Consider the following 120566-nt stretch of genomic DNA (forward strand, 5'->3'; position numbering starts at 1 on the left):
TTCCGGCGACGTCGCAGCTGCTCTCCACTTCCAGAAGCTTCCTCTCGACGTGGTGAGTGTGATGGTGGTCTCCGATTCTCCAACTGACCACCGTGGACGGCGAATCGACAGTTTCAGTTCGTGAAACAGTTTCAGTTCTTGAAACAGTTTCAGTTCGTGAAACATGAGTTTTAAATGAACTTTGAATGAAATTATGGTTCTGAAATATGACGAATCAAATTTGCAGGTAGAAATAGATCGAGGCAGTGGCGACTGTCGTGTACTCGTCGCGCGTGAGGTGATCGGACGACGTTGTATTGTTGGCTACTCCTCTCATCTCAATGACTTGTTGTATTGTTGGTTTTTTTTTTTGATAAGGTTGCTGTGTTCTTTTTAGTGAAACGAAATTCAGTAAAGGTGTAACTGTTTTAGTGAAGTGTAATTGTTTTAGTAAAAGTGTAATTGTTTTTTAATTAAGGTGTAATTGCATTTTAGTCGAGGTGTAATTGTTTTATCACTTAATTCAGTTTCAGTAAGTGAATTCATAACTGAATTCTTCAATTTAGTGTAACTGAATTTCTGAAATTCAGTTTCAGTGTAATTGAATTCTTGAAATTCAGTTTTCAGTGTAACTGAATTTTTGAAATTCAGTTTCAGTGTAACTGAATTTTTGAAATTCAGTTTCAGTGTAATGAAATTCAATTTCGGTGTTTGATTTTAGTTTTAGTGAAATATTGAGTTTTAGCAAAAACTTCAATTCCAAAAAAAAAAAAAAAAAAAAAAAAACAGTTTCACCAAAATACAGTTACAGTGACATCAGCGCGCGTCAGCATGCGTCAGCGCGCATCAGCATGCGTCAGAAGGGTAATTTAGGATTATAAGTTTTAGGGGGTTTTGAAAGAGTTTATAGATGGGTGGGGGTTTAGACAAATTTTTTTGGTGAGTAGGGTGTTTAAAATTAGGCACTACAAGTAGAAGGTAGTAAATTAATCTATCCAGCTCATGACCAATATCGACACCTTCTTTTTCGCTGGGTAAGATGTTGCATTTCTTCTCTGGTTACTTGATTCACACCTTCTTCTCCGCTAGTTGCCCAAGGAAGATCAAACCATCTGCATTAATTTACAAATTGAACCCAATTTTTCTTGTGTCCAAAGTTCAATTCATAGCAATAAAAATGGTTTTTTGTTTCTTCTACAAACTTCCAAAATGAATCAGATGCCTCAATAATTTTTCTTGGTTTTGCCCTGTTGAACCCAAATTTATCCATAAATCCCACTTAAAATATAAAAATTGAAAAGATGACAATGATTATTTGGCAATCTAGCATTGTGTATGAGTTATAATTGTCCTTTTGGAGGTGAATCATTTAGAGAGAGGCAGAGGAGTGGTTCATTTTGGGTGAAAGAGAGAAGGGGATGATGGTTCAATGTGCCTGGGTTTGGGTGGACAATGCAGCAAATTTTTAATTTTTTATGTTTAACTTTTGAAACATTTGAATTTTTAATTTTTTCACTTTTAAATATATAAATGAAATGAAATAAAATATAAGTTTTCTAGAGTGACAATATTACCCCTAGATTTTGTTAACCATTATAACGGAAATTTCATGGGGTACTTATTACATATAAAATAAAAATTTAGGTACTCATTGGCTCAAATAAAAGTTTGGATACCACATTAAGACATGACTCAAAGTTTGGGTACCAAAATTGAAAAAAACCCTTCTATTTTAGCTAATTCATAGCCTCCAATCATTTTTATAATTAATTCATAACCCCCTATTTTACTTAAATTTTTGTCTAAACCCCCTAGTCAATGAATATATAGCTACTGTTGACTTTTATTTTTGTTATAATTCCGATTGTGCCCCTTCCCAATTACTGCACATGTGCACATCGCTGACATCACCCAGCTGCATGATCCACTCACTAACATCGCCCAGGTGCATGATCCACTCGCTGACATCGCCCAGCTAGTGCAGCTTGGTCCAGTGCCATCTTCATCCCATATTTAAAAAATTAATTACTGCATTTGTGCACATCGCTGACATCACCCAGCTGCATGATCCACTCACTAACATCGCCCAACTGCATAATCCACTCGTTGACATCGCCCAACTGGTGCAACTTGGTCCAACGCCATGCATCTCCATCTCATATCTTAAAAATTGAAAAAACGAGTTGAAAAATGAACAAATCAAGGTTTGAACACCAGACCTTGTATAAGTGGGAAACACAGCCAACCAACTCAACCAAGTTGCAACTTGTGTAAGTGTAGTAGAATTAACTATATTTATACAGTTTTATAGATATTTAATTTCTAATTCCAATTTGTCTATTTTTATTGCAAATTAGTTTAACTATTGTTTTTAGAAATAATTACTCTATACTACATCTTTGCTATAGCTTTTAACTTCTAATACCATAATTATTAATATATAACAATCAGGTTAGTTTTATTAACAATCAGGTAAGTTTGACTCCACCTTATTCCGTTGACTCCACATGAGTGGGCTGCAATTACCATTTATTTCTTATTTTTGGTATTTATTTTTCTTCTCTCTTTCTCCTCGAGTCTCTCTCTTCTCTTTCCTCTGCTCTCTCTCTTCCCGCGATGTCTCTGAAGATCGGACTCTCGCCGTCCGGCAAAAGTAGTCGGCGGTGTGGGTCCCATCCCCTTCCTCTCTCTTCCCTCTCCCTTCCCCAACCTCTGATGTCTAGCTCCAAGCAGATCCAGCAGATGGTGTGGTTCATTCGATCTTCTCCTTCTGGAGCTTCAGCGCGTTTCAATTTCTAGCTTGGTCGCGCGGGCAGCTTTGAGAGCTCGAACTTGGTTGCCTTGGCTCTCCACCTCAAAGAGCTTATCAGTAGAAAGTTCTTGATTTTTTTTTTTTTTTTTTTTTAAAGCTCAGTTTCTGAAACTGCAATTTCTGGAACATTGCAAGTGAACTGAAACTGCAGTTTATTGGAGTTGCAGTTCCTAACTGCAAGTGAAACTGCACTGCAAATGAACTGAAACTGCAGTTTATTTGAGTTGCAAGCTTGCAGTTGCAGTTACTAACTGTAAGTGAAACTGCAGTTTCTGAAACTGCAAGTGAACTGAAACTGCAGTTTATTGGAGCTGCAGGCTTGCAGTTGCAGTTCCTAACTGCAAATGAAACTGCAGTTTCTGAAACTGCACTGCAAATGAACTGAAACTGCAGTTTATTTGAGTTGCAAGCTTGCAGTTGCAGTTACTAACTGTAAGTGAAACTGCAGTTTATTGGAGCTGCAGGATGTGAAAACTGCAATTTCTGAAACTGCAAAGTGAACTGAAACTACAGTTTATTTGAAGTTGCAGGCTTGCAGTTGCAGAACAATGCTTGTGAGTGAAGATGAACAATTGTCGATTTGGTAAAGTTAAAGAAAGAGATCGATTTGGCAAAGAAAAGAAGAAGATCAGTTTTGGGCTGTTTGTGTAGTTGGTTTGGTTGTGATGCATTTCTTTGGGAATGTGTCCGCATGTTATATTTTGGGCTGGTAGATAGTGTCCGCAAGTTAATAAAAATAGATTGAGTAGTTTTGGTTAATATTTTGCTTTGTTAGTACCTTATAATTAATGGACTCTTGTTTTTATGCAAAATAGTGTAATTATTTATTTTTATTACAAAGTAGTGTAACTATTTTTTGTACGTGCTTGACTTGAGTTCGAGTTACTTTGTGTGCAAATTCTTATAATTTTTTACACCTAAAGACTTGTTATATAGTAGAGCCTGTGTGGCAAGTAGTGGCTCAAGAAGTAGCGGACTATGCTAATGTGTCAATGGGACGGGCCAGCAGAAGTGATGAAATTAAAAATCGATAACTGAAACTGAAAAAAACGATCACTAAAATTGAAAAAAAAAAAATCGATCACTAAAACTTAAAAATCGATAACTAAAACTAAAAAATCGATTACTGAAATTGAATCAATTACTGAAACTAAATCAATCACTGAAACTAAATCGATCACTGAAATTGAAAATCGATAACTGAAACTGAAAAAACTACAATTGAAACTAAACTAATTACTGAAACTGAAAATTTATAACTGAAACTGAAAAAAATGATCACTAAAATTGATAATTGAAACTGAAAAAAATGATCACTTAAACTGAAAAATCGATAACTGAAATTGAAATTGAACTTATCACTGAAACTGGAAAAACGATAACTGAAACTGAAAATCTATAACTAAAACTAAAAAATTGATCACTAAAACTGAAAAATTGATAACTGAAACTGAAAAAATGATCACTAAAACTAAAAAATCGATAACTGAAACTGAAAAAAAAAAAAAAAAAATCACTGAAACTGAATTGGTCACTGAAACTGAAAATCGATCATTGAAACTGAAAATCAATCATTGAAAAATTAAAAACAGTTACACTAAATTTTCAATAAAAAAATTACTCTATATTAAAATGAAAAAAATTACACTAAATTTGCAATAAAAAAATAATTAGACTTAATTTATAAAATTAAACATTGAAATAAGAAAGATTTCAAATATGTTAAAATGTTTATAAATATCATTAATTATCTATATTAACACACAAGTCACAAACCTCCATTGTAGGGTGACTATTAAATACCTCTGGTGGTCTCGGGTTCAATACCCAGTTGAAGCCAAAAGCAATTTTTTTACTCAACTTAAGGTAGCAGACATCATGTTCGTTTAAAAATAAAAATAATAAGAAAATTAATGTAAGGTTGCGAGCTGCTTAGCGTGAGCTCAAGAGCAGAGGTAGTGGGCTTGCGTCAGATGATGCATGGGCCGATAGTAGGGTAGAAAAGGAAATGGAAGTGTTAGGGGGTTTTGGGAGAGTTCCTAAAAGGTGGGGGGGCGGATGCAAATTTTTACTGTAACTTGGGAGTTTAAAATTAGGCACTAAAAAATTTGAGGTCCTTTGCCCATTCAATAACTAAAATTAATTTACCAAAAAATCAATAAGCAATTTCTAATTTGATACCCATCAATTTAGTAAGAGAAATTAAAAAAATAGAATTGATTTGAATTAATTGAGAATCTTTAATTAAGTACACAAAAGTTGGAGTCAGTATTAAAGTTAACTAATACATGTAGCTTTAGGCTGCAAGTAGCAAGCTTCTTGGCAATCTATATTCCAAATTCTCTGCTAACAAACCTTTGTTACCAAATTAGAGAGTTTCCTTACTTCTCGATATTAATTAAAGGAGGCAAAGTGTAAAGCAACTAAGAGGAATAGTCGAATGGATGAAGGAGGCCTTGGACTGTGAGACTGAAAGTGATGAAGAGGAATGACTAGTTGACAAGGAAAAGTTAGAGAAGGAAGATGATTAGAGAAATAGTCTATGGATGAAGGAGGCCTAGACTAAAAGTAGGAATAGTCAAAAAGGTTTTTTTTTTTTTTTTAATTAAGAAGCCCAACTTATAAGTTGGAGGCCTTTGAGTGGGTGGGCCCTAGGCAGTCCCCCATCTCGCCTACCCTCAGGACCGGCCCTAAGCTTAGGTTATGAGTTATTGACTTATTTGGGAGTGTCTTTAAAAGTGCAAAAAGTGTTTTTAAATAATGAAATGTATAACGTATTTTGGTAATGTTGGTAGAAAATAAATTACAATACAAACCTAGGATGAACCAAAACGATCAAAATTAAACCAAGAAATAACTAAAAGGAAGTGAATGAATTCATTGTCGAGGCGAATATAAGGAGTCACCAAGGGAAGCTAGGGCATCTGCCAAACTATGCTGAAACTAAATATCCTCGAAAGAAGAACATATGCATGTGTTGGATGTCTGTAATTATAAAAATATCTTTTAGTACCTTTTGAGAGAAACGCCTATTAGGTTTTTTTTTTTTATGAAACGGCTCCAAATGCATTGATATCAAACACTTGAATTTTTAATATAACTTTTTATGTACTTCTAATAAAAACACTACTAACACAAAATTTACTGAACAAAAAGTCTATTGAGAAAATGATTTCCTACATAAGCCTTTCAAATAGACCTAATCGCTTCTAACAGATTTAGTTGTAATGTCATTGTCATTTTATGTTCGAGACTTTTGTCGTTATGTCAGCCTCAATAATTATATGTTTTTCTTCTTGGTTTAAGAATCAAGTAAGCAATGAATTTTATAATTTAACCACTGCAATATAATGATTTTCAAATATAATTAACAATTAGAAATTGAGTGATAGCAACCATTACAATTGTAACCAAGCAACAATAACAAGACTCTGGCCAAAAAAAAAAAATACACTAACAAGACAGAGTTTTAAGGAGACATAATATTTAATATATGATCTCTCTAATTTAGACTTATCGTTGAATGACTTTAATTTCAATGCACCGACAGTTTATATGAGGTGGTTCACTTCTGTTTGCAGGTCCTAAATGGCAACGACAGTGTGGCTTGTGTCAACGAGACCCTTATTGCTTTGATCCCGAAAGTCGCTGAACCTAGAAGGGTGGCCGAGTTCAGACCGATCAGTCTCTGTAATGTGCTATATAAACTGGTAGCCAAGACTCTTGCTAACCGCCTTAAGGATGTCTTGCCCATGGTAATCTCGGAAAATCAAAGTGCCTTCGTGCCAGGGCGCTTAATTGTTGACAATGTGGTAATTGCTTTTGAAACAACTCACTCAATAAAGACTCAGCCGGCATCTGCCACCCCCAAAATGGCATTAAAGCTCGACATGGCAAAGGCATACGACCGGGTTGAGTGGACCTTTCTTGAAGCTATGATGCTTCGTCTTGGGTTTCAGCCTCGTTGGGTAGAAAAAATTATGGACTGTATCACCACGGTGCAATTTGCTGTGCTTTGGCGGGGCACCCCTTTCGGGAAAATTTCTCCACAACGGGGGTTGCGACAGGGCTGCCCACTATCTCCCTATTTATTCCTCCTATGTGGGGAAGGGTTGACTGCCCTCTTAAATGATGCAGAGCGGAGGGGCGCTCTAACGGGTGTTAAGGCGGGCACACATGCTCCCCCCATCTCGCATCTCTTCTACGCGGATGATAGTCTGCTCTTCTTGGAGGTTACCACGGGTGCTACTAGGGAAATAAAGAGGATCTTGGAAACTTACGAGCAAATCTCGGGCCAACAAGTGAACTTTGACAAGTCGGCCATTTGTTTTAGCAACAATGCTGACTCTACTCTCCGAATAATCTCTTCTCAAGTTCTGGGGGTTCCTGTAGTAGATTGCCATGAAAAATATCTGGGACTCCCAACGATTGCTGGGAAGGAAAAAAAAAAAACTCTTTCAATCGGTCAAAGACCGTGTCTGGCAGCGTGTGAATGGCTGGAGTGAAAAGTTTTTATCAAAAGCAGGAAAAGAAGTTCTCGTAAAAGCAGTGATTCAAGCCATACCTACGTACTACATAAGCCTCTTTAAAATGCCAAAGGGCATCTGCGAAGATATCACCTCCATGGCATCTCGCTTCTGGTGGGGGAAAGCAAACAATGGGAAAGGGATGCACTGGCTTCGCTGGGATCGCATGTGTATGTCAAAATTTGAGGGGGGCTTAGGTTTTCGGGATCTACAATATTTCAATATGGCCTTACTTGCCAAGCACGGCTGGCGCCTCATCACTGCTCCCAACTCTCTGGTGTGCAGAGTCCTGAAAGAAAAATACTTTGCTAGTGGCAATTTTATGGCGGCCGGCCGTCTTTTTTCTGGCGATCCCTACTGTGGGCTAGGAGGGTACTAGATGAGGGAGTGAGGTGGAGAGTGGGCAATGGCGAATCCATCTCAGTGTACCAGGACAAGTGGCTTCCAACGCCATTCTCATTCCGTGTCCAATCACCCCGGACACTCGATGAGAACACCCGGGTCAAAGATTTGTTTAGCTCAGTTGGGGTCTGGAACTCTACTCTCCTATATCAACATTTCTGTATTGAGGAGGCGGATATAATAGCAGGCATCCCGCTGGGCCATCTAGGGCAGGAGGACAAATGGATTTGGCACTACACCCGAAATGGAATATACAATGTAAAAAGTGCCTACTGGGTTGCGCTTACAAGAATGGATACCAGAAGAGCTGCCTCTTGCTCCTCCAATGCTTCACAACAGACTTTCTAGCGAAAAATCTGGAAAATAAATGCCCCTGGGAAGATCAAACTGTTCTTATGGCGCTGCTGCAAAAACATTATACCTTGCTTTGCTCTCCTCTTCCAGAAAAACATCGTTCCCCAACCTCACTGCCTGCGATGCTGGAAGAAACCGGAGACGACACTCCATGCGATTTGGGAATGCCATGCAGCCAAGGAAATCTGGCGCCAATCTACTTTCGGGGAAGTGGTTGGTTGGCCTATGGGCGGCACTGTAACTGACTTTATCCAATTTGCACTGGGGGTGCTATCTTCCCCGGAGCTAACAGTGTTTGGTTTTCTTTGCTGGGGTATCTGGAATCTGCGAAATGAACTGGTGCATAATGGCGTTACGGAAACTGCCTCATGCTCTTACAGTAGACTGACTATGTATGCTGCGGATTTCTTGGCCGCAAGTGTTCCCCCCCCACGTTCGACCACCACGCAACTGGGGCCCCCTGAATGGGAACTGCCAGAGACGGGCTATGTTAAAATCAATGTATCCAGCGGAGGTTCTGCGAAAAGCCGAATTCGGGGTCTCGGAGCAATTCTTCGAGATAGTAATGGAGAGATACCTTTAATGGTTTCCAAACAGGTCCGAGGGTCTTACTCTCCTCGCACCATTGAGCTCTTGGCCGCCATTATGGGGATCACTTTGGCTATGGACCTAGGACTGTCAAAGATTGTGCTGGAGATGGACGCAGCTGAGGTGGTCAACGACATTCTGGATTCTTCTCAATGCATGGCAGTCGATGGTGTTCTTGTTGACGAAGTCAAGCAACTGCTGGCTTCCTTTGAAGATGGCAACTGCCAATTCCGACGGCGTGAAAGCAACTGGGCGGCGCACAAACTTGCTCACTTTGCTCTTACTCATGTTGGTGTCCATTTTTGGACAGATGTAATGCCTGAATGGCTTTCTGAAACAGTGTATTCAGACTCTCCTTGAATAAAACTCCCCACTGTTTCTTCTCAAAAATGCACCTAAACCATGTTCTAAAACAATAATGCTAATTGTTCCACATTTTTTTTCCCACATTTTTTTTCCCACATTTGTATCCCACTTTATGTGTCATTACTTTACTGGAAGGGTATTTCCTTTTTCTTTTTTAGATTTTATTTTTTAATTTTTAGTGTCCAATGTATGAATGCCATGTAAGATGGTATAAAATTATGGTATAAAAATGTGGTAAGTGTAGCATTACTAATTCTAAAATAACGTTGTTTGGACCAAAAATTATGATATTAATATAGTAATAAAAGCAGAAAGTTTTACTTCTATTATATGCAAGTGAATGTTAGGGGGAAAATGACTTCATGACTTGTAGGCTTACCAAAGGGACAAGGTTGGAAGAAACAGAAAGTGCTTCTAAGGAGAAAGATGATTCCTTGAACCTTATTTCTGTTGCAGACCATAATATATTGTGTCTCCTTTAAAGGCTAAAAAAAATAACACCTAATAGGAGAAGAATTAAGATAATATGAACATTTAGCAGATAAAAGATTCTTAACAACCCGTATGGCTCTATACTTAATATGAGTACAGAGACACATAAAGCTTTCGAAAAACTCTCTGCATAGTTAGCACAACAATTTCAACCAAAAGACGACAATGAGCATTATTGGAGTAATCTCACCGACGAAAAACTCCATAATATTGAGAACATGAGCTTGAAAACCACCACACAAGAGCTTGATCGAAGACATTAAACAAAAGGACTTGCCCCTAATGGTCTTTTCACACATACTCCTCGTTAAAAAAATTTTGGTCAAAACCCTTGAATACAAAACAACCTACTATAAATGTTGGTGTCCGCAAAGTATGAAGGCAATGTATTAGCACCTTAGTGCTAATTTTTAAAAATAAAAAACCAGGCTAACTAGCCCCATTTATGCAAGCCCAAAAAAATGGAGGGAGTGTGGGCCAAACTCAATAAACCATCTGGCTCTTGGGTAGACAGCAAGAGTTGACCAGTTGATTTGTTACCCAGTAATAAGTCAGTAAACAGTGGATATAGATTCCAGGCTTCCAGCTATGAGCTATGAGCTATGTATGGGGTCAAGCTCTGGCAGTGACACTGTGAACAAATTCTGGCATTGCATTTGGAAAATGAGCGTCCTTCCCTACTATACTATGCTCAAAATATTTAAACTGCAATAGGAATGCTGTGTAGCCTGGGTCTGGCCAGAGTATCAAGCCTATCATCCAATGATTTGTAACCAAGCTGCACATGTTGTGGCTAATCAAGTTTTCTTTGTGGCTAAGGTATTCTTCAAATTTTCAGTATAATACTATAATGGTTAAGAAAGAGACTACACTTAAGAATAATATCTATATTCTCACTTTAAAGGAAGAATAATAGCTGTATAAACCATTAAATATAAAGGAAGAACTTTTTTTTTTGGCCACTATAAAGGAAGAACTTTAAAGCTTAGTGAAACTTTTAAAAATTCGAAAAATATTCTCACTTCAAAAAATCAATGAAAAATTAGAGTTTAGTCCCTCTAACATTTATTATTTAGAAAAAGACAATGATTTTTTTTTTTTAAATAAAGCTCTTTGACCATTGTCTTGTTAAGGAAATATGTCATTATTTTTTGAGAATATAATATACAGGTTCACCTCATATTTTCCTATGGTATAAAATGAGGTTTGTGGAGGCTTCATGTTAGGTTTTAACTCTGAGATTTTGGGCTACAAACCAGGGCTTGATAATAAGTAAAAATATACTGCCGAACACTCAAAAATGACCACCAAGGACTCGGCACCTGATATATGTGATAAAATTGAAACTAATGAACCAATGTTATGTAATATGAAATAGTTACAATATTATTATATTTTAATTAGAATTTTAAAAGTCATAAGGTTTTAGTCAGTAAATTGTTAATTAAATAACCTAAATGAAAGTTTCCCAAAAATCAATGAAGAGGAACATAATTTTAATGAAAAATAATAAAATGGTAAATCATAATTATTAAACAAAATTAAAAAGAAAATCTACTGCAATAACTAATCAGAGTATATATTAGGAGACTAAGGCCTCCTTTGATGTATGAAATTGGATTGGATATATTAAATAGTTAGATTCATGTGTATTAAAGGAATAAAATAGAGAGTGTTTTTTAGCTTGACGAAATAATATTAGATTAGCTCTAACGGAAGAGAGAAAAGGGAATTTAACCATAAGGGAAAATTTATTTTATCCCTACTAATCTACAAACAATGATTTCTATTATCAAACAATGCCTCTCATTTAATTAAATTCGCCTATTGATTGCAATTAGTGTTGGTGCTCAAAATTTGCTTGTGGAGAAAGGTAATAACAGTTCTAATGCATCCCTAACAAACCAACTGGACCTATCCCTGCAGCAATGTAGTTTAAAAGATCATGAATTCAACTACTATTGTAACATTTAAAAATCCATAATTTGTTTGTTTCTCTTTTGGTTTTTAAACTTTTTTTTTCCTTTTTTTTTTTTTTTGGTGATGTTTTGGGTTTGTGCGACTTCTGAGATCTCCCATGTTTGCCTTGGCCTTTAGGCCTTGTTTGTAATTGGGAAGCAGATTCTCTGCAGCAATTGTGCCTTTTTGGGCTGTTTTTAATGGACTCTTAATAAACATATTCTCTCTCACATAATACTGGATGTATTTTCTCACAAGAAATTTATTCTCTTTTTTTGCCAAATTGAAATTGCTCATCTAGTCAGGCAAAAAAAAAGAACAAAAAAAAAAGCGAAGTGCTTTAATTATTTTCGAGATGAAACTTGCACTCAGATCCACACTTAACCAAACAAAAGTTACAAAACCCAATACATCAATAAGAATCCAAAAAAAAAATCAGTAAGATCTCAATATAAACCCAGATGAGAAGAGGAGAGATTCAATCATTCAAAGATAACCAAAACCAAATCTTTTCACAAAAAATAGCCTACCATAATAGTCAACATAAAACCCCAAACTATGAAAAACCAAAGACTTCATAAGCCCAAAAAGACAACCAAAAAAAAAAAAAACTAAAAAAAAATAGAGCAGATCTCTTTACATCAAAATCAAACCCTATGATAATAACAATAATAAAGAAAACTGGGTACTGAAATTAGGCATGTTGAATCATGAATATCATCAGCATCAGCATCAGCCTCTGATGTGCTTGACCTTGTACCAGCCTTTCTTGCATGAATCCCCAACAATCTTCACACCCTTCTTGACAAAGTGCTTGACCTCTAGGGCCCTCTGCTTCACTTGCTGCTCAAACCCAGCCATTCTTTTTTGCAGAGAGAAGGAGATTTTAGAGAGAGAGAGAGAGAGAGAGAGAGAGAGAGAGATGGGTGACAAAGGGTTTTTGTGGTTTTTAATGTTGCATTCTTAGCGCCGTTGTGGGTTCTTCTATGAGCTGCTTTGCTACAGGAGGCGATGCTCTTATCGCTCGTTGTGTGGAGCTCACGTTTTTTAAAAAGAGAGAGTGAGACTCGTTGGATCCGACTCACAGGCCACACGTGGCGGTCATCCAACGGTTCAACGGTTTGATCGTGTCATACGCGATTGCGTAACGTTAATTGCGGGATAATCGTTGAGTTGGCATGTCACATGTGAGGGGTTTTCATTGGTTATTGTTTCACGTTTCTGGGCCCATACTAGACCCAAGTGGTAGCTTCCGATGCTTGGGTGGGCCCACTGTAATTTCTCGGGGACCACTCATTGGGCTTATAAATCTGGGCTCGAAAATAATTTTGACAGGGTGTCTAATACCAAAATTGGGACAAATTAGTAGGGGTGGGCATTTATTACCAAAACCGAACCCGTACCATACCATACCGTGTCAATGTTATACCGAAAAACAATACCGATTATATACCGTACCGATACCGTACCATACCGAGTCTAAATCGGTATGGTATAGGTATGAAACTTTCAATACCGTGAAATACCGTACCGTACCGATATATTTTTAATTTAATTATTAATTTTTTTTAATTAAGTGTTGCGATATCAGTGGCTATTTGGGTAAAAAAAACACACACAACGGACCGGACACAAACAAAAGAAACAAGAAAAGAGCCATGATGATGCTATAGACTATAATAGTAATGCTTTCTATACTTGGGTCTGAGTTGCTGTTGTGTTTTACTCTTTTACTCTTCCTTTTGTCATTGTTGTAGTTTCTTTGGCATTGATATATATATATATATATAGAATGGTGTGTGATTTATAATTAGTTGCTTTCTTTTCTAATTCTGTGTTTACACTGGTTGATGATGAATTGGGTTAGAATTATATATGTGCTTAATTAGTCGTTTGATGGTTAATTAAGGATCAATACCATCGGTCATAGTTCACAAAGAAATGAAAGGAACTTACAAGTTGAGTTTTGTTTTATCTTTTGGTTGGGAAAAAGTATTTTTTTTTTTTGTTAAATATTGTTTTTTGACCAAAAAAAAAAAAGAAGTTTAAAATGTTGGTATATACCGAAACCATACCGAACCATACCGAATTCATAGAACACTGGTATGGTATGGTACAAGTTTTAAAAATGTCCATACCGTACCGATACCGTACGAATAAAAATTTCGGTATGATATCGGTATGGGGCTCATACCGTACCATACCGTACCGTGCCCACCCCTACAAATTAGAAGATAATTTTGGAGTGGCACAATTGCCACCGACATTTCTATTTTCCCACCCACTTATTTCCCTACTCGGCTACTCCCACCAGTTTTTTTAAAAAACGTTAAAAACTCTTTTTTTTCTCCTACCTATATTCCTAAAATTCTCCTATGTCATCTTTGAAAAATTATTCTGTATAATTAATATATTATCACGTGGTATAATTAACATATGTGTTATAATATAAGTAGATATTATTAATATTATACCTTACAAATATAAATATGTCGTCTAACAATACTTTTACACGTTGGATAAGTTACACCATGTAACGGCATATCGGTTATACTTAATAATTTTTCGTCGTCTTCCATCTCATCAAGAAATTATTCTGTATAATCGATACATTGTCATGTGATATAATCAACCTATGTATTATAATATGGATAAATATTATTAATATTATAACCTACAAATATAAACATGTCGTCTAACAATACTCTTACACGTTAAATTGATAAAAATAATTTTTCGATGATAAAAATATTATACCAGTAATAATTTTTACCATTGAAATATTATTTTTATCAGTCCGTCCGTGAGCACTTAATTCTAATCCTAATTTCTTTTATTTTTCAAAGAGAAATTTGCATAGATACAACTCAGACTATAGGGGTTGTGTGCATTTATCACCCAAACAAAATTTTTTTACTAATTGCCACCCACACTTTATGCCGCATAGGGATGTAGCACCTAGTTGACATTTTCTGTTAAATCACCATATTTTTTCACCAAACTACCTATTTTGTCCTTAAATAAAAATTTAAAAAAATTAAAATTTTTTCTCACTCATTTTTCTTTAACAAACATATTAATTTTAAAGTTTAATCAAATTAAAAATTAAAGAACACACCTAATGACTAATGTAACCCCTTCCCTAAGTCCAAAAATAAAAATAAAAATAAAAATTAATAACTCCTCCCCCAACGTGATTGGCATTGCAACCAGTCCCCAGCCCCAACCCCATCCATCTTTCCAGCGCTGGTCGATCTTCAACCCTCCCCCCACCCCCCACCACTTTCCCTCTCTCTCTCTCTCTCTCTCTCTCTCTCTCTCTCTCTCATTGCAAATCTGATTCATTGCGAAGAAGACGATGTCGCACCAAACTGAAAAAAGCGGAGGCAGAGGGGCGGGGCTGGGTGGTATAGTGTCGTGAGAAAGAGAGGAAGAAAGAAAGAGAAAGAGAAAGAGAAAGAGAAAGAGGGGAGAGTGGGTGCTGTTGGGAGGTGACGCCGGCGCCGACTTTTCACAGACCAAAATGGAAGCAATTCCTCTTTTGCTCTCTGGGTTCTGGGTTGGCCGTGGAAGGGGAAGGGTCCAGGGGAAGGGGAAGGTTGGGCTGGGTTGATTATTTTTAATTTTAAGAAATTTTAGTTTTAAATAAATATTTTTTTGAGATTTTTTTTCTAAAACGCTTATATATGATTTTACGAAAACACCCTTATAATTTAACAGAATAATAAACGGAATGTGATAAAGGTGCCACATTGGTACACGGCGCAAAGTCTGAATGACAAATAGTAAAAGTTTTTTGTTTTTGTGCTAAATGAACACACATCTTATAGTTTGGATAGTAAATGTGCAAATTTCTCTTTTTAAATTTTCCTTTAATCAAATATGTCCAAAGAATTAAATTTTGGATTTCGAGAAAATTTTAATGAAAATTTCGAGAATTTTTAAATTTCTACAAAAATTAGACGGAAATTGCTATCAAAATACAGAAATTTTTAATGAAACTTTATCATATATTTATTTAACATATTATCTACTAAATTGATAAAAAATATTGAAGAAACCAAATTATATAGTAGGTTTCATGTGATATAAGGTGAATATAATGCGAGCTGGAGCAAATACTATTAAATAAAATTAGTATATTCTTTATATTCTATAATTTAATTATACACTAAAATCTAAACCATAATACTCTATATACTCTATATACCCTAATACTCTTTATATTATATAATCTATACATGAAACCCTAAATATTCTATATTCTTTAGAATATTAGGTTTTAGGCCCTTTAGGATATTTTTAATTATTTTTTTATATAAAAATGTACTATAGTTAGGTCAGGCTCCTTCTGTTGAGGTATACCTCAACTTATTTATGTTGAGGTATGACCTTGTTGGGGCCCACAGGAGTCATTTTGTATCGATCCGAACCGTTCGCAAGGATCATCTTCATTAATAGATCATCCTTGCAAAAAATTAGCCAAATCGGAAATCATTTGCCTATCTAACTTTGATAAAACAAATGGACGGTTTCATCGAAAATACTTGGTTCGTCCATTTTTTTGATCAAAGTTAGATAGACAAATGATTTCCGATTTGGCTAATTTTTTGCAAGGATGATCTATCTATGGAGATGTAAAAATTGAACGGTTCGGATTGACACAAAACGGCTCGTGTGGGCCCCAACAGGGTATACCTCAACATAAATAAGTTGAGGTATACCTCAACAGAAGGAGCCTGATAGTTAGGCTTTAAAATAATTAAACGAAATCTCAAACTTTTTTTTTTCTTTCCAATTGCCCAAGGCCCCAAACCGCCCCTCATTTTTCTCTTTTTTTTTTCTTTTTTTTCTTTCCTTACTTTTTTTCCTCGTGCCTCTCACCCAGCCAAGCTTTGTCTTCACGTACTGAGTGTAACAACCCAAATTTTGGCTTATGGTAATTTTGTTACTTAAATTTTTCAAACTTGTTTTAAGGTTTGTTTAAAGGAATTAGAAATTTTCTTAAGTTTATTTTAACTAATTTAGACCTTTGGTTGTGGTTCTAAAGTTTAGTTGTGTAGAAATGAATTTTAGAAAAGGAAAATTCAAGAATTTGGTGATTAATATTTTTTTCAGAATTAAATTATGAGAGTAGGATTTTTCATAATTTTTCTAAAAGTAATTTGACTATTTTGAGGTCATATGAAATTAGTACTCATCAATACGAGTCCGTAGAATTTTTCGGTAAATTATTTGGAGTCTCGATGTATTTTTAATGAATTTCTGAAGTTAGAGAAAATAGAAAATAGGAAAATTTCGCCAAAATTTCAAAAATTTTGATAAAATCTTCACGAAAATTTGTTAAATATGTGTTTCGATTTCGAAACCCTAAAAAAGCAAAATTTTCGCCAAAAATTTCAAGCTTTAATACTTTGAATATGTCTAACTATTATGAAGATTAAGATGAAATACCTGTCAATTTAGACAGTATTTCACACATTACATCAAGTGTCATTTCCATAGGTGCTTGGCAACCATAATTTGGCAATTGGCATGATTCTTCTTTGACATGAAAAGATACGTATCCACTTTTTTCTTTTCTAATCCAAGTGGTTATATGGTTTGTTTGTTGGATAACTTGGATCCTTTTGAATAAGTAAATGACATGTTTTGATTTTATTGAAATTAAGATGAACTAAAAGTTCCACTAGTTTAGTTTATTATTTATTTTTTCAGCAAAATTAGAAAATGAATATAGCGGCCCATGGCTGTCGGGTGGTGCTGCCACATATGGGGAAGGGGAATGTTGAGGCAGCACTACTTGATGGGGGCGCTGCCATGGCAGCATACTATCGCAAGGTGCGTTAAGTTTTCTTTATTTTTCGATTGCTTAAGTAATTTTCACGTACTACAAGAAAACAGAGATTTGGCAACGATTGAAAGTTGTTGTCTAAAGCTAAAAATTTCTTGCCTAAACAAATAGGCAACGACTTTTTACCGCTGCTAGGGTCGTTACCCTAGGACCCTTGCCTATAATTATAAGCAACGATTTCGGCGGTCGTTGCGAAATTGGCAACGACTTTATTGTTGCCTATTGTGACTCGAAAATATAATTTTTCGAAGGATTGAGCAACGATGGCCTCATTTCCTATTACATTATGCAACAGTATCGTCATTGCCTATTCTATTTATAGACAACGACTCTATTGTTGCCTAATATCACAAAAATAAACTTGGGCAAGGAAATCCTCATTGTCTTTTCATAGGCAACAACCCTTTCCTTGCCTATTCTCACAATAGGCAAGGAAATCCTTGTTACCTTTGCATAAGCAACAACCATTTCCTTGCCTCTTCTTACAATACATAAGGAAAAAGGGCGTTGCTTTTATAGTATTTTTGCAATTAAAAATATAGCCTGCATTTTTTTTTTTTTTGGTATTTTGCAATTAAAAATACCATACACCTTTTTTTTTTTTTTGGTATTTTCAACCATAAATCCATTCAACCATATAAGTCCATTCAACTATAAATCCATTCATTCAAAATCTATTCATTAAAGCAATCAATATTTGTTCAAGATAACAATCAATCGCATGTGTACCAAAACCTAGCTGCCTAGACTTACAAATTATTGTCATGGCAACAATTTACCTATAATCTGAACATCTATACCCTTGTTCAATAATCTGTCCACATTTACAAAAATCAGAACCACGTGTACTAGCACTTGCCTTCTTTACCAAAAATATGGCATGGCAGCATAACTTGATCTAAATATCAACAAAATGGCAAACCCTAAGTACCTAATACCTCCCAACAGGGTTACAGATAAGTCAAGGTCACAAACTCTCCCCATTCAACCTGCACCTCATCAATTTGTGCTTGAGTGTAACCGCTTCGTTTGTTTTTTGCATTACTCCACTGAAAACATACAAGAAAATCACTATCAATACTACACAGAGAATTCATTTACACCACTCAACCTGCATATAACTCAAACTTCGCTTGTATACCTGCAAACGCCTAGAATAACTCAGCCGCATTGAGATTTGGAAGTAGATTGAACACATCCTGCAATTTCAACCAAAATAAACATGGATAGAAACATTGAATTCACTTAATCATAATATACTTAATTTTATAATAGATCAATCTGGAAGAAAAGTAAAAAAAAAAAAAAGAGTATATAGGAAGACCAATACATCTGCTGGAAGACAGAAAGATGTACAAAATTACATAAACCAACAACCACACTCAATTGCATAAATCAACAAGCAAGCACATTCACTTTAGCTGGCTGATGAAGACATTTTCAGCCAGAACTGTTTAAGAACTACATAAAAAAAAAAAAAAAGAAAGGTTTATATTTTAAAAACCCAACTCTTAGTTGGAGGGGTCAGGAACAGCCATTTTCAAGTAAGTTATAATATTTTCCTGCACAATATTGTAAAAAACATATACAAATGAAACCGTATGAAAAGGGACAAAAAAGAGCACAATTAAAATGTGTAATCATGGTTCCATCCTTAGTGTGGACCCTCATACCAAAAACTGAATGTATTCGATAACCTGGGAACCAAAAAAATAATAAGAATGAAACTCCAGTTAGTCAACAATTTGGAATGTACATCTAATAAAAATGACGCTTTATCTCTCTTTTGATCACTATGGTGAATGAGCTCTCTCAACATTTGGAATCTGCAATAATAACTTTAAGGGTTAATCACTATGATATGTTTTCAAATGTTATAATTCATTATAATTAGCACATACAGACTATAAAAATTATATTTATACAAACATAAATGTAATTTAAAAAAAAAAAATATATATATATATACAATCAACAATGAAAGTACACAATGAAGAGCATTACAATCAACTATATGAAAAACACCACAATGTCATCAGAATGATGATATTTATTAGCCATCTAATACCAAACAAAAATACTCCTTGAAGTGTACAGTAGCATGATTTATATCAAAACTGTAATGACAAAGATTCCACCAAAGTTCAAAACGAACTAGATTGCAATAAGGATAGCCAATACTTCCTTGACTTCACTGTTTGAGCATTCGGGGTAAAACAGAGAACCAAGAAAGAGAGAGTACCAATGGTCCAATACAATACCTATCCTGCACAGCCTTTTTTGGTGGAGCGGAGTTGAATTTTGAAGATCTAATAGTACAAACCAATTGTATGGGCAATGCGTGAAATCAAATAGAAACAAAATAAGACAAGAAAAAATGGCTTGTTTGATATAATATCTATACATTGAAATTAATTTTCATTTTTTTAGAAGAAATATACAGTAAAAACAAATTACAATAACCCAAAAAAAAGATATAGGAATAAATAAACAAATAAATTAGCACAAGGACCTGAAAAAATTTAGAAAAACGCAGAGGGAATGGCATATGAGAAGGCTTTGTTGTAGTCTGGTGCTCCCCATTGGAGGATTTCTGTGTCATATTCTTAGATTCCTCTAAAATCCAAACACCTATAACAATTACCAAACAATCAAACTCTAAAAAGTAATATCAATAAATTAGTAGTCGAATAATCTCAGATTGACACAAGCCTTCAAATTATACAGAGACTACAAGATCAATTTTTTTCTTTAGAGATTAAAAATGAACTTCTAATCAGAAAAAGAAGGATGGAGCTTGAAGTCAACCTGAAAAATAGCCTCAGAGGAAGAAAACCCAAAACCCTAAACAACCTTTGGATCCCCAAAGCTTAATAATCAGAAACCAAAACCCAAATCCCAGCAGCCAAAACCCAAATCCAAGCCAACCCAAACCCAGCCCCATCCCTCCTGCCACAGTGGTGGGTCGTCGGGGCTAGGGGTTGAGTTTCGATGAGTAGGGGGAGCGAGGACGCGGGGGGGAGGGGGATGGGACGAGGGCGGTGAGGGAGGAGAGACAAATCGAGGGGGAAAGAGATGAGGGTGGGGGCCGGGCTAAGCAGGGCAGGTCAGGTCGGGGCGGGACTGGACTGGGCTGGGCTGAGGCGGGGAACGGCGAAGCAGGGCGGGGCTGAGAGAACCAAGGGGATGAGAGGGAGAGTGTGAGCGTCTTTGATTTTCTAGAGATTTTGAGTGTTTTTGATATACTAGAAAGAGAGAGAGAGAGAGAGAGAGAGAGAGAGAGAGAGAGAGAGAAAGAGAGATTAAAGAGGGAGAAGGAAACATAAGGTGGGAAATTGAAAATTTACGATCAGGCGGGTAATTTCGAAAAAAATACAGGCTTACAAAAAAATAAAGAATAAAAATTAAAATAAACAACTATTTTTTTTTAAAAGGTTATTAATACAAAAATAAAATTCTTCTTTAAAAAAAGTTTATTATGTCAACTTTCTTGATCACCGTTACCTAATTTCAACGATCAGAGCCGTTCATTTTCTATGTTCATACTCAAAGATCATCTCTGCAAAAAATCGCCCAATCAGAATTCACCTACCCGTGTGATTATTATTAGAAAAATCATGATCGTTCATAAGTTCGACCACCGTTACCTAAATTCTACATCTCCGATTAGGTCAATTTTTTACAGGGATAATCTTTGAGTGGGGAACTAAAATATGAATGGTTTGGATCATTGGAAACACGTTTGAGATATGAGCTTCTATATATATAAATACTTTTTCGTTGAAACCTTATCGTTTCACTAATTGTGAAGACCACAACGTGATTTCAACGATCGGAGCCTTTCATTTTCTACATTTACACTCATAGATCAATCTTGTAAAAAATCGAAAAAATTGAAATTCATCTTCATGTTCAATTATCATTAGAAAAACCAAGATCGTTCATAAATTCGACCACCATTATCTAACTTCTACATCTCCGATTGGGCCAATTTTTTGAAGGGATGATCTTTGAGTGAGAAACTAAAAAATCAACGGTTTGGATCGTTGAAAACACGATCGAGATGTGAGTTTCTACATATACATATACTTGAAGAGTATTATGCTATTTAACTTTTTCATTGAAACCTTGTCGTTTCAATAATTGTGAAGACCACAACGTGATTTCAACAATCGGAGCCGTTCATTTTCTACGTTTATACACAAAGATAAATTTTGTAAAAAATCGACCAAATCAGAATTCATCTACCCATTCGATTACATTAGAAAAATCACGATCGTTCATAAGTTCGATAACATTAATGGGCAACGAACGATACGTTGCCTATTATTCTAAAGTTGTTGCCTATGTATTGTTCAATATCTAATGTTCAATCGTTGCCCATGACCAACCATTCCTTGCCTATTCGGAGAATAGGCAAGGACTTTTCTGTTGTTGCTTATTGTTCCGTTGCCATTCCAAGTTTTCTTGTAAATAGGCAACAAATTGTTTTTTCCTTGCCTATAACACTAATGGGCAATGAATGAAAAAACATGAGGCAAGGAAATCATGGTTGCAATGGTTGGCGCTTCAATTCTCATAAAAATAGGCTACGAGTTGGTACTTTCCTTGCTAATTACTCTATTTGGCAACAAAATAAGCATTGCCTATTCCAAAGGATTCGTTGCTGATGAGTTTTTCAATACCAATTTCAGATTCGTTGCCTATGTGCAACTATTCCTTGCCTATTCCCGGAATAGGCAACGAATTTTAATTCCTTGCCTATTGTTCTGTTGCCTATTCCATATTTTTTTGTAGTGTTTACATAAGAAAAAAAAATGTAATTAAGTGAGCAAATAAGAAAGGTGGGTTGTCATACCACCATTTTTTAATTTTTTATTTTTTATTTTGGTTAAAAAATTTAAGGTTTTATATTATAAGTGATAGACCACATATGACATATGCTTTTGACTTCATCTTACAGGAAAAAAAAATGCATCATTGTTGGATCTTCACTTCATGTCGATCGATTGGCTATTCATCTCGATTCCAACTACAATTGCAATTACCTTCAACTACAATGACAACATAGTACCTACACTATATATTATCAATAAAAATATTAATTTTAAATTTTAAACCAATAAATCTTTTAAAACATGCTTAAAAACACTAAAATAAAAAATAAAAAAGTCATATCAATTCTACAAATATTAAGATTTAAAGAAAAATTAAAGAAAAAATTGATCCACAATTGTAGCTATAGTTGCTGATTGATTGAGGACAACTGTCAATCGATCAGTACCTAGCTACCTCAACCAATCGGCGGTTTAAGATATTATTATAATGAAATTTAATTATCTCTATCTTTAAATGTAACAAAATTAAACTTATGATTATGTTTGCCTCAAAATCTCTACGGCCATGTGTCGACTAGGCCGCTGATCAAGAAAATTGCGTCCTTCTTGTGTGCGTGCCAGTATGCGGCCTCGAGCCGAGCGTACAATTGTGATGATATGCGCATAAATCTGACTTCCGGTCAAACGACCGTGGACAGAGGAAGGAACGGATCTTGGTCGCAAGGGTTCTCACTGCCTTGATGATGCAAGGACTTTTGGGAGGGCGTGATGAGATAAAAGTGATTTGGTCGGTGATTATATATGTATGGATGATGGGTGTGAATTTGATGAAAATAAAATTAAAAATAAAAATAAAATTAAAATAAACAAGTAGATGCAGGAAAAGTAAAGTGCAATCAAAACAAAGATAATCCTAAAGATTTAATAGAAACAATACGAGTGTGAACTAATAAAGTGCATAAATATCTAACACTATTCTAAACTACGAAAGCGATAAAGAAAGCGATGAAGAAAGCAAATCTAATTACGTACGTGCAGAAAATAAACCTAATTAACGATATGTAAATTAAAGATCACACTCATATTATTACTAAGAAATCCATTGAAAACCCAAATGTTCTGAAACACTAAACCTTAAAGAAAAGCATGAGATCTCCTAAAAAACGATCTTTAAACTACTTGAAAAGAAAACTAAAATCCTAATAAGTTCATGAGATTAGCCTCAATCCTTCAAGAATAAACTATTACAAAAGAGAAACTAAAACTAAATCATGATAACTAGGAAGCTTGAAAAGCTTGAATGATATTTGGTGTTGATTTTTGGGGAGGCTCTCGTTGTTTTTTGCTTCTCCAACTACTTGTATTTATAGGGTCAATGACAACCCTATTGGGCCGAGCCATTACTTGGCCTCAAAGAAAAGTCCAACTCAATCTCAGAGAATTGATGAGATAAGATCCTTATCTTCACTTGGCATCCAAGAAATATCCAAACTCTTCCCATGGTGGGCTTGAAGATAAAATCTTTGACATTAAATTATGAGTATAGTCTTGGTAATAAATATGGAAGCTCATAATTAGGCCGTCGGCCGTGGCTCATCGTCCTTGGGCATTAACTGACTTCCATGATACTCTTAAATCACTTTTACAGACCGCGGTCAAAACTTCATCGTCAACATAGGCTGCTCGCTTGCTCAGTTGGAATAACTTGGCCGCAATCAAGTTTAGCTACGACCATCAATTAGGTGAGGTTGCTATGCGTATACGGCCGTCCATGTGGTCGATGGCCGTAAGCACATTCAACCTAAATATTAATTCACTTCTTAATTTAGCCGAAAAAGAGGTCGGCCTAAACTAGCTTGAATCAAGATAATTATAAAAATTATCTCAAATCCCATTTTTTGACTTTATCTGGCCGTCGAGCTATGGCCTAAATTTAGTGATGGCCTGAGTATTAGACCTCGTCCTAAAATTGCAGCCCAAATTTAATGGCGGCTTGAGTGTTGTAACTCGGCCCTAAAATCGCGGCTTAAACTTAGTGACGGCCTAAGATTGCTGCCTAACAGCCTGAAATCGCGGCCTAAATACATTTCAATCTAGGCCACACAAGGATTCTATCATATAATCTCAACCCAAATTCACTCCAGCCGTCAGATTGTAGCTTAAATATATTTTGGTCTATAGGCAAAATTTTGGTTCAAACAGATTAATTTCAAGAGTTCTTCCACCCTTGAAAATAATAAATTACATAAAATATTAGATTTTTTTTCTAGGCTTAATTGTGTTTTTACCACCCAAAGTTTGAGTCCATTCTCACTTTACCACCAAGATGTTTATTTCTCCCACTTTACCACCTAAAATTATGCCTCGTGTCCCACTTTACCTTTCTCCGTCCATTCCATCGTCAAAATCGTTAAAAATGCTGATGTGTCAAAGGGATTCTTGTCATTTCGTCAACTTGGACAAAAAAATAAATAAAAAATTATCCTAAACCCTAAAAATTGGTGATGTGGCACCTACATGGCCATTGTAGGCCTTTTTTTTCTTATGTAAGTTGCCATGTGTAAAAAAATGAATTAAAAATATAATATTCTAAAACTTAAAAAAAAAAAAAAAAAAACAAAACAAAACCCATCTCCTTCCTCCTTCCCTTCCCCCACCCCAAAAACAAATTCTCATATTTTTAGTTTTTAATTATCATAGTTAAATTTAATATTTAATAAAATATAAGAAATTTTAGTAGATTTTTTTGTCCAAGTAGACAAAATTGAATGAAGAGAGGAAAATATGCCACTACCACTAGGGGTGGGCACGGTGCGGTTTGGCCTAGTTCACCCCTAGAACCGTGTACCGCGCCGAAAGGGGGGCAGCAGTGCCGTTCGGCGCTGGAAACTGGGAGGGATGAGAGAAAACCAAACCAACCCAACCCATTCAAGGGCCGGTGCGGTTCGGTTCTCCACCGCGGTGTTGGGCTCGAGCTGGGGAGGCGGAGACCAAAGGGAGAGAGGGGAGGAAAAGGTGAGGCCCGGCCTCGTTGCTAGCCGTTGCCGGACTGCCTGAGGGCGGCAGATCGAAGAAAGACAGATATGCCGGGGAGGGAGGAGAAAAGGGATGAGGAGGCGACTGGGTCGAGAGGGAGAGGCCGGTGTCTCGCCGATGTCATGCTAAACTGAGGAGAAGTTGGTGTCGCGGAAGGGAGGAGAGAGAATAGAGGAGATCTATGAGACTGTGACTGTGAGAAAGAAGGAGAAAGTAAGAAATGATAGGGAAGAGAGAGTTACTAGGAAACTGGGAAAGGAAGGAAAGAAAAAAAAGAAAAAAAAAGGTTTAGGTATATAAATTACTAATTAGTGATATAAAAATGATATATATATGTATAAAAATAGTATAAAAATATATAATTTGTTTTATTTATGCGGTGCGGTTTGGTTAAATAAAGTGTGGAACCAAAATTGGAACCGAATGGAACTGGTGCAGTTCGGTTTTCTTTGCTGTGTTGACTTTTTTAGGTCAACACGATTTTCTACGATGTTTTATCAATGCAGTTCAGCCGGTTTTGCCTGTGCACAGTTAAAATGCCCACCTGTAACTGCCACGTCAGCATTTTTTATGATTTGAATGACAGAATGAACGAAAAAAGGTAAAATGAGACACATGAAATAGTTGTAAGTGGTAAAGTAAAACAAATAAATATTTGGCTTAATTATCGATTTACCACCCAAAATTGTAACTCATTCCCACTTTACCACCTGAAAGTTTTTTTGTCCCAGATTACCACCTGTAACTTACATCCGTGTCCCATTTTACCTTGTTCCGTCAACAATTCCGTTAATGCTGACATGGCGCGCTGGATGTGCGCCACGTGTCACATCTTTTTTGTATTTTTTGATTTTTTTGATTTTTCTATTTTTTATAAACTTTGAAAATTAATTAAAAATAGCTCCGAACTTAGAAAAATACACGGAAAATTCCTACCGACTTGTCTTAACTAGTACTAATTTACTATGGGGTCAAAATGCCAATTTTCCCTCTAAAAATTTTCAAAAAATTTGGAAAGTCTAAATTTATTTCTAGAAAATTAAAATACTCTAGACTCTTTGAAAATTCATAGAATAATCTCCCGAACTCCAAAAAATATGAGGTCTGCACCGTTAGTCTTCTAAAAACTAACAATACCTTTCTCGTGAACACTTGCTACCCAAAAGACCTCTCGGTCTTAGAGAAAAATAAAATTCTCTATAAAATAAATTCTAGAAAAATTCTAAAATTTCTGTAAAGTCTCGAAATAATTCTCTAAAACAAGCTTTTGGTAATTTTTCAAAATATTTTTGAGAATTTGTCCAAGAGTTTACGAAAATTCTAGAATTTATTTAATAGAGGAAAGTTTATTTTAATTTTTTAGAAATAAATTTGGACTTTCTAATTTTTTAAAAAATTTTTAGAGGGCAAATTGGTAATTTAACCTTATAGTAAATTAGTGCTAGTCAAGACGAGTCCGTAGGAATTTTTTTTGTATTTTTCTAAGTTCGGAGCTATTTTTAATTAATTTTCAAAGTTTATAAAAAAAATAAAATAAAAAAATGCGAAAAAAAAAAAAGATGTGGCACGTGGCGCACATCTAGCGCGCCACGTCAGCATTAACGGCCAGATCGTCAGCATTAACGGAATTGTTGACGGAACAAGGTAAAATGGGACACGGATGTAAGTTACAGGTGGTAATCTGGGACAAAAAAACTTTCAGGTGGTAAAGTGGGAATGAGTTACAGTTTTGGGTGGTAAATCGATAATTAAGCCTAAATATTTAGGTGGTAAAGTAGAAATTAACTCAAACTTTGGGTAATAAAAACATAATTAAGCCTTTTTTTTTAATTTGATAAAACGCAATGGATACACATTCATCATTTGATTTTCAAAGAAATAATGGAAAAACAGAAATGTCACATTGGTGTGACAGATGTGGTTCTCATTTTCTGTCATTTTCCTATTTTTAAAATTTTATTGCAAAGTCCAAATATTATGAGACTGACCCGAATCAATAAGGCCATTACTCATTCCTTGTATCATATATATTTTTTTTTCTAGAATAAATACAATTTATGATCAGAAAAAATGACACATTAACTACATCAACTTGTATTATTCTTAAAATTTGTATTCAAACTGAAGACAGCTGTTTTGTCTAATGAAAAACAGAAAGACAGCTGTTTTTTCAATTTTATAACAGTTTTCAAGTTTTTGTATTTATTTTTGAAATACACAAATAATAACTCTTCCCTAATGATTATTTGATTTAGTAGATGATATTAGAGAAGATCGTGAGTTCAAAATTCAAAGACTAAATTATTGTTAAAAAATAAAAGATGAATTAATAACCCTCCTACTCATAATCCCTCAATTTCTTAGGATAAAAATTGATATAACTGATTAAAATTTTTGTAAAGGACGTACTAAAATGCTAGGAAGATAAATTATGATTTAGATAGGTTAAGAGTTTAACTCATTTATTCCAAATTTTTTTTATATATACTTTAATATTGCATGACATAATTTATTTTTTTTGTGTTGGATAGTTAGAGAGAATCAATGAGGATTAGTATAGTTAACCAATGCAGTGTGCCAAAAATCACATGACATGCTTGCGTAATATTATAAATTTATCCATTATAACACATATATAAGCATTAACATCTAAATTCTAAATCCTCAACTCATGATAACTATATATGTGTTGTAATAAAAAGATAATTATACATGTATTATAGTTTAAATAAATTAGTAATACCCCCACAACATGCCGTTGGACAAAAAAAATTCTTCCTGTGCAACAAAAAATTCTTCCTCATTCCAATATTTTTGCCTGTTGTTGACCGAACCACCAGCACAGATACGCCTTTAAGGCATATATGATATAAAGTGGGTATCAGAATCTGTTAACAAGCTGGAATGAGCATTACAGAACCTAAGGTGAGGCTTTTAATACCTTGAAGTCCATAAAATAATAATACATTTCGAAGATAACTATATTGTTAAAAATTAAAATATGCCCACCTTACAAATTAGTGCCAGTGGTTATCAGTTTGAATTTAAAAAAGGTGGAGGTTTATTAAATTAAAATTTTGGACCACAACTTTTGGAATTTATGTCAGGTGGGGTCTGTTGGCCTTGCTGTTAAATTTGAAAGCATTACTTTGCATGACTTGTAAGCCATGTAAATGATGTAATCACTCTTATCTTATTTGTGCATTATTGGTCCATTTGAAGTTTAAAGCACTTCCAGTTCTTAATTTTGACAAAAGAGTTCAGGCATTCAAATTTTGTTTTTCTCAGTCCACACAGAGCCGAATTTTGCACAACTCGGTGATGTTTTTAAGTGAGCTATCATTTTCTTTTCATCACTGATTGAGAATTATTGTCACTCCACAATCTTACCATAAAAAATTGATTTTTTTCTTTGAAAGAGCGTGTGATTAGTTCTTCTTGAACTTAACATGTAATAATGATTTTCGAATATAATTAAAAATTTGAAATTGAGTGATAGCAACCATTACAATTGTAACCAACCAACAATAACAAGACCCTGCCAAAAACAGAAAAAAATACACTAACAAGACAAAGTTGAAGGAGACATACTATTTAATATATGGTCTCTCTAATTTAGACTTATCGTTCAATGACTTTAATCTCAATGCGCCTAAACCAATTCTAAAATAACGTTGTTTGGACCAAAAATTATGATATTAATATAGTAAATAAAAGCAAAAAGTTTTACTTCTATTATATAGGGGTCACCAAAAAGCCCAAGGCCCGCCCGAAGCCCACCCGGCCCATTGGGCCCAAAGCCCGATTTTTTGGCCCAAATTTGGGCCGGGCCAACCCGAATAGTCATTGGGCTGGGCTTGGGCCATCTCCTTGAAGCCCACGGGCCGCTTAGGCCTGACCCAAAGCCCGTTTACACACAATATATCTTCAATCAAAAAATATAGGATTTTGGCTATTTTGTGAATTGAACATGAGACCTCATGGAGCAAACTTCAACTCTCAACCAACTAAGCTGACTAGTTTATTTGTCTAATTGGTGAATCATAACATATTTAATAGGTTTTTCGTTTGTATACTCTAATAAATTATGAATATGCTTATTAAGTTATTATATAATACTATAATCATATAATGTTAGTAAATAGTAATTGTGTAAACTGTGTAATACCATAAATAATAAATTTTTAAAATTATATACAACATTACAAATTTACAACTATAGTTATTAAAGTTATTATAATAAACTTTTATAATACAACTATAATTAAAGTTATTAAACCACGATCGTTCATTAATTCAACGATCTGAACTGTTCATTTTATATGTTGATAGTCAAAAATCATCCTTACAAAAAATCGGCCAAATAGGAATTCACCTACCCGTTCGAATGTTCGATTATCATTGAAAAACCACGATCATTCATTAATTCGACCACTGTTATGTTACTTTTACATCTCCGATTAAGCTAATTTTTGCAAGGATTCTCTTTGAGTGGGGAACTAAAGTTTGAACGGTTCGGATCGTTGAAAACACGATCGATATATGAGCTTCTACATATAAATACACTTGAAGAGTATAATTCTATTAACTTTCCCATTGAAATCTTGTCGTTTCCATAATTATGAAGACCACAACATGATTTCAACAATTTGACCCGTTCATTTTCTATGTTCATAGTCAAAGATCATCCTTACAAAAATTCGGCCAAATCGAAATTCATCTACCCATTCGATCATCATTAGAAAAACCACAATCGTTCATTAATTCGACCACCGTTATGTCACTTTTACATCTCCGATTAAGCTAATTTTTTGCACGAATTATCTTTGAGTGAGGAACTAAAATTTTGAACGGTTCGGATCGTTGAATACACAATGGAATCGTTTGTTTATAAAAATATGTAATAAAATATATAATAAAACATATGTACATTTACGTTTTATTATAGTTATAATATTGTATATAATTTTAAAAGTTTATTATTTATGGTATTATACTATTACTAACATAATAGTATTATATAATAACTTAATAAACATATTAATAATTTATTGAAGTAAACAAACGAAAGAGCTATTAAATATGTTAAATTCACAAACTTGACAAATTAACTAGTCAGCTCAGTTGGTTGAGAGTTGAAATTTGTTAGGCCTTCCACTATGCCACCTGAAAATGTGACCCAAAACCCATTTTGGGTCATAAATGGCTCACACCCAAGCACTATGGGTCGGAAAATATGACCCAAAAGAGGGAGTAACCCAAAGGGTAATCCAAATCCGGGTCTCAGTGTGAGCCAAAATGGATGTGACCCAAAATGGATGTGACCCAATTGCAAGAGAGGCCCACCCACGTGAGGAGAGAGAGTGTGCTACAGCTGAAAAGTAGGTGGGCCCTGCCTGCTATTCTTGTCGGCTGAACAGAAGCTGAAAAGGAGGTGACGTGTGCGGCTTTGCTGACTGGTCACCAACGGTCCAGATTAAATGACCGTTGGTGAGCAATGGCTGTCATTGTTTGTCCTTTATTTTTTTTTAAGATGGACCGGTTTGAAATTAAAGGGCCTAGATTAATGGACTGTTGATAATCAACGGTCCAAATCGCCCAAGTTTTTTTTTTTAAACAAATATTTAATAAATCATTTAAAATTGAAATAGTAACCGAAAAATTTCAAAAAAATTAATAAAAATTCCCCAAACCCTCCAATAGCTATATTCTCAAATGGGTCTATATATATCATACAACACTCATAGTTTTTCATCATAAACTACAACCTTTGTTTACCAAATTTGCACAAATTTTTTTTTTCTTTGTCATGGCTCCTAGAGGAAATGCTTGGGGGGTAGCTGAAGATGAAGCCCTAGTGATGGCATACCTAGAGATGCCGAGCGAATTTTATGCTTGCCTATTGGAGGCCGAGCGAATGCGCGCAAGCGGTGCAAATGATGCCAATGGTAAGTTTTTATGCATTTATATATTTGTATGATTATTATATGTTTTGTTTATAAATGAAGCATATTTATATAATGATATTATTATTTTTGGCGTTATTGGCGTCCGATTGAGCTTGGGTATATCATGAAGGCGTGCATAATATTGCACAATATGATCGTGGAGAATGAGCGCCCTGAGGATGACTGTAGGGATGACCCAATAGACCTAGAAGCGAGCACTAGAAGGGTAGAAGCTGAATACGAAGGTGTAGAACCATGTCCGACCATTGCCGCTCCATCATCATTCCCTGAGATGAATATTCGTCAGAATTTGCTTAGGGACCGAAATGTCAATGAATCCCTAAAAACCAATTTGATTGAGCACATCTGGATCCGAGAGGGGAACCTACCATTTGCCCCAACCCATTGAATCATCGTGTTGTTTTTTCTTTAAATCATCGTGTTGTTTTTGTTTTTTCTTTTAGTCATCGTGTTGTTCTTGTTTTTTCTTTAAATCATCGTGCTGTTCTTGTTTTTTATGGTTGTTGAAGTCCCGATGTTGTAAGACTTATATTGTCTAATTTATGAAATTTTCTTATTTTAAATATATACAATATTGACCTTATTTTAAAGATCTCATTAAAATAAGACCAATAGAACAATTTTTATTATAATTTAAATTTTAAATTATAAATTAAATATCACTTAATCAATATTAGCCATATTTTAAATATGTATAAAACACTGTGACCCAAAATGGATCACAACAACATTGCAGTGAGAATTGGGTCACAACACTATTTGTGACCCAAAATGGGTTTTGGGTCACAAAAAATGGGTCTTACCATAGTGGAAGGCCTTATGTGAGGTCTCATGTTCAAATCACAACATAGCCAAAATCCTATATTTTTTTTATTGAAGATATATGTGTCCAAACAGGCTTTAGGCCCATTCTGGGCCGCCCGTTCGGGCCTAGCCCGGCCCGGCCCTCCAAGCCCGCAAGCCAAAGCCCGATGGGCAGGCCTTGGGCTTGTGTATTAAAGCCCAAGCCCGGCCCGGCCCGAAAGCCCTATTGGGCTCCTATAATTCAAACCTGAGTCCGGCCCAAACCCAAAAAATTTGGGCCGAGCTGGCCCGGCCCGGCCCATTGCCGACCCCTACTATTATATGCATGTGAATGTTAGGGGGAAAATGACTTCATGACTTGTGGGCTTACCAAAGGGACAAGGTGGGAAGAAACAGAAAGTGCTTCTAAAGAGAATGATGATTCCTTGAACCTTATTTCTGTTGCAGAGCATAATTGTGTCTCCTTTAAAGGCTTAAAAAATCACCATGGCCCCATGGAAACTTCATCATACCAGCTTCAAGCTAAAGGGAAAAGGTTCTTTGGGATGCTCTTGTGGTAAATTTCACTAGCACTCATGGCCTAACTAAAGCTCAAGCTTTCCTGTTGTCTAATAATGTTAAAATCTCAATATCTCACATTTAAAAAATAGGAACATATTAGGAATATGAGCTCTTAAATACCTTGCATTGCAAGTCAAATTTGTAAAGGCACATTCTACTTAAGGGTTCTACTATTTAATATCAGAGCCAGAAATGTTGCCCCATCGTGATTGTCATCGCCAATGGAGCAACTTGTCAAGGGATACTACTTGTAAAAAACGCAAGGTCTGCGAAGTGACACATAGGGAGGGCCCTTGCAAGCCGGTTTTGTTAGGACAAATTTGAAGGGTTCTATCACATAACTGCCTAAGCCAAAAAAAAAAAGAATTAATTAATTATAATACAGCTACTCCTACTTGAATGTTATAAGATTAACTGGACATGTCTAGATTATGAAAGCTATATCAGGACAAGGAAGCAAGCTGGGTGGAGTAATATGCCAGGAATATCACTCTTACCAGTTTTAAGTTTAGCTGGCCTGCATGTGCATAGCTACGGCAAAAAGACAGCATTTCACTCTACCAGACTTTAAACATATATGACATTCTATGTTGAACACAAACTGTGAATGTAAATTTCAGAAGTTGAATCTTGAGGAGAAGAAGAAAAAGAAAATGGAAAACAAAACCTTGGGTGAGTTAGTTGCTATCAAAATCACTTGCCATGATCTTCAACTGACCTGAAGCATCATCAGGCATGTGCTCTTACTCTGAGAGAGATGGACAATCCTACATTATGACATCCATATCTAATTGGCTGCCAAAACCAACCTTAAGATTTAGCTTCAAGGATAATCAAAGGAGACAAAAAAGGGGGACATGCAAACAGATATTTATTTAGTATTATTTTATGTACAAGATCTACTCTTTCATTGATTAGAAAATGCACTAATGGAGAAGAGTTGTCTGTCTGTCTGTTTCTGGTAATGAAACTTACAGATTCAAATGTCTCATCGAATACTGTGATTCAAAGCATAGTTTGAGCTAATTTCATTGGTTAGAAAAATCAAGTGAACACAGTCAATTCAAAACCATAGTGTCAATGATCTGAGACAAAGTAGGTTGAACTTTCAAGTTTCAAGAAACAGGATATAACTGTCAAGGAGACTTGCATGTAAAATTTAAGATAAGAATGTTATCATTAGGGTCAAGGCGTTGTACAGGGAATGTATGAAAATGGAAGATCTCAAGTTTCCAGTCCAACAATAAGAGCATCCAAGGACACATCCAATGATGAACAACTGTAAGAAATTCTCACCAGAGAAGTGAGCTGCACTAAAAATAGCTGAGCTTATCAAAACTGCTGACTGCCAATTCATAGCAGACGAAATTGACGCTAATACAAATCCTCTGTAAACAGTTTCTTCCAGCAAGGGAGTGACAATGCAGTATACCAGGACACAAGCAGCTTTTGAGATGTTGCTGCTTACCAGGATTTCCTTCAGTACAGGGTTGTTTATATCCTGCAAAGAATGGTGTAAAATAAACTACTTGAAAGAAGAACAGCACTTTCCAAAAGGAAAAATCGTTAAACCACAGATCCATTAAAGAAATATAAATGATCAGTAACAAAAACTACAGAAAAATTTGGAAAGAAAAAATAACATATATAGGAAAACTCTAGAATCGCTAGAAAATAAGCAAAATTCTTCAGGTTTCTTCTACTTGCATGAAAGGGTCAGCTGCATAATGCGTTGATGCACACTATTGAAGCAATAGCTTATCAAGGAAAAATTGCATTGACAAAATATGTAGATTGAAAGACGCTCAAAAAGGCCAAAATTAGAGAATTAATAAACCAACAAATCTTGACTAAATTAAATGCAAGATTAATTTGGGAGATTCCAGCCACTTAGATTAGGCTTTTATTGTTTATTTGATTCTTCTTAGGCCCTTTCAAAATTTAATTTACTTGTTGTCTGCAGTAGTTTTGAGATTACTTTAATTTAGTAACCAAATCCTAAATTATAATCCTACAAGCCTCTTCGAGCAAGCCTTAATTGACCCTAAACTAGTTGAAATCAAACCACAGCCAATCACCCTTAACAGTATGAACTCAAACTGGTCCTAAAATCAGCCACAAAAAAGACAAATACTGAAAACATAATGTTACATCTGAAAGCTTTTAAGCATTGAATAAGCATACAAACTCCTTTCAGAAAAAAAGAAAAAAGAAAAAAACCATCATCAATACTGTGAGGTCCTTGCATAATCATCCATCATCAGATTGGTCATATTATTCTCAAAACCCATTTCCTTACCATATTTGTAAACAAATAGAATCACTATACCTTGTTCCATTTGTATGCGGTATGCCATTATAGTATGCACTAGGCAAGAGAAATTACATAATTCCTCACTTGTTTTCCACGTTTACTGAAGCATAATCTACAGGTCTGGAGAACTAAAGAGAACACAGCTATATGGGTCTTCTTTTTGTTCAAACAATTAGCCTACCCAATTGTAACAGGAGATACTTATCCCAATTTTTTTCCACTTTGGTTCATTAACATTATAACAACAGAAGAAAACCAAAATCAGATGAGTTTATCATGCCAACCTTGGGATCAATAACTCTATTGGCAAGCAAAGAAGTCAGGAAAACCAACATAAATAGAAACCCAAATCCTACAGCTGATGCCAACAACCAGCTCCTCTCTTTTGATAATTTGTTAGCTTTGAAGAAATTCACAAACTTATACTGTGGCTTAGCAGTGCTCTGCAGAAGAAGCAGAGCTAAAATGAACTCTAGAAGTTGTGCTCCAAGCAACGATATTGCCTGCACTACCAGAATGAAAACAAAGATCAGTCATTAGGGTGCAACTTTATTAATGCCAACTGAGCTTCTTCAATGCTATGTTATTTTTTAAAATCAGATACAATGCTATTTTACTTGGAACTAAATAGTTGCTTGTTTCAGTTGGTACCTTGAAATATTGACGAGATTCCTATCTCTATATTAAAAAATAAAAACCAAGTACATCCATGGCCATGCTCACTTGTTTTAATTTTGAATTGGTAGTTTGATGCAAACAGAGAATTGGATGGGATACTTGATTATGTGGTGGTTCATTAACCTCAATTCCGAGCATATGCCAATCCATACCCAAGCACATAATACAAACAAATTCAATATTTAACCCCTAACAGACTACACCTACATTACAGTGTTAAATGATGAAAAGGGAATTAAGATTGGCCTCCTTCAAAAATAATTTTCTATAATTGTCCTCTTAACATTTTCCATTCTTCAAATAATCAAATATTGTACAACGCCATTTTGGTCAATGTTGAACATAGAAAGAAAGAAACAAGCTCACCTCAATCTGTGGATCAAGAATAGGTTCATGAAACACATAAGCAACCACAGACAACCCTCCAAAACTCAGAGGAATGTGCAAACTGAACATGTAGAAAGCCATAGTGCTCCATACACTTCCATGGTCCCATGGAGAATCTGCCGCCAGTGCCGAGAAGCCCTGTAATTTAGGACCACAAAGAATCTCATTCCATGTTTAGATAAAAGAACAAAGGCCAAAGAACCCACATTAGTTTTTTGTATGTCAAAGAACCCACATTTTAAATATCACTGAATATATTAAGTTGCCATTTTCGTTTTTTATGTTTCCCAAGAGATACAAATCCAACTGCTTAATTCCCCATTTATTTAGGTTTTTGTTTTTTTTGGGGTTTTGACAGTGAGTAGTAACAGTGAATTCATCAAAAGAAAAACCCAGAAAATCTTTAACAAAATTTCGGAGGTTTCAACAAAAGTTCCCAAAGAGATGGAATGGAATTGTATTGAATCTGAATAAATAGAGTAGCAGAAGCGAGTGTACCTGAGAAAAGGGTTCGTGAGTGTTTTCAGTTTTGTTACAAAAGCACTTGAAAGAATGTTTAGAGCTTAAGCTGGATTTGAATTTGGTGAAACAGAGAAGAGTATTATTAGGAGATAGGAAGGGAATTAGGGGGGTGAAGACTGCAATAGATTTTTTAGGCATAGGGTATACAGGACGACAAAGCTGCCACTGTACCTGTATCATTCTAGCCACAGTCTCTATTTTTCCTTCCTCTCCGGTCTCCTCTCAGTAAGCTACTGTAACTCTGTAAGTCTGTAACCCAATAATAAATGGGCGACCACAAATTTGTCCAGGAGTGCTTCTATCTAGACTTCTCTTTACAGCACGCACATTGCCACATCGGTAGTGCTAAATGTTAAATGCTATTGCAAAAAAGCTTATTTGCACATTTGGCGTCTGGTTTTAAGGTTTGGTCTCACTTTAATTCCTGATATTTTGTCTCACATAACCCCTGAACTTAGAGTTTGTGATAATAGTCAAGCACCTCCACAATACTGTCGCACACAAAGAAAGTGTTAGTGACCCTCTTCCACCTGCTTCAGAACCTATGCCTTACATGTCATCCAAAGCGAAACAAAAAAGTCTTAAAGGAATGTGGACAAATAGTAAAAAGAGGATGCATTGGTACATTGCCAAGTTCTTCATAAATGAAAGCTTTATCTCCTCATTTCAAGAACATAATTAGTGAAGCTCAAAAAACAAGTATTATATTATCAATATTCATTAAGCCATTTCTTTGATTTATGCATGTAAATTAAGTAAAAATATTGATGTGCTTCTAATACGGATTTTATACTATTAGGTCCTGGAATAGAGATCCCATCACCATTTGAGATAAAGAAGAAGTACTTACCACGTACGAGAGTACGAAGAAATGAAAGACTATGTGAACGAATGAAAAGAACATTGGAAGACGTATGGATGCACCATCATGTATGATGGATGGACAGGTCCAACGCATATGTCTATCATAAATTTCATGGTGTATTATAAATGGTCAACTGTTTTCTTGAAGTTTGTAGATGCTTCAGACAAAATCAAGGACCATACATACATTTTTGGCTTGCTTGAGGATGTCATTAATGAGGTTGGAAAGTCCAATGTTGTCCAAATTGTTACAAACAATGGATCAGCCTTCGTTAAAGCTGGAAAAAGGATGATGATACACTACAATCTATATTGGACTCCTTGTGCCGCACACTGTATAGATTTGATATTTGAAGATATTGAAAAACATGAGACGATTGCTAATGCCATATGTAAGGCCAGGGGATTAACCAACTACATCTACAATCATAGTTGGTTACTAGCTCAAATGAGGAGTATTTGTAAAGGGGATTTGGTTCGCCCAGGTGCAACTTAATTTGCAACTAACTACATTACCGTCAGCAGTATTATAAAGAGAAAAGCTGGTCTTAGACAACTTTTTACAAGCGATGCATGACATGATAGTCGATTTAGTAAAGATCAAGAAGGGAAGAAAGCTGAAAGTCAAGTGATTGACCAAAGGTTTTGGGATGCTTTGGATGGAGTAAAATCCATTTACGATCCGTTATACCATATCCTCCGAATCGTTGACATAGAGGTAGTGCCTACAATGCTCATCTTATATGATGTTTTTAAAGTCATGAAAGATAAGATACACCATATCAGAGGAAAACAATGGGTCACTAGTATCATCAACAACCGATGGGAGAAAACATTATCTCATCCACTACATAAGGCTGCCTATTATTTGAACCCAAGATATCAATATCTACCTGGAGTTTGCCACAATGATGAGTTACTCGTAGCAGTCCAACACGTATTTGAAACGTTAAACATGATTGGGGATAGAGGTTTGCAACAATTTGGAATTGAGGTAAGTTCATACTAATCATGATTTGAATGTGGCTTCATTTCATACATAATAAATACATTTTCTTATGAATGTAGATCATCAACTTTAGAGACGCTCGAAAATCATTTCATATTGAAATGACGGTTAAATCACGTTTTACAATTTCACCAGGTTGGTGGTTATTGAACTTAAAGATTCATTATTATCATAATTTATTATGTTGAGGTGTAACTTATTAAATCATTTATATTAACAAATGACTGGTGGAACTTATATGGCCACAATGCCCCGAACTTGTGAAAAGTTGCAATTCGTATACTGTCACAAACAACATCCTCTTCAGCATGTGAGAGAAATTGGAGTACTTTTGCTCTTATCAATACCAAACAAAGGAATCGTCTAACATATTCAAATCTAGAAATGTTGGTCTACTGCCAATACAATATGAAGCTCAAGCTAAGAGATGAATTGGCTGAACTTTCTAAGGTTGCTGAGAATGAATACATGGATTTTCTTGAAGTTGCGAGCCAAGCCGGTGATAGTGGATCATTATCAATGATCCACTTCATCAATGGATTATGCCAGCTCATTTGGATGATGATGATGGCAACCTTGATCCTATAGTGGCACAACAGGCTAGTAATGAAGAAATTGATGTTGGAAGAGTCATGTCAGAAGAAGTTGAGAGTGAACACTCTTCATCATTTGAGAGGGCAATGCTTTGACCTCGAGATCGGAGAAATGACATTACAGATGACGCCACTTGTGGAATAAATACTCGATGAAATTCTTTAGATGATGACAAATGAGACGACGATGGAGGCGATGAACAACAAGGAACACAAGCTGGTGGAAATTATGAACCATTTACATGCGAAGCTGATTTTACTCATGTCATCCAAGATGAAGATCATGGGAGTAAAGAAGTTGGGGTAGGCATTGCTGCTATTAAGAAGCAATACTCAAGGATAAAATGTTGAGGAAACATTCCATCTGATGAAGAATCCATGGCCATTAGTTTTGAATCCATGAGCATAGGAACTGAACCTAGTAGCCACTCAAATGAATCTTATGCTCATGATCAATATGGTTATGGTCAGTTTGTTAATGACCACCCCCAAATAACATATGAAGTTTCGTATGGAGAACAAGATCATGCACCGACTAGTTGGGTTAATCCTAACTATTCTATTTATGGGGGAATAGTAGGGAGTTCAAGAGAGATGTATGTGTTCTACGTTCAAACATACATGATGAGCTACTCAAGTGTCATGACTTGGCACAATTATTGTATGAGGGTAGATGAAAGCTCATATAATTATGAACATGCTAACTCTTTTTTCTGGATGCAGATGGACTCTCATATAATTATCACCAATGCTCAAGGACGAACCCACGTTCATGGGTAGGGGGTCGGGCGACCCCCCAAAGGCCGGAGCACGAAGCCCCTGAAGTTATGGATGGCGACACTGCGACCCCCCTAAGCTCAGGACAGCGACCCCCCAGCCTACCCAATGCACGAAGTCACCGAGTCACCGCTGCCCAGCCCAGCCTGCCCACTGCATGGTTTCCCCCACCAACTGCTCGATGAAATGGCTGACTACCTGATTCAGCTTTCGTTGTCTCCCCCTGAAAGTCTATAGTTGTTGGAGGAGTGAGCGTTGGGGCCTCAAGTTTCTCTACTTTACAATCAGCCCCTAAAGATTGATTTTAAGAACAATAATCCTCCAAGTAGACATCCGAAAATCTTTATTTTTGTAGTGTGCTTGGCATTTTCCAAAAACCATCACTTCCTGATTCATCTCTGCCACAAGATTCAATAGTGGGCAGAATAGTTATCTTCTCATTCATTCACATACAACTAGGAAAGGCAAACCTAATAAAAAACTAATTACAAGAACTACAGGGAACCCATATAAGGTAATTACACGGAAACCCCAATAGATTAGGAACAAACTTATGGAAAAATGGTCAAAACATTTTTGGTCAAAGTGGGAACCCATATAGTAAATGATTTTTATTGGCCATTTCTAATAGTAAATGATTTTTTTTGGCTACTCTGATAGTAAATGATTAATTAGTCTATTTTGAAACTTACTTAGAATTGTTTAATTTTTTGTAACTTTCCTACTCAAAACGACTTTAGAGCCAGGACTTAGAAGAAAAAAAAAAAAAAAAAAGCACAAACTTGCTTTGTTGCCAACATATTTGAGTTGCACACCAATTAACCAAACCCAACCCGTCCACCACCCGGACATTTCGCCGCCGCCCGCCAGTCAACTGCCCACCATGGCACCACCACTATCTCAAGTTTCACCTTGACCCCTCGGGTTAGAAATCCTGGATCTGTCACTGCCAATGCTTATTAAATATTTTTGCATATCATATATTCATCACTGAAGTAATAGTTTATGCAGGTTACTTGTTTAATATGTGAATTGATAATTGATTCTATATTTCTTAGAGTTCCAGTCAACAAATTATGTGTTTTTATTGACTTACACCGATATTTTCTGATATCGATATATCCGTAAATTTGAGGACCGATATTTTCAACCTTGATAAGAAGACATATGCTCCCATGATCGAGCCTAGGAGTAGTTAGGACCAGTGGGCAAAGAGTGGAAAGCTCACAATGAAGCCTCCTTTCTTTCACAAACAACCAGGAAACCCCAAAAAGCAGAGAATTAGGACTGCTACAGAGCCTCCAAAGCCACCCAGTGAAGCCTACAAGTTGAAAAAGTTTCACTTCAAGACAAAATATTCCAAATATGGCCAAACAAGACATGACTTGAGATCATGTGGGAGGAAACGCAATGGGGCCACCCTAGGTCAGGTAACTGTTCATTTACTTTTTTATTCAAGGTTGAAAGGTTGTGGTCCAATATAATATGTGGTAGCAATGACACTTTATTGATTTTTTGCAACAAGACAATGATAGTGATGTCCTACAGGCAGAGTCTGAAAGACCACCAAAGCTGAAAGTATGATTTGTTGATTTTTTTTTTTTTTTTTTTTTTTTTGCACTTTTCAATTAGAGATTTATATTTGACTTGTCTATCTGGTATGTTTCTTCTGACTTTATATGGGTTTGTTGAATGCTCATTAAATCTCTTTTTCATGATTATATATAGATATTATTACTTTCAGGTTAAGAGGGGTGCAAGACAGACAAGACAAAGCACTATTTCAGCCAAAGCCTAAACTCATGACGGAAATATGGCACTAGGTGGAAATGAGTTTGTCCAACCTCAAAGTGCATCTCAGCCTAGGGAGAGCACTATCCCTGCCCATGTAGAGACACAACCTCAAAGTGCATCTCAACCAGAGAATGGTACTGCATCAACCTCTATGCCCAAAAGGAAGATGACCCAAAAAGAGAATAAGAAAAAGAAGACTGGTGCCCAATTGCACTTGGAGAAATTAGGAAAACACAGAGGCATCTTAGGCTATGGAATTGATAAGTCTGTGACTCATATGTTTAATGGGCTATAATGCTTAGTGAAACTTATTTTGTGTTTTGGTATGTTGAAACTCATATTGAGTCTTGCAATGTTTTGAAACTCATTTTGTATATTTTGGTAAGTCAGGTAACTCATTGAGTCTTGCAGTGTTTTGAAACTTATTTTGTCTAATTTTGGTATGTTGAAATTCATATTCAGTCATTTAGGTATGTTGAACTCATTCACCAGGTTGAATCCCTAGTTGTATAAGGATGATATTTTCCAAGACATTTCAAGTATTTAGGCAAGCTTGTATTTTGGTATGTTGTGTTGGATCTTTAACATTTGCGCTTGATAGGTTGCATTCATCACTTACTGGGAATTTGGAATTTCCACTTGACAAACACTTTGATATAAGCCTATTGGAATTTGGTTTCATATTCACTTTTTTATCTACATTGTCAACTAAAAACTAAACAAATATTCCACACTTTAATGAAAATTATGGAAACCAAAACAAAATCACAAATGCCATTTTCATTCCATAATTTTTGATTCAATTACAAATTAACTTCACAAAATACAAGCCTCTCATAATCTATTAATACAACTTATTCATAGGATTCCATTACAATACAAGCCTCCCAACCACCGAATCTCACCATTATCTTATTCCAACCCAGTACACCACCACACAATGAACACAATCCAACTCAAGAGGAAGAAAGCCCATGACAGAAAAAGAACAACACTTAGACATTTGACCCTTGCATTTTTTCTCCCCACTTCATGCTTCAACTCTCTAGTCCTCCGAAGCAAACCCGAGATCACATTCCTTGCAAGGGGAGACATATCGGGATATAACCACATAAAAAAATCACATCCTCGATTTGTTTGCATGAAAAATATTTCATTAAATCCTAGAAAAATTTAAAGTAAGTCCAGAAAAATTCCAAATAGGCCATTAATGTTACCTGAGACCATTGAGGACAGCCATAGAACCTTCTCCTTAGGTGTGCGTTTGTCCAGGATGTATTGATTCGAGTAACTTTGGTTGCTCATCTTCAACCACTTTGACAACAGATTTATGGTGGAATGGGTTTTATGGGTTAGGTTTTTATACACTGAGAATGGAGGGAACTAACATAGCAAGAGAAGAGGGGAGGGAAAAGCAAGAAAAAAAGGGGAAATGTTTGGTTTTGGCTCAATCATGGCCAAGTGGACTCCAACGTGGCACTTTGGGGCCCACAATGAATGAGTAGACCCTCATGTCGCACTAATGTGGTTGAAAAGATGATATTACTCACGCCACCTCATCATTTTAGACGGAGATCAGGATGAAATTGACGGAATAGGGCAATGTGAGACACAGATTTAAAGTTCAAGCGGTTATGTGAGACAAAAAAATGTCAGGGGATAAAATGAGACAAAACCTTAAAATCATGTGCCAAATATGCAAATAAGCCTTGCAAAAATATCAATTTTTTGGTAAAAATTAGCTACAATGGGGGAAGGTTGCTAAAAGCAATTTTAGCAATTGCTAAGTTTTGGTGCTAAATTAGTACCAAAATTTAGCATATCAATTATTTGGACCAAGATATATGTGGGCCCAACCAAAATAAAGTGGAGGAAATTAGTTTGAGTGGAATCCAAGTGGCAGATTTTTATTGGGCTGCTAGTAGATAGAATAGCCTCAAGTACAGTATGTGTAGTAGTCATCATGTGAAGGAGCAGCAAGTGCTGCTTTTTGTTATTGCTTGACATGTGGTAGCCAACCATTGGTTGCATTTTGAAATTTAACAATTGTGCCATTGTAGCAAAGCTCACAAAAACTATAACTAAAACTAAAAAATTGTACTATATAGCATTTAGCAATTGTTAAACCATTGTACGTGCTGATGACTACTACTTCATCCTATCTATTTTTCTTTTCAAAATTTTATATTAGAATTAAAGTCAAAAGAATGAGAGAATTCAAGCATTTTAGGAATATTTACAAAATAGTAAATTTATTCTCATGATATCTTTGCTAAAAACTATTTTAGACAAAGTTTTTTATTTAATGGCCATGAGCTTTTGTGAGTTTGTCCAACACTTGCCTTTTCAAATAGTGGAAAATTTTTGAACGCATGCCCATTTTGCTTTGGCAAAAGGGAGATGGTAAGATGCTCCATTATTACTAAAGTTTTTAAATGACTTGAAATTCTTTATAAATATGATTATAAAAACAAAAGCATTTTAGAAATGACTACCAAATAGTCAATTAAGAACAAAACTTTTTCCTTTATTTTCATGACATCCTTATTAAAAGACTATTGGGTTAAATACAAAAATGATTCATAAACTTTACAGTGAATCTCAATTTGGTCTATTAACTATAAAAAGTTTCAATTTGGTCTACGAATTTTTCAAGTTGTACCAAAGCAGTACAAACGTTAACTTTCATCGAAAAATTTAACGGAAATTGGTCATGTGCACAACAAGTGACCACATTTTCAGGGGCATGTCAGTTCGTTCATCACATTTTCATGTGAACAATTTCGTTAATTTTCAGATAGAAGTTAATGTTTGTACTGCTTTGGTATAACTTAAAAAATTCGTGGATCAAATTGACACTTTTTATAGTTAGTGGACCAAATTGAGAATCAGTGTAAAGTTCGTGAACCATTTTTGTATTTAACCCAAAACTATTTTGAACAAAACTTTTTATTTAATGCCTATTCAGTACCTCAAGTTTATTTTGAATTTCAATTTTCAGACCTCTTATTTAAAATCTTGTAATGTCATACCTCATTTTTCCAATTCGTTATAATGTCATACCTCTGTCAGTATGACCATTAAAGAATTTGTTAAATGCTGACATGACAAGGATTAATTTTAATTCAGTACCTCAAGTTTACTTAGAATTTCAATTTCATACATCTTGTTTAATATCTTACAATATCATACCTCATTTTTTGAATTTGTTGCAATGTTATACATCAGTCAGTATGACCGTTAAGAAATATGTTAAGTGTTGACGTGACTTTTATTGGTCCCACTATTTTTATGACTTTTATCTGTTAAGTTCATTTTAGAAATTAGGTTTTTTTTAAGGTCCACTATCAAAAATCAAATTTCAATACAGTTACTTTAATAAAATCACATAGAAAAATGCGCTAGGCACCATGCCCACCCAGTTTTTTTTTTTTCGCATCAGGAGAATTGCCATTGTCCAACATGTAGCGATTCTCATTGTATAACAATATCCAAAAAAAGACAACTTATATAAATCTTCTATCTTTCCTTTCATAAGCATGTCAAAAAAAAGTATAAAACCAACACAAAACACAAAATGTCAAGTTTTTGGAATAAAAACTCTTAATTTTAACAAACAATAATTGCCACTGTCTAATTATAATTATCGTTCTAGATAGTTAGGGATTAATACCATTTTGCTCCCCAGACTATTACACTTGTATCAGTTTGCTCCCCAGACTTCTAATTTGGAAAATTAAAGACTCTGACTTTTTCAATTTTGCCAATTGAGGTTCTTTTGTCAATTTACACATTTTTTATCCAAATCTTTGAGGGCAAAATGGTCCCTTCCAATTAGATCTTATCATTTTTTCCTCATGCATCATTTTTCCTCTTTTATTTCTTGCTAAATTTTGCTTGATCATCTCGACATTTTAGATGAAAAATGTATAAATTGACGGAATAACCTTAATTGGCAAAATTGAAAAAGTCAAGGTCCTTAATTTTCCAAATTAGAAGTCTGGGGAGCAAACTGATACATGTGTAATAGTCTGGGGAGCAAAATGACATTAATCCCAGATAGTTATTACTCAACAATAACACTCGCCCAGTACTTCCAAATTGCGCCCAACATCTCCAGATCACACCCACAGTAATACTAATTGCCCTTATTTGATAATAACTATCGGAGGAAATTTCAGAAATAGTCTACTTGTTATTCGCTAAGTCTCGTTTTGGTCCACAAATTTTTTTAAGTTCCATATTGGTACATGAATTGTCTGACGTGTTTCATTTTGGTCAAAAATGGACAATTTTATCCCTCAAAGTCAACTCATTGGTACAAAATTGAGGGACAAAATTGTTCGGTTTTGCTCGATTTGAACCAAAATGGAACACTTCAGATAATTCGTGGACCAATATGGTACTTAAAAAAGTTTGTGGACCAAAACGAGACTTAGAGAATAATAAGTGGATCATTTCTGTAATTACCTCTAACTATCGTCTCAGATAGTTACTACTCGACAGTAACAATTGCCCAGTACTTCCAAATCGCGTTCAGCTCTTCCAGATCACGCCTAGCACCTCCAGATCGCACCCATAGTAATAATAATTTGTTTATGTCTTTTCCTAAAAATAACCAACACAAATTAGTAACCCACTGTGTATTTTTTTCTTTGCATAAACCCAACTACTTCTTTGCATAAATATGCTAATTATCCCCATGTATTACTGTATTAGAAACCCACTGTGTATTCTTTTCTTTGCATAAACCCAAATTTTAAATTATGAATGCTATACAGGCTAATTGTCCCCATATTTTATTTTCATCAATACAACCAAAGAAAAATCAAAAGCAGAAAACAAAGTTAACAAAACTCTATGTTAATCTTTATACAGTTTGCCTGAAAGGCTAAAACCCAGTTAACAAAATCAGGATTCAGAACATCAGCAAGACCCAAGACATCAAAGTTTCAAAATCATATAGTGTAAATCTAACAAGACAATGTCAAATAGACAAAGCAGTGAAATTGAAATTCTGAAAAAGGAAAAGCACCTTGCCGATTTGATCTCAATCTGATTGCACAAAACTATGTCCACTCCTACCGTTCACAAATTCCCAGATATAAGAAGTTATGAGAGAAACCCATTTTGATTCATTGCCCCCAAAAGAGAAATAGATCACCGGGGGAGGGAGAGAGTGAGAGAATTTATTGAACTTTTAATTTATGGGGCAAGATTTTTTTTTTTTTGGCCACTAATTTATGGGGCACGTTGACTCACAAGAAATAGTTGAGTTGACAAAATTGCTATTAAGCCAAACTTCTTTTTGTAGCCAAACACCAATTCTTCGTCAATGGAAACCAGGGACATTGTCGAGCTCCAAAGAAACTCTCCCAACTGGGCCGCGGTAGTGGAAGACATGGTGAAGCTGGAGCGGAAGATCTTTCCCAAACATGAATCGCTTGCTAGAAGCTTTGATGAAGAACTGAGGAAGAAGAACAGTGGGTTGCTTTACATGGAGGTAGATTGCGCAGTTGCAGGTTATGTCATGTACTCTTGGCCTTCTTCCTTGTACGCTTCTATCACAAAGCTCGCAGGTTTCAAAACCCATCTTCTTTCTTCAACTCTTCTCATACATATTAGTTTATGTATGCATATATATTGACTTTTGCTTCAATTGGAAAATTTGAGCATTTATTGGCCAAGGTTGAATGACATGTTCTAAGAGAGCTCTATTTTTGGGCTTTAATTTTCATCTTTTGGTGGGTTTTTGATGCTTTGGTTTATAAAATTATATTTTGTGGGTTGGTTTCATTCTTTTGTGTAGATATGAGATGACCAAATGAAGCTAAGTAACGAGGCCAAAATTTGAAAAAAAGAATGTTCTTTGTTAAGTAACCATGAAATAATTTGTGGAACTCTCAATTTACGAATTGGTATAGTTTGCCAGATCACTTGATTTACCATGTTAGAATGGTTCAAGTTGATATCTTTGGTTGTTTATTTGAACAACGTTGGTTTTCTGAAATTTTAAATATGCCCATTAGCCATTCGATGAAAGTATCCAAATAAAATCTACAAATCAGTTGCTGCACAAATGCTTTTCTTTGGCGTTTTTCTTTCTTTTGGTTCTTTTTGTGGTTATGGAACAGCTGGAAAATCTGTGTCCGCGTGTGATTGGTAAAAGCTTGCAGAGGAGTGTGCTAAACCTTTGCTTCTCATATTCACTAGATATTGATTCTTCTATGTGGGTGTTCTTCCAAAGTGAAGGATAATTGTAGGAAGCAAGGCTATGGAGAAGCACTGCTGACAGCAGCCATTCAGAAATGCAGAACGAGAAATGTCCAGCGCATATCACTTCACGTTGATCCCTTGAGGACTCCTGCCATGAATCTTTACAAGAAACTCGGTTTCAAAGTTGATAGCCTCATTGAAGGTTACTACTCTTCTGATCGAAGTGCCTATAGATTGTACTTGGATTTTGATGCCAACTAATGAAATAGAGGTCAGAAATTTCTCCCGAGTTTATTTGCAGTGATTTAATTGCTCAATACAATATTTTAGCAGTGTATGAGATTGTGACCAAGTCATCACCAACAGGATTACATGTAGGCTGTCAGTCCATTGTGATATCAGAAACTGTGCAATGAAATCATTTTGTCAATTTTTTTTTCTTATACAATGTGATCTCATATGAAACATCATTGCCCTTAAAGAAATGAATGCGTAACTTGCTGAGATAATCCTGCTTGTAGATATAGCTTGATTTTTCTTGTATAATTAGAAGATATTGAAACTTTATAATTGCCCCAGTTTTGTATGTCCAGGTATGCGTGTGTGTGTACACATGCCATTTATTGAAAGCACTCTAAATTTTATGCCAACCTGAAGACAAAGGGGATGACTTTAGTTATGTGTAATAAGACATAAAAGCTGCTAGAACAATATCATTTTGGGGAAATTTTAAAAAGAAGTTTTTTATTTTTTACCATTTGCTTTAGCAGTGGTGACACTCTCCTCAATGTGGACATTTTTTTGATACGAAGACTGGTTCCCAAATGTACTTGTTTTGAAAGTATAAAGTACTTTGCTTTGTAAGTGATGAACCTATCACTTCTATGATCATTATGTGCTCTTCACAGATCATCTTGCTGAACAAATGAAAAGATCCAGACAAACTATTGACAATGTTTACCTTTTAGTATTATCTGAATCATTCTACGGATATTTTATAAGTGGTGTAATGCAATCCTGTTGCTGAGTTTTGAACCTTATCTACTTTGGATTCCAAAATAATTGCCTGTCAAGCCTTTTCTAAAAGCGAATACACCAGCTCATCTATACATAGCTGGCGATATTGTACGGGTTCGCATAGTAATTCTCAACTGCTACGGTGACATCTTTGATGATTCTGATAATTTCCAATGGAAGAAAATTTTATTATCTTGTCTGGAATCTGAATATGATGTAGTTCTTTCTGCCTTGCACTAGAATGACATACTAGTGCTTATTTATTATGTGATTTTTGCAGTTATACAACCCTGATAACATTTCTGATGACTGATGATTTCTGAATCAAGACAATTTCTTCATCTTGTTTCTGCAAGTGTGTTGTGCTTCCTTGCACAACATTGACCATCTAATACACATTAGTTTTAGTTTCATGGTCTATTTGTACTGTTGAAGTGGGAAGTGAACTCTTTCTTTTCCAATCAGTAGCTACTCGCCATGAGCAATTTTAGGATCTTAACATAAAGCTCCATAGAATACTGTATGCATTTCCTTGTAGGTGTCATAATGGCAGTGTTATTTGCACTCAGTACAACCTATGTCTATTATAATGACAATGCTATTTGCAAATATGTTTCTCAGCATGCACTTACACACTTGCCTTGGTGTCCCTCACACTAGAGGCATGAGACACACCACCTTCTCAATCAAGTAGGCATAGTGTATGCTAGTCTTATATGGATTGTTAACATTAACAATCGCTTGGCTAGAAATATTGAAGATTTCAAGCATTAGGAAACATAAGTATCAAAGACTAACTCATTAGCTCATCATGAGCCGTTCCTGCATTCCATATACTTTACTCATGCATTAATACAACAAATATAAACAAAAACATTAATTATGTCCAATATTAAAATATCTCAAAATTACGTAACATGACTGCACTTTAGGACATATTTCAATCATTGTTGTCCAACACTTACCAACATATTCATATCCTTTATCCTTCAGATTAAACATTGATCACATGCAATTAAATAAACATCTTTACTAAATTTACTGGTTACGAAATTTACTGGGTAGATTTAGTAATCAATATTACCCAAAGGGATATCTCCATTAAATACAATGGATGAAAAATTTCATTTTGAGAATACATACTCCCATTATTCTAATCTTAGCAGTGTAATATTTCAGGTTTCAAAACTCTGCACCCTACTTTTGAAAGCTATTAGAACTTAGAACTACCATTGGTTCTCAGGGTTGGGATGTTATTGTTCCGGGAGCTGCTCTGTGAACATTAGTTCAGGTAACCTCCATGGTCCATCGCCTTAAGTGTGAAATCATCTGTCTAGTTAAATATTTGCTTTAAAGTTCTTGTTTCCTATCCAAAAAAAACTTCTTTGTAGTTGAATACATCCATAAAAACTTAGGTTTCAGCTTATATGCTTTCTTGCCAATTGAAAGTTATTTATAAGCTGAGTACAGAGAAAGGCTTGAAATGTTGATATTGAACTGTCAAAGTTCAAAAGGAACGGGATAACGAGGTCAAATATCGACAGATTTTGAAAAAAAAAAAAAAAAAACAGTGATAAAAAAAAAAGATTTATTTGGAGAACATATAGAATGTTGGTAGATAATGTATTAGGTCAAACAGATAATTCTAAAGTTATTTTGAATTAAATACACTGTACATCTGATGTGTTTATGCTTTTCTTTTGATAAAAAGCAACATGTTTACTATCATTCTTTTGAACAGAGAATATTTCAATCAAGTTTTTTTAGAAAAGGATATTATAAATTCTTATGCTTTTTTGTTAGACTAAATGAAATATCAATTCTGTTTATGGGGCGCATAATATGTGACCATGATATGAAAATTGCTTCTGGCCTTGAAACTTTGGCCACACGGCCCACACCCAATTTGATGGGAATGTACGGACGCTAGCATTTGAAAATGAGTGAGGAGCTACTTGGTGCAAGAAACCATTTGACTTTGGACTACAACAAGAAACCATTAACGGTTGATCCAATTTTCCGTTGGCAGCTTGGTCAGCGCCGGTGCAGTGGGATTTTTCCTTGAGCAGAAGTTTGGCTGCCCACAGGATGTAGAAGGATGTGTTCGGAAATATCTCTTTATAGTCCAGAGACGGCCGTAGCCCCCTTAAGACAGGCGGTGTATGGCTTGGTGTATGGTTTGTTGAAAGTTGAAAGGATATGATATATGTATAATTTAGTTCTGATGTATTATTGTATGTTCAATCATCTGTAGGGCTTTGTAATCATATAATATTTTTCTTCAAAGCCAACCTAATACTCTATAATAAGCAAGAAGTTAAATTTCGAACGGTTTCCTGGAAATTTCGAATGATTTCAACAAATATTAAATAAAAATGACAGAAATTGTTATCAAAATACGAAAATTTTAAATTAAACTTTAACATATTATTTACTATATTGATAAAAAAAAATATTGAAGAAATCAAATTATATAGTAGATTTCATGTGATATAAGATGAATATAATGCGTGCTAGAGGTAAATATTATTAAATAAAAATGGTTTACTAATTAATAATTACATAAATTTTATTGAACAAATACCTCAGAACTTGTGTAATTTATTTTTCAGTTTTTCATAAATGAAAAGAACTTTTAAGAACTTTGGATTGTTGTTATTTGTGCTTGTTTGAAGTTGTTCCATTATTCCCTGGCAAAAAAAAAAAAGTTGTTCCATTATTACTTTACTTGGGTATTTTGAATATTTTAAAAATTTATTTGAAAAATAAAATGTTTTGGGTTAATTTTATAATTTTTGTTTTAAATTAGTTTGACCCGTTCTTTGACTTTTTGAACTATTGGGCTTTTAACTTCGATTTGTGGTTTGTTGGAAAGGTCTTGAATACACAAACATGTGGGCGCGAACTGTGCATTGATCGGAGCTACGGTTTAAAAGATACGAGCGTTTTCAGCAAGAGGCATTTTTGTAAATTTACAAATGTGAGTTTTAAAAACCTAAAATCAAATTTTTTATCTTCATTCTCTCTCCTCATTCACGATAAATTATTATGTGTATCTGATACACCGCCACGTAATGTAACCAATCCGTCGTGTCATAGTATAGGTAGATGTTATTAGTCCTATACTCGACTAATATAAATATACCGTACAGTAATATCCTTACACGTTGGATTGGTATACCACGTGGCGGTGTATCGGATACACCTAATAATTTTTCCTCATTCATGCAACCCCTTAACACTCTCATTCTCTCTCCTCCATCTCTGGTCACTTTCTCTTTCTCTTTCCCCAACCTTACTCCCTCTTTTTTTTTCCTTCTCCTTTCTCTTTTTTTTGTTCTTCTTCTCTTTTCTCTCATTTCTCTCCATCAGTCCATCCCCCCGTGCTTCTCTCTCTCTCTCTCTCTCTCTCTCTCTCAACATCTCCATCCCCAGCCCAGCTTACCGGCGTCGACCACCAGCCCACCCTCATCTATTTCTCCCTCCTATCTTTCTCCCTCATCTCACCCCCTGTCGTCGAAACCCACTGAAAACCCAGCCTCTCCTCTCTTCCTCCCTCCACGGCCTCAGCTCCTCCCAAAACCCAGCCTCCCCAAAATCCAATCCCCCTCTTTCTCCCTCGATCTCCCAAAACTCAGAAATCTCACTCAACTGAAATTTCACGAATTTTGGTGAAAATATGGAAATTTCGGCAAAATTATCTAAATTTTCATGAAATCTTATTGGTTTTGTATTAAAATTTCCATACTCCAAAAAAAAAAAAATTTTTTGAAATTTTACTCCTTACTTTTAAGTAAGGAAAATGCTTATTGCCTTAATTCTTTTTTTTTTTTTTTTCCAACTTAGGTTTTATCAATAATCAATTCATTTGACATGGTTATTTATCTTTAATTAATTTGTCATATGCATTATTCCTGATAATTTCAAACCTTAAATCGCATATGATCATTTGATTTTAACTAATTAGAATAACAACTAGTTCCTTGACATGCACTCCGCGTGCATCTGTTGGCTTTTTCACCATAAAATTACAATTAACACTTTTATTTATTAGAAAATTTTGGCAAAAAGACTCCAACTATATATCTATTTTTAGTTGAAGATCTCGTTTTTACTTTGCTTCAATCAAGGACTATTATTTTTCAAGTGTTTCAATCAAAGATTGTTGTCAATTCTATTATAATTTCGTCAAAAATTGATTATATGCAAAACACGTGACCAATTTTTAGGGCTAAAATTGTCATTTTAGCTAAAAATTAATTACAAAAAAAAAACTAAAATAATTATAAAAAAAAACTAAATAATTATAAAAAATTTTCAAACAGGACACCTCGTTTGGGGTCAATCTTAGTTTAGGATACCAGTTTGGGTTTGTCCTAGTTTAGGACACATATTTAGGATTTGTATTAATGTGGGACAATCCGTCAACTCCGTTAAACTCCGTTAAAATCTCCGTTAAAATGAGGGATAATTTGGAAATTTTATATTTTAAAAACAGAAAAAAAAACAAAAAGGTTACCACTAAAAAACTAAAACCATTAATACTAAAAATAAATTAAAATATTTAAAACTAATTTTATGATTTGTGAAAATTCTCATCTCTCACCTCTCTCGATCTCTCAATCTCATCTCTACCCAACCCAGAACTCACCGTCTCTCTCCCAGCTCTATCCCCATCCCTGTACACACACCCCCTCCTCTCTTCTTTTTCTTCTGATTCTTCCCGCACCCTCACCTTTTCCCTTCTTTTTCTTCTTCTTCTTCTTCTTCCCCCCACCCCGAGCCCATTTCTCTTTCCTTCTCTTCTCCCTCCCTTTCTCTCCAGCTGGCGCCCCTTTCCCATCTCTTCTCCGTCGCCGACCCTCCCCCTGCTTCCCACTGAAACCCACCCCTCACTTTCTTTCTCTGCCTCACTCTCCCTCCCCTCTCCTCTCCATTCAACCTCTGCCACCAGCACCATTGAAACCCATAACCCAAAACCCCTGAAACCCAGAACCCACAAACCCACCCGAAACCCACTCTCCTCTCTTCCCCATTTCCTCCCCACCCCGATCCCCTTTCCACTCACCCTCTGCCACCAGCACCACTGAAACTCATAACCCAAAACCCCCGAAACCCAGAACCAACATACCCACCCGAAACCCAGAACCCAAAACTCACTCTCCTCTCTTCCCCCCTTCCTCCCCACCCAATCCCCTCCCAGCAACAGGCCCAGCCCAGTCCTATGCTCTAGGGACTTTGAGTTGCTTCTTCTTCTTCTGATTTTTTATGCAAAATTATATATTCATCCTTAATTAAAATGTTAGCTGGGAAAGAAACACGAAAGACACATACAGATCACTAATAAATGTGTATGCATAAATTTTTTGAGTAAAATTATGGAGTTGTTGTGATTATTTCATTGGCAGTGTCGATAGCTCCAGCCCACCACCTGCTCATGGTTTTGATGTTGGATTTAGCTTCAAATCATCTACGCTCAAACACTCAGAACCCACAAATCCCACTCAAAACCCACTCTCCTCTCTTCCCCCCTTCTTCCCTACCCCGATCCCCTTCCAACAGCAAGCCCAGCCAGATTTGGCTTTGGGTAATTTTTTTTTTCATTTTCTGTTTTTTTGTTGTTATGTAATTTTATGTTTTTGTGGGTTTTTAGTTTTAATCTTTTTGAAATGTTGACTTTTTTTAGTTTTAAACTTTTTAATGATTTTTTTTCCTAAAAAAAAAAGTCTTGATCTTTTTAGTGGTAAAATTTGTTTTTTTATTTATTTTTTTGTTTTAAAATATAAATTTCCAAATTATCCCTCATTTTAACGGAGATTTTAACGGAGTTTAACGGAGTTGACGGATTGTCCCACATTAATACAAATCCTAAATATGTGTCCTAAACTAGCACAAACCCAAACTGGTATCCTAAACTAAGATTGACCCCAAATTAGGTGTCCTGTTTGAAAATTTTTCCCAAAAATTTATATGGAAAAAAAAGGATAATTAAATTCAATATTCCCTTTTTATTCAACTTAAGTTTTTTTGACCCCCCATCTCCAATTCTTACTTTTAACTTTTTTTTTCTTTTTCTCTCTCCCTCTCCCTCCGCTCCCTCTGCTAGCCTAGCCCCCATCAATATGGATTTGACCAGATCAGAATCGACATTTGGTGGAATCACCATCAATATGGGTTCAACATCAACATCAGAATTCATATAAAATCCACATTTCTGATTGGCAATTTCGGGTAGCCTAATTTGTGACTACTTATCTCGCGTTTCATAGCTCATTTTTGAATTATTTCTATATGGTTATAAAGAGAAGATTCATAGCTTCAAAATGAGTATAAGATTTTTAATTTTGGTCAAGATTTGATGGGTCAAAAGTTGGGGTGAAGTTGAGATAAAAACTGGAAAACATTTATTTGTTTGTAAATTTTTTAATTTGAGGTATGAACTTGAAAAACATGGTAAAGTTGAGGTACTAAATTGAAATTAAGTCTTTTAGTGGTGTGTCACGTCGTCAGATAACGGCCTTTTTGACGGCTAGACTAACGGAGGTACCTACTTGACACGGTTTAGTAGTTAGTGTACCTTAATGCAACTTTTTGAACTTGAGGTACCAAGTTGAAAAGTGGTGTATAGTTGAGGTATATAATTGTAATTTACCCTATAAATATTGTTTGGTTAATTTTTTGGGTGCTTTAATTAGAATCCCAAAATGAGAAAAAAAAAGTTAAGTCAAACCCTAGCTGGCCCAAAACTTAAGTAGAAACTCAAATTGTCTACCGAGCGCTCGGCAGATGTATCTGCAACCTGCATCTGCAAGCTAAAATATGCATATACAACCTAAAACATGTTATATGCAAGCTAAAAAGATGCATTTGCAACCTGCAACTGCAAGCTAAAATATCCATATACAACCTAAAACATGTTATATGCAAGCTAAAAAGATGCATCTGCAACCTGCAACTGCAAGCTAAAATATCCATATACAACCTAAAACATGTTATATGCAAGCTAAAAAAATGCATCTGTAACCTAAAAAGATAATTTGTAAGCTAAAAAAGATGCATCTGCATCCACCTAACTCTCGACAAGCTACCAAACGCTCAATAATGTATTTATCCATCTCTGCCTGCTCATACACGGACTGATTGAGCTGAAACTTAATTTTTTAATTGGATTAGTTTGTAGTTAAAAATCTTTCAAAACTGAGTTTATAAGTAATTTATTATAATTTTTTTCCTTGAGTTTGTATTATAACGTGATTTGATTAAGAGAGGGAGAGAGATATAAAGAGAGAGTAAGTAGTGAGTTAGTGCTTTGATTTATTTTATTTAATTTAAATTTTATTAAATTAGTATTTTACTGTTTTTCCCTGACTTTATTAAATGATTTTATTGTAGCATTTTTAAGTAGGAGGGTAGGTTTGGCATTTATGAAAATTTCACCTAAGGGGGAAGTTTGCTTTTATATATATATATATATAGATATACATAGATTTAGATAACAAAAATACTCTAGAGCTAATTAGTTAGTAAGATAATATGGTGCTAACCACCCTTTTGGGCCCACTACACAATGTAATCTCATGATTCAAACCGTTCATATTTTAGGTCTCAAATTAAAGATAAACTTTGCAAAAAATCAACCAAATCAGAAATCATTTAGCCATTTGATTATCATTACAATCATTTCATGTTTTATCTAAAAACTTGTGTTCGTAAATTTACATGAGCACAATTAGCTTACTAATAGTTGACTAAACAATTTCCTATTTTATTGATTTTTTGTAAGGATGATATTTGAATGAGAATCTAAAAAATAAATGGTTTGGATCATGAAATTACATTGTGTAATGGGCTAAAAATAATGGTTAGCGTCGTATTATCTTACTAACCGGTTAACTCTAAAGCGCTTCTCTTTAGATAAATATAGATAGACGAAAAAATATTTTCGATAAACATTTAAAATGATAACCATTTAATTAAACGGTCAAATCATTTCCGATTTAGCTAATTTTATGTAAGAATGATTTTTCAACGGAAACTTAAAATGTAGATGGTTACGATCATCAAAATACAATGTGAAGTGAGTCCCATAAAAAATCTCTTAGTCACCCTTAAACTAGGGATCCCGGCCTCAATGGAAGTTGTTGTATAGATAGATAAAAATACATATAACTTTACCTAGTTATTCTTAAGAAATTTGGAAAACTAACTCATTTTGAATTACATTAAAAACTTTTAACTCTCTTTTAAAAAATTTAGGGCCCGTTTGGTATTCTGTTCAAATTTTTTCTTCAAAAATTAAGATATTTTTTTTAAATGTGAGTTTTCAAAATTAATTTTTAAAATTCGAAAACTTGTTTGGTATCAAATTTGAAAACAATTTTAAATTTTAAAAATGATGGCAGCTAAAGAAGAATGAAGTTTTAAAAAAAAAAAAGATGTTTTATCGTTTGTAAAAATAGGCCTGTTTTTGAATTTTATTTTAAAACTGTTTTTTAAAATAGTCTACTAAATATATTTTTCTTGACTAAAACATTTTTTTAGTTTTTTTTTTTTAAAAAGTTTTTGAATAGAATACCAAACAGGCTTTTATAATTTTGACCTGGAAGTGTTCAAATTCTCCTCGAGTAGTGTTTGAACCCTATCGAGTAATGCTCAAGAGGTGTTCGATCATTATTCGAAAGTCAAATTTTTAAAATTGTTTTTAAAAGGATTAACGTCTTTAATCGACTTAAATTTAGGTTAGTTTTTCAAATATCTGGTTATTCTTCTCACGTGCAAGATAATTAATTTGCCCATTGGGCTATACAAGCCAAAATGACTGTACGTAATCAGAAATGCAGCATATATTCTCCTCCTTTACCTGAGCACCTCTGGTTCACTTTGACATTCGCTCAACCTCTGTTCGCTCTCGTCTTCAACCTCTTTCAAACTCTCTCACTCTGGTCCGCAACTCCAGCCCAAGGTAACCTCTACGACCCATCTCTTGTTCAAGTCAATAACCCCAATTTTGTATGCATTAGATTCATTTTGTGATACCCAGTTCAGTCACTGTCACACTAATGCAATTCTTAGTCAATTGATTTATTGTTGGTTTTGGATTGTACCCTTTAATATAGAGCATATAATCATAATTTCTGATTTGGGTATCTGGTTTTGAACCCTCCCCTTTCGTCTGGTGTTGCAATTCAAATTGTTGTTTTATTTGAAGGTGTGTTTGGTTGGTTAGATTAATTTGATGGAAGGTGGAGAATCCTCAATGGACACAGGCGATTGGAGGAGCCAATTGCCGCCAGATGCACGACAAAGAATTATCAACAAGATGTAAGTATGTTTGAAAAAGAAAAAAAAAAAAAAAAAAGCTACAAATCATGGACCTCATAAATGTGTGAAATTTTATTTTTTTCTTCCATTTCTTTGGTTTTTTCACCCAGAATCATGTTACTTGGTTTATGCCAGAAAAGGGTTTGTAATTTGCATGGAGATGTTCATAAATAGTCAAATTAAAAGATTGATGGTGCCCATCTAGTACCTTTTTATATCAGAGACAGGAATTTGGTTAGCAGGTTGTAGTGAATTCATTTATGCAGGCACTAATTGAAATAATAAAGTTTGAGATATGTGATCAGTATATAGTACTAGATAATTAAGGACTGGTTTTACAATAGAAATAGATAATTCGATTGTGAATCTCTGTACAGGTGCATAAGAGTTTGTACATTCATGTGGATGTTTTGAAGTTAACAAGCATGAATAGCTATACCCCTTTTTGTGTGAATAGAAATTGTTATAGTCAAGTTATGCCTTCTGTTCTAATATGATGATGAACTAGTGACGGCTGAGGTATGGTTCCATATATGCCTGCTTAGGAATTTTGAAGCTAAAGATCACATGCTATTTTGGGACAAGTACATGCCAACACTGTATTCCTTTTTTTTTTTTTTTTTCTTTTTTCTGTCAAATCTACTGATGGATTATTATTCTTTGTACTTTTTTTAGCTTAATTTAACCCTTTGGGATAATTTAGTCAAGTTATTTAATCACTTAATGGTCAATAACTTACAAGAACTCAATCTCCATTCCTTCATGGTTAATAACTTACTAAATGTATTGCATATGAAGATCTGATACATTAAAGTGGCATCTTCCCTTCTCTGGTGAAGAGGGATTGCACGCACTCGAGAGAATTGCTGTACGGTTTGAGGAAAAGATGTATGTTGCTGCCACAAGCCAGGTACTTCCACAGTAATATTTCACAGTACATGCAAGCTTACTGAGATTTGTTAATTTTGAAACTCTCTTTGTATTTTGGATGGCACTGTAATCTATGTTTTGTGTGGATCTCTTTTTCCAGTCGGATTATCTACGGAAAATTTCTCTAAAGATGCTCACCTTGGAGACCAAGTCTAAAACCACCATGGAGACCAAGTTTCAAACCAGCCCCTCCAACCTGACACAGCATCGCGTACGTGCTTAAAGTCTACACATTTTGCAACTTGGTCCTATATAAAATCCATGTATTAAAATTAAAAAAAAAAAAAAAATCAGAATTTCAGAAACTCAAATGACTATTGAAGAATAGAAAGATTCCTAAATTGCTTGTAATATTCCTGAATAATTACTCTATTTATATTCTTGATCTTCCTTCTTTTACAAGCTTTGTGAATTGTGCTAGATGCAAAATTGATCTTTTCTCAAAGTTTGTCAGCATTATCATCATCTGTTTCCCCTGTGCAGTTACAGGACGTTCTTGGTGAGGTCTCAAAATTGCAATGGTTAATCACAATGCATAATAAAACAAAAGATGTAATTCTAGTGTTTTAAGCATGTGGATTATTCAGTGATTCTCTGCTGTTCAATATCAGAGTTTGAATCCATCTGCTTGAGTCAATACAATTGTAGTGTATTGAGCATGCAATTGATAGCTAAAATTGTTAACACAGCCAATACCATATCTAACAACCCATATTCCCATTTATGTATATGGGTGTTGTAGTGTCTGTCTCATACCCGCAACACCAAGTCTTGCTTAAGTCATTTCATATGCCTATTTAATTAATTTGTTACTCTTCCTTAGTTGATCACGTACTCTAGCTGATTACTGAATAAGTCACAGAATGCTGCATAGAATAATTCTCCTCCTTTACCGTAGAATGTAATTGACAAATCCTATATCACATGATCCAAGTCGGTAAAGTAAACTGAGAATTTTAGAACCTGAGCACCTCTGGTTCACTTTGACATTCACTCAACCTCTGTTTTTTTTCGTCTTCAAGCTCTTTCAAACTCTCTTACTCTGGTCTGCAACCCCAGCCTCCATGTAACCTCTATCACCCATCTCTTGTTCAAGGTAATAACCCCAAGTTGTTTCAATTTTATATGCATTAGATTCATTTTTTGATACCCAATTCAGTCACTGTCACAGTAATCCAATTCTTAGGTAATTGATTTATTCTTGGTATTGGATCTTACTCTTTAACATAGAGCATATCATTCGTAATTTCTGATTTCTGGTCTTTTTAGATTTGGGTATCTATTTTTGCACTTTCCTCTTTCATCTGGTTTTGCAATTCAAATTGTTGTTATATTGGTTGGTTAGATTAATTTGATGGAAGGTGGAGAACTGTCAATGGAAACAGGCGGTTGGAGGAGCCAATTGCTACCAGATGCGCGACAAAGAATTATCAACAAGATGTAAGTAATTTTGAAAAAGAAAGAAAAGCTAGAAATCATGGACCTCATAAATGAACGAAATTTTACTTGGTTCATGCCAGAAAGGGTTTGTAATTTGTATGGAAGTGCTCACAAATAGTCAAAGTAAAAGATTGATGGTGCCCATCAAGTAGCTTTTTATATCAGAGACAGTTGTGTCATAGTTTGTTATAAAGGGAAATCTCAATATTGAATGTAGAGGCATTTAGTTAGCAGTTTGTAGTAAATTCATTTATGCAGGCAGTAAATGAAATAATAAAGTTTGAGCTATATGATCGATATATAGCTTTAGGGTGGCAAATCTGGAGTGGGAAAATCCAGATTCTTGTAATGCTTTGCTGTGTAGGAGATACAAGTTTTTTGGAGATAGGAAGAAAGGACCTGGTTCTGGGAATATGTGCTGTGATGGCAATTTTTTGGGTGGTTTGGTTGGAAAGAAATAGGAGAATTTTTGAGGAAGCTAGGGGTAAGGAGGTAGATCAATTGTGGGAAAGGGTTCTTTTTTGGTCATCGCTTTGGGCATCGGTATCCTTAGAATTTAGAGATACCTCTTTTCAATCAATTCTTCTTGATTGAGTGCTGTTGTATTCTAGTTTTGGTAGATTAGGTGGTGGACAGGTGTAAGGGTCTTACAAAACCCCTATAACAATAGGTTCTTGGTTGTAATTAGCTGTGTTGTCTAGTTCAGGGGTTCTGGGCAGGGCTTGTGGCTTTGTTTGTATTTTATTTCGTGGTGGTGTTTCCTGGCTGTTGTTGTACTGTTGTGTGGACTCCTTGTCCACTTCTTTGTACTTTTTCTTCTGTTTAATAAAAGTTTTGTTTCTCATCAAAAAGATATATAGCTGATAAATAAAGACTGGTATTATCATAAAAAAGTAGATAATTCAATCGTGTCTCTGTGGTGCATATTCGTTTAATTACATGAACAACATGAGTGTGAAGATGTATTGTCTTATAAGCATGAGAAATCTGAACATACATAAGCATGAGAAAGGTGAGCCATTGGATTGCAAGATTTTTATTTAAATAAAATACGTGTTCTGCAATCCAATGACTCACCCTTCTCATTCTTGTGTATGCTCACTTTCTCATGCTTACAAGAGAATTCCTGTGATTGTCAATTCATGTGAATGTTTTGAAGTTAACAACCATGAATGACATATACCTCTCTTTGTGTGAATAGAGATTGTTATAGTCAAATTATGCCTTCTGTTCTAATATGATGATGAGTCAGTGACTGCTGAGGTCTGGTTGCATAAATGCCTACTTCTGATATCGAAGCTAAAAGAGCACATGCTTTTTTCTTTGGGGACAAGGGCATTCCAATGGTGTATTCTTATTTTCTTTTTCTTTTTCCTATCAAATCTACTGATGGATTATTATTCTTTGCACTTTTTTTTTAAGCTTAATTTAACCCTCATATCTGCTTTTGGGACAATTTAGTCAAGTTATTTAATCACTTAGAATCCACTTTTGTTTTTAAGAAGTCCATTTCCATTCCTTCATGGTCAATAACTTACTAAATGTATTGCATATGAAGAACTGATACATTAAAGTGGCATCTTCCCTTCTCTGGTGAAGAGGGATTGCACGACCTCGAGAGAATTGCTGCAAGGTTTGAGGAAAAGATGTATGTTGCTGCCACAAGCCAGGTACTTCCACTGTAATATTTCACAGTGCATGCAGGCTTACTTAGATTTGTTAATTTCTAAACTCTCTTTGTATTGTGGATGGCACTGTAATCTAAGTTTTGTGTGGATCTCTTTTTCCAGTCGGATTATCTACAGAAAATTTCTCTAAAGATGCTCACCTTGGAGATCAAGTCTCAAGCAACCATGCAGACCAGGTTTCAAACCAGCCCCTACAACCTGAAACGGCACCGTGTACATGCTTAAAGTCTACACATTTTGCAACTTAGTCCTATGTAAAATCCATGTATTAAAAAAAATATATATTCAGAATTTCAGAAACTCAAATGACTATTGAAGAATAGCAAGATTCCAAAGCTGCTTGTAATATTCCTGAATAATTACTCTATTTATATTCTTGATCTTCCTTCTTTTACATGCTTTGTCTATTCTGCTAGATGCAAAGTTGATCTCTTCTCAAAGTTTGTTAGCATCATCATCATCTGTTTCCCCTGCATTTACATGACATTCTTGGTTAGGTCTAAAAATTGCAATGGGGTTAATCACAATGCATAATAGCACAAAAGATGTAATTGTAGTAGTGTATGAAGCATGTGAATTATTCAGTGATTCTCTGCTGTTCCATATCAGAGATTAAATCCATCTACTTGAGTCAATATAATTGTAGTGTATTATGCCTGCACATGCAATTGAATAGCTGCAATTGTTAACACAGCCAATACCATATCCAACAACATTAAGTCTTGCTTTGGTCATTTCAATATGCCTAACTTAACTAATTTGTTAGTCTCTTATATGCACCAATGAAAATTAAAGAAGGGTTTGAGCTATGAAGCCATGGTGGTGTTTTTGGAAATGGTGGTGGGCATGTCCACTGGTTTCCTCGTTTTTGTGCTCTGGTTTTTGGTAAATGCAGGTCAGAGGGGTAGGCTTTGTTTGGGAGGTAGGCGTACGCGCTTGGAGGGATGTGGGACTCGTGCTACAATTGATCTGATGGCCTAGGTTATGAGTAATTTTTCAGTGTAACTGACTAATCATAAGACCGTCACGTGGCATTACTAATCTACTTATAATGCATGTATATTTATTCATGAAGAAATATATACCTTAAAAGTATAAATTAATTTTTCACTTATGTTATAATAGATAAATTAGTAACACCAGTAACACCACGTGCTGGTATTGCGGCCACAACCAAAACATTTCTTGTGTTGTATATGTTTGGTTGAGTGACTTGGTTTTGCCTTATGGTAGGTTCTCATGTGTAATAGTGTTTTTTGTCTAGGAAATTCTATTCATGCCCTAAATTTTCTCTAGGTTTGTAAATTGGCTTTGATATAGTTCGAAACTTACTTGTTTTTGCTCGTTCAAGCTCCCATAAATTAAAATAAGTTGAGCTCAAACAAAATATTAGAGAAAAACGAGTTCATCGCTTGAGCATCGGTATACTTGACTCGTAAAGTTCGTGAGTTACTCGTATGTCATTATGAGATAACTCAAGTTTAGTTCGAGCTTCGCTTGTTCCTTAAAGCTTAGCTTATAAGTATTAAAAAATTTAATCTTATAATTAAGATATATTAAAAATAAAATACATGCCATGATAAAAATAAGAGTCCATTAATATAGAGGTACTGTCATCTAATTTTATTAATCAAAACCACCTAAAGCCTCATTCTTCCTTTGCGGACCAACTACCACAAACTCATTCTTCATTTGCGGACACCACACTACGATTAGATTCCAAAATACCATGCAGACACTACACCACCACCACTAGATCCCAAAATACCATCCAAAAATAGACATAACAAAAACATAACATGCAGACATCTTCCAAAATACTACCAGCATCAACGCAGTTTCAGTTCATTTGCAGTTCCAGAAATTACAGTTTCTGCAGTTTCAGTTCACTTGCAATTCCAGAAACTGCAGTTTCAGAAATTGAACTAAACAAAAAAAATTAAGAACCTACTACTGATAAAGAAGCTGCAGTTTCAGTTCATTTGCAATTCCAGAAATTACAGTTTCTGCAGTTTCAGTTCATTTGCAGTTCCAGAAACTGCAGTTTCTGCAGCTTTCAGTTCATTTGCAGTTCCAGAAATTACAGTTTCTGCAGTTTCAGAAACTGAACTAAACAAAAAAAATCAAGAATCTACTACTGATAAGAAATCAAAGTAGGTGTCTACCACGAGCTATGACCATGTCCAATCGAGGAGAAGCCGGAGTGGTCGGAGTAGATCTAAAATGCTTCGATCAAGCTCGGAACAGATCCATTGCTTCTTGGTCGGCGCTGAGATTTTTAAGGCCATTGACAACAGTGCTGCTCGTGGTGGTGGTGTTCGTCCTGAAGGTGTTTGCTCTGGGAAGAAGAAGAACAAGAAGATGATGAAGAGGAAAGAGAAGAGGGACAGTGGGGGGAGAAAGAGAGAAGATGAAAGTGAAGAGAGAAGAAAGAGAAAGACAAAAAACAGCTAGATGCATCTTACTTTGTTATTAAATAAAATTAATTGGTGCACTAGAGAGTAAAAACAATAAGTAAAAGGTAGTTTAGGGTAATTAATTCTAAAAATAAATCCAATCTTATTTAAGTAAGTAGTTTCTTTCTTTTATTATTATTTGTCATCAAGCTGAGCCAAACTGAAGCTCGAGCTCATTTCAAAAACAAACTAGCCCAAACATAAGCTCAAACTCCTTCCATAAATTAGCTGAGTTGAAGTGAAGTTGAGCTTGGAAAAAATTATACAAGTCGAGCTTAAACATAGCTCGCCAAGCTTGAGTCGAGATTGAGATTAATAAATAATAAATAGGGTTAATTTCAGTTCAGTACTTCAAGTTTGTTTTAAATTTCAATTTAGTACCTCATGTTTAAAATCTTGCAATGTCATACTTCATCTTTCCAATTTGTTGCAATGTCATACCTCCGTTCGTATGACTGTTAAGAGATCTGTTAAATACTGATGTTGCACTTACTTGGCACTCCCACAATGCTGATTGGATGCCACGTGGTCTGACAACATAACACGTCATGTCAGGTGGCATAAAAAATAATTTAAAATGTAAAAATGTAAAAATAATTATGTGGCATGATATGCCATGTTTCTAGATTTTTAATTATTTTTATGCCACGTGACATGACGTGGCCTGTTATCAGACCACATGGCATTTAGTCATCATTGTGGGAGTGTCATGTAAGTGCCACATCAGTTTTTAACAGATCTCTTAACAATCATACTGACGGAAGTATGACATTGCAACAAATTGGAAAGATGAGATATGACATTGCAAGATTTTAAACATGAGGTACTAAATTGAAATTTGAAGCAAACTTAAGATACTGAACTGAAATTAACCCTAATAAATATTATCAGAGCTGAGCTTGAGTACCTCGGTATTTAGCTTGCTTCAGCTCGTTTAACTCCTTAATTTAAACTCAATTTTATTTCTTCAATAAAATTAAACAAAACAGAATTAAAAAATGTAATAACTAAAAATCAAGAAAATATAATAGCAATTGAGCAACCCCCACCCAACCCACGTCCCTTCCTTGTGATCGTGCCCAGTCCTTGACTACCGTTGCGTCGTTGGACCTCCCTTTGCTACACCACTAACACTATCAAAATAAGTAATTGCTCATATACCAAGTGTGAGCCCCTGTGAATTTTATAAATTTTATTTTGTAGATGTATGAATTTTTGAGTTTGTAAACTCATTTTTGATAATGAATGGATATTTTTGGAGAATTTTAGAAATTTATTTGAGGTTATTTAGAATTATTTTCCCATTTTTACATTTATTTGGAGACTTGGAATTTTTATAGAAAATTATTGAAGTCATAGAAAAATAGTACTAGTTGAGAGGAGTCTGTAGCATTTTTCAGAATATTTTTTGAACTCCCCAGCGATTTTATTTTCCTATGTTTAGAAGATTTTAAAAAATTAGAAAATAAAAAATGTTTATTGGGCCTAACAAGGACACGTGGAGGAATGTGATTTGTGGAAACTGTTGATTGTTCGTTGACACGACTGGGAAGGACATTAAACAGCGTTGTTTTGAGGCAAAGATCTGCGCCGTATTTGGACGACGACCTCCGCTTCGATTCGAATGTACCGACCCGTTTACCTGCATATTCTGTGTCTGCTGTGACCTACGTGACACGACCTGATCTGGTAGGAGGACCCGCCACGTCTCTAATCCGGATTGGCTTTGACTTGCATGTTTTTCCCTTCTTCTGAGCCGTCAGATCAGCTCTTAATGATGAAATCTCAGTCATCCAACCTTTGCCGCCTCTTGAAGATGGTCCAGACTTTTGATGGTGGTTTTAACTTCAATGTAAGCCATCCATGCATTCTCCCTAACTTGGCCTATTAATACTCCAAATTTCGAGAATTTTTAATGTGTAACCGATACACCACCACGTAGTGTAACCAATTCAATGTGTAAGGGTATTGTTGGATGGTATTTTTATCTCTCCTAGGGTATAATATTAATAACTTCCATTCATATTATGATATGTTAGATTGGTTACACCACGTGGCAGTGTATCGGTCACACCAAAAAATCTTTTCCAAATTTCAACCATTTTCTTCCCATTTGCTCCAAACCCTTTCTCTCACTAAGGAGAGCCTCTTTCTAGAAACCTACTCTCATTTCCTTTGCTTTTTAATTTTTCATGTTTGGTTCGTTTAATTATTATTTTGTTTAGTTAATTGTTTTAGTTTAGTATAATTAATTAGTTTTAAATAATATTTAAGTTTAGTTCAATTATAGTTAATAATTTCTAACTAATGGTTTAGTTTTAACAAGTTATTTTAATTATAAAGGAAATGATTTTGACGTCCATTTTACACTCCCTAATGTTAAATTAACTCACATAATGGTTTCAAATGTTAAAAATGTCCACCTAATAATAATAAATAAAATAGCTTTTTGAAAAAAGGCGCTCAAATTCACAAAAAAAAAAAAGAGGCGCTAAGTGCCTAAGTGCACATGAGGCACTCTACAGTGCCGATAGCTCCTATTCGACAGGAACTTTGTAACGATGAACATGGCAAATGTTGATGTGACTTCATGAGGGTGATTTTTTGTGTTTTATGTTGGTTTTATGAACTTTTGACATCTTTATGTAAGAGAAATACATAAGGTATATTTATAAGTATCATTATTATGCATTTTTTATAGTTGTTGCACAGTGAGTATCAACAATGACTATACTGTAAAACACAGGATGATAGGAAAAAAAAAGCGTGGTGTGCGCTGGGCTCCATGCCTAGCTCGTTTTTTTCATTAATTAATGTGGGTTGAGTTATCACTGGGTTTTTTTTAATGTGGGTTGGATTATCATTGTATTTTTCATTCTGAACTTTAAAAACCTAATTATTATAGAAAATTAGGTTCTATAACCAAATCACTAATATACTTGGTAAGAAGGACAAGGAGATACTAACTTGAGTATTTTTAACAAGGAGATACTAACTTGAGTAAAGGACAACAATCTACATTTTTGAGCTGCATCTGCATCTTTGATTTTTTTTTTTTATTTACTACTTGAATCTTAATATTTGGGGGATTGATTAGGTACTTTATAATGTATTTTAGGAGATTTATTGATTTAAAATTTAAAATTTGGATTTTTTATTGAGAATATTTAATGTAATTGCAATGTTGTAATTAGGCATGCAGTAAATTTTGAAGATGCACTAATTTTTTGGATGCAGCTGCGGATTTGTCGTGGAACTCAAGTTGTTGAGCAAGTTGTCTTTCTAGTCAACATTATTGGTGGTCCAATCTTTAAAACTAACGAACCCTTATAATTACCCAATACTTTTAGTTTCATTTATAGCTTAATTATTTTAAGTAATTGTTTAGTTACATGATTAGTAAGTCATTGATAATAAATAATTTAATTAATTTTAAAAATAATTTTATTTTCTATAAATTAATTATTTATTTTAAATATTATAAATTATTTAAGAAATAGTAATTACTTAATAAATAATTATTTTAAATTATTTTAAGGGTTTTAACTATCAAATAATTGTTTTAAATTGTAAGTAATTATTGTAATTAGTAAATAATTATTTTACATTCTTAAAACATTTTAATTACTTAAAAAATTATTTTCTAATTTCTAAAAGGTTTTCAACTTCAAGAAAATTCTTGGAACCCTCAAGATTCCTAAACCTAGATCCTAAGCCGACTTTAGGGTACTAGGACCTATCTTAGGCTTCAATCCAAGTTAAAATATGACTTAAGACCTTAGTAACCAAACTTAAGGTTTTTAATTGAATCAAATTGACTTAGCGTTTTGAATCGAATGTTATTCTAAGATTAGTAAAGTAACTGGGCCTAAACTTAGTGAGTAAATGAGGTTATTCAAGGGACTTTTTTTTAAGGTGAAATCTAATATTATGATATTGTTGGAGTAGGACTCCAATCACCCAAAGACGAACGTAAGGATGATGTTGAAGATAGGTGGTACTTGAAACTGTGGTGTAGGATCAGGCTAAAGCTTTGGACTCCATGTAGGGTAACTTCACTCATGGTTAGAGACTTTGCTGTGTACTATGTACTAAATATGATGTGTGAGAACTTTGCATATGCTTTTGTATGACATATGTTGTGTGGTTTTATCTATGTTGAGATATATGTTGTGATGACTTAGGGGTGAAGGGTTACATTCTGTGACCTTGGGTTTCGATCCCCTAAACCTTCAGAGGGGTTTATAGACGGGCCAAATCGAATGGCCTGAGGGGAGGCCTAGTCTAAGTGGCATAGCCATTAAAGTGGACACTCTCGCTAGCACTTCTCAATTCTATCTAGGTAAGGGTAGTTGGTCATATGGACTGGTCATCAAGTATGTTCTCTTAAGGCCGCCTCATTATGAAATGATTATTGGAAATTCTTTGGTTTTAAATGGATGTGTGAGTAGGATAACTGGTTTCCTTTGAAAAAACTCAACCAAAGGTTTTTGTTGTACATTGTTTTAAGCTTTTCCCAAATGTCGAAACTGTATGTAGTAGCTATGTTATTGCCTTACTTTCAAACCTGGCTTGAGTCTCTCTACGAGGCAAATGATTGTATGTGATGCTCACCTTTTACTTGATCTTATGTATTTAGGTACTATGCACGAAAAAGAAAAGAACTTGGACTGAGTCATGTGGGCCAATGTCGCATAATGAATGTTAGTGGATATGTCAACTTCTTTCTTGCTTTGGTGATTGCCCTTCCGTTATTTTAAGTCTTTTATATTATGATTATTTCCTTCTTCTTAAATGCATGCCAACATTTTATGTAGTACGTAGTTATGTTATTGCCTTAATTTCAAACCTAGTCCTTTGTCTTTCAAGTAGCTGAGTAGAATCAATGGGATCAGAACAAACACATTTCCTACAGACGGCACCAAACTGCTGGTACAAAAAGTTGGACCAATCAAAGACACGCGTAAAATCACAATCACATAAGAAACACCCACAATATATATAGTGGTTCACCACGATCGATGTGATTGTGGCTACGTCCACTTGGATTGTTTGGGTGTCACTATGAATAATGTGTGAGTACAATTTACATGAGAGCTCTTAGAGAGTCTAAGGATATATATCAGGGAGAGTCATTTCTAAATGGGGTGAGGATCCTATTAATAATGGATAGGAGACCCTCCACTTTACAGTTATCCCAATGTGGGATCCAACCCCAAGAAGGCCCAATATGGCCCAATTATAACCCAGGCCAAATATGGCACAAACATGATCGTATGTGATGCTCACCTTTTACTTGATCATATGTTTATAGGTACTATACAAGAAGAAGTGTTTGCCTCAAAATCTCTATGACCACATATCGACTAGGCCGCGGATCAAGGAAACCACACGTCCTTCTAATATGTGTTAGGAGTGCTAGTACGCAACAGTGGGGCCGAGCGTACAAATGATAGGGTTGCGCAAAACTGACTTCCGGTTAGGCGACCGTGGACTGAGGAAGGAACACTTCTCAGTCACAAAGATTCTAATGCCTTGGCTGCAAGGACTTAGGGTAGTGTAGCCGAGATAGGTGTGATGGTGATACGATGAGTGCAAGTGAAAGTGTGAGTGATAGGTGTAAAATCAAAATCAAGTAAATAACAATTAACTGTAAAAACGAAATCAAAACAGAAGCAATCTTCATAATTAATCAAAATAATACAAGTATGAATTGTAAATCGCATAATCTAAAACTACTTTAATCTAAGAAAACAATAAACCTAATTATACGGAATTTAAAGAACAAGAAAGTAACTCTAAACTAACAATATGCGAATCAAAGAGACATACTCATATTAATACCAATAGAAACCGAAGAACACAAAAAGTTTTTATCCTAATTTCTTGAGAGAAGCCATAATATTTTCTCAAGAACACCCAAAAATTGGAAAAGAAACTGAAAGAACATAGTAATAACCTATGATAATCGAAGAACTAGGGTTTTTGATGCTCTTGATTTCTGGGATTTTTCTCGGGGTCAAATTTGTTTTTTGTTTTTTGTGGTTCAATGTCTCTATTTATAGTGGTAAAACCCTAACAGGTGCCTTCGATCCCAAGAGTCACAATCCTTCAAGAAGTTGTAACCGGAAAGAATCTTATTAAAAGGTTATAACTCTTGATATTCTTCTGACTTCTCGGTTCCTTGTTTGAATAAAAGTTGGCCTCTTTTGGTTGTTTATTGGGCTTGGCCCACCACGGTTATGTGTGGGTTGCTTTACTTGATATTGGTCTTTGACTCGTACACGGCATGTTTCTTTTGTCAAATGAGCATGCTCTGCTTGCGACCTGCTTAATTTCTGTGTGTTTTGGCCCATCTGAGAAAATGCAATTTCAAACCCAAACAAGAAGAGAAGAACTTGGACTGAGCTTGTGTAGGCCATTGTCGCATAATGATAGTTAGTGGATTTGTCAACTTCTTTCTTGCTTTGGTGATTGCCTTTTTGTTGTTTTAAGTCTTTTATATTAATATTTATTTACTTCTTCTTAAATGCCATCATTTTATACAGTAGTTATGTTATTGCTCTACTTTCAAACCTAGTCGGGGATCCCCCTACAGGGCAAATGATCGTATATAATATTTACCCTACATGATCTTATGTTTTTATGTACTGTGTACAAAGAAGAGAAGAACTTGGATTGATGTCGTGCATGCCATTGTCGCTTAATGAGTGTCAATGGATCTGTCAACTTATTTCTTGCTTTGGTGACTACCCTTCCGTTGTTGTCTTTTATATTAATGTTTAGAGAAAATTACAAATTTGATTCACTTATTTTATACCTAGTTCAATTTTGATCCTCGATCTTTTTTAAGTTTAATTTTGGTCAATTTATTTTATATCTAGTTCAATTTTAGTTCACAATCTTTTTTAAGTTATGATTTTAAATCATTTTGGTTGTGTTTTCTTTAATTATAATTTAAGTATAAGTTATATTTTATCATTTCTTAGTCATAGCAACCAATTTGGAGTATTAGAATAAAAGAGAATTGAAGTTTGGTGAAGTTTGAAAAATCTGAATATTTTCTAGGAAAAATTGGTAGTTTCAGGTACCCTACTTTGGGGCCAATTGTCTTGAGTTTTAGAACTCCGACTTGAATGATCTTTATATGGTTGTAAAAAGGAGATGCATAGCTTTAAACGAGTATATATTTGCTGAATTTGGCTGAGATTTGATAGGGTAAAAGATGAGATAAATTTGAGAAAACAACTCTGGACCTTTATTGAACAAGTGGAACAATTAGTTGACTAAAACAGAACTTAAAAAAGATTGTAGACCAAAATTGAATCAGGTATAAAACAAGTAGACCAAATCTGTAATTATGTTTACTTCCTTATTCCTTTGTTAATTTGGTGTCTATTTATTGTAGTTTTAATTCCTTGTATCAACTTTAAACTCTCGAGCCTTAATTTGTATTTTGTTCAAGGTTCACCCCAAACAAGTGTAACCTTGAGAGGTTGGTTTTAATATAAACATTTTAACTTGTTTTATCTGTTGTGTCTCAATATTCTGAAACAAAAAAATTATTGGGTGTATTTGATACAACCCGTTTTCAATAAAAAATAACTTAACATATTTTAAGGAACTTGGAATTACAATGCCCTGATTCTTGAATAAATCACAGAATGTTGCATAAAAATAGGCTAAATTTCACTTTTGGTACTTATAGTTTGCTTGAAGTTCCACTTTAGTATCTGCAGTTTGGATTTTTTCAATTTTGGTCCTATAATTTACAAACAGTTACAATTTTAGGATACGTTTACGATTTCGTCAATTCTACCATTAAAAGTGAAACTTCGAGCACACTACCAGTACTAAAGTAAAACTTCGAGCGAACTACAAGTAACAAAGTGAAACTTCAAGAAAATTACAAATACCAAAAGCAAAATTTGGCAACACCTAAGAAGACCAAATTGCATTTGCTTTAAAGGTGAAATTAATGGAATTGCAAACGTGTGTTGAAAATGCATCATTTTGCAAACTACATATTCAAAATTGACAAAATTAAAACTACGGGTATTAAAGTGAATTGAAAATACAAATGTGTATTAGAATTGCATCATTTTGCAAACTACATATTCAAAATTGACAAAATTAAAACTACGGGTACTAAAGTGAATTAAAAATACAAACTGTATTGAAATTGCATCTTTTTGCAAATTATATAACTAAAATTGACAAAATTAAAACTACTGGCCAAACAAAAAAAAACTATTGATACTAAAGTGAAACTTCCAGCAAACTACATGTACCAAAAGCAAAATTCGGCCAATACAAATGTTCTCTTCCTTTAAAACCTGAGCACCTATTTGGCCAAAATAAAAAAAGAAACTGAGCACCTTCACTTTGACAATTTGACATTCGCTCAACCTCTGTTTCCTCTCGTCTTCAAGCTATTCCAAACTCTCTGACTCTGGCCTGCAGCTCCAGCCCCCAGGTAATATCCCCAAGTTCGTTTAATACCCAATTCAGTCACTGTCACAGTTATCCAATTCTTAGGTAACTATTTTTATTGTTGGTATTAGAGCGTAGCCTTTAATATAGAGCATAGAATTCATAATTTCTGATTTGGGTATCTGGTTTTGCAGTTTTGCATCTTCCCCTTTCATCTGGTTTTGCAATTCAAATTGTTGTTTTATGTGAAGGTGTGTTTGGTTGGTCAGATTAATTTGATGGAAGGTGGAGAACCCTCAATGGACACAAGCGATTGGAGGAGCCAATTGCCGCCAGATGCACGACAAAGAATTATCAACAAGATGTAAGTATGTTTGAAAAAAGAAGGAAAAGCTACAAATGATTGACCTCATAATTGGATGAAATATTATTTGGTTCATGACAGAAAAGGTTTGTAATTTGTATGGAAGTGCTCATAAATAGTCAAAGTAAAAGAATGATGGTGCCCATCTAGTAGCTTTTTATATCAGAGACAGTTTTGTCATAGTTTGTTGTTAAGGGCAATCTCCATAATGAATGCAGAGGCATTTAGTTAGCACTTTGCAGTGAATTCAATTATGCAGACACTAATTGATATAATAAAGTTTGAGACATATGATCTATATATAGCTGATAATTAAAGAATGGTTTCATAAAAAAATAGATAAGTCATTTGTGTGTCTCTGTCCAGGTGATATTCATTTACTTAGATGAAACCCATGAGAGTAAAGAGAAATTCTCTTCTAAAGCATGAGAAAGGTGAGCCATTGGATGCAAGATTTTAATTTAAATAAAATAGGTGTTGTGCAATCCAATGGCTCACCCTTCTCATATGTATGCTTGCTTTTCTCATTCTTATAAAAGAATTCATGTTCATGTGGATGTATTAAAATAACAACCATCAATGACATATACCCCTTTTGTGAGTATAGAAATTGTTGTAGTCAAGTTATGCCTTCAGTTCTAATATGATGATGGACTAGTACATGCCAATTTTGTCTGCTTTGGATATTGAACCTAATAGAGCACATGCTATGTTTTTTCTTGGACGAGTACATGCCATTCTTTTTTTGTTTTTCTTTTTCATGTCAAATCTACTGATGGATTATTATTCTTTGCACGTGTTTTTGCTGAATTTAATCCTCATATTTTTATTTTGGGACAATTTAATCGGGTTATTTATTCACTTAGAATCCAATTTTGTTGTTAAGAAATCCATCTCCATTCCTTCATGTCAATAACTTACTAAATATTTTGCATATAAAGAACTGATACGTTAAAGCGGCATCTTCCCTTCGCTGGTGAAGAGGTCCTGCACGAACTAGAGAGAATTGCTACAAGGTTTGAGGAAAAGATATATGTTGCTGCCACAAGTCAGGTACTTCCATAACTCTCGGGGTCCTAATATTTCACAGTACATGCAAGCTTACTTAGATCTGTTAATTTTTAAACTCTCTTTGTATTGTGGATGGCACTGTAATCTAATTTTTGTGTGGATCTCTTTTTCCAGTCGGATTATCTCCGGAAAATTTCTCTGAAGATGCTCACCATGCCCATGGAGACCAAGTCTCAAACCACCATGGAGACCAAGTCTGAAACCTTGAAACTTGAAAATGACTATTGAAGAATAGAAAGATTCCTAAGCTGCTTGTAATATTTCTGAATGATTACTCTATTTATATTTTTGATATTCCTTCTTTTACAAGCTTTGTCAATTGTGCTAGATGTAAAGTTGATATTTTCTCAAAGTTTGTTAGCATCATCATCATCCGTTTCCCCAGCATTTACAGGACATTCTTGGTGAGGTCTCAAAATTGCAATGGTTAATCACAATGCATAATATAACAATAGATGTAATTGTAGTATGGATTATTCAGTTTCTGCTGTTCTGTTCCATATCAGAGTTTAAATCCATTTGCTTGAGTCAATATAATTGTAGTGTATTAAGCATGCAATTGTCAACGCTGCTAATACCATATCCAACAGCCCATATTTCTCATAGACATTATAGAAGAACAAGAGTAGAGGGATGTCTTGCAGCATATACTCCCAGTATGAAAATATTAATCAGGCTAGAGCATTGCAACATGCAATTACAATAAACATAGAGAGGTGCATTAATTTGAATGACTGGCAGAAAATAATGCATTGCCTCATACTCGGGGAGTCCAATATCATAGGATCAAACAAAAACAGAGATGTATGGAGAACACATCAAAGTACACTGAAATCTTACAAGAACTGAACCCAACTTAACCAAGGGAAAATCATGCAGATTTGTAGATATATATATATATATTTTTTTTTTTTTCGGTAAAAGATTTGTAGATAACATATACTCTGTGCCTGAACAACACATGTACAACAAGTAGACAAACATGCATTTTTTTTTTTTTTGGTGAGATAAGCATACATCATTACTTCAATGTTTAGCATTTGCAGTTTACAAATGCTCCAGACATGAGCTTGACTGAAAAATAAAAAATAAAAATTTACATCAGAAAGCTAGAAGCAAGGTTCGGGAATTTCGCCATACATGAATTTCAGAAAAGTTTCTTCTTTTGCTTGAGCCAATACAATCAAAGATTGCAACCGAAAATCAGGAGAGATGATATGGACACTAATTAGAACACAATGAAGCCCTTTGCTTAACTAGTAACTCGTTAAGTTTCTTTATAAGCTTAGGGTCCGAGCACATGTAATCCTGGAAGGACTCCCTCAGATTTTGCAACAACTCCTTGTCATTGTGGCCAGGGCTACAGTTAAGCAGTTTCATAAAGAAATCAGTTAATTAGAAGTAGGTCCAATTTTGGAGGGTCATTCAGACTAAAACCATATATGAATTTAGATTTGTACTTAAATTTAATTTTTAAGGCTAATGTTCAAAAAATGAACTTTTAAAATTTTTTGACTCATATTATCTCTTAAAATTAAGATAATTATGAAAGATAATATATGTTAGGATATTTTCAATTTTTACATTTTTTAATTAAAACATTTAAGATTATCTAGTTTTTGTGTTTTATAATTTAAAATAATAAAAGATAATATTCGTTTAAATTATACAAATATAAAAAAAATGCATTAACCTACAAAATCGAAAATAATCAAACAAGTAAGAAAAAAAGTATATATAGGAACATTTCAATTGTACCAATACCTGGTTTGGTATATATATATATATATATATTCGATTAGGTGCGCATGGTGCGCACCTGATCTGAACGCTCGGTTTTCGCCGCCGATCGCTCGGCCATGTTGCTTCCTTCCCTAAGTTTTGAGGGTAAATCCTCATCTTTTTACCTCATTCCCTCCTAGGGTATGAAATGAGTTTAGTCCGCTCAAAATCTTGAAGCTAAACCATAAAATAAATGTCAACAAATCATCGATCGATTGGTACAATTGAAATGTACCTATAAAGAATTTTTTTCCTTATTTGATTATTTTATATTTTGTGGGCTGATGCATTTTTATTAGATGTATATAATTTAAATCCCACAATAATTTTAGGATAATATGATACTATTAGGATATTGTAATATTAAGATAATATAAAACTAGGATAATATTATGATAATACTAGGATAATATTAAGATTTAAAAATCATTAATTTTAGAATAATATTAGACAATTTGAAATTAAAAACATTTAGACAATATTTTTGGACCTCAATTAAAAATAAAAAAGCATTAAGGTATTAGTCTAAAAGAAGAGAGAAAATTGGACCGGCCAGGGAAGCACCCTAAAGAAATTCTTCCAGAGTTCAACATTCCAATATTTAAAGTCATTTGAATGATTAGAACATAAGTCAAAATCATCAAAAGACAAACTGAAGAGTGAAGGTAAAGATAATAGATGGAAGAAAAAAAATAAGTGCTCGATTATGACCTTAATTTTTTAAGTTCATCTTTATAAAGAGACCTTCTACTATAACTGCATGCAAGCATTGTATGCATGCACTCTATTATTTAAATTAAAAAAAAACATAACCTGTTTAAAAGGTAAACAATTTACCTTTTAAAACAACCCATGTGCAACTCACATGTGAGCGTGAGCAACCGGTTGCATTCTTACTTGGGTATAAGCTTCCTCTCTCTCCTTCCTCTTTGAATTTCATTGAATTCAAACCAGTCTAACAAAGACCCAAAGGAACTCTCTCCTCTTGGCGCGCCCTCCTTCGTCGTCGTCCACTTGGTAGTGGTCGTCATCTTTTCTGCCGTCTGTAATCAACATATACTTTCATTGAATTTCAAACTAGTCTAACAGAGACCTAAAGGAATTCTCTCCTCTTCGCGCGCCCTCCTTCGCCGTTGTCCACTTGGCGATGTTTCATTGGTCGATGGTTTAGGCAAGTCCAGTCGGAGACACTCAAACAAGCTGGCAAGCAGTTTAAGAATGACAAAATGTTGTTATATTTAATTTTTTGTTGAGGTGAATTGCCTATTGAATTTCGATGAACTGCCTATTTTTTATTATATTTTATGACTTAGCACTCGATTTTGACAGTGGAAGCAAGATATGTCCACTCAATGGAAAGAATTGGATGCGAAAAAAAAAGAAAAAGTATTGTCCTAAGCCAAAGTCTAATGAGGTTGTTGGGGAAGCCACTTGCACAATAAAGACTAAATGTGCCCTTGATCGATTTAGGGAAGTCGTAGGTGGGTTTAATGCTGATAAAATCAGAGTTGTAAATGATATAGGGTTTTGTATGCTTGCTCAGATTAAGTGTAGTAGCCTACGTCGCCGTCTCTGTCGTTTTCTGGTTGATCGCTTTGCACCGAACACGTGTTCCATTGAGATACATGGAAATACTTTGATCATCACTCCCTAAGATTTTAGAGTCTTAATGGGTGTCCCTGAGGGTGAAATGAAAATTTTGACTACAGACTCCGTGAACAAGAGCGAAATCCAAAATTTGGCCAATATCTATTGCAGCAAGGATGGGAAGATCACAATTGTTGACTTACAAAAAAAGCTTGTTGAGGCCGATACAATTGACGGCAACTTTCGGGTTCGTTTTATGTTGTTCGCCTTGGGAACTATTCTTTGCCCAACTTCTTCCCTCATAGTGAATAGAAAATTTCTGCAAGCACTCAAAGAACTAAATACCATATGACTCGGTAAATGTGCAAGTTATTCTCTGAAGCATTTGGTGGATGGAATCAAGTCCTTCAAGTCAAACGAAGGAAGCTACCTATATGGCTGCATTATGTTTTTGCAGTTGTACTATATTGATGCTCTTCAATGAGACACAACAATGGTAGACCGTTCTTTGCCCGCTGTGGTTTCATAGGATGAGCAAAAAGCAAGTAGGCTGCTGAGATGGGTGAAAGAGAGGGGGATTTGTTAGCATTGAAATTGAACTAGGCGATCGTTGTTTGCCAGTTCACCAACATATTGATGTGACATTCTTAAAGGGTGAGGTACTGACATTGTCTCATACTATTTCTGTCCTCCAGAAGTTCGTGGCTGATGCTTGCTCATCTATTTCTGCCATGGGGAAAGCCATGACTGAAGAGAATGAAGCTGTTTCTGCACTCTAGAAATCTCAAATTGTCATGAATGCAAATGTTTCTGCTATCTAGAAATCCATTGCCAACGACAATGAATTAATGTCCAACAAATTTATGCAATTTAAAGAAGAATTTTTTAAAAATGTGGGTGAACAAATTGCTAGTATGGTGGCGATTTCGCAAATTGCACATGTCCATAACCCTCATAATGAAGGTGAAACAGTTCGTAACCGATTACCTTCATTAATGAAGTGCAACCACAGCCACAAATTGAACGCAAAATAAGCCGTCAGAGATCTCTGTCTTTGGAGGAGCTACCTCAGAAAGAAGTATGAAGGAGCTTTGAATAACAAATATTGACCATGTTTTTCAAGTGTTCAAGTACAATAATGTTTAATATATAAATTATTTTCGAGATTTGAAATCTTGAATAATAAGTATTTTCCATGTTTTTCGTAACAAGTATATGTACTGTTAAAATGTAATGGTTGATTGGTTTTTGTTCATATTGTTGTGTTGTTGTTTCGAATCTTGAATAGCAAGTATTGATGTGTTGATTGGCTTTTGTTCATATTGCTGTGTTGTTAGTTGGAATCTTGAATAGTAAGTATTGATGTGTTGATTGGTTTTTGTTCATGCTGGTTGATTAGTTGATTAGTTAAAGCATGATGAGTCCACAAGCATGACGAGCACCATCAATGTAGATAAGGGTCTTAAGAGGCATTTTGTCCTTGATAAAGTGAACAAAGCCTCTATACTGAAAATGAAACTTAATAAGATCTCTAAGAGGTAAGGATGCAGACCTTTCAAGGGTCCTCTACCTTGCCATCTATCTCATGATGACATCTCAATGTGTGCCTTCATTTTAAGCAGGATATGTTTGATAGGTAAGATAGTTATTTACTACTACATAATCGATGTTCCAGACTTACTCATAGGGTAGGCCGTATGTCATATAGATATGTCATTGTTCACCTTGACAAAGGATACAGATTTACATTGTACCAGCAGAGTTTTGAAACATTGTGGTCTGAAATGCACATCAACACGGACTTGGTAGATGTGGTAGGAATATACCAAATGCATCCCGGTTCTACGGATTGATTCTTCCGCTTTTTCTTCTCGGTACCTTACTTTAATATCCTTACTATAGTGATAAATATTGATAGTGAAGGAAACTATTTTAAGATTTTTTCGAAATGTATGTAGGAAAAGACATACATGCTACCTTCTGATAAGGCCAAGGTTGAAAAACAATTAAAATGGTGTAAGGAGAATACACTCATCGAAACAACAGATACTTACCCTTTTAAGAACTATCAGCGGGTATACCTCATTCTCTACTGTGTTAGTCAATAAATCAATCAATTAGTTAATCAAACAGAATTACTTAATATAGGTGCAAGCATGATATCACTTAAAATTGTTGCATATGTTTTTCACTTTATGCGATGCCGAAACACCCCATATTTTTTTATTAGTTGTTAAGCCTCACAAAAAAAAGGCTGAAATATGGGATTCACTTAGGACTCCTAATTGTGAGTTACACTGTCAAGGGATGGTTTCCGGTTTGGTGAGTTTACTTGTCCGACGTATGATATATGCATGTATCTTATTTCTTAATTCCTTACTGAATGTTAATCTGTTCATTTGAATTGAATTTACCTTAGTTGCGCCTACTCGATTTGTTATTTTGTAACGAGCGGTTAGAAGAGATGTGGGAATTCAGTAGTTTCAAATTCATTTACCTCAATGGTGTCCCACAACAGCCTAATGGCTACGACTGTGGGTTATTTGTAATGAGGTGGATCATGGATTTTGAAAATGCTTTAGAATTTGGCAAAGACGTGAGTTTTTTTAATATCTTATGCATTATTGGTTATTTGAGTGTTTGAGTTTCTGTATTGTGAATATTATTGGGTTTCATGCAGCTTTTTGATTCAATGGGTGAGCGGATGAAATCGCGTGCTCTTGAAATTGTCAGACATCCACGAAACCTTAGGCTCCATGCGATTTTGAAGGACATTGAGACTGAATCACACCCCAATTCTGAGTCGCCAAATGACTCATTTGAAAAATTGATGTCAGAGAAGCCTTCATCTACCAAAGTGTCTAAACAAACAGGATGTCAAGGAAAGTTGCCATAGATGAGGGTTAATTAAAACCATCATTATTGGATTAGAACTTGGATTCGCTGGAGAAAACCAAAAACATTTTTATGGGTTTGGTTACTATTTGTTTACTTTTCTGGGTCTTCCAGGTTTCTTCAATATTAAATCATGTTCAAGAAGAAGAGGAGATGTGAGATTTAATTCCATATTTATTTTTCTTGAGAAATAGAGAATGAAAAGAGAGGTTCAAAAACTATGAAAGAGAAGTACATGAAAGTGGCGAGAGGGGTAAAAAAGGTAAAACATAAGAGTTGATGATGTTTACCTCTGCATTTAATGTGGTGCAGAGGCAAAAATGAGAAAGAGAAAATTGTTTTTGGATTTTTATGTTTTTTTGTCACGTTGAGGCGAGTCTAAGGGAAAGAGGCGACTTTGAATAACATTCCTTATGTGTAAAAACACATCATGATGTGTAACGTGTATGACACTATTTATCCCTTCCTATTTCAATCTCAATCAAATCTTCTGCAATAATCTTTTCCATAAAGAAAAAGATGTCAATCCACTTTATGTCAAGGGTTTTGCATACCATATGTTGCCCAAACAACAAATGGTTGCGTGCAAGCCCAACAAAGGGAAAATGAGGTGTGGCAAGAACACAATAACAAATGGTGTTCTAGAAGAGCCAACCATGTGGTGGCTGGGAGCCTGGGAGCCTGGGAGTTAAGCTGGTATGGAGATTGGCTGGAAGCTAAGCTGGGAAACGGATTGGGTTGGAGGTCAAAAAGGACAACTTCATATTCACCCATTAAAGCATCATCATAATAACAAAATAAAATACTAGTTAGATATCATTATTTAATAAAACAACCCAAACTGATAGTGTAAATGTAATAATAACCTATTAGATACCTCATCAAAGGAAACTGACCCAATATTTGTAGGTGATTAGTGTCTAACAATCGTTGGATACAAATAACATAATGTAAAAGTAAGCAAAGGATACAAATTTGATCAGAATGGTTAGGCAATTATTCTGGTAGTAATTCAATACAAACTTACAAAGCAAAGCAAGTAAAGTAAAACAAATTTACAAAACATTATATGATTCAATACTTTCACAAAATTCAAGTTCTTCAATATAAGGTTCATCTTCCAAGATGGAAATGTCATTGCCCCTCAACCATTTTCGCATACAAATCAAGGCCTCCACTGATTTAAGAGTTAATGAACTCCTAAATGCATCTATATATGACCCTACCCCCAGTGCTAAAACAACTCTTAGATGCAACTGTTGATACTTGAATGACAAGAATTTCCTTTGAAATTGCTGCCAACACAGGGTACTTTGGACCATTGAGCTTCCACCACAATAAAATGTCAAAACCATATGCATCTTTGGTTGTTCATTCCAAATGATCCATCAAGTATGTATCAACTTCATGTGCCATTACTGCATCATTACTCTCTTCTACCATCTTTCTCTAATCATCCAAAATATCATCCCTCCCACTACCTCTACCCCCATCTTCTACCATAGAACTAGAAGTGGCATTATTTTGTGAATCAGAATTCACATTCCTTCTCATGTGTATGTCACCTTCTACTTTTGGTCCATATTCTTAATAAAATTAAGGCCATCAACACTCCTTTCAATTGTTTGGTGACCACATGCACATCCCACTCTTCAAACTTCTCCTTCCTATACAGATGAGTTACATGTCTCAGCATGAACCTTGGATCCAAAACAAATGCAATCAACTCCAACTGGTTCAAATGCTAAAATGGGCCAAAATATATAATTATTGTAATTTAACTCTCATGTTGGTTGCCATGTAAGCCAACACTTTCTCAATTTATGAACCAGTGGTCATCTCAGGTGCCACAAATAACCTGTCAATCTCATGTTCAATAGCTAAAAGATCATGAAAAGTTGTGTGGACAGTTGGGTGCAAAGATGCACTAACCTTTAAGGTCACATCATAAAATACACTAAAAAACTTCACAAACACCCTTGCATTTTTGCCAATCAACTTCACTTGGTGGTCCAACCCTAAACCTCTTAATACTGCTCTGAATCACATTTTCATCATCATCAAATTCTTCATCTGGTTCCTTGAAGTAAGCCAAAAATGGGTTGTCCTCATCCTCCCCCATTCTTGCAAAAATCTTTTTAAATTTCAAGGTTGCTTCCAACATTATAAATGTTGAATTCCACCTTGCAGGGACCATGCATGCATATAGGGCATTTGTTAGACAGTTTCTCCTTCTCCATAGAGGATTTAAAATAGTCCAATCTCTGTGGAGAGGACCTCACAATATTCCTAATAGCTAAAACAGACCTAATCAACTTCTTCAACCCACTTTCTACTATTAAATTGGTTATGTGAGTACAACATCTCACATATAGGTACTTTCCACCCAAAACAACTTGTGAATTCTCTCACCCATTCATCTTAGACCTAATTCAATCTAAAGCTACTTTATTTACATAAGCATTGTCAACAATTATGGCCATAACCTTCTTTATCCCCCACTCCAACAAACAAGACTTAATAAGCTTCCGTATGGTGGTCCCTTGGTGATTAGGAATCACACAAAAGTTTAAAATCCTTTTGTGCATCTTCCAATCACTATCAATGAAATGGGCAATTAGCACCATATATATATATAATTAAAGTTTTGGACACTTGTCCAAGTGCCAGTAGTGAGGCTGATCTTATATGCATTCAACTCTTTCTTCAAGTTGATCTTATGGACATCATACATTTTTAGAAATTGTCTAACTGTAGTTCTCCTGCCTGGTACATCAAACAATGGGCAAAAAACACTACAAAACCTCCTGAAACCCTTCTTCTCTACAAAACTAAATGAAAGTTCATCTATTACAATAATCTCAATACAAGCTTCCATTACATCACTCTACACAAACCCCCTAGAAACCATCATGTTACCTTGACCCTTATCACCAACAATGATCTTTTGGTTTTTATCTTGGTTTGGTAAGTAATATCTGCAATATTTTCTAATATGATTAAGCATTCCTGATGTCCCAGTTTTCCCACTGTCAACAACATAATCTCCTATAGGACCTTTAGGATCCACAATATATGCATTTAATTAGCTCTCTTATATACAACTTCTACTTTTATCATCTTCCTTGATTCATTATTTTTATTTTCTCTTTTTTCTTTTCCTCATACTCTTTAAAGTGATCTCAAACTAAACTACGCTTGTTAGAACATCTAGCTTTACTATTTGAATTGAGCTCACTCACCAATTCCTCTATTTGGGATTGCATGTTGTTTACTCCCTCTTGGATCTCTTATGCTGGAGGTTCAGATTGCATGGGCACTAGGCATGGCGGTCCTAATGGTGATGGTGAGGTTGCTGTTGTAGAATAAGCAACCCCACTCTGCTGCTAGGGATTAATTAGACTGCATCAATAATAATCATCAACAATCATCAATAATGAATTAACGAAATGAAAATTTAACTGATAATTTAAATTTACGAGTAATGACTATAGCAGCTAACCATTCATTTGCTACTAGTTGCCAGTTTATCAAAATTACAATAATCATCAATAATGAAACTTGTCAGGTTCCCAATCTCATATTTTAACAACGAAATGAAAATCACAGCACCCAATCTCACACATTAACAAATAACAAAAAAAAGAAAATCACATAAACTTACCATTGATATAAGGCTGATTAGTCTCATCCTATGTGCACTCAAATCACTTTGATTGAATTGGGGTTCGAATTGAAGAGTTTAGGGTTCGAATTTAAGGTTCGACCTTCGAATGGGGATTGAAATAGAGGATTAGCTCAAGAGGAATTAGGGTGGGGTTCGAATGGGGATTGAAAATTGAAATGGAGGATGTGAGTAGCGACACAGAGAGATGGAGAGGGCGACATCGGCGAGATAGAGATAACTCAGAAGGTGAAGCTCGAGAGGGAGAGGCGGCGACGGCGAGTGTGCGAGAGTGAGGTTGACTGGCAGAGAGAGAAAGAGACTGTGAGTGTGGTGTGTGAGAGTGAGTTATGACCTAGAGTTTTTTGTGTTATGAAGATTGGTTGTGGTCAAGTCTATATTAGAAGTATAGGCTTCTCTAAATAGCTAATAATAGGCCACCACGTAGTCAAAATATATTTTTTTAAAAATTAAATGAAATACAATTCGGTTCAGTACAAATCGAGTTTCAACTGTTGAAATCGATCCCATTCGGTTCGGTTTGGTTTGGGACAGATAGGACGGAACAGCATAGAACGAGACAGTTTCGGTTTTCTTGGTTTTAATGCCACCCCTAAAACGACAAGTTGTAAGCAACATTAATTATATTAAGAATAAAAAAAATAAATAAAAAAAATAAAAAGGAAAAAAATTTCATGGAAGCGTGTAAAGTCTGCAACACCGTCAAATTCGGAACCCTTAAAATCATAAAAACTCAACTGAAGGAATGAGTGTAAAACTGAAAAGCTGATCATCCAATTTCCACAAATCCTCCTCTTACCGTGCGCTTGAGGCCTCGATTCCAATTTATGTTTCCCTGAAAAATATTTTTGGTGAATTGGGTATTGGGCAGAGCATGGCTGGGGTGGTAAGGAGCTGCGTACAATCAATGCTGAAGTTGGTGAACTCGGTGATTGGGATGGTTGGGCTGGCCAGCATTATGTACTCCTTGTGGTTGATTAGGGCCTGGCAGAGAAACACGGGTCACTTGCCCTTTGAACACTCTCATCATTCTCCGACACCTTGGTATGTTTCTTTAGTTTTGTTTTGTTTTTGAAATTGATTTCTGGCGCTGTTTTGATTAGAAACTGTGGGGGAAGGCGTAAAAATGAGTTTTTGGATTGTGGGCAATTGGGCATGCATCTCTTGGAGCCTTATAGTAGGATGAGAAAGCCCCTCTCTTTATATTTTTTGAATTTGCCATTATGGTCCTCTTTGTTTCCTGAGAATATGTGGTAAGGATAAAGGAATCGAGACTTGGCGGAACCAGAAATTTTAAGCTCATAATATGCACAAAAACTTCAATAACTATTGATAAAATTAATATTGTTGTAAGCACCATTATTTTTAAATTTTCAAAGTGTTGTATAATAATAACTTGAACCCCTAAACTTCAATCTTCACAAATTAATTCTTAAGAACAACAACAGGGACAACGGACATCTAATATACACTAAACATCAATTCATCTGTCTATAAGGAGGGAATGAAAATGATGTTAACACCAAAAGTTGTTAGCTTGACCAACTCAGATTCATTAATTCTAATCCATCCAAAATCCGCTCACACTAATGAACACAGCATTAACTGCATGAAACCACTACATGAATGAAACCATGAGGCACAAACACAGATGCACAATGATGAATAAGGGTTCAAGGCACGATTAGGCTTACAAGTTGACAGGAATCCATGCTCTAAAACTGCTCCACTCACTGCGGTCCCGAAATCCATGGTATCATGTTCGAGCTGCTCCACTTTGATTCCATGGCTCTGAAAATACTATCCAAGTTTGAATCACAAGCTCTATGGTTTGAATCCACTAACCATCAAGAGGAAAGTATAAACAAGTGTGAACTAAACAATGACCTATTGTTAGGGACTCAGGATGTTTCACCTTTTTCACCAATAGAATGTGCCTCTCTCTCTCTCTCTCTCTCTCTCTCTCTCTCTCTCTCTCTCCCTCTCCTTAAGAGGCCTGAAACCATCTCTTCTCTTCTTTAATTTTATCCTAAAAAGAAAAAGGAGCTAAGATGTACTTTCAATTGCTAGATAAACACCCCTAGTTAATGGATTTGGTTCTTTTTATTGATTCATAGCAGTTGATTTTGGAGTGAATTGGGTTTCAAGTTAGTTGGTTTGTGATTTGTTGGATGAAATAAGAAGAAAAGCGCATGCAGGTTTTATTGAATTAGGGATATTTTCTTTTCTTATTCATGATTTTCTATGATTGTTGAATTTTCTATTTTCTATAGGTTTCAAAGATATAATCTTTTTCTCAGAGCTGGTTTTAAACTACTAATTTTTTTGTCATGAATTGCAGGTTCATATACACTTTTCTTGGCCTTGGGATTACTTTGTGTGTGATCACATGCTCAGGTCATATTGCTGCTGACACTGTGAATGGTTGTTGCCTTTATTTGGTATCCTTGAGTTTCTTATATCGACATTTCTTTATTTATTTATTATAATGCCGCATCCCCATTTTTCAATCATATTTAGACAAAAATAAATTGGTTTTGATTTTTTTATTAAATGTAAGAGATATGTATGGCTTTTAAATTTTATGCTCAGTCAAGCAAAAGTTCCCTTTAATTGCAGATAGTTTGGGAAGGTCTCAGTTCATAGTTTATCCTGGATTGAATCTTGAACTTCTAAAATCATTTAACTATTGTTAAAAGTAAATGTCAGAAAAGAATAGGAAGATCATTCCTTGTATTGCATTGTCGATGAATAGAGTGCATGGCTGTTTATATAGAACACAAATACATGAATTCTTGTAGTATTCTGCAGTAGAAATCAGCCTTAAATCAAGCCAACTGACAAGAATTAAGCTAACACAATAAGCTTTGAATTAAACCAATCTAACAGGCTGTAAACAACTTCTATGATCCTCAGTTTGGTAATCTTAAGTCTGAGTGAATTAGTAGAAATAGAGTTGGAAAATGAAAAGATAAGGAAACAGCCTTTTATGTGTCTATCTCCCCATTGTCCGGTGGCTTGTTGATTATGCATAAAGTTGTGTGAGGAAGCAAAAATTAGATGGGATGTGCGAGCAGGTTGTTGTACTAGGTAAAAAACAGAAATCTTTGAGGCAGGAAAGAAAAACAAGGTGCTGAGGGGATCTTGTATGCGAGCTATTTTGTGGGTCATTTGGGGGGAGAAAAATAAAAGAATCTTTGAAGATGCAAGAGGTGTAGGAGGAGAGAAGCTTTGTGAGAGGCTCTTATATTGGGCTTCACTATGGGCATCAGTGTAAGCAGTGTTTAGGGATGTTTCTTTCTCAGGGTTAGTTTCTATTGGAGTGCTGCAGTAGTCTAGTTTTAGATTGTTTTGTTTGTGGATACCTGATGCTGTACTTGGTTTGATTTATTAAAATTGTTTCTTATCATACAAAGATTACTAATCAGCTTTGAAATAATTTATTTAGGCCCGTATATTTTTGTTTAAGGTTTTTGGTTTTTATTTAAATTAAGGATAGGGAAGGAAAAATGAAAAGATAGTCAGAAGATAGATACTAGACTAAATAGAATGATTCAAAAGCTACTTTTGTATGCTACTTTTTCTCTTGTTGTTGCACGATTTACGTCATATTTCTTGAAGTTTATTCAAATCAGTGAACACCTAGTTCTAAAATTAGGCTTGCAACACGATCCTTTCTTTCTATGTAATTTATTTACTTCTTTGTTATTTTATGATCTCCTTAATATTATGTAAAGTGTCTGCATGCATGTGTCTGTGTTGTAAGCAAGAGGCTTATATGTGTGGTTTCTTGACAGTACTTGTGGAAAGCCTTTCTTGTTGATTATTAATTATGAACACCTTAAAATTCTATCAGCCTTGTTTAATGGTTGAATTGAAATAGCTGCTATAGTGCTACTTCTTTAAAGAGAGGTAGTGGGGGAAAAAATTAATCAACACTGGATAAATACTGCTTCAATTTCAAAAATGTTGAGTAGTTTCAGCAAGAATGGGTAGGTTATATATTTTTACTTTTAAATTATATTATCATAGCCATTTGGAGTTGTGATAATAATTTTTCATTATTTCTGAGTAGATTAGTAGCAGGGATTATTTGCTAAAATCCATAATTTGGGCGAACAGTATTTTCGCTCTTTGGATGTTGATGGATTTTAAGCTAGATTGTAAACTCTAAATTTTCTATCTTTAAAAAAAAAAAAAATCATTTAGATGCTTTTATTTTATAAAATGTTATACAGCAATCCTTTATAGACAAGTCCAGTTCCAATGGGCTTCACTTTTTTACATTGTCGTTGATAAATTATTTGACCCAAATGAGTGTATTTTACCTTAATTGTTTACAGTACATGGTGTTTGTCTTTTTACTTCTCATGCTTGAAGCTGGAGTGATTGCTGATATATTTTTAAATCGTGACTGGGAAGAGGTATCTATTCAAAGACCTGTCTAGTTATTCTTGTTAAGTGGCTTAATGACTTTTTTTTAACTGAGGGTTGATGACTTATTAAGAAGCATATTATCAATTTAGCTCTTATGTTGATGTTATTCAACTTGCAACCAGGACTTTCCAGATGACCCAACTGGGATTTTTGATCAATTGAAAGCATTTGTAAGGTCAAACATTGACCTCTGCAAATGGATTGCCTTGTCAATTGCGTGTGTACAGGTCTCTCTCTCTCTCTCCCTCTCTCTCTCTCTCTCTCTCTCTCTCTCTCTCTGTGCTTGCAACTATGTGGCATCTTTTTGAGGGAATGAAAAGTTAAACGTTCATTAAGTCTCAGTTAATTTTTCTTTTCAAAACTAGCAGCACCAGTAGAAAGCTTTAAATATAGTATTGCTAATCAGTAAACGACTGAGCTTATCAGTGAGCTAAGGAAAATGTAATGTGTAGGTATCAAATATTTGACCTCATTCTAGATTTCAAAATTTAAAATTTTATTTGATTTGATTTGTAAACTAGACTTTTTAGTTTAGTTTATTTTAAAATTAACAGTTTCTATGGCTTGTTCTTCACTAGTGCTTGTTTCCTTTGATCCATGTCCTGCTGCACATCTTTGATTGCTTTGTTAAGAACTTAAAAGAGTAGTATTCTATGGTATTGTTTTATTTCCTTGGTTTTTATATTTTTCTGAATCCTTTCTGGATAATCTCAAAAATTAGATAGGACTGTTGTCCTTGTCCGTAATGAATGATGTGTAATGTTGGACTTTCTGGTTGCAGACCATGGCTGTTCCTTTTGTAATATTTTTTCTTTTACCTTGTACATGCAATAGTAGATTGGGTTTTAAAGGATGATTCATTTTCTCCCTTTCTGGTTTCTTTTGACTTTCTGCCGTCTTCTTTTGCAGGGACTGTCTTTGTTGTTGGCAATGATACTCAAAGCTCTTGGGCCACATCGATATTATGATAGTGATGACGAATATGCTCCGGAGAGGGCTCCACTCCTGAATAATGCTGTTCCCCCACCTCCTTATGTCATTGGTGACCCTATTTATGGGTCCAAAATTGATGCTTGGAATATAAGGAACAACAACAAGGTAGAAATGCTTGATTCTTTTGATGGGCCATGTGCTGTATTTAGGGCGTATATATAATCAAAGGTCATGATGAATTTTCTCTAATTCCAAACTTGTTCATATTTCTTCCACAGTCTTATTCTTATTCTCGTGCCTTGATCTTTATTACTTCTTTTTGTTGGAGTAAATAAAAAAGATCCTTGCCATTTGCAGAGCAAATTGATATGTCTGATTCTTCAATGATAGTCATCCAATGCCAATCAAGCAGCTGTAAATGTCACTCACACACGCATGCATGCCACACATATATAATCCTTAAATAAGACATAATTCTTTTTATATTCGGGTTTTATATGTATTTTCATTCTAGTTCTTTGACTTTATATACATATATGTAGGCATGAGTATCCTATGTATATGTATATATGTACATAAAGTCAAAGGACTAGAATCAAAGTCCAATTTAACACTCGAGCTTAATGAAAGTTAGATCTTATGCAGGGATTTAAATGTAAATTTCTATATAATATATGTAGAAGTGATCTAATAAGTAGTTAAGTTAAATTAAATAGTAGCATCTCAACCTGAGACACTCGGTCTATTCTTGATCAGATGGCTAGCATCTTCCTAGTGGCCTGCAATTAGACACTATCTATTCTTGGTTTTTGTTGCTTATTTGGGTTGTCAATGCAATTGTTTGCTTTTTTATTATTCATTCCTTATGTTAATTTTTTTCTTTTCTAAATCAGACACACAGGTAAATTGGTTCGCATCACTTCAGCACCTACTTGTGGATGGATGGAAGTGCAGAGGCACAATGAGAGGGTAGTCATATGATCTCTGTTGGCCAATTGAACATTGGAGGTTTAACACTTACAACAGACGGAGATGGTGGAATCAGCGATCAAACGCGTACATATTTTAAACTCTATTACGGCATACCCGAGCCTCATGAAATGGTGGAATGGTGGAATTTATTATGAATATATTTTAAACGCCATATTTTGAATTTGCTCTCTGCCATATTATTCCAGTGTTCAGACTGCCCATTGGCCTTTATTATGTATAGCTTTTAGAAATGGTGGAATTTATTTATTTATTTTCATTCCATTTTCCTCAAAGAACATGGGGGTGACAGTTGGCTTTGCAAGTACTTATGCTTGATATTTCTGGTCATTAGATAACTTATCCATCTGCATCAGTCGGGGAGAAGCACCATTGTTACAGGTGATGGAAAGCAATGTGCTGACATCGCAAACTTAGTTTGTGGTATGATTATTACAAGGTCAAATGACGCCCTTTGCTATTTTGAATTTTAATATTGCTAGAGATTTTAAATTTGTGCACTAAATTTAGATTTTAAATTATAGTAGTATTTTATTGATTCATATATGGGTCTACTCTATAACTTATTTATTTTTAAGTAAAATATTAATAGCCACATTATTGGGGATTCAAATTTGATACACAAATTTGGTATCTCTAGCATTATTCTTCAAAAATATAAAAGTTAATAGAGTAGATGTTTTGGACCAAAGTGAGACACGTACCACTGAAAGTTTGGTGACCATTTTGATGCAAAACTAATTTGAGGACCAAAGTGGGATATAAGCAATAATTCAAGGATTGCAAGGTGCTGCAATTCACTCTTATTAGAAGCAACTGGTGAATCATGTACCCAACACTTGTAGGAAACTCTTTGTCACAGATGAACAAGGCATGTCAGCAATCAAAAATAATATATGGCATTTGACTTCAAAAATGCTATTTGGTTTGCTAGTCTTCACCATTAATCAAAGACTTTTAGACTGGTAGTGCAGCATGCAAAGATTGCCTCGCTTGCTTTCATTGGTGCATTGAATAATTTCCTCTAATAATTGATAGACACAGCTAGCTTATATGATTGAGTCATTGACAATCTTGTTGGATTGAATAAATTTAAAAATATAATTCTACAGATAGATCAATGAAGTTGCAGCAAGAATATCATGCATAAGTCTTTACCACAATTGTAACAGCTCAACTCCTCCGTGTAAAAGTGCTACCTGCAGAAGATGTGTTAAAAAAAAAAAAAAAAGGTACGAGTTCATTTTTCTATTTTGTTAAAATCTCAGTTGTTTTCGGAAAATAAAACCTCGATCTTATGCTAGTATATGAGTTCTTTGGCACCTTTTCTTTATAATCGGGTTTCGTAAGTTTTACATGAGTTTCTACCATTTTCATATTCTAAAGCCTTAAATAATTACATGTTTTCCATGGCCAAAAAAATATTAACATGTTTGGGAGTATTTTTGCTCAGTAGTACTTTAATTAATAGCGCTTTTGGTATTGTTAGAAGCACTTGAATAAAAAAAATTCAAGTACTTCTTGTAAATTTACTTAAAAACGCTTATTTTTATAACTCAAAAGTGTTTTCAAATTTTTTTATTAAATTCAAGAAAACGCTTTTAACTATTTAAAAGTGCTTTCTAACCTTATAAAAGCACTCAATTTCACCGGTACATTACTATGTGAAATGAGGCTATCTGATGCAGCGCATGGAGAGCTAGAGCGAGAGAATCAACATATCAAAAGAAGGTTGTGTTTTTGCGATCATATCGATAAAACCCGTCAGCGCATTAATTCCATCATTATCACGACAATCCAGGCTTCCATGGGTACAGTGCTGCTGTAGACTCATTAGAAAGCCTTTTCTTTGCTTTTGAAAAGCTGCATATCTGCATGTGCCAACACCTCAATCGACAGTGGAATTGAATCTTCATACACCCTAGCATAGACCTCATACAACCCTAAAGTCTTAAACCGCAGCACAGAAAAAGGGTAAAGATAAAAGGAAGGAAAAAAAAAAAAAAAAGATAAAGTAGATTTTGCCTTTCAAGAAAGCATGATTCAGTTACTCATTTCACACCATGCCATGTTCTTGAATATAATAAATAGATTGGTTTATAAGTGTCATAGAATAAGCACTAAAATAAAATAATAATGGAGACAGTTTTTGTGCAATGTGCTGAATGGATTCACACCAAGTATCTTCTTCAACGGTTGCTACTTTATTAAGCATCATCAACACACCTCTTTTTATAATTAATTCTAAGGGCACATTTTGCTAGGCAAAGTATCGTGGTTCTTTGTGTTATCTTTTATATTCTTTTAGTCTCTTGTGCTAAATTTTTAATGCAACCCCTCCACATTACAAGTGAGAAAGCTCTAGTCATCGAAACAGTTATTGCACACCTTTTAATGACAAATAAATTCATGCTACTGACAGAAACAAATTCAACAATTGTATGTTTTTGTGAACATGTTTTTTTCTTTCAACTTGTATCATTGTATGTATTAATTACTTTCTTATAGTTATATTTTAACATTTCTACAAATAACAAAAAAAATTATATAAATGACTCTTTTTTTTTTTGTTTATGTAATTATGTATTTTGACTAACGAATAATTACAACTAGGGCTGGGATTTTATGCCGAATTACCGAAATTTACCGAGAGCCGACCGCACAGTGCACCGACAATTACCGATATAAGTGGTAACCGATACCGCCATTTCGGTATTAGTTCCGAACCGTCTATTTTGGTAACGGCATCGGCTTACGGAATACAATACCGGCGGTATACCGATACCGAATACCAATTTAAAAAAAAAAATAAAAAAATCAGTTTTATACATTTATTTGATTAATTTTATACCGATACAGATTTTTTTTGTTGGTTTCAGTGTTTCACTCTCGAAGTCTCTGTCTCTCTCTCACTCTCGAAGTCTCCTTCCCAAATTCCCAACCACTACAGCATCTCGCCATCTCCAGTGACCACCACTACAGCATCTCCGACCACCACCACCACCATCTTAGACCCCAAACACGACCCACCACCAGTTCAGCCACCGTCGCCTCCCTCTCTCCCTTTCTCTCTTTGTCTGACGACTCTCACCAATCACCACCTCTCTCTCTGTCTAACCAGTAAGTTCAGTAACCATTGTCGCCTCTCTCTCTGTCTAACCACCGTCGTTACTCGTCGCCTCTCTCTCTCTGTCTCACGGCCCAATCACCCATGCCACGCCAATCAGAAGGTAATTGCTCAATTAGGGTTTCGAATTGGGGTTTTTTGGGTTTCAATTTATTGGGGTTTAAATTTAGGGTTTCAAAGTTTCAATTTATATTTTGTTTGTTAGGAATTCATTAGGGTTTCAATTTAGGGTTTCGAATTAGGATAATTTCTCAATTAGGGTTTTAAAATTAGGGATTAATTAAGGGTTTTGGGTTAGGGTTTGTAATCTGCATATATAAATGGCTTGAAATATAATTGATCTTCATGGTTTCCTTGCAAGGTTGAAGCTTCGTGTTGCTTAGTGCTTAGTGCTTAGTGCTTAGTTGCTTACTGTTAAGAGATTGAGAGTGAAGCTGGCTGGTGGCAACGATCAGGTATATGGATTTCAATATTTCATGGCTTAGTAACTTAGTTTGGCTTAGTTGACATAAATTGGGTTTGATTTTGAATAAATTGAAGTAATGGGATTGTGTAATGTGAATATGTGATTTTGATTTTGGGGTTAAGGGTTTGTGCTGCTTGTTAATTGTGCTTTGATTTTGGGATTGTGTAATGTGAATATGTGATTGTTAATTGTGCTTTGTGCTTGCTGAAATGTTAGTATTAGTAATTTAGTATGACATATTGACTAATTGACATGTATTAGTGTATTAGATTACAAGGTTGTATGATTTGCATTTTGCAAGGTTGCATTTTTCCACCTAAGATTTGTGTCTCTGTTTTAGGATATGATGGATTCCTCTAGCCAATCAAATACACTAGGTGCCTCATTAGGGTCTGTACCACAATCCCAAACACAAACACAACCTTCACCCCAAACACAACCTTCACCCCAAACACAACCTTCACCCCAAACACAACCTTCACCACAAACACAATCTCAACCCCAAACAGTCGCTGAAGTGGGAGGAAAGAGGAAAAAGGGTAGTTCTATTGTGTGGGAACACTGCAAGAAAATCCAAAAAACAGATGATAAGGGGGTAAAGCATACCATGGGGGTTTGCAACTATTGCCAAAAGGAGGTACCTGCTGATTCTAGGAAGAATGGGACCACTGGGTTGAGAAGTCACCTAGATAGATGCAAGCTTAGTCCTTTTTATGATAAGGGGGATCCTACTCAACCTTTATTGACAAATGAGACAATTGGTGCTCATTTGGTTCCTTGGTCCTTTAACCAACAAAGACATGAACAAATGCTTGTGCAATACATCATTATTGATGAGCAGCCCTTTAGGACAGTTGAGGGAAAAGGGTGGAGAGCCTTCATCAAAGATCTTCAACCTAGGTTCAAGATTCCCGATAGGAAGAAGGTGGCTGCCCTAGTGTGGGATTTGTTCTTAGTGGAAAGGGCTAAGATATTAAGTGTGATAGGTGACCAAAGGGTAAGTATCACAACCGATACTTGGACCTCGATCCAAAACATCAATTATATGGTAGTCACTGCCCATTTCTTGGACAGTGACTGGAATTTGCATAAAAGGATCATTAATTTCACTAAGATCACAAGTCACAAGGGGGAAGATATAGGGAGGTGTCTAGAGGGGTGTTTGAACAGTTGGGGGATAAAAAAGGTGTTTAGCATTACAGTGGATAATGCTAAGACAAATGATGGGGCTGTTGAGTACATGGCCAAAAGGTTCAAGGCATTAAATACTTTAATGCTTGATGGCAAGTACTTGCATATGAGGTGTGCTTGTCACATCTTGAATTTAATTGTGAAGGATGGGTTGAAGGAGCTTTATAGCTCAATTGAGGGGATAAGGAATTGTGTGAAGTACATTCACTCATCCCCAGCTAGGTTAGACAAGTTTAGGCAATTTGCCATCTTAGAGTGCATGGACAAGATGGCAAATGTGCCTATGGATGTTTCTACAAGGTGGAATGCCACTTATAAGATGCTTGACAGTGCATTCAAGTATAGGATGGTGTTCAAAAGGATGGGGGATGAATCGGCTCCTTTTGTGAGTTATTTTAATGAGTATGAAAAGGATGCATCAAGAAACCTAGTTAAGAGAGTGGGGCCCCCGGGAGATGAGGATTGGGACAAGGCAAAAGCCTATGTGCATTTTCTTAAAAGATTTTATCAAACAACATTGAAACTTAGTGCCACCAAGACTTGTACTTCACCCATAATTTGGCAACAAATGGTTGGGTTACAAAGTGAGATACTGAAAAAAGTGAGTGATGTAAGAGATCCTACATTGCAAAGGGTGGCTTCTTCAATGATGGCCAAATTTGACAAGTATTGGGGGAGTTTTGAGATAATAAACAAGCTTGTATTTGTAGCTGAAGCACTAGACCCTAGACTTAAATTTGAAATGATTAAAATATCCTTCTCCAATATTGGAGCCGATCCATCTAGGGTTGAAGAAGTTGTGGGTGAGGTTAAACAATGCTTGCTTGCTTTGTATGATGAGTATAAAGGGAGTGGAACCAATGAGAGTGAAGCTGCCCGATATGTAGGGGGTCGGGTAAGGATTGAGATGGCTGATGATGATGTAGAAGAAGATCTAGGAGCCGAAATGTGGAGAGTCCTTATACAACAAAGGGTTGAGCAACGGCTTGTGGAAGTATCCAATGAAGTGGATAAATACTTGTTGGATCCTTTTGAGAGTGCAACAGCGGCTGATTTCAACATCTTGAATTGGTGGAAAGTGAATGCAACAAGATATCCAATCCTTGCAAAGATTGCCAAGGATATCTTTGCAATTCCAAGTTCTACCGTTGCTAGTGAGAATGCTTTTAGCCTAGGAGGGAGGATTGTTGATCCTTTTAGAGCGTCATTGACTCCAAAAATGGTAGAGGCATTAGTGTGTACTAATGATTGGCTTAGAGCCGAAGAATTTAGCTTCTACAAGGAACCAATGGACGAAGAGGTTGAATTTTATAGGGATCTTGAAGAAATAGAAGCAAGTAAGATTTTGGTGTTTCAAATTTCAATGCAATTTAAATTATATTGATTGTTCTGTTATGTGTCTAAGTTTGTAATTTATTTTACATGCAGCCTCCACTTTGATTCAAGGAAGTGCAAGTGCAAGTGCAAGTGCAAGTGCAAGTGCAAGTGCAAGTGCAAGTGCAAGTGCAAGTGGACCCAGTGCAAGTGCCATGCCTCCTTCTTCTACTACTACATGATTAAATCTGAGGTACTTGCTGGCGTAATGTTTTATTTAATTTCTGTTGGGAGATAGCATAACAGTGGTTTTCCATCCATTTTATGCATTTTTTAAGTAGTTTTTTTGGCTGGCACAGACAACAGATTTCATGGTGGCCATTTCTCATGGGTAAGCATACTTATCCCCTTTTTGAATGTTGCAATAGTTAAATTCTTGGATATATGCATGCTTGAATAAGACCTTAGAATTGCCATCTTTGTTCAGTTTCATGTATTTTGGTTAGATTAAATGTCCATCCATATTACTGACTTTTGAATGAGTTCTGGTGTTTATGTTTTCCTTAATTTTTATGCAGTGCAGTTTCATATATCTTGGTTGGAATTGATGTCCATAATAATGAGGAATAAGTTATTTCAGTGTTCCTTAATTATCATACAGCTTCATCATCAACCAATAGGTCCTATAGTATTTCTAAATACTTGTATTACCTAAATTAGGAACTCACCTTCAGCAACTCAATTATGGTATTAATTGGATTCGGGATTTGAGAGACAGAGGGAACTGAAAGGGAAAATTATATAACTAAGTGACCAAAATAAAAATTTAACAATAGTAGTTCTAAATTCAGAAATTAAGAGAGATTACCTTGCAGTGGGGATGTGAGAGAGTAAAGAAAAAGGAGAGCAAGGGGGAGAGGTTCTGTTGCTATGGCTTGCGTGTCATTTGGAGAGAAAAGAGAGCAACAGAGACAGGGGAAGGGATGGCTGGTGTAGTGGCTGACATTTATGAAGACTAAACTGAACAGAAATGAGAAATATATTTAAACCTTAGAAATTAAAGAGAAAAGCGAAAAGTGAAAATGAAAAATGAATAGAAATTAACCATAGATTCAACTTACCTGGGTCTTGCAGCTCCTAGACAATGTAAGAACTGAACCAAAAAGAAAATTTAAAGAAGAAGAGTGAAGGGGTAGGTCTCAATAAAAAAAAATGGAGTAGCTGCCGAGCTGGGGTTGGGCTGCCACAATCTACTTAGGAGATAGCATAACAGTGGTGTGATCCTTGATGGATTGGGTTGCTTACCAGCTTTTGATGTCATTTCTTTTAACATTAATACAATACCCCTTTGTTTTGAATTGGTTGATGATTGGAAATTTGGGATAGTGCTAGAGTTAGGGTTAGGGGTTGGATGCGATTTGGGGTTTATCTGTGGGTTTAAATATTGACACATTTACACAAACTAAGACACTTGTGCAAACACACTCACACTTGGTTTGGTGCAGAGGTTGATTTCTGATGGTTGTTTCATTTGCTGCCTTCCATCTGCCATTTTCCAGCTGCAGAGGTTGATTTCTGATGGTTGTTGAACTTGTTTCATTTGTATAATTTAAGTTTTAAACTTAAGTTTGTAATTTGTAATTTGCAAGGTTGTAACTTAAGGTTGATTTCTAATGGCTGTTTCATTTGTATGATTTCTGATGCCATTTTCCTCCTTCTAATTTGTTAATTATTCACAGGTTAAGTGTATGTGTGTGAGACTTGGATTTGTTTAGGTATTGATATGGAATTATGGATGATATATTGATATGTGATTTTGAATATTTGTTTAGGTATTGGTATTGTTACTATTGTATTTTGTATATTTGTATGGAATTATCAATTATGGATGACATATTTGTAGAACATATTGCTGCCTTCCATCTGGCCATTTTGAATCCATAGTTTATTTTGGTTGAACAGCATTTTAGGCTTCAAATTGCAGATTTGATGAGTGTTTGCTAACTGCTGCTATCGAATGGGATTAGGCTGTGCAATTCAGGTGTTCGGTATTACCAATACCGCCCGATGCCGCAAAACACCGTACCGCACCGATAAGTGCGGTTACCGCATTCTAGCGGTACGGCATCGGAGCCGAAATACAAGAATTCCGACCTCCTTCGGCCGGCATGCGGTATTAAAGGTTCGGTACGGTTCCCGTACCGAACCCACCCCTAATTACAACTGAGCATTTAAACCCTAGCGTCAAGCGTTTCAACGCTCTTCGCAAACACTAAAGTAAACCAACTTCAATTATTTTTTAGCACCTCTTACTTGTCCACCTATTCTTTTCATCCGCCCTTATTAAATAAGATCCCAATTTTTTATGCAAGCCCTCCACATTACAAAGTGAGAAAGCTAGTTCAGGCATTCGTAGTCCATCATGGAGGAACAGGGCAAGCACAACAACTAATAAGGTAGGGCCGGAAAATGCCATCTTTTTATGGTGTATTATAATACGATTTTATGTGTTTGTTTAGAGGATTCAATTCGCTACAAAGTTTCTACAGTTGGTCAAAGAATATATGCCTTAAAAAAGTTTAACAAAATCTTCTTTTAAGAGCACTACCTAACTCTTTATTTGTTTCATGCGTTGTATACTTGTATTTAAGCTTTATAATAATAGATGTAATTTTGTGCTGATCAGTTCCAACAAACCTAATTGTATTCATTACTCTTTATTAACTTCTCCATATAGCAATAATCAAGAATGTAACTAAAAAAAGTTATCTATTGGGTCACCGCATTAATTAGGATCCTCTGTTCAACACCAAACATTCTTGTTTCTCTTTGATTTTGAATCTAAGCTGTCGAAAATAAATCAAGGAATTGATAAAATGCCAGCTAAATATATGGGTTTTGGGTTTCAAATGTTAAGGTCGTGGTTGAGATTAATTCGGATCTTCTACTTGGCATCAAACATCCTTATTCCTCGTTTGAATTTAGTGACAGGACCGCCCCCGGATTCCACCCTAAAACCCGAAGAGGTCCTGCGGGAATCCAAATTCAAGGAAAATCCTACCGAAATTTCGGCAGAACCTCCCCTGAAAATGGACTAACCCAGAATTTCAAATCCTGTTAAAAGAACACTTCTAAACAGCAACCACCTCTACCACAACCAAAAAGGGTCTCAGACCCAACAATATAAAATAACCTTATAATTTAAATATGGTCATCAGAGCCCCTACTCCTATTACCAAAATTTTTACAATTCAAGGAAAGGAACTTCCACAAAATGGAAGTGATGCCTACAAGATCCGGGAATCGGGAATGGAGAATGGATGCTATGCCTCGATGTATTTGGCTCGACCTCCACCAACGCTACTACCTGGGGGGACAATTTAAGACAAAACAAGAAAACGGTGAGATAGGCTCAGTGAGTGGACATTTAAATGGAGATGAAAATCGAAGATTAAATATCTTTTCAGAAAAACCCTTTTACACACGTTTAACTCTAAAACCTTAGAATGTCCTTTGAAATCCCTCAGTTTTTAAAACCATTTCCCAATAAAATAATAAAATCTGAAGCCAAAAATCAAACTTTGAAAATCCAAATTCTCAACATATTGAAAATCAATGAAACTGTTCAACTGAAACCATCTTACTTAAAACCTTTGCTGTCAGAAACTCCTCACTTAAACTACTTAACAATTGAAAACACATACCAGTCAGTTACCCATATAATCTGTCATACATGCGCAGAGCCGAGAATCTGTTATACGCATGCAGAGCCATAAATTCTGTCATACATGCGCAGAGTCGAGAATTTGTCATACGCATGCAGAGCCATAATTTCTGTCTTACGTGCACGCAGAGCCAATCCCCAAAGGGTCAAGCATCACGACACACGGCCCAAAGCCTACGTGTGTGCCGCAATGGGTCCCAAAGACCTATTCAATCTGATAACCTAGAGGGTACTGAAAGGCGATTTAAAACTATTTTTCCCATAACCAAACATAATGTCTTTTTCCACCAATAAAGAACATTTTTATAACATTTCTAAAAATTTAAATCCTCAAAACAAATGCATAAACACAACTAATAAAACAGTCTTCAATAAATCACATTCAAAGACATAAAACAAATTAAATCTTCTGTCCATATACTAAAATATGAAATAACCCATACGTGTAAAAATAAGAAATTAGTTTCAACATCCAACAAGAAGAAATTTATTTGCGGTAGCATTTGTAATCCAAAATTTAATACCATTAATCAAATCCCAAAATTTACTTCAAAACGTTAAATATAAATTAATTTGTGATATTTCCATAAACTCTTAGAAAAAACCAAAAGTCTATTTTAAACTTCAATTTCTCAACTAAAATTTTTACATATCAAAAATAGATAACGAATTTCATAAATCATTTAAAGAAATAAGAGTCCACTCACAGTGAGAAAATCTAACTTCAATCCTCCGCCAGATCGTCACGAACCCCGGTCGTCTCGCCTAAGATGGAAGTGATTGGCGCCAGAAAACTGGTCGGAGAAGGGAGGAGAAGCCGGCGGTCAAGACTGCCCTTTCCGAGCTGGATTCGCGTGCAGAGGTGGTTGGGCTGGCTGGAGGAGGCGTCGGGGAAGATGGTCGGTGTCGGCGAGATGGGTGGTGCAGTGCCTCGGGTTGGTGGACGTCGGTCGGCGCTGCTGATGCTAGGTGGCTGCGCACAGGGAAAAGGCAGAGAGAGCGAGTGAGCTCAGGGGGGGTGGTCGGCGGCTGGGGGTGTTCGCCGGAGGTCGAGGCCAGCAAGGGTGGCCGGCGATGGGAAGTGGGGGTGGCTGGGTGGTGCCGGTGTGCAAGGGTGAGGAGACACCGAGAGAAAGGGGGTGCGGGGAGAGAGAAATAAAGGGAGAGAGAGGGCGAGAGTGTTCTAGAAAAAGAGAGAGAAACCCCTTAAAAATCAGGTTTTGAATTTTTTTAAAACCCAATTTGTCAATTTTACAAAATTGCCCCTCGCTTCAAACACCCATATCTCTCAAACCGTAACTCGAAACGACGCGTGCTACATGTCTATGAAATCGTGGGTTCGAAACCTATCTAACGGACCCAAAGTCAAAATCGAAAGCCCACTAGTTTTAAAAGTCAACTTTGGGTCAATCAAAAAAAAAAAAATATTTAAATCAAAACCCTTTTTATTTTCCAAATAAATCTCAAAATCTTTAAAATACAATTTCACATCTAAAAAATATCTCTTAAAAACATAGTTAAATAAAAAATTTAAATTTCCAGTGAAAATTTGGGTCGGGTCGTTACATTTAGGTTGTCCACAAAAACTGGAATAATTGATAAACTTTCACGTCAACGAGCATATGAATTTTAATGAACAAATTGTGGCTTCAAAATGTTAACGTTGTCGCTGTGATTCAGATCTTCTACTTGACAAAAAATAATTTTGGATTTTTATTATTGGGGTTTCGAATCCAAGCTGTTAATAAAGAATTAAAGAATTGATAAATTGTCACTTCAGCATATGAGTTTTAAATGAACAAATTATGGGCAAAGCAACATTTTTTTCTTGGTTTTGAATTCAACTCATTCCCAAAGCATATGAGGATAAAATGTACGTCACCTTAGGCTTCCATGTTAACATTTTAGTGCCTATATTTAAATCCTCTGCTTGGCACAAATATCCTATTCTTTTCCTTGGTTTAAATTAGTGGATATTTAATATTACTTCACCCATTAGATTGCATGCATATTGGCTAGAAATTCAATGGAGGCCATAACACCATCATCTATAGAAACAGTACTTGATGTACCATTTAACAATAAGAAACGGTGAGATTGCTATGTGCATGTGTGTAATTTGTTCCAACATTCTTGTTAAGTTTTTATGGTGGTGTTAGAATGTGTATGATTCATAATTTGATTAGAGGTCTATCCACTAGCCTGTCTCCACTTATGATTGAGAATAGATAAGGTACAAATTGAACACGAGACAACATTAATTTGCCTCCTTGGGCCACACATTAATTATAACCAATAATTCATAACTTTAGGCCACGATTTCTCAAGTACATGTTTCTGGTGCTCCATTGATTTAGGGAATTATGTTGAGAATTAGTCCCACGATGGATGGGATTAGGAAAAAAGCTAGATTTTTAAGATTAAAGTGGCCGAAATACACAAGACAGCATAATATATACATTCTATATGTTAGAACTAATTTTTAAGGAATAATATATTAATTTGCCTTTTTAAGGAATGCTTGCTACTTTTATTTTTCTCTTTCCCATTACACAATGTAGTTGTATGATCAATTTTCTAGATCACTCATAAAGATCATGATATGATCTCTACCAAAAAAAAAATTAAACTAAATTGAAAATCGTTTAATCATCAAACTGCTATCAACTAAATAGATAATCAATATAACTATTACAAAAAATATTTATTTATATGATGACATGTAAATGACTAAACAATTTCTAATTCAATTGATATTTAAATAGATTATCTTTAGAGGATAATCTAGAAAATAAAAGTTTTCGTTCATAAGACTACACTACAAAATAGGTAGGAAAAGAGATAGAATGATCAAGGTAGAAAGAAGAATGTAGCTAGCATTTTTCTTGTATTTTTTTTTTTTACTATTTATGTATAATATATACATTAATGCATTATTGTTTAAAAAATTAACTTGGGGAGCCATAAGAGTGGCTTTATCACTAGATGAATAAAGTGTGTAATATGATATCAGAACCACTAATCATAAGTTTTTTATAAATAAGAACAATATATACCAACTAGTTATTGGTTTAGTTATATTTTTTTTCCCAATGTTGAAAGAGGTCTCTCCCCTCCTTCAAATCATAAAATAATAATAATAATAATAGTAATGACCGCATATATGAACTCCAAAATAGTTAGGCACAAATATCCTATTCTTTTCGTTGGTTTAAATGAGTGGATATTTAATATTACTTCACCCATTAGATTGCATGCATATTGGCTAGAAATTCAGTGGAGGCCAATCAGGCCATAACAGCATTATCTATGGAAAACAGTACTTGATGTACCATTTAACAATAAGAAATGGTGAGATTGCTATGTGCATGTGTGTAATTTGTTCAAACTTTCTTGTTAAGTTTTTATGGTGGTGTTAGAATGTGTATGATTCATAATTTGATTTGAGGTCTATCCACTAGCGTGTCTCCATTTATGAGAATAGATAAGGTACAAATTGAACACGAGACAACATTAACTTGCCTCCTTGGGCCACACATTAATTATAACCAATAATTCATAACTTTAGGCCACGATTTCTCAAGTACATGCATGTTTCTGGTGCTCCATTGATTTAGGGAATTATGTTAAGAATTTGTCCCACGATGGATGGGATTAGGGAAAAAGCTAGATTTTTTAAGATTACAGAGGCCGAAATATAAAACACAGCATAATATATATATAGAAAAATTTTCAAGTAAGGATGTTTTTACTTTAAGAAATGCAAGAACATACAAAGACCGAAATATAAAACACAGCATAATATATATATAGGAAAATTTTCAAGTAAGGATGTCCTTACTTTAAGAAAAGTAAGAATATCCTCTTTAGACCTACAATTCGATGATTAGTATCGTCTATATTTTAGAATATCATTCAAATATCACTCTTGAAAAAAATCAGTCAGATCGGAAACTGTTTAGCCAGTTTATTATATAAAACATTATTTCAATTTTATCTGACAGACTGTATTTGTTTGCACAATTTTAGATGACCAAACAATTACATTTTTGGCTGATTTTTTACAGGAGTGGCCCTTGAGGAAGGACCTAAAATATGAACAGTTCTGATTATGTAAATAACACTGCCTAGTGATACCGAGAGAAGATGTTCTTACTTTTCTTAACGTAAGGACATTCTTACTTGAACGAGACTGATATATATATTCTATATGTTACAATTAATTTTTTTTTACTTATATATGTATAATGTGTTAATTGGAAATGGATTCTCTATTGTCTTTGTAAGGAATGCTAGCTACTTTTATTTTTCTCTTTCTCATCACACAGTGTAGTTGTATGATCGGAACATTTCATTTTCTAGATTACTTATAAAGATCATGATCTCTGCAAAAAACTAAATTGAAAATCATTTAATTATCTGACTATTATCGAATAATTATAAAATAAATATAACCATTACAAAAAATATTATTGATATGATAACATGTAAATGACTAAACGATTTCTAATTCAATTGATATTTAAATAGATTATCTTTAAAAGGTAATCTAAAAAATAAATGGTTTTGTTCATATTGACTACACTGCGAAGTAGGTAGGAGAAGAGATATAATGATTAAAGTAGAAAGAAGAATGTAGCTAGCTAGCATTTCTCTTGTTTTTTTTTTTTTTTTACTATTTCTGTATAATATATACATTAATGCAATGTTTTAAAAAATTAACTCGGGGAGCCATAAGAGTGGCTTTGTGAATAAAGTGTATAATAAAAAAATAAATATTAATCGGGTCTCTCTAGTTTAAAATTTCAGAATCAATATTTAATACGATATTAGAACCACTACTCATAAGTTATTCTAAATAAGGACAATATAAACCAACTAGCTATTGGTCTAGTGACCAATAATCGATATTTATCTTCTCAATGTTGGAAGAGGTCTGAAGTACGACTCCCCTCCTTCAAATCAGAAAATAATAATTATTAACAATAATGATCACATATGATATATGAACTCTCAAGATAGTTAGGCATTTCTCAATTATCATTTGGTCTAGTGGATGGAAAATCTGTCTCTTTAATTTTTATCAGAGTAGATAACTAATTAAAATCTCATGTACGCCATGTAATTAATAAAAAAAAAAAAAGATAGGTTGGCATATCTCATTATGATGAAGAGGGTTTCCAAGAAAGAGTTAATATTCTTTCTACACCAAGCAATTTCACTGAAATCATGATCTTATTGGATGACAGTCCTCAAGTCTCTTTTGGATGGAAAGAAGGACCTGATTTTTAATTTTATTTTCTGGTCTAGAGGAGACGATTATACAATTAGCTATAAAATGTTTCCATAAGAAGTACCTATAAAAGATACGGTTATTTTTTTTTTTGGTCGAAGAAATGATACGGTTAGTTAATTATGAAGTAAAGGCTAAAATAATCCACATATAAATAAACTTGTAGGCTTAGTAGACGCAAAGCGTGTACGTGCAAATATATGTAGGTTCATTCGTAAAAAATAAATTGTTCTGATCATTAGACTATACTATAAAAAAAAAAAAAAATAATAATAATAATAAAAAATGACAAATGAATAAATAGATTGAAAAATGTAAGCTAGTGTTTCTCTTTTTATATAACGATTGACAAATACTCCTTTCTTAAAAGTAGTACAGATTTTTACCAACAAAAAAAAAGAGTAGTACAAATTAACTATAATTACGTAGAAAGATAGAAAGTGGAGTATGTAGAATGAGGGTGAGTGAATTAGAAGCCGAGTAATGTACAAGTATATAGTAACTGTTATTTTTAATATAGTGATAGTTGAGAAACATAATGTAATAATTGTGAATTTATTACTCTTTATGTAAAATTCACCAAACAAGTCAACAAAACCGGCCAGCAAATCCCATATCCATGTGCAGACATCAGACATGTTTCAGTAATTTCCCGAATGCAAATTATGCAACTACGACCCAAACTCAATGGTCCATTGTTCACAACTTCACATTGTATGCCTAAAACGGCGTCGTACGTGGGCCATGCCTATAGTTGCCCCTGCCAAGTGCCAACATTATTTTTCAACAGTGCCCCTCACGTGCATCTTTAACGGTACCAAGATCCGATTCCCTCAAAATGACCATAACACCCTCCTTCCCTCCGCTCCCAGTGCCCAAGCGACACGTAATGGCAAACGGTCAGGCGGAATTAACGCCTTAACCGCCGATGGGGCCCAGATGCCAGTGGCATGTCGCGCAAATAATACCACAACCCATGGCTCACGTGGTCACAACGAAATTATTGAACCCTTTCCTGTGGAGCTTGTGCAATTTATAAAGGGGAACGGATAAACAGCACCAATATATAGAGCAAAAGCAAAGCAAAACAGTCTCTAACACTAAGTAACTGTCGGCGCCAGAGCTTTGTGCTTGCCAAACCAGACCAGTTTCGTACCGGTGGCGCCGCCGAGCAGACCCACTTAAGCTCAGCTGACAATGCAGCTCCTCCGCCGTGGCTCTGGGCTTTTGCTGGTCCTCAATTGTTCGCTGCTGCTTCTGCTTGTGTCTGCAGCTCCACTTCAGCACCGGGTGGTGGCTAACCCCCACAGCTGGCTCCCAGCCACCGCCACGTGGTATGGCAGCCCCGAAGGCGACGGCAGCGACGGTAACCTCCCCACCCACAAACCCCATTTGCTTAATTATTTAGACCTGTTAATTGATTTTGAGTTTAAAGTTTTAATTTTTACGTATCTATATACTTGGTTTAATAGAGACTAATTTTATCATTTTTACCATATTATTAATTAATTTTGGGTTTGATGATTTAATTTTTAAGCATATTTAGGTGTATAACAATTTTGGTCCTACATGTGTAATAAAATTTGACTCATTTATTCGTAAATCTCACTTCCATTAAAAAAAATAGTACAAATGTAGTACCAAATATAATACAAATAGTTTTATATCGTACAATTACCATCTTTTTAAGCTTAATTAATTACAGAAATTCACATGTAATTAAGTTTCCCATGTTGTACTTGTAGGTGGGGCATGTGGGTACGGGTCGTTGGTGGACGTGAAGCCGCTTCGGGCTCGAGTGGGTGCGGTGAGCCCGGTGCTGTTCAAGAACGGCGAGGGGTGCGGGGCGTGCTACAAGGTCAAGTGTACGGACAGGAGCATATGCTCGAGGCGAGCCGTCACCATTATCGTCACGGACGAGTGCCCTGGTGGCTACTGCTCCGGCGGCCGGACCCACTTCGACCTCAGCGGCGCAGCCTTTGGCCGCATGGCTATAGCCGGTGAACATGGCCAGCTCAGAAACCGAGGCGAGCTCTCGGTCCTTTACCGACGGTACGTATTGTCGTTTTGCTTTACATGTTTTACTGTGTGTGCGCGCTATGTGCCTCTGGACCTCTGCTCTCTTCTTCTTGCTTTTACTAACGGTCCCTGTTTTGTCTTCTAATTATTTTTTGGCGCTTTTTCCTTATATGTTTGTTAATTAATGATTTTTTTATTTTCCTTTTGAGTTTTTTTTTTTTTTTTTCCTTTTTCCAAAAACAACCTCTCAGTGAGTGAACACAGAACACCCTCTCATTTTCTATTTAACAGTTATGATTTTGAAGGCATAATTGAACTTACAACACAACCTCCTTACGAAAATATTTGTCGATTCAATAACAAATTATTTAATCCCATTTCACTCTTAACAAAACTGAAAAAGAATAATAATAATCTTTTAAAACCCTTTCCCTTCTTCTAGCTGACCATGGCCAGTAGCTGTCGGTCGTTATTGACCACAAGTCTCTTTTTTTGTTTCTGGTTAATTTTTGAAGTTTTAAATAAAAACAATGAGAATGAAAACGAAATAGTAATTTCATTATTTTTGTTGGTGGGTATAGAGAGTAATTTTTTAGATTTAATTGACAATCAAACCAGATTTCACATTTGGCTAACTTGATTAATTTGATATACATTATCGATCGAACATGATATTAGAGCTACCAAACAGGGCATCCCTTCAAAATTTTGATTTGTTTGTATTAATTGATTTGAACCACATGCAGCACACCATGTAAATATCCGGGAAAGAAGGTGGCATTCCATGTGAATGAAGGTTCAACTAATTATTGGCTATCACTTCTAGTAGAGTATGAGGATGGAGATGGAGACGTTGGATCAATGCATATCAGACAAGTACGTATTCTTCTCCTCATTTTTAATTTCGATAAGTTGGGTTAGGATGAATTTGCTTATTTATTCTCTCTCTCTCTCTCTCTCTCTCTCTCTCTCTCTCTCTCTCTCTGAAGGAGGTAAAGCAGCTTTTCTTTGGAATCAAAAAAGTCCTAATGTAATTCCTCGTTGTCACATAAAAGCACTATGAGTCTAAACTCAAAAATGTAAAAAGCAATTGCATAAACGTGACCAAAAGGATTACACAAGCATCAAGGGAGTATAGTAAATACTTATTTTAAGAAAAAGCAAAGCAAATCAAATCAAATCATGTACTGTTTATTAGTGCATCATGCAATTAGCTAATGTGATTTATAAATATACCAATTAATTTATATGGCTGCAGGGTGGTTCTAGTGAGTGGATACAGATGAATCATGTATGGGGTGCAAACTGGTGCATTGTAGGGGGACCTTTGAAAGGGCCATTCTCAGTGAAGCTAACAACACTATCCACAGCCAGAAGTCTCTCTGCCAGAGATGTGATTCCAAGCAATTGGTCTCCAAAAGCCACTTACACTTCTCGCCTAAATTTCTTATCCTAGTCTCTAGTGGTTTCAGCACATTCATTGGGGCCTTTGACAAACAGGTCGAGATATAAAAGCACTTTTTTTAAGCACTATCTATGCCAAAAAAAGAGCTTGTCCCCATGACACAAAAGTAGCCGTTGACGGGTTGGTGGGTTTGTTTGTATTTTTTAAGAGAAAAGTAGCCGTTGGATTGCACTAATGGCATCCAATGCTCTTTCATTTCTTTTTTTTTTTTTTCTCATGTTGTTTTTTTTTTTTTCCTGCTTTGCATTGTGCAACTGGTTGTGTAGATGTGTACCGATGTAGCCCTCTCCAAAAGGAGAGAGAGCGTGTATTCTTGCTATTTAATGCCATGTAAGATTGTGGGCCCAGTGGGTTTTTAATGAATATGGACCGTTTTTTTTTTGGCTAGTAATGAATTTGGACCGTTGATTGCACTAATGTTGTCATTCTAGGCAGTAGGCACAAGTATTTCCATAAGTTAAGCTGAATACTTAGAAGCCCCGCAACCAAAAGAAATTTAAAGATTAATCGAACACCGGTGTTGTGTTAGTCAAAAATCTCCGGTGCATAAATTAGTACGAATGAAAGCCTTTTTTAGTGAGTGTTCTCAGTTAAGGATCATGTACCTTTTACATGGAGTTCTTGTTAGCAATTTATAGGGCTTGTTTGTAACGCCCGATCCTAGGGCCCAAAAATACACTGAAACTTTGTCCTATAAACCTCTTTTCAAAGAATGAGCCATGCACTTAATAAAATAAATAAATACGTTAAATAAATCAGAGTGTGAGCCCAAAACATTTATGTAAAATTCATTGTATAAAATCAATTAAATCAAATTAAAATAGGTCTCACTGCCTCGTCTTCTCCTCACTGCCTCCTCAGTCTGCTTAACCTGCAAAACACCAATAACTACACTGCACCATATCCATGGGACACCGAGTCATTCAAACAAATAACCCGGTAAGCTCACTAGAGCTTGTATGAGTGAAATAACAAAATAATTATCCTCAATAAAATCCTCAACTTCCATGCATAATAATAATTCACAATAATATCCATAAATATTCAATCACATAATAATTTCATCACCAATCATCCAAGCATCAAAATAAATCATAAATCCTCGTATTCAAATCAAATCCCGTCAATATATAATAATCATCATTCTAGCAAATCAATTGCCTAAACGTCAACTATTAACCTCAATCTCAAATCATTCCCGTCTTAAATAATAACCTCAATGCATAATCATCCTTAATTCCATCCTCAAGATTCAAGCTTACACTTTACTAAGTCCTAGCCAAAACCAAATCCTAGCAAACATAAGCACACAAGCACACAAAACAACAAAACAAACTATCTAATTTCACTCACTGTTTAACCACGTAAAATGCCAAAAATGCCCTTCTTGGCTCCTTTGCTCGGATCTCCAATCCGACAGCATAACGACATCGGGAATGAGATTTCCCGAGCCCGTGTACCTGTTAAGACTAGACAATCAATAAATACAATTTAGAAACAAAATTGGGCCACTGAACGACCGAAATGGGCGGCCGCCACCACACACGGTGGTTGCCCTACCCCAAATAACACACAAATTCACAGAAACTCACCCAAAGCGTCACTGTACAATGAAATTGACTTATGGGACTTCCGAAGAGGCAGAAACGTAACAAATAACCACCAACTCGCCGCCACACAAGGCGGAGCTACAGTGACCGTGGCTGCAAATTAGGGAAATTGGATTCGAATCACAAATGGCTCAAACTCAAACAAAGTGCACAGACATGAAGAGTATGTCGAGAGGATGAAGAATGATACCTCACTCGACGAAAAACACTGCCAGATTCGCTGGAAAAGCCGTCGAAGCAGCCGCAACATAATGGCGTCGAATTGCCGTCGTGGAGCGTCACCGGCGTGAGGGAAGAGCATGGGAAGACTCGCCGTGGCCTGGGGAAAAGAACCCAGGGGGTCCGGCGCCGCAACTCCGTCGGAAAACGCAGATCGCCGGCGAAAACATCTTCTCTGTCTTCGCGTCGATTCGTCGTGATGGTGGCTCAGGTGGGTGATCGGCGGCAAGGGGAAGGAAGAGGGGAGGACGGCGAGCACGGTGGACCAAACACCCAGCCCAGCCGCCGCCGGACGCGTCGCCATGCGCCGGCGACAGGGGCGGCGAAGGTGAGGGGCGAGAGAAAGACAAACGCGTGGGGAGAGAGAGAGAGAGAGAGAGAGAGAGAGAGAGAGAGAGAGAGAGAGAGAGAGAGAGAGAGAGAGAGAGAGAGAAATGAGGAGAAAGAGAGAGAGGAAATCTAATTTTTGGGTATTTAAAACCCCCTTTCGTAAAAATTACAAGTTTGCCACTCACTTCATATGTCCATATCTTTCGAACCGTAACTCCAATTGATGCGTGCCGCGTGTCTACAAACTCGTGGACTCGAGACCTTTCCAACGTGCCCAAAGTCAAAGACGAAAGTCCATTAGTCTTAAAAGTCAACTTTTGGGTCAAGCCCAGTTTAAAACAAAAATTAAAAATTAACCCAAAACCTTTTTAAATTCCAAATAAATTCCAAAATCCTTAAAATAAATTCGCAAAATATTTAAAATAACTCCTTGAAAAATACAGGGTCGTACACTGTTCGCGATTTAACTCGGAGGAACCGTTGTTACCACGTGGCAGATTTGGGTGGGGTAGGATATGACGCCCCTGAGATTGGCAACGTCACAGCGGCACCAATTCTAAGGATTTCGAGAATATAATACTCATCTCTCGAGCATTATATTCCCAAGCACCTTGAGTTAAACCCTTTATTGTAATATTGGGTTGGATCATAGTGTGAAATTTGCAACGAAAGATTTTTCTGGAAATACCTAAAATATATAAATATAAAATAAACCAACACGTGAAGGTTATTTGTTCTATACATATAACCTATATGCAAAATTAACAATATTAAAACAGAAAAGCCAAGATATCCAACCTATGCCTTGATTTGAAAATGAGAGGTGAGGGGTTTATATAGGTGTTGAGGAGGTGGAGCGGTGCGATGTGATTGGTTGAAGCTTGCTTGAGGGCCAAGTAGCTAGGAGTGTGCGGCAAGAAACTAGGGAAAAACCCTAGTTTTGCTGCACAAGGCTTCTTTGAGGGTCGGGCCTTCGAGGTCCCTCTTCTTCTCTCCTCCTTTTGCACGACTTTGTGTGGTGGGCTTGAGTTGCGCGTGGGTCTAAGGCTACAAGGCTCAAGGCCTTGCACCTCCTTCTTAATTTCTAGGCATGCAAGCTTGAGAGGTCGGGCCAAGTATGGCCGGCCTTGGGCTCTTGTGTGCGTGCGGCATGGCCTGCAAGGCCTTGCACTTTTGCAAGCTTCCTTCTTCTCATGCGCATGCATGCATACATGCGTGCAGGGCCAACTTGTATTCTGCCACCTTTGTATTATTCTTGCCACCTTTTTCTTGCACATGCATGCATATCAATTTTAATGTACATATTGGGTTGCTAGTCTTCTCTTAGGTTTTCATGCATGTTGGGCCATCTCTGCTTCTCGTTGATGTGACTCTCGATAGTGGATGGGCCTAATGGGCCGAAAAGTGTCGTTCATGGGCCTTGGGGCCCATTTGGTCTACTGAAAGCCCATTTAGTCTCCAATTGTGCTCCATTCACCTCGCTCTAACCTATTTGCCCTGAAAAGCCTAGAAAAAAAAAAAGTGAAACCTACAAAAATGTTGATTTCTAGTAAGCTAAGTGAGGGAATAAGTGTGTCAAAAGTAGGTATATTTTATGTCCAACAACTAGATATGAGTCTTTATAAGATATAGTCAGGAAGACACAATTCCCGATTATTATCTCACTTAATTGCTTCGACCAAAGTCTTCACAACTCATATTAGATCAATCGTATAGGACATCGTCCTTCCTCTAGGATAAGGTGATAGATCCCTTGTTAACCACTCATATGATCTCGTACCCTACTCAGTTACACCCGGCCAGTTGCACATGTCATTGTGCCTCATTACACGCGCATTGTATAACCAAAGCATAACGACCAGAAGCATATAACAGTCATGGTGTCTTAGGTCTAAGGAGTAATTTGAATAAGCTAACTAAAACCATATGAGAACCTAATCAATAATTAAGCACTCCGAAAATACTCATTCCATATCAAAAACTGAAGTGCAACTCTTTTATAAATACTCTAAAATAAATTCATTCTCAATTCATAATCGAAAAATTCCAAAACCATTTTCCAAAAACTATTCATGAAAAACATTTTTAAAACAAAAGTCCAACTCACTGTTTTAATCGAGCCATACTCAACCATTTTTGAGACTCATTTCCGACTCACGATTTAATATTCGTTGCTACTAAACGTAGCCTAGAGACGAAGCTCCATTGACCTAGTATAAAACACGCCCACTTTAATAATTTGGAAAGTTAAATATAAAAATTTCGAGTAAAGAGGTAAAATGATCGATATGCCCTCTTAATCGAACAATGTCTAAGTTTTTGTTTTCCCACAACAAATCCAATCCGGTCAACACAAATCATACCAACATCAAGAATCAGCGTATACCTTAAATAACAATCTCAGTTTTCCAATCAATTAAACTAACATTTCTCAATCTCTCCATAATCAGTATAAACCATAATAATACCAAAGATATAAATAAAAATCCTCAAATCATACGAATACTTACTCAATAATTAATTGGATCATTTTGGCAGAACAATTGCCTAATCATCAATCATTAACCCTCAACAATAGACATTTCTCACCTAATTCAGCAATTATTCTCAGAGCATCTCTATAATTCCCAATTAATCCCTTAGCCTCAAAATCTCATCAATTCATTCTCATGATCCAAATCTTAAATTTACCCTCCTTTAACATACAATCAACAAATCACACAAAACAGACAATTCACTCATGGTACTCTACAATATAACCCGATAAGTTTCATTCACCGAGCAACTTGTAAAAAGACCCATTTGCCCTTCAACAGCGCCCTTGCTCGGATTTCCAATCCAATAATCAACAACGTTCTTAATACTATTCAATTGAATAATGATCTTTGTATAACATCATTTGTAAAAATAAATTAATTAATAGCATAAGGCTCTTTCTAGCATATGGACAAAACATAGATATATGCATATGAGCGTATGCATTAATATTCTAGAGCAAACTACATTCTACAGGAGCATACCAAGGGGCGGCCTCAAATAACCAAAAGGTGGGGTTGTGTACGATTCCAAACGCCAAGATAGAGCATGGACAATAATTTAGTGGCTACTAGAATTGGGATGGGTCACCGATGAGAATGTCAAAGTGTCCATATGACCTTATAAAAAGCAATGGAGAATGAGGAGTGTGAAGGAATATTTAATTAAGTGGCTTAATACTATTCAATTGAATAATGATCTTTGTATAACATCATTTGTAAAAATAAATAAATTAATAGCATAAGACTCTTTCTAGCATGAAATGGACAAAACATAGATATATGCATATGAACGTATGCATTAATATTCTAGAGCATATTACATTTTTAGTCCTTGTGTTTTGGTCTGAAATCACATTCGGTCCCCGTGGTTTAAATTTTGGCAATTTGATTCTTGTCTTTTATGTCGTTTTTCAATTTTAGGACAAATTCGACAAAATCCGTATTTTCAATTTGGGCTAGATAAATTATCCGTTTATTTTTTATAAAAATTTTGTTGGGGGATTGAAAGATAAAAAATATGGGTTTTCTAAAACTAATTTCCTTTCAATTTTCTTGTTTATTTGCTATAAAAAATGATACTCACAAAATTTTTAGGGTTTTAAGTTTTAAGTTGGAATTCGTTTGAATTCTTGTTTGAAAATCAAATTCAAGGCTAGATATATGATTTTTGGCCATTTTTTAGTAAAACTCGCAAGTTTAAACATGTTACTAGTTTCAATTTGAAAATATTACAACATTGCAAATGACATTAAACACAAGGGCCAAATTGAAAAAATTTAAACCACGTGAACTAAAAAAGATTTCGGGCCAAATCATAGGGACAAAAATGTAGCTTACGTACCCATATATATATATCATGGCTCTTGGAACTTGTGAAAGGCAAATGTGATAAGAAAAAATTACATATATGTATGATTAATATCTTCTAATTTTTTTTTTTATAATTAATTATGTATACTACTACATACAAATCATCTATATAGAAGTATAAATATATGTCCATAACTTCAAATTAAATAGTCTTATGTGTTTGTTTTAAGATAAACTAAATTGAATACATTTAAGGTTCAATTCTATATTATGAACATGCTTTGCTCAAAACCATTAATCGTAGCTATGAGTCTATTATGTTCCTCCCTTTTTCTGCATATGGTTAGAGGTTTTTATATGGAGCACATATGTTTTAGTGAGCTAGAATTTCCAGCCAAGGGGGGTTTTGAGGTTAACTTGAATGCATTACTCAAACAATTACAGATATCAACTACTTATTACGGATATGCTTTACGCTTGCAAGGCATAAACAACGGACAAATACATATACCTGTATATGGGCTTGGGCAATGCTGGTCCCCAAGAAATCTCATTTTTTGCAGAGAATGTTTGACTACAGCAAGTGAAGAGCTTCGTAAGCGTTGCCCTCACAGTCAAGGAGCTCTAATTTGGTACAATGACTGCCTCATAAAGTATGCAAATACCAAATTCTTTGGTATAAGTGACACCATTAATGGAATTTATGTGAAGAGTAACATATTTGTTGATGGTGATCGCATCTTGTTTGATCAGAAAGTTCATTTTTTGTTAAACCAATTATCTGTTATAGCTTCTCATCATAAAAAGTTGTATGCTCGTGGGGAGCTAAAGCTTGGGATATCAAACAATACCAATAAAGTTTATGGTGTGGCTCAATGCACCAGAGACCTTCATGGCAATAATTGTAAGAAATGTCTTGATGTAGCATTGCAGGAACTTCCAAAAGAAAGTCATGGAAGGATAGGTGGGCGTGCTTATTATGGAAGTTGTTATCTCATATTTGAAATTTACGATTTTTTTACAAAACCTCGGTTAAATAGGAGCAAGTAGAGCAAAATCGATGCAAGTGGAGCACCCACATATGGCCCACCAAGTTAAAGGGCCCCCAATTCTAAACACATGAGCACATGTTTTCTTTCTTTAATACATTGTGTCTTTGGTTTTACCTAGAGTACCATGGGTCTGTTTATGTTACTATAACCTTTTACCTCCTTGCTCCTGAACCATAATGACAAGGGCCTACTGCAATTTTGTTTTCTTAATCACATGTCTATTCAATCATTCAAGAGTTTTCATGTGTTATTGTGCTTCCACCATATATTCTTTATTCATTAATATAATTTGTGTACAAAACCTTATCCCAAAATTAACTTGTTTGTAGTCCAAACGGGGTAATTGAGAATAGAAAAAAAAATATATATATATATATTATGTTTAAAGAACTAAACACAACGTTTTCCAGAATCTTTTCTTGTAAATGACTTACATATACGTATACGTTACCATGGTTTTTTTTTTTCTTTTTAAAAAAATGCAAATATTATTTATTTCTTAAAGTTTCACAACTCTGAAAAAATTTATGTTTTCGAAGGAATGGATATTATGTTCATGATTTTTTTTTTCTTTTTACATTGGTCGATCCATTTTTCAATTTCGCAAAGGGCCCCATAAATGTGAGTAATGGTCTTCTCGAGTTAATAACTAAGACCATGCAATAAAGACGTTTCGAACTCTCATTGTCAATGTGGAGTAAATACTATATCAGTATAGTTCGTAATTCCATTGCATATGCTATATATTTATTATAGGGAGCTTCCATTAAGGAATCTCTTAAATAAGATGATTTCAGGGATCCCTTATGGGATCCACTACATGTTGTAGTTTAATAATTTGACCATCTATTTTTTAGGTTTTTGTTTCAATATCATTCTTAAGAACATTCAGACAAATTAGAAATCACTAAGACATCTAATTGGGACGAAATAATAGATGAATACAGAGTCTATCACCTCATATCATCCTCTTGGTGCTTGTTTCAAGCCATATAGAGCCTTTTCAACTTGTACACCTTCATTTCTTCTCCTTTTATTACAAAGCCTTCAGGTTGATCAACATAGATCTCTTCCTTCAAGGCTCCATTAAGAAATGCATATTTCACATCTAGTTGGTGTAGAAACAACCCCTTTTGGGCAGCCAGGGAGATTACACTTCGGATTGTATCAAGCATTCAAGCTTTCCCACTGGTGCAAATGTTTATTTGTAGTAAAAATTCTGGGTTGTGGAGAATACCTTTTTTCAACCAGCCTTGCTTTGTTTCTATGAATGGAACCATCTTGATTTAGCTTTGTCTTGTAGATCCACTTCACTCCCATGACATATTTGTCACTAGGTCTGTCCACAGGCTCCCATGTGTTGTTCTTCTTAATCACATTGATCTCTTCCACCATAGCTTTCTTCCAACTTTCATCTTTCACAACATCTTCAAAGGTTTCTGGTTCAATGAAACATAAATTACACCTTGCATAAACATCATCCAAACTCCTCATTCTACTTGGAGTTCAACTAGGGGATGAAGAACCAGATGATTGTGATTGTGGACTGCTCATCAGAGTTAGTTGTTGTGGGGATCCTTCAACAAGCTCATACATCTTCATTTTCTGGATTCTCTACCTCTTCATATCAGTAGCATGGTAATTGTAAGGCAATTTGCATCACCTTTGATTAATACTACATATACTAAGGCAATTGGCATGGTAAGGAAAATGTAGTACATGTAGGATTAATCAAAGTAGCAGTTCACCCTGCATCTGATATGTAGTATTAATCAAAGCAAATGCAATTGCTTTAAATACTACATGTACTAATGGGATAATTCAACATTGATGTTAAGAAAAATGGAGCATTTTCCTTAATCAAATATATTTTAATGGAGCAACTGCATCTGATCGATGTGAATAATTGTTTAACAATAATAAAAAAATCAGTTACATCAGATGCAGTAAGGAAATACTACTGATTAACACTCATCAGTTGCTACTGATAAATCATCTGATGAGTGTTAATATAAAATGCAACAAGTTTATTCTTTAACTGCTTTGATGTTCAGGAAAATGGAGCATTTGATATCTGTTACACAAATTGGGGATAAATAACAAAAAATTCAACCACTAATCGGATGCAGTTGCTTTAAATATTAGAAGGTGATAAGTGATGAAAGTAATTGTTTAAGCTAAAAAGCATGTAATGATCAGTGGTTGGGAGGTGATGTATATGGGTTTGACTGGAAATTGTCAAAAAGAATAGCAAAAAAAAAAATGCAATTTGGATATACTTTTAAATTATTAGATTTCTATTTTTTCTTTTTTTTTTTTTTATTTGGACAAACCTTTGAGCAAATGAACCTACTTTAAGCATTAAACCTCCAAGTAGTGTACATCAAACACAATAAAGACATAATAGAAAGCGTTTGAGCACTTGGATAGACATTTTTTAAATATTGTACCTTATATTTTCAATGTGGATTTCACATTTGCTTTCAATCCTTGCATTGTCAATTTTTTTTTTGTTCCAAAGGTTGGACAGCAGTTATACATCCCAATATATCTGCCAATTTTAAAAATAGAATGGTGAACAATCTGAATGTGTAAAACCATTCTTTAAATATAGGTTTGGGAAGTGAAAATAGCTAGGAAAGATGATTACAACTGCTAAATCTAATTATTACCTGTGAGGATTGTGTGCACATTGATTCTTGATGATAGCTGACTGTAATCAATAAGGTTGAAACGGTGCTTTGAGAATTTAGGGCGAACAACTGTCAATTTGTCAATTAGAATAAGGTTCTCTGATTGAAGATGACCACTGCAGGATATGGCAACGGTTGATTATTCACAGTATGAAAATGAGTGATTTCATAAACAGAGTCTGCCTCTATTTTGGGAGCAACAACATCATAATCTAATTTTTTAATCATCCCTTGGATCCCATCGCCCTTAATGGTTAAAAAAAAAATTAACAACAATCAATAACAAATAAATGATGTTTGAGTAGTTTGTGTGTCTGCATGGTATATCATTTTATAAACAATCATTTATCATCCATGGAAGAAGCTTTTCACCAAATTTGTGCGACTATGTTTTATTATTTTGGATAAGTTGTTGATATCACCAAAAAATGCAATATTTTATAGAAATTAGTATAAATTTTCATCATTTAGATGGTATGTTATGGTCAGAAATATGCTTTTTTTCATTCAAATGCAGAAAATATGATCATAACAGTTATCCATTGTGTAGCTGCTTATAAACTTATTTTTAAACGTGTTACAAATAAATATCCAAAATGTTGAGATATCCAATGGTGGAAGGATGAATTTTGGAATTGATATGATGTATAAACACAGGAAGAACATGCAGATGCACCATGGATAAAGAAATATTTTCTCATGTTGTTTTGTTTTTTTCCTGCTTTGCATTGTGCAACTGGTTGTGTAGATGTGTACCGATGTAGATGTTTTGATCAGAAAGTTCATTTTTTGTTAAACCAATTATCTGTTATAGCTTCCCATCATGAAAAGTTGTATGCTCGTGGGGAGCTAGAGCTTGGGATATCAAACAATACCAATAAAGTTTATGGTGTGGCTCAATGCACCGGACACCTTGATGACAATAATTGTAAGAAATTCCTTGATGTAGCATTGCAGGAACTTCCAAAAGAAAGTCATGGAATGATAGGTGGGCGCACTACTACAATAATATAAATAGACAACGGTGAAAAACCGTTGTCTATTTACCCAAAATTCCGTCGTCTAGGCGAGTGACGACTATAGTATATTTAGACAACGGTTAAAAACTGTTGTCTGAGTGAATACATACAACACTTATAATTTAAAACTGTTGTCTAGTATCCATCAAAATGCATGATTTTCATCAAAAACGGTTGTCTCACAATAGAATACACAACGTTTATAGATATTAAATTATTGTAGTAACAAATGTCTAACAATAGTTATATACTATAAATGTTGTCCGATGTATTTTTAAACATCATTTTTTTATAAAAACCGTTGCATATTTAAGGTTAAATTTGGTATGAATGGTGTTAGTAGAGGCACTCAACAACAGTTTTGGCTAAAAAATGTTGTTAGTAAAGCATATACACATCTGTTAATAATCTAAAACCATTGTGTAATTCATAGCCCAACAATAGGTTTAACTAAAATATGTTGTTTGAAAAGA

The 120566-nt window shown here is 35.2% G+C and overlaps 7 protein-coding genes and 1 long non-coding RNA gene across 19 annotated transcripts; 6 read left to right on the plus strand and 2 right to left on the minus strand.

The window, feature by feature from the left end:
• Positions 1-7723: 7723 nt before the first annotated feature.
• Positions 7724-9021, plus strand: LOC147286494 (uncharacterized). Its single transcript, XM_086240778.1, has 2 exons — positions 7724-7879; positions 8164-9021. The coding sequence occupies exons 1-2, from the start codon at positions 7724-7726 to the stop codon at positions 9019-9021; spliced, it is 1014 nt and encodes a 337-aa protein (XP_086096904.1).
• Positions 9022-33612: 24591 nt separating this feature from the next.
• Positions 33613-36703, minus strand: LOC147286495 (CAAX amino terminal protease family protein). 2 transcript variants are annotated; one of them, XM_086241947.1, is made up of 4 exons: positions 36418-36703; positions 35899-36057; positions 35139-35357; positions 33613-34041 (listed from the first exon to the last, which is right to left on the minus strand). In XM_086241947.1, exons 1-4 carry the CDS (start codon positions 36619-36621, stop codon positions 33700-33702), a joined length of 924 nt encoding a protein of 307 aa, XP_086098073.1. In that variant the 5' UTR covers positions 36622-36703; the 3' UTR covers positions 33613-33699. The 2 variants fall into 2 exon arrangements, with proteins under 2 accessions (XP_086098073.1, XP_086098074.1); XM_086241948.1 differs by having other exon boundaries at positions 36613-36699.
• A 9960-nt stretch (positions 36704-46663) lies between these two features.
• LOC147286496 (Acyl-CoA N-acyltransferases (NAT) superfamily protein) lies at positions 46664-51007 on the plus strand. Of its 5 annotated transcripts, XR_015121773.1 has the most exons (4): positions 46664-47057; positions 47726-47965; positions 49891-50002; positions 50741-51007. XR_015121773.1 is itself a non-coding variant. In XM_086240499.1 (3 exons), the coding sequence occupies exons 1-2, from the start codon at positions 46814-46816 to the stop codon at positions 47953-47955; spliced, it is 474 nt and encodes a 157-aa protein (XP_086096625.1). In that variant the 5' UTR covers positions 46664-46813; the 3' UTR covers positions 47956-47965; positions 50741-51007. The 5 variants fall into 5 exon arrangements, 4 of the variants coding, with proteins under 4 accessions (XP_086096625.1, XP_086096623.1, XP_086096626.1 ...); XM_086240499.1 differs by lacking the exon at positions 49891-50002; XM_086240497.1 differs by lacking the exon at positions 50741-51007 and having other exon boundaries at positions 49891-50734.
• Positions 51008-57535: 6528 nt separating this feature from the next.
• On the plus strand, positions 57536-62484 carry LOC147286497 (uncharacterized). 3 transcript variants are annotated; one of them, XM_086241681.1, is made up of 9 exons: positions 57536-57673; positions 57920-58032; positions 58831-58942; positions 59063-59173; positions 59446-59461; positions 59985-60058; positions 60308-60402; positions 61961-62072; positions 62193-62484. In XM_086241681.1, the coding sequence occupies exons 2-9, from the start codon at positions 57947-57949 to the stop codon at positions 62313-62315; spliced, it is 729 nt and encodes a 242-aa protein (XP_086097807.1). In that variant the 5' UTR covers positions 57536-57673; positions 57920-57946; the 3' UTR covers positions 62316-62484. The 3 variants fall into 3 exon arrangements, with proteins under 3 accessions (XP_086097807.1, XP_086097809.1, XP_086097808.1); XM_086241682.1 differs by having other exon boundaries at positions 57541-57673; positions 57938-58032; XM_086241683.1 differs by lacking the exons at positions 59446-59461; positions 59985-60058.
• A 10419-nt stretch (positions 62485-72903) lies between these two features.
• Positions 72904-74801, plus strand: LOC147286498 (mediator of RNA polymerase II transcription subunit 15a-like). 5 transcript variants are annotated; one of them, XM_086241685.1, is made up of 4 exons: positions 72904-73022; positions 73174-73343; positions 74285-74396; positions 74529-74801. In XM_086241685.1, the coding sequence occupies exons 2-4, from the start codon at positions 73258-73260 to the stop codon at positions 74640-74642; spliced, it is 312 nt and encodes a 103-aa protein (XP_086097811.1). In that variant the 5' UTR covers positions 72904-73022; positions 73174-73257; the 3' UTR covers positions 74643-74801. The 5 variants fall into 5 exon arrangements, with proteins under 5 accessions (XP_086097811.1, XP_086097810.1, XP_086097813.1 ...); XM_086241684.1 differs by having other exon boundaries at positions 72906-73022; positions 73231-73343; XM_086241687.1 differs by having other exon boundaries at positions 72911-73022; positions 73249-73343.
• A 10264-nt stretch (positions 74802-85065) lies between these two features.
• On the plus strand, positions 85066-90944 carry LOC147286499 (Tetraspanin family protein). The gene is made up of 6 exons (XM_086241111.1): positions 85066-85407; positions 86705-86804; positions 88707-88787; positions 88923-89027; positions 89710-89898; positions 90627-90944. The coding sequence occupies exons 1-6, from the start codon at positions 85238-85240 to the stop codon at positions 90636-90638; spliced, it is 657 nt and encodes a 218-aa protein (XP_086097237.1). The 5' UTR covers positions 85066-85237; the 3' UTR covers positions 90639-90944.
• A 15975-nt stretch (positions 90945-106919) lies between these two features.
• Positions 106920-109687, plus strand: LOC147286500 (expansin-B3-like). The gene is made up of 4 exons (XM_086241179.1): positions 106920-107204; positions 107584-107890; positions 108604-108733; positions 109116-109687. Exons 1-4 carry the CDS (start codon positions 107036-107038, stop codon positions 109311-109313), a joined length of 804 nt encoding a protein of 267 aa, XP_086097305.1. The 5' UTR covers positions 106920-107035; the 3' UTR covers positions 109314-109687.
• Positions 109688-110079: 392 nt separating this feature from the next.
• On the minus strand, positions 110080-111027 carry LOC147286501 (uncharacterized). The gene is made up of 3 exons (XR_015122079.1): positions 110915-111027; positions 110676-110782; positions 110080-110215 (listed from the first exon to the last, which is right to left on the minus strand). It is a non-coding gene; the product is annotated as an uncharacterized LOC147286501 (long non-coding RNA).
• Positions 111028-120566: the final 9539 nt, after the last annotated feature.

This window comes from Dryas octopetala, chromosome 4 (assembly GCF_963921425.1).
Source record: "Dryas octopetala chromosome 4, drDryOcto1.1, whole genome shotgun sequence".
In the NCBI taxonomy this organism is placed as follows: Eukaryota; Viridiplantae; Streptophyta; class Magnoliopsida; order Rosales; family Rosaceae; genus Dryas; species Dryas octopetala.

What these genes read in the sequence shown, in the direction of transcription:
- LOC147286500 (XM_086241179.1), top strand. Translation starts at nt 107,036, where the DNA reads ATGCAGCTCCTCCGCCGTGGCTCTGGGCTTTTGCTGGTCCTCAATTGT. An exon ending in CTCTCGGTCCTTTACCGACG is followed by an intron (nt 107,891 to 108,603) that starts GTACGTATTGTC and finishes AACCACATGCAG; the next exon opens with CACACCATGTAAATATCCGG. An exon ending in GATCAATGCATATCAGACAA is followed by an intron (nt 108,734 to 109,115) that starts GTACGTATTCTT and finishes ATATGGCTGCAG; the next exon opens with GGTGGTTCTAGTGAGTGGAT.
- LOC147286494 (XM_086240778.1), top strand. Translation starts at nt 7,724, where the DNA reads ATGGCGAATCCATCTCAGTGTACCAGGACAAGTGGCTTCCAACGCCAT. An exon ending in TCTCCTATATCAACATTTCT is followed by an intron (nt 7,880 to 8,163) that starts GTATTGAGGAGG and finishes CTCCTCTTCCAG; the next exon opens with AAAAACATCGTTCCCCAACC.
- LOC147286498 (XM_086241685.1), top strand. Translation starts at nt 73,258, where the DNA reads ATGGAAGGTGGAGAACCCTCAATGGACACAAGCGATTGGAGGAGCCAA. An exon ending in CAAAGAATTATCAACAAGAT is followed by an intron (nt 73,344 to 74,284) that starts GTAAGTATGTTT and finishes TTGCATATAAAG; the next exon opens with AACTGATACGTTAAAGCGGC. An exon ending in ATGTTGCTGCCACAAGTCAG is followed by an intron (nt 74,397 to 74,528) that starts GTACTTCCATAA and finishes CTCTTTTTCCAG; the next exon opens with TCGGATTATCTCCGGAAAAT.
- LOC147286499 (XM_086241111.1), top strand. Translation starts at nt 85,238, where the DNA reads ATGGCTGGGGTGGTAAGGAGCTGCGTACAATCAATGCTGAAGTTGGTG. An exon ending in TAAATCGTGACTGGGAAGAG is followed by an intron (nt 88,788 to 88,922) that starts GTATCTATTCAA and finishes ACTTGCAACCAG; the next exon opens with GACTTTCCAGATGACCCAAC. An exon ending in TGTCAATTGCGTGTGTACAG is followed by an intron (nt 89,028 to 89,709) that starts GTCTCTCTCTCT and finishes CTTCTTTTGCAG; the next exon opens with GGACTGTCTTTGTTGTTGGC.
- LOC147286495 (XM_086241947.1), bottom strand. Translation starts at nt 36,621, where the DNA reads ATGATACAGGTACAGTGGCAGCTTTGTCGTCCTGTATACCCTATGCCT. An exon ending in CTCACGAACCCTTTTCTCAG is followed by an intron (nt 36,058 to 36,417) that starts GTACACTCGCTT and finishes CCTAAATTACAG; the next exon opens with GGCTTCTCGGCACTGGCGGC. An exon ending in ATAGAGTTATTGATCCCAAG is followed by an intron (nt 34,042 to 35,138) that starts GTTGGCATGATA and finishes CATTCTTTGCAG; the next exon opens with GATATAAACAACCCTGTACT.
- LOC147286497 (XM_086241681.1), top strand. Translation starts at nt 57,947, where the DNA reads ATGGAAGGTGGAGAATCCTCAATGGACACAGGCGATTGGAGGAGCCAA. An exon ending in CAAAGAATTATCAACAAGAT is followed by an intron (nt 60,403 to 61,960) that starts GTAAGTAATTTT and finishes TTGCATATGAAG; the next exon opens with AACTGATACATTAAAGTGGC. An exon ending in ATGTTGCTGCCACAAGCCAG is followed by an intron (nt 62,073 to 62,192) that starts GTACTTCCACTG and finishes CTCTTTTTCCAG; the next exon opens with TCGGATTATCTACAGAAAAT.
- LOC147286496 (XM_086240499.1), top strand. Translation starts at nt 46,814, where the DNA reads ATGGAAACCAGGGACATTGTCGAGCTCCAAAGAAACTCTCCCAACTGG. An exon ending in TTCTATCACAAAGCTCGCAG is followed by an intron (nt 47,058 to 47,725) that starts GTTTCAAAACCC and finishes GTTCTTCCAAAG; the next exon opens with TGAAGGATAATTGTAGGAAG.